We start from the raw sequence: 144,179 nt of genomic DNA, 5'->3' as shown, positions 1-144,179 counted from the left end.
GGACCGGAGGGGGGATTAATTTAAACAGCCCTGATTTCTCCTCTTGCTACCTGTCCACTCAAACACTCATGATATGTCTGTGAAACATACAAATGCAGCACAAAGGAAACATCCTCAGCCATGGTCAGAAATGTGGACTTTATTGCCACCAAAAAAAAACTACAAACGTCGCTCTGACGCTGATAATGAAACATTCCCTAATCTAGGGCCAACACAAAATCACCAGTGACAAACCCACGGAGTGCCTAATGTGCCTTATGCTTACGTTTGCGGGTGCTACGTCTTGGTGCCGCCCCATCGCTCGGAGTGGCTTGTGAGACAGCCCGCTGACCCTGCTGTCCTGTTGGCCTCAATGACCTTGGCGGCCGTCCTCTGGCCTGTGGAGTCTGGGAGGGAGTGGCCAGTTCCAGAACTGGCACCTCCCCAGTTGTCGCAGCCTCAACGGATGCAACGGTCACTGGCGGAGGGGCAGAGGAGCTGCTACCCTCGTCTGGAGTGCCCTGAGAGGAGCTCGCAGCGACAACAGGCAGCTGCTGCGCCGACGTGAGGTCACATTGGACCTCTCTGCTCACCGCAGATGGATGGGCACCGAACTGGGACACTTGCTGCCCAGAACATCTCCCACATTGCCAATGACCACCTGTGGCCATTAGCGCTGTGAGGGCTTGCAGGTCAGAGCGTAACCCAATCAGATGATTCTCAATCTGTTGGAAGCCCCTCTCCATGAGAGCCACCAATCTCTCAATGGAGGAAGCCTGAAGCTCTGTCCTGAGGTTCATGCCATCACTGACACTCTGCCTGGATTCCACCACCACAGAGACCAAGCAAAGCACACCTTCATGCAACCCTGCCTGATGCTCCCACGCACCCTGCCGCTTGTCCTGCAGCTGCTGCATGGCTGACATCTCCTGACATCTGCCGGACTCAGCATGTGCCTGGTCCCCTGCAGTCCTCCAGCTGCTGGCGCCATCGGCACTCTCTGTCCGTGCCATCTCCTCCAGCGATTGTGAAGTGCCCTCTCCACTAGCCGATGTTATAATCCCCACCGATGTGGTAGTCGCTGCTCCGGTGCCTGGCTCACTGAAATGATGTGACACAAGCTGCAAGTGACGCCCCTCAGGTGTGGAGGGGGGGCTCTAGACTTGTTGCTGGCGGCCATTCGGTGGTGATGCTGAAATTAACAACAAGGACAGTGCATCAGTTAGCGTTCAGTCAGTAACACCATTCATCCCTTTCCCCCCCAGGCTCATAATGCACTCAACCTTCAAGAACCTAAGGAGACAAACATTGGTGGGGTGGTAAATAGTCAAGAAGAGGCCCAAACATTACACGTGCATACAGACAGGCTGGTCAGATGGCCTAATGAATGCCACATGGAATGTTATGTGGATAAGTGCGCGGTTAAGCACTTGGGTAAGATAAACAAGGTACGGGAATACATGAGTAACAGTAGGCCCGTGGAAAGTCACGACAATTACAGGGACCTTGCTGGGCAGACACATTAAGGTAGCAGAACAGGAACGTAAGGCGTTTAACAAGGTCAAAGCCAAACTTGCCTTTATTAGCCGAGGAATAGAATGTAGGAAAAGGGAGGTCATGTTGCAAGTGCAGAAAACACTGTCGAGGCCACATCAGCACTTCTGCGTTTAGTTTTGACCTGTGCTTCATGGGAGGGATGGCATTGGAGTGGGGAGAGTGCAGAGGTACTTGACCTGGATGCATGCTGGCCTAGAGAGTTGGAGTTATGAGGAAACATTGCATACACTTGCGACATTTGCCATGGAGCACAGGAGATTGACAGGTCACATTATTGACCTTCATACCGTTATGAGGGGCATAGAACGGGTGGACAGAAGGCAACATTTCCCCTTGGCGCAGGGATGACTAACGTGGTGGCATTTATTTATGTTGCGTGCCATGAGGTTGACAGGTGAGGTGCTGAGGACCTTTTGGACAGAGTGATGTGGGATGCAGTAGTTGAAAGGGTGGTGGAGGTACAAACCCTCCTAAGATGCAATAAGTCTTTGGATGTGCAGCAGTGATGCCATGGCATGTTAGGCCATGGGGACAGTGATCACAAATGGGATAAGACAATTTTGGAAGGTGCTAGAGACGTGCATCCTCAAGGGGCCGAGGGACCTTTGTGTATGACCCACACGTCTGACTGTATCGGTCTGTGAATGAGCAGTGTTGCTGCATTAACGATTGCAGCAATCATCAGTGCTTTGGATGGTGGGGAGACAGAGTGGATGGGACTGTGGGCCTCAAATACCTGGCCGCTGCACCCCAGCCTCGCCGACACCTGCCGACCTGGCCACTTGCCTCCTCCCCAGCTCCATGGTCTGCTCCTCAAATATGGTTACGTGCTGCAGCACAGCGTGCCCACCACCAGTCCACAAACGCTCCCAGCTATTGTGCTCTGTTTTTGCCTGCAGAACAGAGAAGAGCATTTATTGGGGCTGATCGCTTAAGTACTCTGCATGCGCACGCCGCACCCCAACCACAGTGGCCCATCTGAGGCCTCCAGCGGCTCCTGTCCACACTACTGGTGATCAGTCACCGGAAGATAGTACGGCTGTTCCCAACCCCCTCCCCCAACGGCCACCTTGGACACATTCGACGTCCATCACTTTGAATAACACACAGGTCTTAGTGCCCATGGCAAGGAGGCGCAACTGGGTGCGGCACCGAGGCCAGCAGATGGCTCTTGGCCACGACACCTTGAGGCTCCCCTTCCACCATCTTACCACCATCAATAAGACATATGTTGGAGTTCTGAGTATGTATCTAGCTGCCTCCCCTACAGGTTGCCCCCAGACTACTCAAATGCGACAAACACCAACATATGCTGCGGGGAGAACCCATCTTCTCCTCAACCACTAAGGCTGATGTAAGCATGGTCACTATCTGTTTGCCCAACCAGTGTGCGCCAAATACCCATTGCAGTAACGACACTAAGACGTGGGGTCGGGGGGGGCCTCAAAGGCTGAGGCTACCTGCTGGGTTAAATGGCCAAGGCCGACATGGTACTCACCCTTCCAGAGCGCATCAAATCATTGAAGTGTTTGCGGCACTGCGTTCCTGTGCGCCGCGTAGCATCATGAGAGCTCACTACCTACGCCACCTCCTGCCACGCCTGCTTGGTCACATGGGGGGCCTTCTTCCTCCTATCCTCAGGAAACAACACCTCCCGACAATGTGACACCTCTTCGAGGAGAACCGAGGGGCACATAGGCCCCCCCCCTGCTGGCCTACCCTGCAGCCTGCCCCCCTCCTCCTCTGCCCTGCCCTCCTCTGGCCATGGTGAACAGCCTAAAGGAGGCTGCCTGGCCTTTCTTTATACAGACTGCCGGTTCCTCATTGGAACCAGCGGTCTGTACACGCCCGCCTCACATTTGAATTTCCCGCTGTACACAGGAGTCTGAAACGCACTGGACGGGCCTTAATTGGTCCAACCATGCAAAATGGCGGCATGGCCCGTTTCACCGGCGGAGATCGGTTACGTGTCCACCGCCAATTGGGTTGGGCCCGCCCTACCGCCAAAAATAAAATTCTGCCCAATGAGTTCTCTGCTGGTTTCTGAAGGTTAGAAATTCCTCTGGTATCAGTCATAGCTAGTCAGGGTAAAGCCTTGTCCATTTTTAATAAATAATAAAATAATAATTTTATAAAGTAGCCAGGTTGATGTAGGTATATATATATATATATATATATATATTACATACATGTTATTTTTGATTTTATTTATTTTTTGTTGCCTTTCTTTCAAGGCCCTATATTTCACATTTTATTCCCCAGTCAAGAGAACATGCAAAATAACCTAATCCCAGGCCTCTGTTAACAATATCTCTGAGTTGGAAGATCTACAGTGAGGGTTACAAATTTAACAGGGGTATATTTGTATTCCTGATGATTCTACATAGGGATCTTTGGGCAAGAAACTTTGCATTTCCACTTGATTGTGGATCACATTAATACAAGGTGGGGAGCATCAGTGTTTTGGACTTCAGTGATAACCCTTGCACTCCACAGCTGAGTACTTGAATCTTTAAGGGACTAAAATCTGACAAATCCCCAGTAACTGATAGTCTACATTCTCGGGTTCTAAAAGAGGTAGCTGCAGAGGTGGCGGATGTGCTGGTTATGATTTTTCAATATTCCCTAGATTCTAGAATAGTCCCTGCAGATTAGAAACTAGCAAATGTTACACCACTATTTAAGGAAGGACAGAGAGAGAAAACAAGGAACTACAGGCCAGTTAACTTTATATGAGGCATCAGAACAATACCTGCATCAGCCACAGGAAAGAGAGAGACCAACAGCACCAACATGTTGCACATTTAGGCTCCCATCAAGTATCAAGTATAATCTTTTAGATACCTTTCTAATCATTTATTTTGCATTGTTCCCAATTTTAATATAATGCTAAATTAAATAGTGGCCTCCAGTAGCTGTGAACAGCTTAATCAACTATATATGAAGTGTTTTTACTCAGAACATTGAGAGTATCAGCACTTTTTGTACTAAAATTTAAATTTCAAATTAACAAAGCAGCAAGTCAGTCAAAATAAATTTTGCATGGCCTATGAAGGAAACTACCATGCAATCCAAATCCCCAGTGTGCTCCTTACATCCGCACAGAAAGAAAACTAGAAACCAAGCAGAAGTAACATATGTGGATTATGGCCTGGTTTAAAATTAGGTCACTGCAACTGCTACAGAAAAATTCCCCTGGCCTTCCTCCCTCATGTCAACCCAAGTTTTATCTTGCTCAAAAGTAAGAAAGTTGTTGCTGCCTATAGGAAACTGATCACAATGTCACTCTGAGCCAGTCATCATTTCATTTTGCATGTGTTTTGCAGACTAAGCTGAAGAAAGAAACAACCCTCCTCAACTATTCAATATTTTATTGGAAAAAAGTAAGAGAAAAGCATTAAATCAGCAGACATTAAAAAGAGGTCACAAGGACATGAAATTAATTTTTTTAATTAATTTTATTATCAAGTTTGTAAGACACATGGTCCCTTCAACTGGATACATATTGAAGTTATTCTGGATGTGTCATTTCCAACTGAAAATCTGTCTGCCTTCCCCTTTGTTTACTAATGCTACTTTGTGTCGGTATGACATTGTCGTGGTAACATGCTGAGATTGTTCCAGGCTCTTACCATGCTGGTGTAAAGTCCAACTGCCAACATAGAACCATAATCCTTCAAAAGACATTACTTCAATACAAAACATTCTGAAATAGGACCAAACCAGTGACATTAGCTTACAAGTATTGCATGCAATCAAAAGGAGGAAGTATTAAAGGTCAATTTTCCTGGTTAACACTGCATTGGTAATTACCCTCTGCAGACAGCAGTAAAACAGTAGGTACAATAGCAATCTCATTAGCAAGCTACCCATAGATCTGTTCCACACTGCACTTGTACAGCTGGCAGTAACAATTGTCATTGGCATTCGTCACCATGGCAACTGGCTGGGAAAGGAGCCAATCCTGTGCAAGTGCAATAAATGACGAATTTTTGAATTTTAAAGTGTGTTGTACTGTGATGTCTCATATGTTAGAGAAATGCTTATCAGGGCTGGAATTTCATAAATTTGACCCTACCAGTACCTGAAAATAAAAACAGGTAAAACCATTAAGATAAGACATTTTAATTACTATGTTATCCACTCTATAAATACAGAGATAAATTTGGAGTCAGCAAAGAAATGGAAGTAACAGAAATGTTGGTCAATTATATTATTGATAGTTTCATAGTCGCAACCAGTTGAAGTCCTTACTGTGTTCATTTAGAGTTAAGAGTTCAATAAAATCCAGAGCAAACATATTTGAAAATTTGAGCTATTTTCAGAAGATATATTGGAAGAAACTGGACCTGAAATGTCAATGTATTTTTTAGTGCTAAATCGGTGCAGTCCTGGATTAGGGGACCAGAATTTGTTTGGCTGGGGTGGGGGGAGGTGGGGGGGAGGGTGTGGGGGGAGGTGGGCGGCAGGAGGCAGGGACAGGCGGAATAGTAATTCGGATAAATCAGAATTACATCTATTCCAAAATATACACTAAAGTCTGAAATAATCCACTATTGGCAGAACATGCATCCACTTGGCAATGTGGTGCATGTCTGTTAATGACAGAGTAATAAGCGCCAAAACTGTCACCCCAAAAACATCACCAGTTACATCGGAATTGGACTTGTTTGACATAGAAAATTGGTGCTACAGGTTGTCTCCAACAGTAGGAGGGACCATCGTGTCCCACTGGTCATCCACCATCCGTCTCAAGTCAGGCAGCCCCCGGCCAGTAAGGTACTGACCCGCCACAGTCCATCTGCTTCAATGGGTGCTTGGAGCTTAGAGTCTATGTTCTAAAAGGGAACAAAATCTATTGCACCAGGCAAACAAATGATTGGCGAGCTGGAACTATGTGCATTGACAGACGACTTGCAGCTGGTCAATAATGTGTGCAAGACAGCTGTGATCAACATGGAACTTGACTGGCTAAACATTGACATAGCTTCCCTTGACAGGAGACCAGGCTGATTGAGAGTGGATCACTGAAAATAAATTACACTTTCACCTGGTAGGGGAAAGATTCAGAGGAAATAAATACATGAGCAAGGTGTAGGCTTTGCTGAAAGGAACTTGCTACATTCGATGATAGAATCCCCCACAAACAGTTCAGAATGTGCTCTCTCCGTCTGCCCCTCCACTCAAAGAGGACCAGTTAACCTCTGAGTATCTATTCACCAATGCTGTGCTCCACTACAGAGGCAAAAGACCAGTTCTTTGAGGAGCTTGACACTGCTATCAGCAAAATCCCTAAGTTAGACATAGGGACATGAGAAATAGAAGCAGAAGTAGGCTATTTGGCCCCATGAGCTTGCTCCATCATTCAACAAGATTATGACTGATCTATTTGTGTTTTGAGTTCCACATTCCCATTTATCCCCAATAACATTTGATTTCCTTGCCAAACAAGAATTTATCTACCTCTGCCTTAAAAATATTCAATGACCCAGCCTCCACCGCCTTCTGAGGCAGAGTTCCAAAGTCGCACAACCTTCTGAGAGAAAAGATTTCTCCTAATTTCCGTCCTAAAATGGCGATCCCTAATTTTAAAACAGTGCCCCTTAGTTCTGGATTCACCCACTTCACAAGGGGAAACATTCATTCCATGTCCACCTTGTCAAGACCATTCAGGATCTTATATATTTCAATCACGTCATCCCTCACTCTTCTAAACTCCAGTGGAAACAGGCCCAGTTTGTCCAATCTTTCCTCATAAGACAACCCGCTCATTCTAGGTATCAATTTAAACCTCCTATGACCTGCCTCAAATGCATTTACATCCTTCCTTAAATAAGGAGACCAAATCTGTACACAATATTCAAGATGTGGTCTCACCAATGCCCTGTATAACTGAAGCATAACATCCCTACTTTTATGTTCAATTCCGCAACATCTTTACCCACTGGGGGTTTTCAACACAAGAATAGGCACAGACCATTAGACATGGCCCTCCTGCCTTGGACATCATGGCTTGGGAAAAATAAATGAGAATGGACAGAGGCTCCTTGGGCATTACTGCTACCACTTTGTAACTAACAACATCTTTCAGAACAAACCATTCCGCAAGGTTTCCTGGAGACATCCAAGATCGGGGCAGGATTTTTTACGTGGCGTGCGGGTGTGCGCCCGACACGTCCGAGCGTGAATTAACACACAGTGACGTTGGGCAAGTGTTCCAAAGTCATCGCGCACTCGCATAATATTTCAGTCAGAGGGCACGTGAGAGTCGGCAGCGTGCCCGCCAACAATAAAGAGGTCTATCAAGGCCGTTAATGTAATAACTAATGTGGGTTTTTCACTGCCTATCCAATGTTACGGTTGGCGGGTGGGCAAATTGGCCTGGCGGCCTTTGGATTTTTGAAGAAACCTCATCCAAGAGCGGGATGAAGTTTTTTGATATTAATTTAAAATAAAAATGTTTGGACAGAATTTTTATAATCTATATGTTTAGGTGAGTGAGTCCGATTTGTGGACATTATTTTCACAATTTAAAATCTTTATTTCATGGTTTCAAATTCTGGCAGCTTTCTGCTTTCAGGAAGCTTTCATTCCAGGCTCCGCTGCGCCCACACTGACTTCAGCGCTCGCCCTCCTCCTGCCCCCACCCTGGCAGCGCTGAGCCTTTCAGCGTGCATTTCACGCTGGCTGGCCATTAATTAGCCAGACAGTATGAAATTGCGGTCCGGGGCCGATCGCAGGCAGCGGGCTGTTTCCCAGTAGCTCCCGGACACACCCAATGCACCCGCCCGACAACCTCAAAATCCAGCCCAGGGCATTGGCACCATCTGGATCTGATCATCAACAGGCATGACTCTCTGACTAGCATTCTGAACACACTCAGTTCTGAATGTGATACAGATCAGTCCCTGGTAAGGTGAAGATGCAACCCAGATTGAACAGGCGCTCTCCGGAATTCCCACACAAAGTGCAGAAGTGAAAAGGAACATATTTCAAGATACCACCTACAATACCACATTCTCAACATATGGGGAGCAAGAGCGGAAAATGCTCACTGGTCCGAGGCTAACATCACTGTGATGGAACCTGTCATTGAAGTCAAGTGATCTGCGCTTACTAATTTCAAGAGAGAGAGATCCAAGTGAGAAGACTCTGAATGCACTAAAAGCCGCTCGAAGTAAAGTCCAACAGCCTGTTAGGCACTGTGCCAATAATGACTGGTTACAACTTTGCCAGAACACCCATATCTTCGTCGACACAAGGAATGCTAGGGGCATGTATTAAGGGATCAAAACAAGATCATTGAAAACAAGGTCAGCACCAACAGCAATTAACAGTTAGAGAGATGGGTGGAAAACTACTTTGAGTTCTACTCTAGGGAGAAAGAACACTGTCAACAAGGAAGCTCTAGACACTATAGGAAGCCTGCCTGTCATGGCAGTGCTGGATATCAAACCTACAGTGTAGGAGCTTAGCAAAACTATTGACTTGCTTGCCTTGGGCAAAGCTCCAGGTGCTGTTGCTATATTGCCTGAAATCATCAAGCACAGGAAACCAGCACTCCTGCAGCATCTGCATGAACTTTTCTCTCTTCTGATAGAGGGAGGAGGCAGTGCCCCAGGATACGTGTGATGCAAAAATTGTGACCCTGTACAAGAACAAGGGTGACAAGAGCTATAGCAACAACAATCAAGGCAGCTACCCTGCTGGACATAGTGGGAAAAGTATTTGTCTGTGTTTCCTTTGCCAGACTGCAGACTCTGGCTGAGTGCATCTACCCCAAATCCATGTGCCTTCAGAACTGGAAGATCTATAAATGACATAATCTTCCCAGTCTGGCAGCTGCAAGAGAAAAATTGTGAATAAAGGAGACCACTATATATTGCCTTCATCGATCTCACCAAGGCATTTGACCATGTGAGCAGAGGCGGTCTATTTAAGCAGCTGGAGAAAATTGACTGCATGCCAAAGCTGCTCAATGTGATCTCTTTCCATGACAACATGATGCGTAACATCAACTATGACAGGGCAACATTGGAACCCTTTGAGATGCACAGTGGGGTCAAACATGGTTGTGGCTGACACTGACACTCTTTAGCATATTCTTCTCTTTGTTGCTGCCATATGCCTTCAGGTCATCTACAGAAGATGTGTATGAGGATTGAAACTAGATGGAATACCCAGCATCAACCTAGGCACCGGAAATGACAATGCCACATCCAACCCTGTCGACTCTACAAAGTCCTCCTTACTAACATCTGGGGGCTTGTGCCAAAATTGGGAAAGCTGTCCCACAGGCTGGTCAAGCAACAGCCTGACATAGTCACATTCATGGAATCATACCTTTTGGGCAATGTCTCGGACAGTACCATCCCCATCCCTAGATATGTCCTGTCCCACTGAGACCAGAGGTGGCGGCACAGTGCCACACAGTCAGGGGGGAGAGGCCCTTGGAGTCCTCAACATTGACTCTGGACCTCATCAAGTCTCATGGCATCAAGCCAAACATGGCAAGGAAACCTCCTGCTGATTACCACCTACAGCACCCTCTCTCATCTCATGAATCAGTACTGCTCCATGTTGAACACTACTTGGAAGAGGCACTGAGGGCACCAAGGGCACAGAATGTACTCTGGGTGGGGCACTTCAATGTTCATAACCAGAAGTGACTCAGGAGCACCACTACTGACAAGCTGGCTGAGTCCTGAAGGACATAACTGCTAGACTGGGTTTGTGGCAGATAGTGAGGGAACTAACAAGGGGGAAAAACCTACTTGACCTCGCCCTCACCAATCTATCTGTCACAGATGCATCTATCCATGACAGTATTGGTAGAAGTGGCCATCGCACAATCCTTGTGAAGACCAAGTCCCATCTTCACATTGAGGATGCGCTCCATTGTGTTGTTTGGCACAACAAGGTGTCAACCTGGTGAAGTTACAGCACAGGACTATTTGCATGCCAAATAGTGGAAACAGCATGCACTGTGCCAAACTGGATAAATTTTAAACAGATCTAGCAACTCAAAACTGGGCATCCATGAGGCATGGTGGGCCATCAGCAGCAGCAGAATTGTATACAACCACAGTCTGTAACCTTATGTCCCGGCACATCCCCCACTCTACCATTACCATCAAGCTGGGGGATCAACACTGGTTCAATGAAGAGTTCAGGGGGGCATGTCAGGAGCAGAACCAGGCATACCTAAAAATGAGGTGTCAACCTGGTGAAGCTACAACACAGGACTACTTGCATGCCAAATAGTGGAAGCAGCATGCACTAGACAGAGCTAAGAGATCCCAGAACCAAAAGATCAGATCTAAGTTCTGTAGTTCTGCCACATAATGTTGTGAATGGTGATGGACAATTAAACAACTAACTGGAGATGGAGGCTCCAAAAATATCCCCATCCTCAATGATTGGGGGCCCAGCACATCAGTGCAAAAGGGAAGGCTGAAGCATTTACAACCATATTCAGCCAGAAGTGTCAGGTGGATAATCCAGTTCAGCCTCCTCCTGAAGTCCCCAGCATCACAGATGCCAGTTTCAGCCAATTTGCAAAGGCTGTGGGCCCTGACAACATTTCAGCAATAGAACTGAAGGTTTGTGCTCCAGAACTAGCCACACCCCTAACCAAGCTGTTCCAGTACAGCTACAACACTGGCATCTACCCGGCAATGTTGAAAATTGCCCAGGTATGTCCTGTACACAAAAAGCAGGACAAATCCAACCTGGCCAATCAGTCTACTCGCGATCATCAGTCAAGTGATGGAAGGGGCCATCAACAATACTATCAAGCGGCACTTACTCAGCAATGACCTGGACATTGATGCTCAGTTTGGGTCCACCAGAGCCTTGGTCCAAACATGGACAAAAAGCTAAACTCAAGAGATGACTCAAGAGTATTGCCCTTGACATCAAGTCAGCATTCACCATCAAGGAGCCTTAGCAAAAATGGAGTCAATGGGAATAAGGGGGAACACTCTCCATTGGTTGGAGTCATATCTAGCACAAAGGAAAATGGTTGTGGTTGTTGGTGATCTATCACCTCAGTCCCAAGACATCACTGCAAGAGTTCCTCATGGTAGTGTCCTAGGCCAATCAATGCTTCATCAATGACCTCCATCATACGGTCAGAAGAGGGGATGTTCACTGATGATTGCACAATGTTCAGCACCATTCACGACTCCTCAGATACTGAAGCAGTCTGTGCCCATATGCATCAAGATCTGGACAACATTCAGGTTTGGGCTGACAAGTGGCAAGCAACATTCGTGCCACACAAGTGTCAGGCAATGACCATCTCCAACAAGAGAGAATCTAACCATCTCCCCTTGACGTTCAGTGACATTACCATCACTGAATCCCTCACTATCAACATCCTGGAGGTTATTATTGACCAGAAACTGAACTGGATCAGCCATATAAATACTGTGGCTACAAGAGCAGGTCAGAGGCTGGGAATTCTGTGGTGAGTAACTCACCTCCTGACTCCCTAAAGCCTGTCCATCATCTACAAGGCACAATTCAGGAGTGTGATGGAATTCTCTCCACTTGCCTGGATGAGTGTAGCTGCAAAAATGCTAGCCTAACCCAGCCCAACGACGTCCACAGCCTGTGAAAGAATTTTTTTTAAACTTACATACCAGAACTAACAAAAAGTTGTTCAGCTTTGCTCGCCTGAGATCTAAGACAAAGGTACGCCAAGTCCTCATCAGAGAGTTATTCTACGTTGTCAATGCTGCATTAGCATTCCATAGCATTCTTCTAGGGGAAGTGGTGGCATAGTGGTACTGTCACTGGATTGATAATCCAGAGACCTAGGGTAATGCTCTGGGGACCTGGGTTTGATTCCCACCATGGCAGATGGTGGAATTTGAATTTAATCAATAACTGGAATTAAAAGTCTAACAATGACCACAAAACCATTACCGATTGTTGTAAAAACCCATCTGGTTTAGGGGATGAAATCTGCTGTCCTTACCTGGTCTGGCCTACATGTGACTCCAGTCCCACAGCAATGTGGTTGACTCATAAAAACCATAGAAAAGTTACAGCACAGAAGGAGGCCATTCAGCCCATCTTGTCCATGCCAGCCTGAGGACACTCAGGTGCCCTTTCTAATCCCACCTTCCTGCACCCAGCCCATAGCCCTGCAGCTTACAACACTTAAGGTGCAGATCCAGATACTTTTTAAAAGAGTTTATAGTTTCTGCCTCAACCACCAACTTGGGTAGCGAATTCCAAACACCCACGACCCTCTGCGTAAAAAAGTTCTTCCTCATGTCCCCCCTACACCTTCTGCCACTTATCTTGAATCTATGTCCCCTGGTTCTAGAATTCTCCACCAAGGGAAACAATTTTATCCTGTCCACTCTATCTATTCCCCTCATAATTTTGTACACCTCAATCAAGTCACCTCTCAGCCTGTGTCCCCTGAACAAGGGCAATTAGGGATGGGCAATAAATGCTGGCCTAGCCAACGACACCCACATCCCATGAACGAATAAAAAAAACAGAGGAAGACCTGCAACAGCAAATGGACCAACTCTCTCACATCTGTAATGAGTTTGGTTTGACCATCAGCATCAAGGAGATAAATGTCATGGTCCAGGATGTCACCATACCGCCATCTATTAGCATTGACAATGTGACACCGGCAGTTGTTGATAGCTTTACACATCTAGACTCCACAATGACCAGCAATCTGTCACTTCATGCTGAAATGATCACATGCATCACAAAAGCTGCAGCTGTTATGTCCAAGCTGAGTCAGTGTGGAACAGCAGCAACCTGGCTGAGAACACCAAACTGCGAGCCTACGTGTGTCCTCAGTGCACTCATCTACAATGGTGAGACCTGGACAACGTATGCCAGTAAGGAGGAAAGGCTGAACAGTTTCCAATTTCGCTGTCTCAGATGTATCCTTGGCATCTCTTGGCAGGACAAGGTCACCAACTCTGAGGTCCTGGAGCATGCCAATTCCATCAGCATATACTCATTGCTTAACCAACAACTTTGTGTAGGATCAGCCATGTCCACTGGGTGGCTAAAGGCCGTACACCCAAAGACCTTCTGCGTAGTGAATTGACCACTGAGTCACGACTTCCTGGGGATCCACACTTCCACTACAAGGACACTTGAAAGCGAGTTATGAAGATGGTAGACATTGACAACTGGGAGACAGTCACAGACGCTGTGACCTCTGGGGGCCAACTGTTTGGAAGAGCATTGGAAGAGGCAAAGAGAAATGAAAAACTCAGCCAGGTGAGAAGGGGGTCCAGAGAAAAAGAGGCCAGCGAATCGTGCACCATCTAAGCCCACTGTCTTCATCTGCAGTAAATGTGGCAGAGATTGCCATGCCAAAGTGGGGCTCCTGAGTCACACCAGGCAATGCTTAACACAGGGTTGACCACCACAGCGCAAACCATTGCCTTATGAGACAGAAGGCTGCCACCAGAATACTCTTGCCTAACAATAAACTATTAGCTTCAGTTTTGAAATGGTCAATTGGCCTAGGCTTAACAGCTTTTATTTTTGCAGGGAGAGAGGGGCAGAGTTCCAGATTTTCGCTCCTTTGTCTGAATCACTGCAATTTATTCCACTTCCTTCCTTTCATTCCTACTGCTGCACTCTGTGCCTATTACTCTCCTCATTATTACTTCTTCACCTCCTCACACCCCTGCTATCTTTCACACACAAACAATACTATTTGGTGCTCGCCTGCTCGTTCTCAAAACATCTAGTGTAGCATTGACACATTTCATTCTTTCTTGCAGGTCAACTTTGTACACAATTACAGGGATCAGGGAGGCATAAGAGGATGATGATTATTCATTCATGTGCTGCCTTACTTTAAGAGCAGGTGACGGACATCGTGGGTGGGGGCATAGCATCTGGTAAGTCTGGAGGACAAGTCCTTCATGGTTTTGAACATCTTTCCCTCCTTCCTTTCTCACTTAAATTTCATCCTTTCACATGATGCATAATGAACTACTGCTGCTTTCAGAAGCTAACCATCTGTCTCTGCTTACTAAATATTAACTTGTCTCTTTCTTTCATTTCAGCTGTAAGAGCCCCACTCAGCTCTCAGAAAACAGCAGAAGAAGAATAGGACAGCACTGCAAAACAATATCAGTTGAGTTTAAACACTTTCAGAAACCAGCTCAGTGACTGGCAATGCGTATAGTTCAGAGGGTAGGCTAGAGAGAGATCTGCACGTGGAATTGCACCTAGCATTAGTATGCAGGAGTAAAGGTAGTCAGGTAGGATTGTCCAGGAAGAAGCTTACTGAAGGCAGAGCTTGCATCCTAGCTCTGCTGTTCAGAGTAAAGATTAAGACGTTGAGGGCTCGCCATATATAAGCAGACTGATGACAATCTACAGGGACCTTTTAAGTGCACTGTGTTGTCTTCCAGTGAGCTTGAGCACAACGTCAGGGAGCATGGAGGATTGCAGCACAACTTGTGCTATCTTCGCAATTGATAACGAAGACATGCAGTCAAACATGGAACGAGTGGTCAGCCCTCAACCAATATGGCATCACGCTGACTTCAGGCACTTTGCATGTGAAATGTTATGCTGCTGAATTTATTGGCAATTTCATGATGCCAGTTTTGGGACTGGGAAACAATCCCAAGGCACATTGCAATTTAATTCTCATTGAGTTCTTGACGAGAGACCAGGGAGAGATACAAAGCTGATTCCTCAAATAAGAGAAAAGATAATTTATCAACTTCACTTTCTGGAGAAAAGAAGGATGAAGGGGACTGGAAAGAATCTTTAAAATTTTCATAGTTGGATAATTGGATCCAGGAAAGTTTTTTTTTGGACATAAAATTCAAGGACTAGGCAACACAGTTTGAAGTTAAGGGTGTTAAAAAAAGGAAACTAAGTGAAATTCCTTTAAGTACAAGAGTAATGGAATTATGGAGAGTAGCAGAAGCAAAAATCATACAAATATTTAAGAAATAATTGGATGCTATAATTCTAATGGACAAAATAACATGGGCTAGGAGCATACAATTTCCTACCCTAAACTCTCTGCAGGAGCAGTCAACCTCAGAACCAGCCTCCTAATTAAGCTTGTAGATAGGTGCAACATGGCAAGATGGATCAGAGAATCATAGAAATTACAGTACAGAAGGAGACAATTTGGCCCATTGTGCCTGTGATAGCCCTTTGAAGAACAGTTGTGCTTAATCCCACACCTATTTTTGTCCTTAACACTGTATGTTCCCCATCTTCAAGTATTTGTCCAACTCTCTTTTAAAAATATTTATTGAATCAGCTTCCACAACTTTCAGCTCTCAAACCCCAACAACTCTGAGTGAAAAAAAATATTCTCACCTCCTCTTTAGAACTTTTGCCAATTACGTCTGCCCACTCGCCAGATAGAATAGTTTTTCCCTATCTACTCTATCAAAAACTCTCATCATCTTGAAAATCTCTATTAGATTACCCCTTAAACTTCTATGTTCCAAGGAAAACAGTCTTAACCTTTCCAACCTCTCTGCAGAACGGAAGTCCCTCATCCCTGATAATATCCTGGTAGCCTTCCATCATACCCTGCCCTTTCTATCTTCCTTGCATTGTGCCATCCACAATACTCCAGTTGAATCAGCAAGGGAGGCCTTTCCCAATAAATTTCCATGGCCAGAATCTTCCATTCGGCATGCAGGGGCGGGCCCCACGTAAAATGATGCACGGTGACATCAGGCATGCGGCCTGACGTCACCGCGCACCTTTCTGATCTTCAGTTCGGCAGGCGCACACCGGAGTCGGCTGCGGCCCACCAAACTGTCAAAGGCCTGTTAAGGCCATTAATTAACTAATTAAAGTGATTGTCAGTGCTACCCTTCAAACCTTAAGGTTGACAGGCAGGCAAAGAGCCCAGGCGGCCTTCACATTTTTCATGAAACCTCACCCACGGGCAAGTGTTTATAAATAAAATGTCTTATGAAAATTCATAAACATGCCCCAGCTCATGTGACAATGTCACATGAGGGAACATGTCTGAGCAATTTTATTTTTTCCAATATTTTATTATTAAATTAATCTCCCTGAGGCAGCTCCATGCCTCAGGGAGATTTCTGCGCTCTTACGCACGCATGCTCCATCCTCCCCCCGCCCGCACAGGTAGTGCTGAGTGCTTCCGGGTGCGCATCATGCCTTAATTGGCCCACCCACGTAAAATGGCAGCATGCAGCTGATCGCGGGCAGCGATCGGCTCCGCGCCTGCCCGCACCCGCTCCCTACCAGCCCACCTGACGGGGAGAAAATTCTCCTCCATATTTCTGTGAGAAAATAAAAGACTTTGCTGACAACCAAAATAATGTGGATGGAACATATTTAAATTTCAGCAAGACTTTTGGTAATGTACCACAAAAGTAATTGGCTTCCAGGTGGAAAACCATGGAATAGGTGGCAAACTTCCAGGTCAATTGAAATCCGGTTAAATTAGAATCAGCAAAGTGCCGTTGTGATTGGCTTGACAAAGGTTCACTAGTGAGATGTCACAGGGACAAGTGCCGAGATCATTCTGCTTACATTATCTATAAATTATTTGAGTTGGGGTAAACAAGTTTGCAGATGGTACCAAATTAGAGGGGCTGGGCTTCAAATAATATGGAAAACAAATTTGAAGAGATCTGGATAGGTTGGGAAAGTGAGCTGGTAAGTGGAAAAATACGTGCTATGTGAACAAGGACAAGATAATGAGGCTGAGGAGTAGAAATAAATATTGAGAATATAAACCACAGGACATGACACAGGCAAGAGATTTGGGATTTTGAATTAATATTCCACTGAAATCAGCAGCCAACCCATGGCAGCAGTAGGAAAAGCTAACTGGGTCTTGGTCAGAATCTTCTGCTCTTCCCCATGGCGAGTTTGGCGGCATTGGGATATTTAATCAGGTGGGAGTGAGGCAGGAAGGGACACCTCCACCTTCCTGCCTCCACCCCGATTATGTCCTTGAAAGGAAAGGCCTGTGAATGGCCTTCCTACAACGCCACCATTCAAGACCCTTAGGTGGCCAGTTAACGTCCACTTAATGGCTTCATCCTGCCACCATTGGTGATAACCCAGCTCGGGCGGGGGGCGCTCGCCTTGCCCGGAGCTCAACAAGTGAACCTATGCCTCTCAGTGCCTGATTAAGGGACCCGACTTTGGGAGGTGGGGGGCCTGCTGAGAGCCACCCTCTGCCTTTGCTGCTGACTCCTCCCCATGACCCCAACCCTGCGCCCCCCTGCCCGCCATCACTTACCTGTGGCCTGGGAACCAGTGCTGATCCTAGGCATCAGGTGGGAGTCGAATGGCAGCAGCTACTACCTCCCCAGCGGTGCTGTCATTCATAGTGTTACCGGCCTCTGATTGGTTGGCAGCTCTTGATAAGCGGGACTTCTGCCCCTGGGGTCCCAAATCCCAGGGGAAATCCTGCCTCTGGTCTGTCAAGTGCCTGAGTGGCACATGATGTGGCGGGCCTTCCAGCCGGCATCCAAGACTCCCGTGGCCTCTATAATATTCCAGTCCTTGAATTGTATAGCTAAAGGAAATGGACACATATCCTAGGTGGTGATAATGGGTATACACAAGGCACTAGTATGACTATATCAGCAGTGATGTGTACAAGTCTGGTCACTGCACTTAAGTGGGGATATCGAGACATTGAAGCCAATGCAAAAAAGTGCAACCAATCTGATTCCTACCAATGGCATCTGTGGTATGAGGAGAGAATCTGGAGTCATTTACACTACAGAAGAGAAAGTTCAGGGAAATATTATTGATATATTTAAGGTACTTAAAGGATTAGATACATGTAATCCGAATGATCTGTTTGAAATTGCCACCATGTCCAGAATCATAGGGTGTTAATTTAGAAGAGAGGAAGTACAGAGTTAAGGTTTAACTACTTTATGCAGGTGGTGGTGAACATGTGCGGTGGAATGCCCAGAAAAGGAATGGAGAGAGGTAATGAATCATTTGAGGGAATATTGGATAGATATCTGAGGGAGTGGGACGACTGAAGAATATTAATTTTTGGGCCCAATCAGATGAACTGCAAAAAAATATTTCTTGTTCATCCGCTTTCCTATTTGAACAGACCAAAGTAGACTTTGTCATGGTGATGCTTTCCTTTAACAACATTGCTCACTGAATTGTACAGTAGACTGAAATTGTAAGCAGTACTGTACTGTGGCGTAACAATTCCATGTCAGATCCTTATTTGCAAGGCGTGGAATGCTTTGTTCAAAATGAACATACTCTAATATTTTACCTCCAAATGCTACATTAGCTTTATCACAGGAACACACATATTAGCATAAAACAAACATCCAAAACGTAGATTTTATTAATAACATCCAGCATTACAATTGAAAATGACAACTATTTATATCAATTTTTGATTTGCTTATGCATCCAAGGGAAGTGCTGTAAGCTTACATTCAAAAAAAGTGATAATGAAAATGTAGTGTGCATAAAGACATCTTGGGAGTAATTTGGACTGTGTGCGATAATGTAAAATGGATGATAGTGAACTAGCAGGCAATTTTATATCTCTCCCAATTATTGTTTCTATTGAAGGCAGCAGAACAAAAATAGGGAGAAGTTCAAAATGAGCTGCTGATTTGCAATCAGCCATTTTGCAGTATTGTATAAAGATAAAATTCCACAGTCCCCTCTCCCTCCTTCCACCCTTGATAGCAAGCAAGTGCACAGATTGGTAAAAGCATTAATAGACAGAACAAAGAACCAAACGTATTAATCAAAATGAATGTGGACAGATTAAAACAAAATGTTGTACATTGATTATTTAGTTTGCTGCCTTTTCTAGCAGTAGTAAACTGCAGGAAATCTCACATACTGCTGTTAGTTGTATTGTGAAAAATGCCGTTGATTTTTTTTTAAAACAGATTTATTTTTTTTATTAGTGACGCCTTTCTGTCAAAACATTTTCACATTTTTATCCAAAACATAGGCCAGTTATTTTCACAGGGAGTTTGTCCTACATGGTAGAACAGCAGTACATAAAGCTGTGATTATTGCCTATTTTTGTTATCTTTTGGCACTTGATGAGAAGCCAGGTGGTGTAGGTCCAAGTGATGAATAGCAGTTTAAAATACTGGCAGTAATTTGTTTCGGTTACATTTTCTAAAGGTGGGCAAGCTAACAATTTCATAAAATCTTTTCAGCCATGTTGATTTCTGAGAAAATAATTGAACCCATTCACAAAATCTGTGTTAATTCTTCGTTAACCAAGGATTGATAAATTGATTATTATTGATTAATTCATCAACTACACCACATCATCAAATATGGAGAGACGCAACCATCTGAGAGTAGTCACTTGTCTACTTAAGTCACATTTGTTATCTTTTAATAGACTACATCAGTTGTTGTGATCTGTGAGTGCTCTGTGAAATTACTATCAGGAAAAATGTATAAAAGCAATCCTTCACTCAGAAGAATTTTGCACTGACTTGGAAAGTGAGGTTTAACAAGTTAATTGATCCAGTTACTATTTCAATCTATTGTGCTGTGTTTTTAGTATCTGTTTATCTTGCAATAATTAATAAATTAAATGCAATGACAGTTCATTCCACATGATAATATACAACATCTGTTTGTCCTGTGGCCTTATATTCCTACGTTTGTGTGTGTGTAGAGATGGCTTGCTATTTTCAACATCTCATTAACTTATTTTATTGTTTGCTTTTGTCCTCGCTCTCTCTCATACTGGGATATGTTTCCATGAGCACTGTCAACCCATTTATTCACTACCCAAGGAGCCATTCATCATGTATCAGCAAGCTATTTGACATGGACAGTGTTGTAAAGGTTCATTTGGTTTCTCACTAAGAGGTCTTGAGAATTGTATGATTAAATATAAACCATTTATGGTTCACCCATAACTATGTACATATCCCAGATACTGCCATGCATCGGTGCTACCTCCATGCTGGCTTCTTCTAGACTTGACTCCACCAGTCTACTATCATGTGACTCTACATCATACTGTGGGCATACTGTTCCTCAGTCCCACATTAACCCTTGTTCTGCTGAACACCTTTATATTACAATGCCATGCTGCTATTATTTAAAGGCATTTGCAACAGACAACATTATCACCCAATCCTAATCTTGTTCTCACAGGCAACCACATAGGTTGAGTAGCATCAAGTGTTACATTTTTCTTCTGAATCTGGACATGCTGTAGGCAATTGTACCATGCCAACTGTAGCCATGGTTGAGGCCATTTGACTCAACATATATCAAGAATCAAACCTTGGACCATGTCCTACCCTTTTTGTGAGGACATGAAATCCTCTATTTTCCTTCAACAAACAGACATGATAAGCAAGTGGCTTCCTTCTGACCATGATAAAAGGGGCGAATTTGCAATTTGTTCTGAGTCCTTCATTAATACTTCTCAAAGTCAGCTATTCGTAGGAATGTGAAAGGAGTCTTGGAATGACTGCACTCTTTAATTTTCAGCCTATGTAGGAAAATACTCCTACACAATTAGAGACTTCCTACAGCAACACAACTGAGATAGGCAAATGAGTAGAATTGCAGCTGTTCCACCATAGTAACACATTTTCTAATCTGTATTCTCCACCATCATGAATCTCTGATTGTGAGTAAGGAATATTTGAACAGCAGTAGGCCATTCATCCACTCAATCTGTTCCGCCATTCAATCAGATCATGATTATACTTCAATTCTATTTACTCGCCTTTGCTACACTTTCCTTAACACACTTGTCATTTTGTCTAACAAAAATCTATCAATCTCAGTGTTGAAAATTTCAATTGACCCAGTATCCACAGCCTTTTGGGGAGAGTTTTCTAGAATTCTTGGTGTGAAACAGTGCTTACTGATTTCAATCCTAGCTCTAATTTTAAGATTGTGTCCCCTTGATTTGGATTGCTCCACCAGAGGAAATAATTTCCCTGTACTTACCCTATCACATCCCTTTATCATTTTAAACATCTCAATTAAATCACTTACTAAACTCAAAGGAATACAAGACAAGTTTATGCAACCTGTCATCATAATTGAACCTTTTTAGCCCTAGTTTCATTCTGATTAAACCAAAAACAAGATACTGGAAATCTGAAATTAAAAACAGAAAATGTTGGAAAAACTCGGCATGTCTGGCAACATCTCTGGAGAGAGAAAAATCAGCTGAGTATTTCCAGCATTTTCTGTGTTATATCATTCTGGTTAATCTGTGTTGCAATAGCATTGCAAAGCAATACTTCCTCTATGGCCAACTTATCCTGCCTGAGGTTCAGCACGTGAACCTGATTGTAGTACTCCAAATGGGGGTCTGACTGAGTGGTATAGTGATAAGATAAGATAAGGTCATTGTACTAGTAATCCAGAGGCCCAGGGTAATGCCCAGGTTCAAATCCCACTGTAGCAGCTAATGGAATTTGAGTTCAATTAATAAAATCTGGAATTGAAACTAATTGCAGTGATAGTGACCATGAAACCATCATCAATTTTTGTAAAAACCCATCAGGTTCACTAATGTCCTATAGGGAAGGAAATCTGGCCTACATATGACTTCAGACCCACAGCAATATAAACTCTTAACTTCTCCAAAGGGCAATGTGGGATGGGCAACAAATGCTGTCCTTGCTGGCGAGCCCAGATCCCTGAATGAATAAAAATAGCCCAAAGCAATACTTTCCTTGCTTATTTTTTCAATATCCTTGAAATAAAGGCCTTTTTGAAACATTTTGTATCTGTGAATTTGCTTTTAGTATTTGTGAACATGGACATCTAAACCCTTTTCCTCCTCCTCAGCTGCTAGCTTCTTAATATTAAGAAAATATTTAGCTTTTTCTTTCTCAGATTCACTTGCCCACTTTGACTGTCTGCCAGTGATTTGCCAACTCATTTAGTCAGTTAATGTCTCTTTGCAAGTTCCTGCTCCATTCTACACAACTTGTACTTCCTAACTGAGTGTCATCTATAAAGTTAGACATACAACTCCCTGTTCCTTCAGGCAAGTCATAAATATATAAGGTGAAAAGCTAAGGATTCTGCATAGTTTCCTGGGGAACATCAGTTGTCACATTCCTCTAATATGGGGGAAATTGGGGGGAATTTCATTCCTAAATGGCCTGTGGGGCAGGCTTGATGCACTAGCTGGTTTTTCTCTGACCATTATTTTCATATATTCCATCAGACAATGCTGCCTTTATTCCTACTCTCTGTGCCCTATTTTCCAACCTATGTCACAACTTTACCTCCAATTTCATGTGCATTAATTTCTGAACAAGGTGATTTGCTAATGATCTCTTGGGCAGAACCTTATCAAATGCCTTCTAAACGTCCATATAGACAACACCTGCACCCCAATCTATCATTTAATTGGCTTCCTCAAAATATTCAACTAGGCTGGTCAGGCATGACCACCCTTCACAAATTATTGGTGGCTGTCTATGATCAGCTGATATTTACCCAAGTGCTCAGTCACTTTGATAACAGATAACAGTAATGCAACCATAAATGCTGTTGAACTAATAAGTATACAGCAATTTGGTTTCTCAATCCCTCCCTCCCTGCTAAAATAATTGAGTGATATTTGCAATTTTCTTATCCAAAGGTACAACTACTGAACTTAGAGAGCTTGAAAGATAGTAACTAACACATCTACAATCTCTTCACATCATGTCCTGGAGACGTATTTATCTCAAAACATATTACCATTACCGTCTTTTTATTTATTTTAGGGTCCCTTGATATTTTGTTCTCTTTCTCCACTGTGAAAACAAATACAAAGTATTAAAGTTAACAAGTCTAGCATTTCCTTATTATCAATTATTGTCTTGACTGAACCTGTCTTTGATGGGACCATATTCCCCTTTACCACTCTTTCCCTTAATATATTTATTAAACTTTTGTTGTTAGCTTTGAAATTCCTTGGAAGTTTTTTTTTTAATATTCCTTTTTGCACATCTTTTATTTTATTTGTCCTCCTTTGTTGCTTAAATCTTCCAGGACCCTGGAATTCCACTTTACTTTCACTCTGATGTCTTCCCTGGCTATTGGGTAGTTCTGTCACCTGTCAGAAGATTGTAGGTTCAAGGAACTTGAGCACAAAATCTAGGCTGATCCTCCAGTGCAGTACTGAAGGAGAGTGCTGGACAGTTGGAAGTTCTGACTTTAGGATGAGACATTAAACTGAGGCCCCATCTGCCTTGTTAAGTAGAAGTAAAAAAAACTCATTGCACTTCCTCAAAGGAGAGCAGCGGAGTTCTCCCTTGTGTCCTGACAAAGTTTTATCCCTTTCCACAATTTGTAAAAACAGATTATCTAGCTTTGATCACATTGTTGTGGGACCTTGCTGAATGCAAATTGGCTGCCATGCTTCCTGTTACAACAGCAACTACACTTCAAAAGTGCTTAATTGACTGTAAAGTGTTTTTGGACATAATGAAAAGTACTTTATAAATGCAAGTCTATTTTGCTTTCACCTCTTTTATCCATTTTGTCCATTTGTGCTGTAGTCATTCTGTGATTCTATGATTCATCTTAACTTGTTGGCAATATTTGCTTGACCACAAGAGTGGAGCCTTTGCCTTTTAGGAGTATGCAGTAGTTTTGTATCATACAAAACACCTCTGAGTATTTCCTACTGTGTGTCTTTATAGACTTGACCATTAGCAGCTCAGCCAGTTTACTGTGACTAATTCATTCCCTTGAACTTTGCCTTATTTAAATTTGAAACCTTGGTTTGTGACTCATATTTCTCCCTCAAACCTATCGTAAAGCTCAATCCTATTGTGGTCACTATCTGAAAGATGCTCCATTACCATTAAATTGCTGAAAAAAGAGACATCTATGCTTTACAACTTGCACTCATCAGGATAGCTCACAATAAATTAACCCAATCAAAATCCACTTGCCAACCAATCAGCACTCTCTTCTCAGGCAGTATAAACTGTTGTTCCCCCATTACAGTTTGGTAATTTCTTATGAGATATCCTGATGAGTGCAAGACAAAAAGCACATTAGGTGGAAATTTCAACTCTTCTTCCCTCATGAAAGGAAAACAATCACACTCACCTTCATAGAAGCATAGAATTGTAGAATTGTAGAGGTGGTGGCATAGTGGTATTGTTACTGGATAAGTATTCCAGAAATCCAGGGTAATGACCTGGGGACCTGAGTTCAAAACCCACCATAACATAAAAATCTGGAATTAAAAGTCTGACGATGACCACAAAACCACTGCCAACTGTTGTAAAAACCCATCTGGTTCACTAGTACCCTTTAGGGAAGGAAATCTGTCATCCTTTCCTGGTCTGGCCTACATGTGACTCCAAACACACAGCAATGTGATTGACTCTTAAATGCCCTTTCAACAAGTGCAATTGGGGATGGGCAATAAATGCTGTCCTAACCAGCAATGCCTATGTCCCATGAACAAACTAAAAAAAACATAAGAAGGCAATTTGCCCTCATATCCCCTTGCAAGAACAACTCCCCAAATCTCACTTACCCCCGCCTTTTCCCCATAGCCATGCATTTTTTTTTCTTTTCAGATTGTTTCCAATTTCCTTTTAAAGGTGTTGATTGAATCTGTCTTCACTCTCAGGTAGTGCATTCCAAATCCTAATCACTCGCTGCCTGAGAAAATTTCCTCTTGTTGCCGTTGCTTCTTTTGCCAATCACCTTAAATTGGTGTTCCCTGATTCCTCCGTCAACAGCAACAGTTTCCCACTATCTACTCTGGCCTGATCTCTCATTATTTTGAACACTTCTTTCAAATCTCCTCTTAATCTTCTCTTCCCCAAGGAGGAAAGTCCCAGCTTCTCCAATCTATCCATCTAACTGAAGTTCCTCATCCCTGAAATTACTCTTGCAAATCTTTTCTACACCCTCTCTAATGCCTTCATATCCTTTCTAAAGTGTGGTGCCCAGAACTGAACACAATACTCCAGCTGAGGGTTTGTACTGTTGCATCAAAGCGTCTTTGCTTTTGTACTCAATGCCCCTATATATAAAGCCCAGGATCCCTTTTTCTTTATTAGCCTCTTTCTCAATTTGCCCTGCCACCTTCAATGCACATATAACCCCAGGTCTCTCTGCTCCTGCACCTCCTTTAGAATTGTACCCCTGATTTTATATTGTTTCTCCTTATTCTTCCTCCCAAAATGAATTACTTCATACTTCCCTGCATTAAATTTCATTTGCCACTTGTGTGCCCATTCCACCAGCCAGTCTATGTCCTTTTGAAGAGCGATACTATCCTCCTCACAGTTCACAATAGTTCCAAGTTTTGCGTCATCCACAAATTTCGAAATTGTGTCCTGAGGACTGAGTCACTAATATATATCAAAAAAAGCAGAGGTCCAAACACTGACCCCTGGGGAGCCCCACTATATACCTTCATCCAGTCCAAAAAACAACTGTTCACCTTACTCTGTTTCCTGACTCTCAGGCAATTTCTTACTCATGTTGCTACTGTCCATTTTATTCTATGAACTCCAACCTTTTTGACAAGTATCCAGTTGTCCTCTTACGTCCTTGCCTGACAGTCACCCTCCATAAATGTTGTCCAACCCTTTTCTCCAAACAAGTAATTTCTAATACTCTCAAGCCTACTTTCTCCCCTTGCAGGAGAAAAGAGCACACAACCTTGAGGAGAGGCAGAGATCCAGGGTCAAGGGGTGGGAGGTGATGGCAAACTATGATAGGCTCCTTGATGGCCACAGGGGATGCCTGTCCACCTGGCCCACTGGGAAGAGGTTGTTCTAGGCAGCTGCAGATGTCAGCAGTGACCTGCTACAACAGCCTGAATCTCCTAAGGCACTGCTGCTCAAATATGTCAGAGAGTTAATTGTATATTGGGGTTCTTGCCTCCTTTAAACCGGATCTGTGTTCAACTACTCTGTCCTAAGTAGCAACATGTGGCTGAGGAGTAGGAAGCTGGCATTGCTGTTGGTGTTGCTCCTGCCGCACCTGTTAATGTTGATTTTGGTGTTGCTGCTTCTCTTGTTCTTCATCAGAGGTGCAAGGCAGAACTGCATAAGCCGCTCCCATGCTGCAGTGAAGGTTCATAGCATTGGAAGTTTTTTTTTTATTCATTCACAGGATGTGGGCTTCACTGGCTGGGCTAGCATTTATTGCCCATCCCTAGTTGCCCTTGAGAAAGTGGTAGTGAGCTGCCTTCCTGAACCGCTGCAGTCCATGTGGTGTAGGTACACCCACAGTGCTCTTAGGGAGGGAGTTCCAGGATTTTGACCCAGCAACAATGAAGGAACAGCAATATATTTCCAAGTCAGGATGGTGAGTGACTTGGAGGGGGACTTGCAGGTGCCAGTGTTCCCTTGTGTCTGCTGCCCTTGTCCTTCTAGATGGTAGTGGTCATGGGTTTGGAAGGTGCTGTTGAAGGAGCCTTGGTGAATTCCTGCAGTGCATCTTGTAGATGGTACACACTGCTGCTACTGTACACTGGTGGTGGCGGGAGTGAATGTTTGTGATGTGTTGCCAGTCAAGCAGGCTGTTTTATCCTGGATGGTGTCAAGCTTCTTGAGTGCAGCTGAAGATGAGTGAAGTGCAAGACAGTTGAACAGACTTCCAAGTTAGAAATCACCTATTAAGCAGGAAGGGCACACTCAGAAGTGCTGTGAGCAGCAGACTCTCACCTAGGCAGGGATGCAACTCTTCAGTTTCACTGTTCAAAGGTTTCCCAACCTGTCAGTTTCACTGAAGTGGCACTCTTTTGTGCACTCACTTGGCAAGTTCCTGACATCTGCGAAAATTGGTGTTGAAGCCATAATGCTTGGTTAATACAGGAGTTAATTACCTATTTATTTGCTCAAAAAGGAGACATGGTATGGAAACTTCTTGCTTTACACTCATGAGGACAGATTTGCAAGAACACCAAATCTCAAAGAGACAATTTATACTGCATGAGAAAAGGGTGCTGATTAGTTGGCAAGCGGATTCTGATTGGTCGAGGTGTTGCCATAAAGAATGCACCAGAGGATAGTTATCTCCTAAGCTTCTGTTTAAATTCAAAAAAAGGCAAATTGACTCTGATTGGTCAAGGTGTTAAATCTTTTCCCATTGTCCTATCTACCCTTTCCACAAGGACCTGGCTTGAAAATGCTTCCTATACACAGAGCAATATGTTAAATCTAAAGTGACTCGAATTATACATATTCAAAGTTTATTGTTCAAATAAACAAATTTTGCCCAAAAATTACTTTCAGATTCTGTTATCCTGTGCTGTTAACATCAGTGACTAGGCCACTCTGAAGTTCTTTTTATAAATACTAGACGTTTGCTCAAATATTCTGGTTGCTATTGAATGATAGAGAAAACTATTTCTATTGGTGTAGTATGTAAAGTATGCGCCAACTGCGTCAATTTTTTTTTAACTTTGAAAACCTTGTTCTTTTGACAGTAAGGGTTTTCCGGCCCCATGGTGGGCCCATCTGTCTACATGATCCTTCATAGTGAAGTAGGAAGGAGAGACAGCCTGGCTGATCCTATTTTAAGCTTATTAACATCAGCCTATAACATTTAATTTACACGAAGGAGAATAAAAAGAACTGCCTTTTTAAACATCAGAGTTTAAAATTTAGACTTCAGAAGGAAAATAGTTTGTCAAGGGAAAATTATTAAGGGAAGGCATTTCCTTCAAGGAGGGAGAAGAAAGAGAAAATTAATAAACCCGGGTGCACCCATGCATCTCTAAATACTCAGATACAGAGTAACATTAGCAGGATGCAGCAGTTAGGACAACATTTGATTAATGAGGTTCTAAAGAAAGAGAAACATAAATGGAAAAGGCAAAAATTAAGAACAAAATTCATACCAGATTCATTTTAAATTTAGAGAGGTTGAATTTCAAAATCTTTTAAATGCAAATACAAACACTAAATTTGAGGTAATCCAAAAGCTCTGGATTGGGTGATTAAAATTAATATCTGATAGTAGACAGATAGAAGAAAATGGATGGTGATCATCAACAGCTGATACCTAACATAGTTCGGTACATAAATCATAGGCAGGCTGAGGTGTCAAACTATACTAGAAACCTGAAGATAGGTGCCTCGTATGTTGGATGCATCATATACAAGAAAATTGTTTCATTCCTACAACACAAAGCAGTTAGGCTGTTCAAGAGCCAAGACAAGTTCATGAATAATTGTTTCTTGATATAAGAGCACAATAGGGATGAGAATCAGTTGGTAGCGCTTTAGTCTCAAGATCAAAAGGTCATGGATTAGAATCTCACTCTAGGACTTGAGCTCACAGTCTGATACTCCAATGTGGTGCAGAAGCAGCACTGCGCTGTTGGAAATGCAATTATTTACATGAGATGCTAAACCAAGGCTTGTCTGTCTCTATAGGTAGACATTAACGATCCTGCGCCATTATTCAAAGAAAAGCAAGGTGTTATTTCAATGTCCTCCTAAACATCCCTCCCACAACCAAAATCACCAAAAATATATTAACTAACTATCCATCCAAATGCTATTCGTGAGATCTTGCTGCATGCAAACTGGTTGTTGCAGTTGCCTACGTAAGAACAGTTGCTGCCATTCAATGTAATTCATTGTAAGCAAATACTTTGAGATGTTTCTAAGAGATGTAATAAGGCATTATATAAATGCTGGTTATTTTTATTTTCCTTTGAAACAGTAAAGCCAAGCCGGCCAGTGTCCACTAAATCACAATCTGATCCAACCAATGACAACACAATAACAAAGCTATTAACATAAGTTTTTTTAAAAATCAGCTACAGCTATCTAATCCATTTATGTGAAGAGATTTTGTAGAATAATTAAGTTTGTCATTTTAGAAGCATACAAAGTCTGGTTACAGAGTAACCTGGCTGAATTCAACAAGATCATCTAGCCTCAATTTTAGTCCTCCCAGTTACAACCACTTGCCTAATACTCAATAATGGATCAGTCTGCCAAATACCTCAGCAGGCAATATTATAGAGCATTACATTTCATAGGAACAAAGTCATACAGTGGATGACTCGAGAAATATTTTTTCAAGTTATTTGATCCTTTGAAGATCACCACACAAACCATTCCCAAATTGTGATGATAGGCAAGTGACCTGCTCCCCATGTTGCTCTGTAATCACCCACTATCAGATGCATCTCTTAGCAGGCATTCTTACCCTCCTTTTTCCCAGTAAGGAAGCCAGGACAATTTCACAACTCAAAGAAGTTGAACATTTCTATACATTTCCAATGCAAAACCACATACTGTGGTCACCAGGCTAAACAGAGGCTTGATTATAAATAGTCTGAGGATTTATTTAGTAGTCCTACACATTTTAAAAAGGTAAATACTCAGGTGTGTTATAATCCGGTTTGAGAAATCAACAGACCATGGGCTAGATTTTATGCTCCCAAACCAGGAATGCTGCCACCACCCTGCCCTCCCGCCACCAGTGAAAATTTTAGTGTGATGACGTTGGGTCAGCAACCCGATGTCATCACGCCAGACTCAGGCGTGCAGTCACTGAAATCGGCAGCCCATCTGCCATTTTGAAATAATTAATTAACAAGCTATTAAGCTTGTTAACCCAATTGTCTGCAATTTTTCATTGCCACAGCATTTTGGGAGTCTTTTGCATTAGCTAAAACAAGGTCGCACAAGGGCAGTAGAAAAGGCCTGGCATGGACAACAGTTGAATGTACCAGCAGATTCTGCTGAGGAAGGTGGCAGCATCTGAACGTTTCAAATGGCATTTTTAATTTTTTTTGCACCTTCAATGAATAATAATGATTGATTCCGAGAGCAGGGGGCCTTTAAAATTCTAGCTGTGATCGTGGCATTACCCCTCTGCCGCATGATGTCCCAGCCTACAGCGATAATTGGGTGCGGAGCCTAACTTTGCACTGTAGTTTTTCAGAACACACAAGTTATGTATTCACACCAAGGTGTGATTCATGTTCCTCTGTGAATATAGTGGCAACAAAAATTCATCAGTTTTTTTATATAGTAACTCAAAGTCACAAGAGCAGACTATATTGAGGTATCTAATAATATTTGCAAGGTTGGAAGGGAACAAGGGGAAGGGTTTGTGGTAGGGAAGCAAGCTATTGCATCTATAATTGGCCTCCTTCCCACTGGGCAGCAGGGGAGGGAGCAAGCGGATCCCCCCATTTCCTTTCCGCCTCCCTTATCCCACTGGGAAATATAAAATCCAGCCCCATATTGTTTACTTGTTTTCTGACATCATTTAGTTATTAACATTTATTTCATTGTGATAAACACTAATGTTGTTGTTCCCCTGTATTAACCATGAAAGGACAGCATTATCTTGCTCATACCTTTGCCCTTGAAGATTTTTATTCCAAGATGCCTCGCAATGCATTCTCCTGCTATTTTAGGGCAGTCCTATTCTTTTCTTGTTGCTATGTACATGTGTATGTTTTTTTTTAAAGTTAATGGCCCAAAATATAGATGATGCAGTCCTCATTTTTGATGCACAAAATGGGCTTTTAAGTATCCAATATGATGGGTGAGCTGCTTGCACTCATTATTTACTTGAATATATATAAGAACTGTAGCTCCGACGATGCTGGCGGCTCTCAGTGCCTTCCCCCCCCATCCTGGTCATCCCCTCATCTCAATCACCACACCCACCCATCCCCCGCACCCATCAATTTCTTCCCCTTCCAGGGCTAGTGAGGGCTATTGCAAACATTGGAATGGCCCAAAATTGAAATCCTCTATGCCAGCGAGCTGCCTGGGGACCCCAGCAAGTGTCTGCAGCTCGTCCGGATCATGTGACTTGAGGCCTGAAGTCAAATATTGGGTGGGCCTTGGCCCTATCTGTTCAGACACAGGGATCAGAGAAAAGTATCAAAACAGGAAAAGAGACAAATCTGACAAACCAGGTGATCAGCAGGTATATTTCCTGCAAATAAATAAGAACCATTTTAAGTAGTTGTGCTGGAGACTACAGTACAAATATATTATTAATATTATCCATTTTTTGTTTTCCTCTGCATAAGCTGGTCTCTGTCACAATCACTCTTTACAAATAATGAATACATCTCAGAGAGATTTAATATAAAAATTGGAGATCATTTGACTATCACTTTGTCTATACAGAGTTAAAGCAATGACTGTACAGAAGATTCTGGAAAGAACAATCAAATATAACCAAGTTATATACACTCTTACACTTTAATCTGCCCCCATTTGAGAGAACATTTCTGGTGGTCATTTACTCCATTGTATTTTATCTCCACATTCTGAGTTTTGTACTCACTCACATGTGGAAAATAAGAGCACTGGGATTTAGTGATTCAAAAAAACATTGGCAGATTGAAAATTCAAAAGGATACATCATGAAGGCATTAAAATGATGGAGAATGGCAGTCTTCTCTCCCTTTCAAAAAATAGCTTCAAAGGAATAAATGCTGTACTTATTTATCAGCTTTCGATACATTAATTTTGAATGGTTCCTCCGTGATGAGAATGCAAGCTGGTCTGGTTATGTAATCATTCCCTGATCACAGTTATATAACCAACTTACATATCAGTCCCCTTTCTTCTTCTGTAGATCACAATCATCCAATAGTTCAACAGAATCTGATCCCAGAATGGATTGGCTTTAGGCACAATCACAGTGTAGCTTTTCACTGCTGTAGTTTATGTTGATGACAATTAATGATCATGTCCTAACAAAAGGTTGCAACATACCATATATTGTTTGTCATAAAAAATTGTATATGATTCAGATAAAGCTCTTAAGGTCACTGTTTCACAAATATATTTTATATTCCCCCACGATCACCATTTTTGTTCACGTCAGCTGTTCCATTTAAAGCCTAATGTGTCACATAATCACTTTCCTAAGTAGCATTTGTGAGCTATAAATTTTATGTGTTGCATCTGTGCTTCTTAAAGTTTTGCATTACTTTACATTTCTAGGCACGATTGTTACATCATAGGAGACTCTTCTTGCCAAGTGATAAAAGTTCTGCTGCACAGTGTAAATAGTATGAGTGCAAGCAGAATCTCAACCCATTGTGCTTAACCGTACAAATATCTGTGGTTCTGGACTGATGTAACATGCACATTTTAATTTTGCCAGAGTAACTTTTCTGAGGCTATTTTTTTTGCAGTTCCCTTGGTTGCTGAGGCTTTTGCACTTGTCCCAGTGATGACTTTGTTACTGGGTCGAGGAATTGAAGTCTTGGCAACAGGGATTTTGGTTCTTGCTGGCTCGCATCCTACCAACTGTTGATTCATCTGAGGCCAATGAGTATGGTTTGCTTCGCCCTGACGTACAGTTAACGTGGCCTTGTGCCTAGGGATGGCAGATACATTCTTGTCCTTGGAGATTGTAGCAATGTTGGATGCAGACATGAGAGATTTTGGAGACCGCATTTTAGATTCAGATACAGAGGACATTTCTTCATCTGAAACAATACTTGTCAGACTTTCATCTGGATCTGCAAACAGATCATACAGAGCATCCCCACTGTAACTGTCTCTAGGAATACTTGCCCTGGTAGCAAGGGTTTTCCCACTTTCATCATCAGGTCCAGGGGTTGTGGAGTCCCAGTATCCCTCATCACTATTTGGGACACATTCTTGTTGATCACACTTAGTGATCGTTGGGTCTTCATCATCATTTTTACTTATGGAAATATCATTCAGAGTAAGCTGTTTGACTAATGTACCATCTGCTGCTTCATCAAGGCAAGTTGTAATACCTGAAGCCATCCATGATGTTTGGTCAGCTTTAACCTGTTTCTGTTTGTCTTTAAGAGGCTCAGCAGTTGACAGTGGTGTGTCCCAAAATTCTTTCAGATATTCATCGTCAACTTCATCTGGGCTTGCCATCTCCTCTCCTCCACCTTGATAACTTAGAATATTTGAGCCTTTTTTTGCACCACCCTTTCCCTTTTCTGCAGGAGTTCCTCTTTCACAGACATTTCCTTCATCATCCTGGTCAGCAATAATGTCCCCACATCCCGTAAACGAATCAAAACTCTTTAAAGATGTAACATCAGAAAACATTAAGCAAATTCGATCAATTGATTGTTCTGAGGGTGGATCATTATTGGGTGCACTGGGTGTTGCAGTTTCAGGAGTGTGGCGAGATTCGGATCCAGTTACAGGAACACTTTCTTCTTGGACATCCTGCCCCACATTAGTTAATCCTTCACCCTGTTTGTCCTCAAGCTGTTCTAATGCCTTGACATTAGAATCTTGGTCCAATAACTGGTGGTCAATGGCAGCTTTCTCCAAATCCTTACATAATTCTGAAAGGCACTTCCCACTATTGGCTTGTTTTGGTTCCTCAATGCAGGTGCCCTCATTAACATTCTGCATTTCAGAGGATAACTTGCTTTGCATTTCCACTGCAACACTTTCAGGTTCAGAACAAGATTTCTGTGTCTCTTCTTTCACACATTCCAAGCTGGCAGTCAAAGAGCTAGGCAATGTAATAGTGCCATGAATTTCCAGGTACTCAGCTTTTTCTTCTTTACTGATTTTATCCTTTTTATGCCATCTCATGCTGCTGAACAACCCTTTCAGTCCTTTCTTTTGTCTGTTGCAACTCTTATCTTTCACCTGGTCAGAGTTTGAATGCACTGATTCTCCCTTGCCATTTTCTAATCTACTATTCCTTTTTAGTAAAGAAAAAAAACTGTGAGACTTAGCAATAGGTCCACAACCACCAGCAGCAAAGCTCATACTGCTGACTATTTTTGAACTGGAATCATTGTCCAGTTGATAATTACTCAAAGATTCTTCCTTGTTGCTCACTTCCAGTCCCATATCAGCAATTCCATCATGCGTTTTGCTTCTAACAAGCCCCATTTTCAAGGAGCTTTTCCTATCCCCTTTGTTTTTCACACTAAAAATACTAGGCATGGTGCCCCCCGACTTTTTCCTCCCAAATAATTTAAATGCTGTCTTACTTATCTTGCCAGATTGTTGTTCAGAAGCCGAAATATCATTACAATCACAATGCAAGTCCATGTCTGCCACGATCTTGTTCCTGTCTTCTTTCTGCAGACCACTGCAGCTGCCTGATGCTGACTTTCCCTCTAGCAGCCTCAGTGCTGCTCAGATTCAACTCCATGGCAACCAAGAGGATAAGCAGCTTTCGTCATCTATGGACTAGAGCCAGTCCACTGTCAGCGACAGTAAATTAACCTGAATTTCAGTAAAGCACTGGAAATAATTAGCATTCTGAAAAATTTATGCATTAAAATAAAGTTTCTATTTTTGTTAATGTAGAAAATTGTATTTACTTTTAATTAATAGAAACGATGACTTCCACAAATAGACATATTTTAATATATGCACAGTAATACTTCGGTATAGATTCTGAATGCTAAATAAATGCATAAAGTGATTTACATAGGGTGAATTGCAGTTTATTGGGTTGTTTTCCCTATGTAGTGTGTTTCAACTTTAGGGGAATGGTCAGTGTAAAGAGTTGTAAATCCTCACAGGGAGAAAGAGGGGGAAAATGGAGGTTTACTTCCTGAATCCCTTTCACTCCTAATGATTTGTTAGTTGGTAGAACTGCCAGAGTTTTGGGAACAGATTGCCTGCTCTCCCTGTTAGTCAGAAACTAGTGTAGGAAAAGACAGAACTGAAGAGGAAGAAAATATAATGACAATTAGAAACAATCTATCCTGCATGGATTGATTATTAAAATCTTAGAAAATATGGAGCTGCAATAATTCCAATGTGTCTCTTAGTGTCAGCTATGGCTCAGTTGGTAGCACTCTCAATTCTTAGTTAGAAGGTTCCTGTTTCAAGTCCCACTCCAGGGCTTGAGCATATAAATCAAGGCTAACACTCCAGTGCCCTACTGAGGAAGTACTGCACCGTTTGAGATGCTGTGATTTGGATGAAATGTTAAAGCAAGGGTCTATCTACCTGCTTTGGTGACTGTAAAAGATCCCATGGCACTATTTAATTAGGTTGATTTTTTGATCCACAAGTGGGTGGGGATGAGGTTGTGTTCAAGGGTCATGGGAGGCAGGCAAGGAAATGCAGTTGTGACCATGATCAGATCAGCCATGATCTTACTGAATGGCGGAGCAAGCTCAAGGGGCCAATTGGCTTATTCTTGCTTCTATTTCTTATGTTCTTATTTTCTATTCCAAAGAAGAGCAGGGGAGTTATCCCTGGTGTCCTGGCAAATATTTATCCCTCAATCAACATCACAAAAATGGATTATCTTGTTATTGTCACTTTGTTGTTTGTGGGAGTTTGTTGTGTGCAAATTAGCTGCTGTGTTTTCTACATTACAATAGTGACTACACTTCAAAAGTACTTGATTTGCTGTAAAGTGCTTTGAGATGTCCGGTGGTCATGAAAGGTGCCGTATAAATGCAGGTGTTTTTAAAATTAATTTTATATTAATATAATTTTAGAAGAACAATACACTTCTAACTTTGGATATTATGATGGAGCAATTAAAAACATAGAATGTAGCCTGAAGAATTAAATATAAATCTCCACAGATTATTGTCTGCTGGTCAAACCATATTTTAACTGTTATGAGCAATTGTGGTTAACACAACACAAAACAAATTATAGATGCATTGGTGAGGGTTCAGGGAAGAGCAATAAGACTGATTTCCAAACATAAAAAATGATGAGTTTGGAAGAAAGATTTGAGAAGCTAAAGCTATACTAGTAAAAAAGTTGTTAAGCTGAAATTCATCACAATATATAAAATAGTTAGAAGTGAAAAAAAGGTAAATCCAGGATGTTATTTTCAGTTAAGTCGGGAAGGTAGGACTAGAAGACATAATTAGGAATTAGTGACAGTAAATTTAAAACTGATATTGTGGAAATTTTTAATTAAAGGGTAATAAATGTTTAGAATTATTTGCCAGGAGACAAAAATATTAAAGACACTCACAAAATAGTCAGTTGCTACAACAGGAGAACTGTAGTATTTAGGGATGCACTTCAAAGGGATGAGTGGTCTTATTCTGTCCTTGCCATTTCATAAGTTATTATGCTTTTAATTAACACTAATGTATTAATCTTCCATGTCATTGTTTATTGGTAGTCTTGGACTTAGAACATAGCCAAATTGGTCCTGGTATTTTAGGCCACTGCTCTAAACAGGCACATTTTTTTAAAAAATTGCTATATGAAGTGATTCATTTTAGTAGGAAGAATAAGGAGAGGCAATATAAACTAAATAGTGCAACTTGAAAGTGGATACAGGAACAGTGAGACCTGGGGTGAGATACACAGGTCCTTTATTGTGGTAGGGCAAGTTGAGAAGATTGTTAAAAGGATGTTTGAGATCTCGGCTTTATAAATGGAGGCATAGAGCATAAAAGCAAAGTAGTTTTGCTAAACATTTATAAAACATTAGTTAGGCCCAAGCTGGAGCATTTTGGTCAATTCTGGGCACCACAATTTAAGGAGGATATGAAGGCCTTGCAGAGAGTGCAGAGGAGAATTACTAGAATGGTGCCAGGAATCACAACCTTCAGTTACATGAAGAATCTAGAGAAATTGTTCTCCTTAGAGCAGAGGAGGTTAAGGGGAGATTTGAAATTGTTCAAAATCATGAAGGGTTTTGATAGCGTAAATAAGGAGAAACTGTTTGCACTGACAGATGGTACCAGAAGAGACAGATTTAATGTGATTGGTGAAAAAAAGGCAACATGATGATAAAGAATTTACATGGTGAATTGTTGTGGTCTGGAATGCACTGCCCTGAAAGGATGCTGGATGCAGACTCAATAATAACTTTCACAAGGATAAACACTGAAGGGGAAAACTGTGCGTGGCCAAGGGAAAAGACCAGCAAAGTGGAATTAATTGATGCCTCTTTCAAAGAACCAACACAGGCACAATGGGCCAAGTAGCTTCCTTTTGTTGTGTATCATTCTATGATTTATAAATTGCTCAGGTCAATCAGAAGCGAGTTGCAACTGCTTGTAAATTCCCATCAGAATAAGAGTCGGATGGGTTCCATATAAGGTGAGTTCCACTCCACTAGTTTACCACCCAAGTAGTGAAAAATGATCCTTTCTTTTTGAGATTGTTTTGCTTTGGCAAATACATTTAGGGCAGAATTTTCCCGTTGCCATGCGGGGGCAGGACCCGCACACTGATGCATAAGATGACGCGCGGTGATGTCAGGCGAGCGTCCTGACGTCACTGTGCACCATCACAACATTTTGGTGAGCGGGCGCGCATTAATTAACGGGTCACTTAAGGCCCTTGAGGCGCCAATTGACGGCGATTTTTCGGCGCCCATGCAATCTTCAGGTTGTCGCACGGGCGCAACAGGCAGGAGGGTGGGAGACATTTGTATAAACCTTATCCATGGGAGGGATAAGGGGGCTCAGTGGGGTCGCGAGTGTGCTCTGTCAAATATTTAATTTGCAAAGTAACTGATACTTGCCTGTGTCAGCTGCAATACTTCAAAACGCATACCAGCTGCTTGGACTGGACTCACAACCTTCAGGTCAGCACTCTGCAGTGAAGAAACCTTTTTGGGCCTGCAGGTTTCAGGAAGCTTTCCCTTAGCTTGGGAATGGGAGCTGAACTCTCCACTGGAGGCACCTCCTCTGAGGAGGAGGAAGGGAGGGCTAGAAGGGGGAGAAGGCTAGGAGTGCACATTCAGCCTCCAGGGGAGCCACCTTTGGGAGGACAGGCACAGACACAAGGGGTGCAGGGCTAAGAGGTACTCCAAGGCAGAAGGGGCCGCAGAAGACGCTACTATCCTGCTGCCAGAGCATACAGGCGGCGAAACAACTACCTCAATATGTTTGAGGTGCACTGCCGAAGGAGGCTCCATCTCTCGAGGGAAACAGTCAACTATATCCGTCAGATTATTGGGCCTGAGATCTCCGCTAACTGTGTGGGTGGACATCCCATGCCAGTGGCTCTAAAGGTCACAGCTGCCTTCAATGTCTATGCCTCTGGCTCCTTCCAGGGATTGGTGGGTGATCTTTGCGGTGTCTCCCAATCAGCTGTCCACACTTGTGTCAAGCGGGTTACAGACGCTCTGTACAGGTGTGCATTGACCTTCATCCGCTACCGTTGGGACCAGGCAAGCCAGACACAGCGGCCCAGAGGCTTAGTGGTGATTGCTGGCTTCCCCCGCGTCCAGGGTGCAATAGATTGTACACATGTGGCCATCAAGGCGCCAGCAGGTGAGCCCGGTGCCTTCGTTAACAGGAAGGGCTTCCACTCCATGAACGTGCAGATAGTGTGTGATCACAGGATGCTGATTCTACAAGTCTGTGCAAGGTACCCAGGCAGCTCCCACAACGCCTACGTCCTAGGACACTCCCAGGTGCTGGGGCTCTTCAGTGCGCCAGCCCGGCTAGATGGATGGCTGCTGGGTGACAAGGGCTAGCGCCTCAGAAAGTGGCTCCTGACGCCTCTCCGCCATCCAAGAACAGAAGCTGAGCAGCGGTATAATAGGAGTCACTCCTCCACAAGGGCTGTGGTAGAGAGAGCCATCGGCCTTCTCAAAATGCACTTCCGATGCCTGGACCATTCAGGGGGCGCACTCCAATACCCCCCAGATCGTGTGTCGCTGATAGTGGTTGCATGTTGCACTCTCCATAATCTTGCGTTGGAAGGAGGGACGCTGTAAACGAAGAAGATGTAGACACAGTGGCTGTACTGCACACAATGAGTCCAGCAGTGAGTCTGAGGATGAGCACGCACAGGGAAATCTTGAGAAGGTAGGCGCTGACCCGGGCATACTCCAAGGAGGCAGGGGCACCCGAGAGGCTTTAATCCAATGAGCCTTCAGCTAGCACACCACATATGGACCTCCAGGACAAGCCTGGGCTGCAGGCTCCATACTCGACACCTAAGTGCAAATTCTGCCTGGATAGGAACATTAACTAAGGGCCTTGTCAATAAAGCTCAATGTCCCATAAATCACTCATAACATTATTGATAACCATCCACCTGCAGAAGAAGAGGTATCCTCAGCCATGGTAACATGTCTGAATTTAATGGTATAACAAAAGGAACTTGAGAACAAAATGACAAAAGTGTTCAACATCACACCAACTCAAAAAGACCTCACTGCGGGCCAACACAAAAGCACCAGTGATAAACCCGTGGTGTGTCTAAGGTGCCTTATGTTTACAATTTTGAGTGCTACATCTTGGTGCTGCCCCCTCGCTGGGACTGGCATCTGAGACAGCCTGCTCACTCTGTTGTCCTGTTGGCCCTGATGACCTTGGCGGCCATCCTCTGGCCCGTGGAGCCTGTGCTGGCCCCGCCTGGGAGGGAACTGCCAGTTTCACAGCTGGCATCTCCCCAGTCGCTGCAGCCTCATCAGATGCAATGGTCACTGGCAGAGGGGCAGAGGAGCTGCCACCCTCATCTGGAGCACCCTGAGAGGAGCCCGCAGAGATGACAGGCAGTTGCTGCGCCAATGTGAGGTTGGTTCAGAGCTCCCTGCTCACTGTGGATGGATGGGCACCGAGCTGGGAAACTTGATGCCAAGACCATCTCCCACACTGGCACTGACCAGCTGAGGTCAATGCCCAATGTGAGGGCTTGCTGGTCCGAGCACATCTCCAGGAAGCCTTGATTGGTCTCCTGGAGGAGCCTCTCCACGAGAGTCACCGCTCTCTCCATGGACGATGCATGGCACTCGGCCATAAGGCTTATTTGCGATGGTCCGCATAGACTTCTCCACCACGAACACCAAGCCAAGCGTAGCCTCATGTATCTCCACCAGATGCTCCCACACACCAGCATTTCTTGTGTTTGCTGCGTCGCAGACGACTCCAGAGACACATCATCAGTCACCAACTGAGCACGTGCCTGGTCCCCTGCAGTCCTCCGACTGCTGGCGCCATGGGCACTCACTGTCTCCACTAGCTCCTCCAGCGACTGTGAAGTACCCTCACCGCTGTGCTCCGAGACACTAGCCAATGATCTAATTCCTACCGAGGTGCTAGTATCCGCGCTAGTGCCTGCCTGGCAGAGATGGTGTGACGTTGGTGAGCTTGAGACTTCAGGACCCTCAGGTGTGTGAGGAGGCCCCTGCTGCTGCTCCTCCCGGCCCTGCTCAGCTGATGCTGAAAGGAAGAATAAAGACATTGGATCAGTTAACGTGGAGACAATGTCAATGTGCATCCCTGAACCCCGGATCATTATGTGCTCATCCTTCCATAAGCAATGGTCAAGCCATGTTTCAAACTTCAATCACCGAACATTCAGCACTGCCTTGGCTGTTGGGAGAACAATGGTGACCTCAGTGCTGGGCAAACATACCTGCCTGTGGCACCCCAGCCTCACAGACACTGGTGGACCTGGGCGCATGGTGCCTCTCCGAATCAAGGGCCTCCTGCTCGAACCGGCTACGCATCGCCACCTGCGCTGGCCCTCCGCCAGTCCTCACCCGCTCGGCGGAGTTATGTGCATTCTCCTCCTGAAAAGGAGTGCAGAACATTGATTAGTGCTACTTGTACCTGGATTCCCTTCGCAGCCGGCCCATCCCAACCAGAGTGGGACATTGCAGGGCTCCAGTGCCTCTTCACCCCGTTGCTGCCGAACACTCAAAGATGCCAGGCCCGTCCCCCCGCCCTCCTCCCTTAGCCAAATGCTGCCTACATCACATTAGGCACCACACGGTCTAACCTTCCATAGCAAGGAGGCGCAAGCACATGGAGCGCAGAGGGCAGCAGATCAATTGTTGCCACACCACCTTGAAGCTCCCCTCCCAGCATGTCATCACCCTGACTTTGACGTGTCCTGGAGTTCCAGCACTGCGCCTAGGTGCAGCTCCTCCAGGTTGCCCCCAAAACAATAATGTGGGTCTCAGTGTACCACATGCTGCGGGGGCAGAACCCATCTCATCACCAACCCTCTCAGGGTGCCCTAGGCACGTGCAATACCTGCTGGCCCACCAGTCACTACACTCAGACCTGGTGGTGGGGGGGTCCGCCAGGGGGGGAAAGACTACCTGCTGGGTTAAGTGACCAATGCCAACATGGTACTCACCCTTCCCGAGCGCAAGAGGTCATTGAAGCGCCTGCGGCACTGGATCCACGTGCGTCGCATCATGTCGCGGGAGCTCACTATCCCCGCCACCTCCTCCCAGGCACACTCGGTCACGTGGGGGGGCCTCCTCCTCCCGTCCTGGGGTACGAGGATCTCCCGTCGTGCTGCCACCTCCTCGAAGAAGGCAGCGAGGCAATTGTCTGAAAAACGAGGGACACAGTGCCCCCCCTGTCTGGCCTGCTCACTAGCAGCGCTCTGGGGAGCCCTTCCAGTAGCCATGTTTGACAGTCTTTGAAAGGCTGCAGCAGCTTTTTTAAACAGGCTGCCGGGTCGCCATTGGACCCGGCCGTCGCTGCAGTCCCGCCACTGCCTGCCCACTCCTGCTGTCCTCCAGAGCCACGACTCACGCTGGGTGGGCCTTAATTGGCCCGCCTGTGTAAAATGGCAGTGCAGACCCAATTGCAGGCAGCGATCGGGTCCGCGCCCACCCACACCCACTCCGCCCACCAGCCAGAAAATTCCGCCCTTAATGTCTGGAACATAAGAGTCACACAGTAGGTGCAAAACTTTTGCAGGTTTACCAGTGAATTTTCCCAGGCAATCAGAAGAAATGGTCTGTTTTAACTGGATTGGTTATATTAGGCTGAGAGAAGTTTTGTGCTATCTATGGAGCACAAAGACAACAGGAAAGCTTGAAGTAAAAACTTTTAAGTGGCATTAAAAAGTACAAAATTCTATATAGTGTTATTGAGACATATATGTATTTTTTAAATTTTGTTTGAAACCTTATTTGGAAATTCAAAATTTCAGTTACTGAGAAAAAATGGTGAACTCTTTTTTAATCAGAAAGCATTCCAAGTGATTTTTGGGGACAGGTTAATGCAGCAACATCTAGTGATATGACAGATAATCATTACGGATTAGTATTGTCATTTAACGTTGGCGTGCCACCAAGTGCTTTGATAGGTAACAATCACTGGTAAGTGGAACAGGTATAAAAACAGAAAAATGCTAGAAATACACAGGAGGTCTGGCAGCATCTGTGAAGAGAGAAACAGAGTTAATGAGCAGAATTTAATGACGCCTGATGAGTGAGGAGCAAGGTCTGGGGTGGGTGGCGTGGAATCATGCGGGAGGTGCCATTTTGGACACTTAACACTGGAACCCTAGGCCACATTGTGCCGGCGCTGGGGAGGCAGTGAGGTGGCAATACCAGATGGAAGTAGCAAAGAGGCAATTGAGCTTGTTAAAGGCGTACTTACGTTGCATTTGCATGCCTCTGAATGGAATGAAATGTGACCTCGTGAATGAAGCGTACAGTGCACAGGGATCAAGAACCGTCAGATCCTCAACCATTCAAAGGTGGTGGTATCCGGAGGGGGGGGGGCTCAGAGTTTGAGGGGAAGGTCAGCTATGGTGGAGCTGGCTTCCACTGGAGTGGAAACTTACGCCAAAAAGGGAGAGGAGGCCAGCAACCAGTTGAGGGGCAGCTCAGAGGAGCAGAAGGGCAGTGCTTCAGGTGTCAGGTATATTGGCAAGGCCTGGTACTCACTGTAGGACATTCTGTACAAGGATACCTGGCCACTGCTGCATAGAGCTCATGGCCAAAGCAAAGGTACGCCAGCCTTTGTGCATAGCAAGCAACCATTGAGTGGTCTGCTCGATCTGGCTCTCCACGTAGGGTGACCAGATTTTCAAAAGTCAAAACTGGGATACATTGAAAAAACTTGGCAAGTCAGGGCTCCCTAATGATTAACAGGTTGGGTGACCAATGGAATGAGTTGGGGGTGGGTCAGTTGAAGGTGGGCAGTCTTGTGATGACATCGCCTGGAATATGTCCAGCCAGAATTGGCAACCTTATTAAGATATCCAGTCATTGAAGACAGCAGTTACCAACTACAGTCTTTCTCCACTATTAATCCCATTGCTGCCAGCTGAGATTACGTTGTTGACTGGAGACTGATTGAATCAACCGCTGTTGACCTCCAAATTACTCTACTGTAGAGGGTATAGTGTTCCAGCACTTATTTGAAAACTGCATACACATATCTTCCAGACTGAGCCTTTCACGGTCAATCGTCATTATAATGCCTGGTGACAGTTGACTGTTTGGAAGATATCCTCAGCTTGATTGAAAATAACTGCTGGAACTCTATGATAATTGACATTTTCCCAGTCCAGGTCCCCTTAAAATCTCTGCCCCCTTCCCAAGTCACATTTCAACCAAGACAAAGAACTGGACTCCTCTCAAGAGTTAAACCCAAAACCACAGTCCTGAATTAATTCAAATCCTCTCTTTACTCATCAGTAGTATATCCTCTTCTTAAAATTGGCACTTGCTACCAAACATCCCTTCACTCTAAGTCAACAGCTGGCTTCAACTTTTAACCACAGTCTCAACACAAAAGTGTAAAATTTGAAGGAGACAAGTGCGATTGGGGGGATGGGTTTCAGGTAGAGCCGAGAACAGATGAGTGACCAAACAGTACAGAATTATACTCCCGATTGTTTGCAATTTTTCATTTATTAAATCAGGTTATTTCAAAACTTCAGATTCTAAGTGGTGTTGCTGAGTAGCATTGGTGTTTTATACAAATTAGAATTATAGACCACAATTAGGAGAACTATGATTCAATTATGACCAAGGCCACATTTAGCATGAAAATGGGCTGTAGACCCCATCTCTATTTTTTCTATTAGATATTTGAGTGTAGTTCTTTCTGGATTATTTGGAATTAAGGACTGAATTTTACCCTCTCAAGTTGTCCTGACCTCGTCTCCTGACCTTCGGTTGTAATTTTCCATCCCCAGCTCCTGTGAATCTTGCTGCTCCAAACTGACTTTCTTGTTGGGTCAGTGCTTCTTCAATGGAAAGATGGGGGATGGGCAGGTGGTTGCTACCTCTATAAGTGCAGCTTCTGGTTTGTGGACAACACTGTCATCGCCCAGTCAATTCCCTAGATGGAATTTGAAGCGCAGGTTAAAGAGACTGAAAACCTGAACATTTGGAGAAATTTGGAGAAAACTATTGGGACAATGGGACACTTAAGGGAAAAACCCAGACTGTGCCAGCTATCAGTTCTAATAAGTACTGATCATGGAAAAATGAATCAAAAGCTAGTCTTTTACCTCAATCAGGTTTATTCTTAAGATAACTCTTCAGTATAGCAGACACTTCCAGTCCCTTCCACCCCAGAGTGTTACAGCTGGACCCATTTATAGGTGAGCCAATTCCCATCACCTATTTCAACAATGCAATTGTCTTAACAATGTAATGCTATACATGTAATTGCCAGTCAACAAGAAGATTGTTATTGGACCTTGATAATGTAACAACTGATACATTGACTCCAGCCAACCCCTATCTCCATGAAGGTCACCATCGTTTCCATGGAGGAAGCCACACACCTGAGTCATGGAAGGGTTCATGGTCTGGATGGCATCCTCCAGTTCCTCTGGTAGCTCCAGCAAATGGACCCCTGTCTGTCGCTGCAACTCTATCATGTTCCATGTGGGCGACGCCATGAGATCCACACCAGCCTGGGGCTCAGTATGGGCCTGGCCTCCAACAGCCCTCCGACTGTCAGGGTCCATTTGAGATGCTCACCAGGTTGTGACCCTGAATTGAGCAGCATACACATACCCAGCGAGGTGTATGTATCTGCTGGTGGGGGGTGCAGGAGAATGATGTGAAGGTGCATCCTCTGAGGGTTCAGCGCCCTCCTTCTCAGGGGTAGACTGCATTGGAGAACACAAACAATTAGAGCAAATGCCTTTCCATTCCCACTTCCCATCCAGGCTTGACATGCATTTCTTTTCTGCCCAGTGGTGGACACCAAGCTCAAGGCCCCCCCACTCTCTTTGTACCACACTCCAAGCGGCATCTCCCCTGCTCTCCAGTCAGATTGATGCTTCCTCCTCTGCGGGTGTCAGGGCATTGGATGCCTGCCACACCTCCAGCAGTCTTCACCCATTTCTCCTGCAGGCAAAAGGGGGAAAGTGAGCTGCTATACAATGACCCCCTATCAGCTGGCATCCCTCTGACATTTGATGGGTTCTCCCTGATGTCTTGGACACACGTCCACTCTCATAGGACTTGAAAGACATTGGCACATATGCAGTCATTCCTTGAGGCAGCTGCACCCCACCCTGCCGATCCCTCCCCATATTGAGATCCATCACTTGTTGCCCACATGAAAGCCACAGTGCACGCAGCACGCAACATTCAGTGGCATTCACGCTGCCGGAGCACAGGAGGTCATTGACCCGCTTTCGACACTGCATTCCACACCTGCTGCTATCTCCATCCAGGTTTCCTTGGTCAGGCGGGATGGTCTCTTCTTGCCACCCATAGGGAACAGCATCTCCCAATGCACCTTTGCAGCCTGGAGGAGAGCTGCAGGGGAGCATTGTGCACTGTGGGACTACCCTTTATCTGCCCTGTGACATTCCCCTGCTTACAGCCTCCTGCTCTGACCCATTGGCTGTGCATGCACTGGCGACACGGGAGCTGATGGCTCCGGGTCTTTGCAAGAACGGCGGTGCGGAAAGCTTTGAGGCACGACAGGCGGGTCTGGCTGCTGTTTAAAAATGGCGCGAGCACCTGTGCTCCCAATTGCTGTCTCGACATCGCCACCCTGTTGCCGACTCCCAGCAGCTGATCGGGCGGGCCCCGCTCCCGCAGTTTGTTGACTGATCTCCCGCCCTGCGATTGCGTTCGATTGGCTGCTTCCAGCACAAACCGCAATGCCGCCCAACTCCAGTTCCGCGGCTGGCACTCGTAGCGGTGACATTAAATTCTACCCAGGTTTCAGGTCGATGACCTTTGTCAGAAGGAAAAGGTGAAAAGATAAAAAGTGTGACAGGAATTGTTAACACTTAAACATTGAAATTCTCGTAGAAAATTTTGTCATAGAGGTGCCAATGGTGTGCATGCTAAATAAGACTTTTAATATATTATCATTAGAAGTATGCATTGCTTGCGAGGAGTAGCATTTCCAAGTTAAGTAAACATATCATTGTTGGGACAATGCATCTGTGTAGTTACTGGTTGAAAAAAGCATTATTCATAAGATGCTTTTAAAATGCAAAATGGATACTAACTACTAATGGTGGAAGGATTTTGCAGCTGCTTAGCAGAAAATAGGCCTCTGAGATATTGCTATTGATGGTGCCATTCTTTAAGAATGGCTTTCAGAGCCCGAGCGGCGGCCAGAGTCACGGTGGCACATGCGCGAGGCTGAAAGCTACGTGGATAGCACATTCAGAGAGGTGGTCATACCTCAGCTTAAGAGCCTGGAGTCACACAGGGAATGGGTGACCGCCAGGTAGTCCAAGGGAACTAGGCAGGTCGTGCAGAAGTCCCCTGGGGTGCTGTTCACAAATTGATTTTCCATTTTGGAAGCTGGTGAGGGCACTGTTTCCTCAGTGGAATGCAGTTAGAGCCAAGTTTGTGGCACAACAAATGGCTCGGCTGTACAGGAGGGAAGGAAGAAGAAAGGAAGAGCAATAGTGACAGGAGATTCATTTGTTAGGGGAACAGACAGGCGTTTCTGCGGCCATAGACATGACTCCAGGATGGTATGCTGCTTCCCTGGTGCCAGGATCAAGGATGTCACCGAGCGGCTGCAGGACATTCTTCTGAGGCAGGCTGTTCAGCCAGAGATTGTGGTCCACATTGGTGCCAATGACTTAGGTAGAAAGGGGGATGTGGTCCTGCGATCAGAATTTAGGGAGCTCGGTCAAAAATTAGCAAGCAGGACCTCAAATGCAGTAATCTCCAGATTACTCCCAGTGCCGCGTGCAAGTGAGTACAGAAATAGGAGGAAAAGACAGGTGAGTGTGTGGCTGGAAAGATGGTGCAGGAGGGAGGGCTTCAGATTGCTGGGACACGGACTGGCTCTGGGGAAGATGGCATCTGTACAAGCCAGACGGGTTGCACCTGAACAGAACCGGGACTGAGTTCCTTGCGGGGCATTTTGCTAGTGCTGTTGGGAGGGCTTTAAACGAACTCAGCAGGGATGTGGGAAACAGGAGAGAATATCCGAGAGGAATACCAAGGTGCACGAAATATTGGGAGAGACAGATAGCACTAGTATAGAGAATAATAATAGGTGGAGTCAGAGTAAGGGAGAAAATCATGAAGTCTAAATCAGGGTTACTGTGCATGTATGTGAATGCATGGAGTATAGTAAATAAGATTGGGGAATTACAGATGCAGATTGCCATGTGGAAATATGATGTTGTGGCAATAACAGAGACCTGGTTCAAGGAAGGGCAGGACTGGGTATTAAACATTCCCAGGTACAAAGTGTTCAGAAAAGATAGAAAAGGAAGAAAAGGAGGAGGAGTGGCAGTATTGGTTAAGGAGAGCATTGCAATGCTGGAGAAAGAGGATGTCCCAGAGGGTTCAAGGACAAAATCAATTTGGCTGGAGCTAAGGAACAAAAAGGGTGTAATTACATTGCTCAGTGTAGTCTATAGACCACCAACTAGTGGGAAGGATGTAGAGGAACAAATCTGCAGGGAAATTACAGAGAGATGCAGACATTATAGCGGAGTTATAATGGCGGACTTCAATTACCCGAATGTAGACTAGGACAGTGGTAGTGTAAATGGCAGAGATGGGGGGAGAGTTCCTAGATTGCATTCAGGAGAATTTTCTACAGCAGTATGTGTCCAGTCCAACAAGAAAGGATGCACTGTTGGACCTGGTTCTTGGAAATTAGATGGGCCAAGTAGATCAAGTATCAGTGGGGGAAAATTTAGGAGACAGTGATCATTGTATCGTAAGGTTTAGGATGATGGTAGAAAAGGATAATGTGCAATGCAGAGTAAGAATAATTAATTGGGGGAGAACCGACTTCAATGGGGCAAGAATGGAGCTGGGCCAGATAGACTGGAACCAGAGGTTGGCAGGAAAAACTGTATCTGAACAATGGGCTACCTTCAAAGAAGAAATAGTTCTGGCACAGTCAAGGTATATTCCCTCAAAAGCTAAAGGTAGGGCAAACAAATCCAGAGCTCCCTGGATGAAAAGGGAGATAGAAATTAAGATAAAGAAGAAAAAGATGTTTATGACAGGTAGAAAATACAATTCAGAACTAAGTGGAATACAAAAGGGTCAGAGGGGAGGTGAAAAAGCAAATAAAAGCAAAGGGGGGTTTTGAGAAAAGACTGGCAGCCAACATAAAGGAGAAGCCCAAAGTCTTCTATTGGCACACAAATAGTAAGAGGGTGGTAAAAGGAGGAATAGGGCCAATTAGGGACCAAAAAGGGGATTGACACATGGAGGCAGAGGCATGGCTGAGGTGTTAAATGAATACTTTGCATTTGTCTTTACCAAAGAAGCAGAAGAGTTCAAAATTGATAAGGAGGAAGTGTTGGGTAAATTGTCGGTACTTAAAGTTGACAAGGCACCAGGACCAGAAGAGATGCAGCCAAGGATATTGAAGGAAGTAAGAGAGAAAATTGCAGGGGCACTGGCCATAATCTTTCAGCCTTCCCTAGACTCAGGGGAGGTCCAGAAGACTGGGGAATTGCAAACATTATGCCCTTGTTCAAAAAAGGCTGTAAGGATAAGCCCAGCAATTACAGACCTGTCAATTTAACTTCAGTGGTGGGGAAGCTTCTTGAAACAATTATTCGGGATAGAATTAATAGTCACATGAAAAAATATGGGTTGATTAGGAAGTGTGAACATATATTCCTAAAGGCGAAATTGTGTTTAACTAACTTGCTGGAGTTTTTTGAAGTGGTAACAGAGAGGGTGGATGAGGGTAATGCTGTTGATGGTGTATACATGGACTTTCAAAAGGCATTTGATACAGTGCCACACAACAGACATGTGAGAAAAGTTATAGCTCATGGAATAAAAGGGACAGTAGTAATGTGGATACAAAATTCGCTGGGTAATAGGAAACAGAGGGTAGTGGTCAATGGATATTTTTTGGGCTGGAGGAAGGTTTGTAGTGGAGCTCCCCAGGGATGTATATTAATGATCTAGATCTTGGTGTGATGGGGACAATTTCAAAGTTTGCGGAAGATACGAAACTTGGAAACATTGTAAACTGTGAGGAGGACAGTATGGAACTTCAAAAGGACGTAGACAAGTTGATGGAGTGGGCAGATAGGTGGCAGATGAAATTCAATGCAGTGAAGTTGAGGTGATGCATTTTGGCAGGAAGAACATGGACAGACAATTTAAAATAAGGGGTACTATTCTTAAAGGGGTACAGGAGCAGAGGGACCTGGGTGTATACGTGCATAGATCATTGAAGGTGGCAGGACAGGTGGAGAGAGCAGTTAATAAAACATACAGTATCCTGGGCTTTATTAATAGGGGCATAGAATACAAGAGCAGGGAGATTATGCTGAGTTTATATAAGACACTAGTTAGACCTCAGCTGGAGTATTGTGTACATATCTGTACGCCACAATATAAGAAGGATGTGAACACATTGGAGAGAGTGTAGAAGAGGTTTACAAGAATGGTTCCAGGGATGAGAAACTTCAGTTATGAAGATAGATTGGAGAGGTTGACTGTTCTCCTTGGAGAGGAGAAGGCTAAGAGGAAATTTGATAGAGGTGTTCAAAATCATGAGGGGACTGGGTAGAGTAGATAGGGAGAAACTGTTCACACTCATAAAAGGATCGAGAACAAGAGGGGACAGATTAATTTGATTTGCAAAAGAAGCAAATGTGATGTGAGAGAAAACTTTTTCACCCAGACAGTGATTCGAGTCTAGAATGCACTGCCTGGAAGTGTGGTGGAGGCAGGTTCAATCAAGGCATTCAAGAGGGCATTAGGTGATTATTTGAATAGAAACACTATGCAAGGGTATGGGGAAAAGGCAGGAGAATGCTCCTTTGGAGAGCCGGTGCAGACACGATGGGCTGAATGGCCTCCTTCAGTGCTGTAATATTGTGATTCTATGAACCAGAAGCTCTTAAACCAAAATGTCTTAATCAACTTTGACCATTTCCATTTACCTTCAAATCAGATCTTTGAACTTGCAAACTAGAAATTTCTCTGTGGAAACACTAGCAGGGTTATCAATGATTATTATAGACATTGGATATCTGTCATCATTTTTATCAGTAATGTTTACAGATATCTTTGCTTTTGCATGAAAATTGAACTTCTGAAGCAACAAGACACCAGGGTAGTCCTGAGCCATATAGATTTAAGGTTACAGATATAATCACAAGTCTGTGCTGTATTAGCTAAGCCCAGATAGGATAGCAGTGGGACTCCACACTTGGTTTCAGCAGCCCTGAGTTGAGGTTGGGGGGGTGTGGAAATTGGGCAAGATTCCCAATCCTGAGTGTGATCCAGTGGCACAGATGCATACACATGAGCAAAGGCGAATCAGTTGAACTGTGAAGCTCTCCCTGCTTGAATAACCTGTGAGTATTCATAAGCCAGCCATGCACACCAAGAATGACCATTTGGATGAGGAACTAGATGACTGCTGGAGCCTGAGATTGTGTTATCAAGAGACCATGGAGCAAATTAGAAACATAGTCCAAGTGTATTATAGAATGTAGGCATTCAATCTACCACCACTGTTTTTGGTGATTTTGTCCAGAATTTACTGGATTACAATATCCTTTTACTCTAAGTTTTTTTTTATATAGCAGAACAAGAGAAATTTACACCGCAGGACATTTGTTATTTCTGAACAAGCTAAAATAAAATTGAGAATCATTGAATCACACAGCACACCAGCTACAAGGCACAAGTTAGGTGTGTGATGGAATACTCCCCACTTGCCTGGATGAGTGCAGCTTTACCAACACTCAAGAAACTCGACACCATCCACTTGAGCAGCCCACTTGAACGGCACCCCATCCACCACCTTAAACATTCACTCCCACTCCACAGTGGCATAATTTACAAGAGGTACTGCAGAAACTTGCCAAGGTTCCTTCGACAACACTGACACTGCCAACACTTCATCAAACCCATGAACTTAACCACCTATGGGGCAGCAGGTGCATAGGAACACCGCCACCTGCAAGTTTCCCTCCAAGCCACCGACCATCCTGATTTGGAATTATATCGCTCTTTCTTCACTGTCATTGGCAAGGCCAGCATTTGTTACCCATCCCTAATTACCCTTGAGAAGGTGGTGGTGAGATCCCTTCTTGAACCGTTGCAGTCCATGTAATATAGGTACGCCCATAGAGCTGTTAGAAGGGAGTTCTAAGATTTTGACCTAACGACAGTGAAGGAACAGGGATGTAGAGCAGGAATTTCATGTTAGAGATGGGTAGCGGGAGTTGAGAAATTTCCCAGCTTGGCATGCCACCCTAGTGCAAAAAGTACCTGAAAAGCTGTAATTTTAGTTCTGCTGGGGGGTGGGTGTGGGTGGGGAGGTGCTTGTGCATGCTGGAGTTGGGCCCAGTGCCCCCAGAAACAGTTTGGAGGTGGCCACAGGGGCTTCCTAGTGTCAAAGCAGGCTGGTTAAAAGGCCCATCTGAGTTCTCTGGGTCTTGGTCCCAATGTTTTATTCAATATTAGGTCCTCTAGCCCTCATGCCTCACAACTCTTCACTCCCCACCCAATCCCCATGCTCCATCCATGCCAACTCATGCCCGCCACCCACCTCATACCCTTAATAGCAACCCTCCATGCCGTTTCTACCTACCCCAATGGCCCATCATACCCTCCTTGCCAACTCATAGCAGTGCCATGCCCATTCACCCAGTATATGCTCTGTATAGAACTAATGAACCCTATAATATGAATGGCGTCATCAAAAGGCTTAAAAACAGCCATTCATAAACTGCTGGCACTACACCCATAAAAATAACAATCAACCCAACCTTTAAAGTATCAATAGCTGAAACTACAAGCCCTTGAGACCTCTTGATCTTGTGTAAATAAACATTGAGCCATTGACAAATTAGATCGGAGCAATAAAAACTATCAAGCTTTGAAAATTCTCATTCTTGTTTTAAATCTCTTCAAATCTCTGCACTCCTCCAATTCTGGCCTCTTGGTCATCCCAATTTTCATTGATTCACTATTGGTGAGCTGTGTCTTCAGCTGCCTGGGCCCTTAGCTCTGAAATTTCTTCCCTCACACTCTCTGCCACTTTACCACATCATCCTTTAAGGCGTTCCTTAAACCTACCTGTTTGAGCAAGTTTTTGGCCACTTGTCCTAACATCTAATTTGGCTCAGTGTAAAACTTCGTTTGACAATCATTCGTGTGAAGGAATGTGTTGAGGTCCTATATAAATGCAAGGTTGTTGTTTTGTATTCTTGTAGACAATGGGGATGGAATTGTTAATTTTGTGCCAAAAGATGCATGAGGATCATAAAAGTGAGAAGTTATTCGAATTAACTGATGTCAAATAGAAGCATGATTACGCATCATGTCCTAAGATAGGTATAAAAGAAAAGTTAGCATGATGCACTTTCACTGTCATTTCTTACATGGCAAACTGTTGGACTACAATTTCCATTGTAGTCCAAAGTCATTGTTTCTATTAATTTGGCTTTGATTATATAATGTATTCACAGGACGTGGAGATTTGAATAGAAGTCAGCATCATCGACACACACGAGCAAAACTGATTCACATATTTGTGACTCAAAATACTTAATCTTCTAATCTGATATGTCCTTGATTTACATCCTAATACATTTTTTTGTGTGGGAGATGCTGCATTGGATTAAAGAATGATAGTGCTTTGTGCACATAGAGGAGAAGCTGTCAGATAATGGGCTCAGTCTAGAAAGCCGCACTGGGAAATAAACAAGCTGGTTTCATTGCCTGACCTCAGAAGAATAATCCAAAATTAATTTAGGGTTAAGATGAGTCACATTAAAGATACAAAATTATAAAAAATCTTTATATCAATTTTAATGTGAAAATTAATCACTGTGCATGGATTATAATTAACATCATTTGATTATTTTATTCATTTGTCACGTTCTCATCTTATATCAAAACTAGATTAGCAATGTTTTACTTATCAATATGATTTTATAGATGAGACTTATAAAAGTAGTGTGAAAGTAACAACACTGCATCCTGAGGATAATATTTCATCTAAACTACATAATTCCCTTCCCCTTAAGAAACCAGAGAAAATAGTTGATGAATGATGGCAAACACATAGTATGAAGGCAATGGATTGTTTCTGTTGCTTATTCTGAAGCCAGAATTAATGCTAAAGAGATTGTGTGGCTTTAATTCATCATCAGTAATTTTAAGAGTGATTTATTTAGCGTGTTATTGTTCCACACAAGTATGTGTTATAATTGTAATCACTGGTTGGGAACAGTGGACGACAGAAAATAATAATAATCTTTATGCTTTGGGAAGCACAGAAGTTGGTGACAAGTGAGCCCATTTTAATCTGTGAACTGGTTTACACATCCCATCATCTATTATCAATAATTCCACACATATAATAGATATATACACACACTAAATATAAACAAAAACAGGAGTTAAATATTATGTTAAGCTCAGCAATATTGTTATATATCATTGTTGTACATCCTGAAAACATTTTGAAAATACAAATTTGGCTTATTTGAAAGAAAAGGTCAAATTAAAGTGAAATAAACAAATCTGCCTACAAGAGCATTATCATAGAGATATGATTATAGAGATTCCTACCTTTTCTCAATTGGATTTTTTTTTATTTGTTCATGGGATGTGGGCATTGCTGGCTAGGCCTGCATTTAATGCCCATCCCTAATTGCCCTTGTTCAGAGGGCATTTAAGAGTCAACTGCATTGCTGTGGATCTGGAGTCATATGTAGGCCAGACCAGGTAAGGACGGCAGATTTCCTTCTCTAGCATAATTTCAATATTATTAAAATTTCAGTCCCAGATGTAATAATGTATGTGGTCAAAGTAAAGAACATTTTTTGGAATGCATCTAAGACTGCTCCCTAGATTAATGTTTCTAGCTCAATAAGGAAAAAAAAATCTCTGCTCAATTTAGTTCTAAGAAATAAATTTAGGCAAGTCACTGATGTGAGGTTTGGAGAACAATTGGGAAAGTAGTAATCACAGTATAGATCGGTTCAAAGATGCTGGACTGGAAAAAGGCAAAGTTCAATTAGATAATAAGGGATATGGCTCAAGTTAGCTGGCCCAGAAAATTAGCAATGGGACAATGAATCAATAGTAGGGAATTTTCAATGTGAGATAGAGTGCAAAATGGGTATCTTCTGTCAAGCTAAAACGGGGTGCAGCTAACAATAGAGTTCTGTGGATAAACTGAAGGATTAAGACTAAACTGAAACTTAAATAGAAGCATAGGATTAACAATACTAAAGAGGAATATAGAAAGTTTAGATGGAAGAGTAAAGTAAAATAATGAGGGCTAAAGAGTGAACATGAAAACACTAGCAGATAATATAAAAGGAAAAAGTAAAAGTTTCTATAAGCATATAGAAAGTAAAGGAATAATTTTAAGAGAAGGTGGTGCTGCTCAGAGATTAAAAGAAATCTGTCTGAATAGATTGAAAATATGGCTACAATATTAAATAATTATTTTACATCAGAAATTTAAATGATGGCAGAAATGATAATGTGAGTGCATTGGAGAAGGATGTGAAAAATTTGTTGGAAATAAGTGTCAAAAAGAAAATGGTTTCAAGAACATTAGCACAATTTGAAGTGCAGAAGTCATCACACCCTGATACATCTGTTAATCGATGTCAAACAGGAGATAAGTGTGTCTCTGGCCACAATTTTTCAATTCTCCTCAGTAAATTATGCTGAAGACTAAAGGGTGGGAGATAAAACACCTTTGTTCAAGAAAGGAGGGAAACCAGGTAATTGGATAAGTTAATGTGGATAATCTTATAACTGTGGGAACACCCTTAGAATCGGTAACTTGGAATCAAACTGGTGAGCATTTAGAAATCTATGGAATAATCAAGGAAACCAGCTTGGATCTGTTAAAGGCAAGTCATGTTTGACAAGTGTAGAAGTGTTTGCAAAGATAAAATAAATGCAATGAATGTGTTTATGGGTTTCCAGAATGCTTAATAAAGTGTCTCACAGAGGGCTTATTACAAAATTTCAGAAAATGCTGTAAGAGGAAATGTACCTTGGGATTTTAAAATGGACTTTAACTCTCAATTCCCATGTGGCAGCTATTGTTTCAATGGCTTGGAATATTCAGTTAGGTCACCTGATTTGCAGTTCTAATAAGCTTTCAACCATTACCATGTATCTTTTGAAAGGTCACCGTTTTTTTTCTTTAATGATTTTAATTGTATTTGATGGTGATTTGGAACTAGAAGTTCTCTCACCCATGTTCAGCAAGTTAGTCAGCTGTCTCCAGATCTAATCTCACTTTGCCTCATCAAGGAATTAAATGGGTACTAAAGACCTGAAAAAGGTGTTTCACTGTATGTCGTTAGCTTTGATTATTCTATATCCAAAGGCCTCCTGACAGAGAAATCTTTGGGTAGTTCGGGAGCTCATGTGATTTAACCATTTGGTTCCACATTGGAAATTTATATCGTCTGGGAGCCCATATATGGCATATAGTTTGACATAAAGGGCCCTGGAATAAAATGACTAATTCCTGCAGAAGGCCTTCCAATAAGATGTTATGGATATTTTGCCACAGAGTTTTTATTAGAAAAAAATGGTATGACAATAATATCAAATACACCATACTCTTGGTGCATTTATATCTGTGTTTAAGCACATCTGACTGAACATAAATATTACAAAAGATTTCCAAGTTGTATGCGATAAACAGCCTATAACTCTGGAAAATCCCATCTTTCCAAATTATCTGGCTATATGGTTAGAATGATTAATAGTGCACATTGAACCTTTTTGCTGGCGCAAATTTCATGTAGATTTCAGCCATATACCTCCCGGACAGTATTAGCCTAAATCTATATTGATATTTTTGCTTTACACATGGGATCACTAAAATTTGGCATCCATGTATTGTTGCTTTTCTGCAATGTGTAGGAAATTACCAGAATTCAGAATACATTTAAATCCATTAAATTAGCAGAAAACAGAAGTGCAGCATGACTTCAACTAGAGGTAATACATAATTTTTCTATTGAATTTATCAAAATTGTTCCCTGACTTATGGTACATTAAACATTATGAAGGGCCAGATTTTGCTCTGAGTGGTGAACAAACCATTCCAGCTGTGCATTAAACTTGCACTTGCCCAAAGACTTTTTGCATGGCAAATTCCTGTCAGCCAAATGGCATAGTCTTATAGAGCATTTAGGAAAGTAACAGTGTCTCTCTCTCGCTAGCCAGATTGAAGAAACACTAATGACCAATGCAGAGTCCGAATCAGGAAATTTCAGTTAAAAAAGTGAACTCAAGGTCAAATGGTACAGAAAGCAAAATAAGGAGGTGGAAAAAAAGAAAAAGATAAAAAGTTAGCCTCACTTGTTATTTTTACAGCAAAATTGGGCCCATTGTTGCAGCTTTAAATATTGATGATTAACAAAGCCATGGTTTTCCTCAGTACCAAAAGAATGGTCAAGCTGCAGTGGAAGGGTCAGGTGTAGTTACGGAGCAAAGGTAAGGTTCTGCTGTGTATAGCTGCAGCAATGCAAAGGTTGGATGTGGTCTCTGGAGAGTAAATAACCTCTGAAAAACCCAGTACCTGCATCTAGAAATTTGACATGACCTTCAAGATTCTGTTAAATTCCCTCAAAATTCAAAACAAATTCTGCACATGTACCTTCTAACATGTTTAACCATATTAGTAGTATTGTTTTTAAGCACAATGCATTCAAAAATCTAATACTACTTGGAACATTATCTGATTCATACCCTCCTGAATTTTTCTTCCATCTTTTTAGTATAGCTGGATTCAAGAACTGCTACTTGTTACCATGGAGATACATTCTAAAAGCACCAATTTCAGGGAAGGAGGGGAGGGGAAGAAGAGAGCTGAATTTTCACTTGACTGAGGGGCCCTTCCTATTCTCCTGTCAGGCAGGAATGACCTGCTGTCACATTGTTTAGGAAAAGAGGGCATCAGCTCATTTTTCTTTATCTAATCAGCCTCCAAATGCCAGGCTGACTGCTATGCTGAGGGCACAAGGTCTACCACCTGTTGAGCTTCTGGAAAGGCTTTCATGAGTACAGTTTACAATAGTAAGTGAAAGACGTATCCTGTGCTCAGAAACAAATGAATACTCCAATGTTTGCGAGATCCCAATTACCCTGAAATACTTCTGTGACTCAGTCGAAAAGAATTCCAAGCTACTCCACAGATGCCAGACTCTCAGTACAGAACCAGCACACTAGAATACATTCACAGTGTTATTTAAATGAGTAATAAAAATCTGAGAAACAAAAAATCTCTCTAAAAATATTAACTAGGGAGGTAATGCAGCTCTTCAAATTTCAATGTCAACTTTTGGTTAGTAATAGATGGATTTTTCAGAACATCGTAATATGCTAACATTTTAAAATAACTTTACAATGCCTGCCATACTCTGGCCCTTTCTTCCCAAGCCTCAGAACTAGACAGAACTAATTTTTCTAATCAATATTCCACCATGAATATCTTGCTCAGTTTCATTTAAGTTTTTCCCTCAATAATTGATTATATTGGAAAAAGCATTGCATATGTTATTCAAATACTCAATGAATATTTCAAGAAGATTGTCACAAGCTCAGATTCAACAGATATAAATATGTTCATTCACACAAATTATGACTCTTGTTTCTAATTTAATAGTAAATATCTCAGTATATTTGTGAATATTAATTATACTTTCTCATCATGTTTGCACCTGTAAATAGTCTCAATGTTGTTTGTGGAGAATTATATCTGCCTAAAAATATCATGTGTTTATTGTAAGAACTTAATTATCACATGGCCACTTATCTAGTGCTGCTCTTCCAGCTGCTGGGAAGCTAAATTGAGCATTAGCAATTAGATTTCTATTCCAATTCAGACTCCAGCACGTATACAGAATATATTTCAATAGCTCTTTGCGTTTCATTCCTTGTGTTTCTCTTAGGGAATTCATGCTCAGAGGATTTGCTAATTACAGTTTCACAATGAGTTGAACTTCTTTGAGGGTCAAAACCTCAATATTCCATGAGTCAATAAGGATTAAACTCTAGGCCTGCAGCAACTGCACGTCATGGATGGGAATGTTCTTTTAACTGGTTAAGTATCGCGTTACTTTTTAGCAAGCATTTTGACAATGCATTTATAAACTAAGATTGAAGATTTCAATGTTGTTTGCGAATTTCAGAAACACCTTAAAATTGCTAATGATTTTTCAGCTTTTAATGGTTTCCCTCTTTTGAACCAGCCAAAAGTATAAATAGCAAAAACACAGAATAAGGATATGTAATCTGCCGACAAAGTGGATAGTCAGCACTGTGCATGCTAGAAGAGATTAGTCTATCCAATTCAAAACAACTTTTCATATACACTTCAATCACTAGAAAAGAACAAAATTCATACAAGATAAATATACACACAGAACTACAAACCAGAGCGGGAGGGCTTGATTTAGCTTGTAAATTTATCTTCAATTCCTCTTTAAAAAAACAACAAAAAAAAACCCAAATAGTACTGTTGAAGGTTTCTGTAAAGAATATTGTCAATTAATGTACCAGAAGCAACACAAGACAGCTCTGTCTCATGTCTAGAAGGATCTTCGCATTAAAGGAAAACAACTTATTCAGTTGTGTGTCAGATTTTCTCCACTCTAATCACTGACTTGCACACGGTCCACCAGTCACACATTAAGGTCTCAAAAACAATGCCCTGTTCTGAACTGCATCATACTGTGCTTCAAATTAAATGCATATAAAACATTCTACATGTAATGATGACCCAAATATTGTTATGGCAAACTACTGAATTGCTGTTGGTTATAGAGTTACATGCACCCGCTTAAGGTGATTTTTTTGCCTGACAAGTGGGAAATGGATACAGTGAGATGCCCTCTCCAGGCCATCTGAAATCTGAATGAACAAGAAAAGCAACAGTGGATCTCCTTAACCAGACTGAAAGATTCTGAAATTAACAGCGCAAAGACTGAGAAGGAATTGTGGAATTTAGAATGGTGAGTCCAATGTCAAATCAGGGACAGATAGAGAAATAAAGAGAGGGAAAGATAGATTGAATTGAGAGACAAAAAAAAAACAAGACAAAGATAAAGTGAAAAAAATGTAAATTAAAATATATTTTGCTTCCAATGACTAAAACCTGAAATAATTGGACTCCACACTTGTAATAGCTAATTTTCAGTGCCAGTGAGGTTGACTGGCAGTAATTAATACTTATTACATCATTAAAAGAGTACTTAGACTTGAATTAATTTACTGTAGCAGGTTTACTTTGTATCAACAAGTACAGGAACTTCACGTGCTCAACGCATTTGAATGTTATGCTCCAGTCTTCCCCCTTCTTAGCTGAGATTCATTCTTTTCTCCACACTCGGTGACTGAGCAGAAACATTTCATGTAATTATCCTTTGTCACACCCGCGCAGTTATACCCATAGCTTTATGGAAAAATGGACACAACTTTTAAAAACAGAATGGAAACTGGACAATTTACTTTTAAACAAAATAGAGTTGGGAAGTCAGGTGACCTTAGTATCTGTCAATATACGTGAAACTACCCAAGGCTGGAAGTTGGTCTGCTTGTCTGGTTAGGACATTAAAAATGCAACGAATCTCTCTTGTGGATTTAACAGCTGCTATTGTCCAAATACCTACAGAAACTAATGCGTCAGGACCCCACAGGCTTAGTGGCTACAGAGTGAAGTTGCAAAGAATGGGTGCGCGAAAAATCCACTCTATCACAAGGAGTTGCAAATGGCCGCGATTCAAACCCCATTGTGTATCAATGCTTACGTCATCAGGGACCATTTATGTGGACAATGGGAACACAGATACTATGGTCACCTGACAGAAAATCAGCTTGTGATAAGAAACATTTAGTAACTCATATTTTTGAGAGCAGCCTTAAAAGTCAGTCAATCTGGCAGACAAGGAGACCACAGAGGGAAGAGATCACACCCAGCAAATTAAAGGACCCACCTAGAATCCACTAACAGGCAGAGAAGTGGGCCAAGCTCACCAAATACCAATTTGAAGAACCAACCCAGATCTTCACTACAGAGGCTTGACTGCCCCTTAATCAGTGCAAAGCCAGAAACCTGCTATTGCAAGTAGTAAGCCATTATGAATTAACTGCTAGAAATTTCCAACCTCCATTTCCTCAGTGAAGCAAGTGAGAAACATGAGCAACATTTCTAGCTTCCATTTCAAAAGACTCAGGAGCAATAATGACTTTTTAAAAACTGAAGTGCATGCTACTTGTGTAATCACCTTTTGTGTGTGTGTCTTGTATGCGAGAGTCAGTGCTACTGCAAATATATTCGAGTGTTCAGAAATCAATGCTTTTTTAAAACTTATGAGAAAACCTTTCGTGTTTTCTTGGGAGTCATAGCATTCTAAGAACTAAAACACTACTTCTCTAAAACACATCATGATGCAGTCAGTCGAGAAGTGGAACAGGTAGGAACCATCCTACCATCTCTCCCCTGTCTGTAACACCTTCCAATTTGCAAGTTCTTTGTACCTTAAGCAAGCATCTTGTTAAACATGCACACAGTGTATGGATGGCACGGGATACACTTCTAATTCCCAATGATACAGCAGCAGTAACAATTGCTATTTCCCCACTCTTGTAAATTTATTCATGGAATTACAAAAGCATAATATAATATACAAGGAGACAACAGTACAGTGGCAGTTACTCACTCAAACCAGAGGCCTGAACCAATATTCCAGAGATGTGGGCTGGAATTTCATCAGCCTTTGGATGGTTGGTTGGGAGGCAGAAAGGCTGGGAAGAAATGGTATGGGAAGACATCAGAGGGGGGGGGGGGGCATGCCTGACATCTTCCTACCTCCATGCCATTTCACCAGTGCTGGAAAAGTTGGAGAGGTGCCACCTATTTAAGAGGCCAATTAAGGGCCACTTCCCACCTCCATGGGCATTTTGCCCACAAGGACATCAGGGACAAAAGTCCTGCCTGCTTTTGAATGGCAGCGCCACCAGGCAAGTAGTGGCTGCTGCTGGTACGACACCTACCCGATGCAGAGTATCATCACTGGATTTCCAAGCCACAGCAAGCCTTCCCCAAAAGTGGTAATGTGGTGCTCTCACTGGCTCTCCAGCTGGCAGCCAAGATTCTCGGTGCCTCCATTAAATATCACCCATGATCAATATTTCAGAAGGTCGCTCTAGATGCTGATTCTTCAGAAACTGCCTTTAAAGCTGTAGTCATATGCATTTCATTTCATGTGAGATTCTTGGCTTTGTAAATAGGGACATTGAATACAAAAAACAAGGTAGTCATCCTTTACAAACCTTTACAAATCACTTGTTAGGCCTCAGCTGCACTATTGTGTATAATTCTGGGTACCACGCTTTAGGAAGGGGTACACTGGAGGTATACCAGGGTGAAACTTGACGAAGAACTTCAACATGTGGAGAGATAAAGAATCTGGGATTGTTCTCCTTGGAGTAAAGAAGGTCAAGGTGAGACCTAATAGAGTTAATTCAAAACTGAGGGCTTTTAATGGAGCGAATAGAAAGAAACTGTTTTCTCTGGTAAGTAACCAGAAATCAGACTTATAAACAATTTGCTAAAGGGCTGAAGGGAAAATGAAAAACATTTCACACAAAGGGTTAGGATCTAGAAGGATAGTGGAAAAAGATTCCAAAGGAGCTTTCAAAAAGCAATTGGACATGAAGAAGACTAATTTGTAGGGTTATAAGGAAAAAACTGGGTTATGGAACTAAATTTTTAAAGAGGTGGTACAGGCACGATTGGTCAACTGGCCTCCTGTTCTGTAAGATTTGATGTTTCAACACGTTAATTCTTATATTCACTTTTAGAATATATTTATGAGATACAAGGAAAGTAGCACAAGTGATGAATATTGCAGTCAATGTTCCCGCTAAGTTGTGCTGGTGTGGCCATGCAGGCCTTGTTCCATGATAAATAATGAGCGTTTGTGTTTGCACAAAAATGTTTAAAGGAACCACGTACTGAAAAAACAGGGCACTCACAACAACTATATTTTAAAGGGAACATGGATGAGGGTATATGCTCAAACTTCTAAAAGACTATTTACAAAATAAACATTTACACAAGGAACATTCAAAGTTTATTTTTTATTCTATTTTTAGATTTACAATAAGGCAACATTGCGTCCAAATCATCTGCAAAGTGTAAAGTTCTTCCTATGTATTCTTTAGCCACATTACCACATTAAACAGTTCAATGCACTAATTACAACAGATTCTGCCCTCCCCATGATTCCATGATGAACTCTCAGCAGGACTAGAGATTAGGATTAATCCCAAGCGGGTTGTTAATAAAACATCAAAGCTGAATATTTAAATTTTTAGTGCACGGCTTTAAAAAAAATTGGAAAAGGCTCCTGCTTCAACCATTCCTACAAGAGTTTCTGAATAACTCTTAAAGCAAGAATCACATGACTTCTTCCTTCCTTTCCCAATCACCCACCAATATCCTTTAAGTAGTTCTCAATGTTTTGCAGCACATGTAATCATGCAGCAGGGCAATAAGAAAAGCTCCAGAAATTCAAACTGGGGTATTTTATTTACTGCATAACACAGAGAAATAAACATCTAAATAGAAGAGGTAGAAATATTCTGTAGTGTAACAAAGAAATTTTTAAAAATCTTATTCTATTCCTGGTTAATAGATCTGCGTAACTTTTTTCCCTGAATACCTCCATTATGTTATTCAGCATGAGTGCAATAATCTGCTTCGCAAATTCACCTACGTTTCATTTACACAAAAAGCCTTGTTGTACATCAAAACCAGACACCAAACTTGAAGCAGAGTCTGAGATGATATCACTTAATCATATCTCCAGTGATATTTGTTACTTATATTTTCTGGAGTGCTTTCCACTGCATGGTCCCTTAAAAGTTCTTGGAATTTCCATCATATATCCAAAACACAGGCCAGAAACATTAGAGATATTTCTAATAAATAAGTACTAAACTTTTATCTGATTTATTTATAACTCGAATTAACCACTGCATCACTATTATGGTTATCTATTACCAATTTACTGCAGCCATTAACAGACTTGCGCCAGTAGCTTCAAAATTTAAAATCCCCAAAATTTGTATCTCACAACAATCATTTATTTTTAATTCAAAGGTGGAAAGTCATATCATCATTGTAACCAGGTATCTGACTATTGAACTATCAACCTCCACTAGGCAGTACTAAATGGACCCTTACACCAATCAATCTTTGTTTTAGAAAGATCAAATAGCACACCACATCAAAACTACAGACCATTCACCCATAGGAATTAAGATCCAAATTCTTTCCAGAATAAAACACCTGTTTTCACTGAAGAACCTCAAAGATCAGAATGGAATATGATGTTTGAAACCACCGACAGTACAAGTCTCTGCAGCCACAAAATTAGAAGGAATGTTAATTTGAAAGATCATACTAATGGAGAATTCCATGTGCGTGCAAATGCATGTCGTGTACCTGATTTAACATCGAAAACTGTATATAAAAATCATGTTAATTATATCAAGCAATTATAAGTGTGACTTTTTTTGAAAAGTTAAAAAATAACATTTTCAATAACTCCCTGTTTCATCCAAATATACAAAATTCTGTTAACTGTATGTATAACCACAGTGCTCATGGGGGGAAAGTATAATCAGCATAATTCAGAATTTGTTTCTGTATACAGTAAATAATTTATACTCAAGTCTATAATAATTGGTTCGGTTAATTTTGAAATGGAGTAGTAACACTGCTTATCTAAATGGGTGATGTCAACAACAAAATTCAAAGGCAATCGATACTTTGCTAATTTACTGACCCAAAGTTTACTATGATAAAAAGTCAACTTGGCCAGTATCTCTCAAAATAAATTCTGCAGTGGAGCCTAGAAGGCCTATTCAGTAGTTTCCATCCTAGGCTTGAACTTTTAAAAAGTATAGCAAGTTTATACCATCAACATGTCATACATAATTTACATCGCTAAATACAAATTCATTCAAATAAAGCTCAGTACAAAATAAATTGATAATAACCCACATTTGTCTTACACAAAATTACAAAGGGTAACAATAAATAAATGTGAGTATACAACAATTTTTGAGTAATGTCACTAATAAGTGCACTGGCTTGAGGATGATTGGAGAACGTTATTGTCAATGCATAACTACATGTATCTCGTCTCCTCCTTTATTAATGGTATTAAAAAGATAGCATGGAGCCTACTTTAGACTCTGAATTTTTCATCAAACTTAAAGGAGAAAGCTTACCACTTGGTGGCCAATATATGGATATAAACTGTTTTGGTTTTAAATACAAAAACAGCTTGTATGCAAGTTGTAGTGCATAATGATATGAATCCATCTCATCTACCACAATGGCAAGCCAGAATGCTTCCCAATATCTTATGATGAATACTATGTACAATGTTTCAAAACTATAATTAAAGGAATTCATCTAGCGAAAAACCACATCTTTCTAAAGGTTCTTCTTGTGACACCTGTTGCACTGCAATTTGGTACAACAGATGAGGAGTTTAGAAATTATGCTTACATGGATAGTTGGATCAGTCTGTGAATTGCTCTTTTAAAAGAAAATGTTGAACCTTCATCTAGCTACTTTCCTATTCACAGTGCTAACTTTATACTTGTCCATTGCTACTTTTATATAATTCCCTTTATTACTCCACCAATCAAATATCCACTTACTGATCTCCATCTATGACACTTTGAACCATTTGGTACAACAGTGAAAGAACATGGAATTCTCCTCTTTAGCTAGAAAGTGTGGGGAGGTGATTTAGATGAGCTAAATGTCTTCTCTCATTTCTACTTTTTCACACATTATATCTACAGTGTTATCAGTTAAATATGTATATGCTCCTTCCCATTCACTTTTAAAACATGGTGACTTTCCTCAGGTGATCTCAGATATTGCAGAGATAAAGAGAGCGCTATAGCTTAAATGTATGTGGCTTTGTATTTTGAGCCCCACCATATACTTATATAAAAGTCTACTTGTATTCTGTATTGAAAGAACTCAGATTTATATGGAATGTTAAAATAATTGCTGTGTCGACATGTGTCTCAAATATTTATCAATTCTAAGTATTCCGTGTGGCTTCTAAATAAACACAATAATCACTGCTTTAAAGTCTCGAATCTTGCAAGATTTAGGGTATTTAAATGCAAATCTATAGGATGCTACCTATTGATGGCACTTTATTGGTATTTTGTTAGAGAAACGGTCAGGAGTGTACTTTCATGCTACAGAAGACATTCTCCAAACAATTCGCCAAGTATTTGCTCAAAACAAACCTCCAAATATTTGCTTCTGGCATGAAGTCTTGTCTGCTGGCAGAGTATATTGGAAAATTAAAGGCACAACCCCCATGATTTAAAATTAATGGGTGGAAAATTATATGATGTCAGTAATCTGATCTGTTCCCAGTAGGTGAGATTTATGTCTGCATTGTGCCTTTGTAAACTCTGCCCTACCATGTCCCAGTCGTATTCTAATACATGTCTCCTGTACCATGAATTGCCAATATTCTAAAAACTTAATTTTTAAGTGAAATAAAACCTCTTACTACAATAAACAGCAAATACTTCATTAACAGAAAGCGCATACAACAACAGAACTTTCCTACACCCATCTCCTATCTTATATCGTGTTAAACTACCAGATGTGCCGCCATATCTACTTGGAACACAAAGCCTCTGTAGTCTTGCTTCACTTTGCACAGCTATTTGCACTATTCTGAAATTTTGGCAAAACTATTTCAGGAGCTTTTATCAAAATAATAAAAACAGTGGCTTTTAAACAGCCTTAAGCAAGGTTAGTGGTCAATAGGTTTAGTATCTGCACAGTGATCACATACAATATACCAATTTAAACAGCTTTTTTGATAATTCTGAATCTGTTACTTCTCATAAGAACTATTAAAAAAGGGTGTCTAAGCTTAAACATATCAAGCTCAGTATCAACAGTGCAAGAGGAAGGCACAGACCGGAAAAACAAAGAGTTTTAAATATGAGAGTAATTTCTCGAAACAGTTATGTACATTTTACACTTTGAATCAATGTTCTTTTGTCCCTTTTCTACATGCTTTGCTATAGCTGTAAAAGAAAGCACTGAACCTTTAGAATACAAGAGGCAATAAAACAAGACCATGTGGAGCATTATCGGAATATGTATCATACATTTCAACAAACCCAAGATCAGACCAATTTGAGTTTACTATTTCCGGAGAATATATTTAAGTGACCAGGTAGTGCAGTATGCCTGTATGTTTGCTTGCTTTACTGCACTGTGTACAGTGATAAATTCATTCCACACTTGGTGGAATTTGTCATTTCACTCATCCCAGAGAGGTGCACAATGGAAACACTTTTCTTCCTGCCAGTTTTTCTTAAGTGAGGGAATCAACTCTAAACTTCCACAAAACAGTCACAGAGAAGCATTAGGAATGTGTTGCCTCCTTTCTCTATGAAGATACATGTGAGGGGAAAACAGGGTGAAAGTAACATTTAAAAAATGTGGATTTTTAAAAGTTGCTGTCAAGTTTTGTCACTTCAGTTCTGGCCCAGAAACACAAGATCAGTTCAGCTCCACATTTGCACACAAGGGTGCAACGAGAGAGAGAGACATAAAAATGCATTTTTTATACACTTGTACTAAATTTCCATCTTTAACAATTGACTTGAACCTGCTCAATTTTAGGACTAAAAATGAACACAAGGGTATGGCAATAGCAGCTGTTCTTACACTTGTGACCAACATCTTTCCAACTAATATCCTTGCTACACCAAGGCTGCTATGCAAGGGATGTGTATTAAACAACTTGCTTAAATCACATCAGCAGGGATATGCAGTCCAGTTTCCTCTGAATGCATTATGTCAAACACACGTACATATAAATAGCATTTCTCCAAATATTCAGCAAATCATCAAGCCCAGTGATTGTAGACAACTTCCCTTTTTAAACCCTGCTTTCCAGGACAAGTCAACTGGCATTTGTCAGACCACCAGGGGAAGGTGGCAGGGGTAGGCGGCGGCGGCGGGGGTGCGAGGGCTGTCTGCTTCCATTAAGTGACCAGTGGATAGTTCCAATTGGAAACATAATAAGCATATATTTGCCTCCTACATCTATAACACTGGAACTAACATGATGGTCATCCAGCAGCAGATTTCATACTTTGGTAACAGAACAATAGAATTTAAGTACGAGGTAGCTACTCCATAGCAGGATTTCTGCTGAATTTACTGTGTTAACAGCATAAAACATGGTGACAAAATTCTACTATAAGCCAGCCATAAGTAGGAATTTTCCCAGTCAGAAAGTTACAGCGATATCACTGTTTCATGAATCTCTTAATTTCAAAGCATAACACCATCAAGTGCATCCTCTGCCAACACCTGTTGCAGATGTTTTATCATAACACAGCTAAATGTTCACACTAAATCGGCTTAGTCAAAGGATCCCTATACAACTGTTTTCACAAGTCCTGATTATTGTGCATCATCTAATTAAGATGGAAAAATACTGTAATATAAACAAATTTTGCATAGTGCAAATCTTACTGATTTGGATCCAGGATAGTACGTATTTTTATGTTGTAATTTCTGAAGTACTAAAATCAGCTGTTACAGATCTGATGACTATTTGAATTAAGAAGTTTACTTCAGTAATGGCAGTAAAAATCAAGCGAAGTGCAAAACCATGCCATTAACCATCAATCTGATTGGCTAATTGTAAGCCATGTATGATTTTCCATATTACTGAACACTTGATCAGCAACCTCTGATTCCCACAAACACTTCTCCAGATGTTGAAAGAACTCTTTCTCATTCTGACTTAGCAGGTCATCTTTGCCATTCCAAGCTCCAAATTAACCAATGTAGGCTCAGCTTTAGAGAAAGCAGCTCTGAGTTCTTTGCCTCCATCTCCAGGAATGTTACCATCTTCCGGTGTTCTGATCAAGTTATTTTCCACAGTTGTCTGCTGTCCTTCTTTATGCACATTTTCAGATGCCTTAAGCATCTGTGATAATCGGCTAACTGGGTGAAAAGATTCCTTATTATGGACTGCATGTGGCTTTTGACCCAGTTTTATTATTTGCTGTAACAGAAAGACAAAGTTAACCAACTTTGAATCCTAAATTAATTAATAGGTCTTTGGCTTAGTCAAAACACTAAGTTTAAAGTTTACATTTTTTAAGATATAATTTAATTAACATTTAGCAGGATTGCCTTGGAGTCTCCAGAAATTGAAGATTGAAGACTGCTGCAAGCAATCTAGTAATAATATCACAGGGCTATTAAGGAAAGTGGTTTTCATTTTCATTGAACACTTTCATTTCTTTGTTTTAAAGTATTGGAGATGGGGAGTGAAGGCTATTTGACAGGAGGATGATATGGTGAAACCTCCAGAAAATATTCAACCAAAGTTGGCAACCCCAATGTGTAGCTTAGTAATCAATACATGCTTTTGTTTCTTCACTCTTCATTGGACTAATTTAATGAAAGTATAGAACCATACATACATTTTATATGTTAAAAAAGTCAATACTTCACATGAGGTATGTGCAGACAACCAAAGATAACTTAGCTTTAGGTGATTAGCCTCTGATCCCTGTCATGAAGTTATCAATATATATATTATTGGAAAATATATATTTTTTAAAAATAGAGTGTTAGTCTGTGGGTGTGTCTTAATTGGGTTAAAGCCAGCTAGTCTGGGTGATTTGATGTGTATTAGTTTTGAAAGGTTAGAGTGCATTTGCATTTTTTTTGAATAGAGCATTCAAGAAGTGGGGTGAAATCTGGCACCTAGCTAGCAGAAACCAAGCAATATGTTTATATTACTAATAAAATTGTTACTATGAAAGGGGTTTTATTGTTAGAAGAGGTGGAGTTCAAAGAGACTGGTGATGCAATGAGAATTTACATTCAATGAGCTGTGCTAGGTATAACAGACAGCAGTTTTGTGTGTGCAGGGCAGGGGCAATGTAAGATCAAAGCAGCTGTAAGCCTACAACTGTTTCCACAGGAACCAAAGTAAAACGAACTTCATTTTGAACTTTTAAGGTGAAAATGCTTTGCCTGGTGTCTGATAAAGTCTATGACCTAAGTTTTGCCTGCGTCGGGCAGGCTTGGTGAGAGCAGGCGGGGCGATCGGGGAGCCGACCGCTGCCCATGATCAACTCCGCACTGTAAATTCACGTGTGCAGGCCAATTAAGGCCCGCCCTGTGTGGATCGTGAGCGGTACCACTGAGTGCTGCCTGTGCGGGTGGCGGGGGGGGTGGGGGGTGGAGAGGGTTGCGGAGAGAAGAGTTGGGTCTAGTGCGCAGTGCGTGCGAAAGAGCACTTCAATCTTCCTGAGGCATAAAACTGCCTCAGGGAAATTGTAGCGCTTTTTAAGAAAATTAATAATGACATTAAAAACTTAATGTCACATGAGATGGGACATGTTTTTAGTGGCAATAGAAAGTTTTTATTTAATTTGCATTAGCTTTAGGAAACTTCATTCCACTCGTGAATGAGGTTTCCTAAAAAATGTAAAGGCCGCTTGGCCTTTTCGCCTGCCCGCCAACTGTAAGGTTGGATGGGCAGTGTAAAATTCAACTTAATTGCCTTGTTAACGGCCTTAATAGGTCTTTCAATTATTGGCACGCCCACAGCCGACTCCGGCGCACGCCCGCTGAACGAAATATCGCGCAAGTTTGCAATGACGTCGGGACGCACGCCCGCACGCCAAAAGTAAAATTCTGGCCTATGGGTTGTTGTTGTCTTAATGGAGATTAGTTTGGGAATTTGTTAAAAGTTATGACAGTAATAATTTGTAGCCATTTGTATGTATTTAATGTGTTGCAACTTAATAAAATGTTTCATTTAGTTTAATATAAAACCTCTCGCGAACTGGTGGTCTGATGCCTGAATTTAGAGCTGCATCTCAAACATACCACTTAAAAGTACAGGTTATGACAGTTGTTTAAAGTTTCCCACTGGGATTTTTAAATAACTCAGCTTTACCAACTACTGGGTCATAACACTCCCCCAAGGCTATGGGGAGATTGGAGACCATGTGCAAACTCACAGATGCTGCCAATATCCCACCATTTTGTGGCACAATGCTGTTGTTGCACCAATGTTGTGAGCCATATTTCAGTAACTGGTCAAGTGAAAAAGAAAGATTTGCATTTATATAGCGCTGTTCACAGCCAATGGACATCCCAAAGTGCTTTATAGCCAATGAAGTACCTTTTGAAGTGTAGTTACTGATATAATATAGGAAATATGGCAGCCAATTTGCACACAGCAAGCTCCCACAAAAAGACATGTGATAATAGCCAGATAATCTGCTATTGTGATGTTAAATGAGGGAAAAAATATTAGCTAAAACACTGGGAATAACTTCCTGCTCTTCTCAGGTGCCACAGAATCTTTCACGTTCATTTAAGGGGCCTTGGCTTAATGTTTCATCTGAAAGTCCTCCAACAGTCCAGTGCTCTCTCAATACTGCAAGGCAAAGTCAGGCTACATCACTGTGCTCAAGTCCTGGGAACAGGATCTGAACCCACAATCTTCTGACTCAGAGATGACCATGCAAGCAACCAAGTCACAGCTGACAAACAAACTGGAAGTTTATTCTAAATTACTGAGTGAAATAAGCCTTAGTATACTATGCAAAGCACCAAGTAGAACTATATGGTGGAAGTTCATATCTGTCTTACATAGTTAATATTCAACTCACCTCCTCCAGCTTTTTGGCTTCCACCTCCAGTTGTTTATTCTGCTCACTGAAGGACAAAACTCGGCTGAGTTGTGATTGCCTGGGATGTATTGTAATATCAAACTGGTGATACATACAGCGCCAAAACCTGAAGTCACAATTATGAATTGAAAATTAGAGCAACATGATAAGCTGCAAAGTATAATATAGAATTTGAAGAATAACTTGAACTTACTTGAAATTGAAGGAGACAGTGTTTGGCTCAAGCACCTCATGTGCGCAGGGAAGTTTAGGGTCATAGAGGGGGTTCAGATACTTGTGTTGATTTTCTAAAAGGAATGGCCACAAGGAATGGGTTTTCTGTTGAATTCTGTCAAAAATAGATTTTGTTGAAAATATTGTTTTAAAAGAATGCTTGTGTTTAAAAAGCACAGTTTCACAGTTGAAAGATGTAAAATATGGTCAATTATTTTCTCAAATTTAAAAATTCTAAAACAACCACCATCAATTCTCAACTTGCAATTAATTTAAAAATTGATGGAAAACATTGATTATTGAGGATTGGATCAGACAACTCTGTGGTAAAATTCACATAAACAATTAAGAGAACACGTGACTTGTTTCTCAATCACCTATTACTTGCTACCAAACACAATAGCATTGTCCTTCCACAACTTCCTAAAGCAATGCTCATCATATAAAATGTAATTGTTAATAATAATGAACAAGTTGTCAAAACAAGCAGAATACACAAGAATTGACAACTCATATTCTATTTACATCTCCAGTTGCTTGAAATTATGAAAGTTGGTTGTAATTTTTTAAAAATTCATTCACGGGATAGAGATGTTGCTTGCAAGGTTAGCATTTATTACTAATTTCTAATTGTCCATGAGCAGCTGGTGGTGAATTGACTTCTTGATTAAAACTGAGTGGCTTTCTAAGCCTTTTCAGAAGACACTTAAGAGTTCAATGCATTGATCCAGGTTTGGAGGCACACACAGATCAGACTGGGTAAAATTGGCAGATTTCTATCCCTAAAAGACATCAGTACACCAGCTGGGTTTTACAACAATTCGATAGTTTCACGGTCACCAGTATCGATACTGGCTTTATATTCCAGATTTATTTAATTAAATTTAAATTCCACGGTAGGATTTGAGCATTTCTTTGGATCATTAATTGGGGCATTTGGATTACTTATCCAGTAACACAACATTATGCTACCATAAAAACAAAAATACCTGGAAAAACTCAGCAGGTCTGACAGCATCTGCAGAGAGGAATACAGTTAAGGTTTCGGACTCGAAACGTTAACTGTGTTCCTCTCCGCACATGCTGTCAGACCTGCTGAGTTTTTCCAGGTATTTTTGTTTTTGTTATAGATTTCCAGCATCCGCAGTATTTTGCTTTTATCTATTATGCTACCATAGCCAATTTCCAAAGATTTCAAAAGTTACATTTTAGTTCAACTTTTAAAATAGAAATCTTTAATTCTATCAATAATAAAATGATGTATATTATGTACAATGTTGATTTTTCAACCAGTTGATCAGTGGTTATTCAGAGTCATGCATGATCAGATGTCTACATTCACGGTACTGCTCCATGATGGAAATCATTGATTATACTATTTTTCAATAGAATACAAATAAGAATGAGTTTCGGAAAACACAATATTCTCAAATCCGCTGTGATCTGAAGCAATCATTCTTTTTTAATTCGGGTGACCTGCACCATCCCACATGCTCTCCAAATTACAGACAGAGAACCCGAATGTTCCATTTACTTTACCAACTCTATCATACTTCTGTGTAATAATTCTTACTTCATTTCCTCCCGTTCTTTTTGGCAGTTTCCAATGAAGTTCCCAAACTGGCAGGAATGAACATGTTCATGAATCTCAAGTAAATAAGTTTCACTGTACTCAAAAACACGAGGAAACTGTTCAGTCAGGTGCCAAACACATTCGATAAACTGTGTGAACACTGGAGATATTTCTTTGGGGTCCCCATCAAGCTGGCCACATCTACACAATAGAAAGGTAGAAGGGAAAGCAGCATTAAATGAAATATTTCACTTCCCAATTTCTTTTGGATGCTCTCATTTGATCAAGAAAGTAAACCCAGACGACTGAGGGTGAGAAAGGTAGGAGTCAACCATCTCTTCTGATCTATTACTAATAATTTGGAAATATAGAGGCTCCTTTCATTTTGCCTTCCTTCATCCAGGGAGGTACCATGTTCTTGCTGTGCCTCACAGACTGAAGAGTCCAGGACCTCATCATTTATGGAACATTTAAGGGTGCAAACCCACATTCCATAACTACAGGGAAAGTGCACTGTTAGGCAAAGTACCACTGGGCTACAAGAATACAGTTCATGACAATATGTGCTCTGTTCTGTATATAAAATACAAAAAAAAACAGAAAGCATGTCAAATTCTTCCTTCTCAAGGGCAACCAGGGATGGGCAATAAATGCTAGTCCACCCAGCGAAGCCCACATCCTGTGAATGAATAAAAAAAAATTATTCACAGAAAAATGTATCTGCAATGATACATCAGAAAGACAATAAAAAGAATATAGTGAATTTAGTTAGACAGCTAGATACAGTTAGTTTCTGAAGGAGCATGGTTTTGAAATAAAAGCTAACTAGGTTTTAGTACAATTTAATACACCTAGCTTTTTTAAATATCTATTTTTTATAATTCCTTGCATAGAATACTGATACATTGTAAAGAGAGCAAATGATAGCAACAATGATGATTTGTGGAGAGAGAAACAAAGGTAATGTTAAAAAACATAACTGAAATGTTAACTTTGTTTCTCCCTCTCTTCAGATGCTGTTTGACCTGCTGAGTATTTACAGCATTTTCTGTTTTTATTTTAGATTTCCATCACCAACAGTATTTTGTGTTTAGATGACTTGTGGATTATGTTATGAGAATAGACATTAGGAACTAAGGTTATTTCTTTTATAAAATGAAATTTAAGTGGAGCCCTGATTCAGGATTTTGAAATAATAAAGGGAATAGATAAAAAAACTAGAAATCCTAAATTAATCTGAAATAGGTGTCAATGACCAAAAAATAATTAATCCAAAACATAAATAGGACATAATTGTTATAACTAGAAAATCTCAAGCAGAGTAATAATTAGAAGTTGTGATTATGAATACATCACACAAAACTAAACAAGCTCAGCTCCTGGGATAGTCTTCCCTTAAATTTGACTCCGCAGCTAAAATGTTGTGTACAGTAGTATTGCAGGATGCACAACACCTACTGCAGTGCAAGTTTTCAATATGACATGGATGACTTAGTGAGTTAAGGAAAGAAAGACATGCATTTATATAGTGTTTTTCATGACCACTGAACACCTCCAAGTGCTATACAGCCAATGATCTACTTTTGAAATGTAGTCACTGTTGTAATGTAGGAAACACGACAGCCAAGATCCACACAGCAAACTCCCACAAACAGCAAATTGATAATGATCAGATAATCCGTTTTTGTGATCCTGATTGAGAGATAAATACTGGTCAGGACATCAAATTTGAAATAGTGTCATGGGATCTTCTACACCCACCCAAGTTGGGAGATGGGGCCTGAGTTTAACGTCTCCAAAAGATGGCATCTCCAACATTACTGCACTCTTTCAGTACTGCAATGGAGTATCAGCCCTGATTTTTTGCTGGAGTAGGACTTGAGCCCAGAACCTTGTGACTCAGAGGCAAGAGTGCTCCCAACTGAGTCACAGCTGACACCACATGACATGCAGACAAAGAAAGTCCTATTTCCATTTCATGTTTCTGCAGAGTTAGCTTTTAGTCAGAACAGTTATTGAGCTACCACAATTAGCTTCAGTGTCCTTGTAGTAGGCCAGGAAAGATGAATGAAAGCCAAAATTTGTTTTTGCTCATTATTCAGTAACCGTGCTGTACTACAAGCCTGGAAATCCATCCTTGGATGCAACCTGGAAGTTAGATCAAAAAAATGTAGCCATATTGCCAAATGTCAAGTTTTGCTCAACTTTCCTGGGAATCTTATTAGAACAGTCCAACTGTAAAATGGCCAGAGATCCATGTAAATAATTGAGGCTCAAAGAAAAGCAGTGAACTCATGATACATTACTTCTTTAAGTATGAAAATTAAATCTGCAACTCATTCAACCATCATTCATGCACAGTCCAACATTCAATGCCCATTGTCACTTAACAAATAGTAGCTAGAACAAGGCTGGTGCCATCCATGGAATCAATCTGAACCACCACCTGAAGGAGAGGAAGATAAAAGGAGAAATTTGGGGAAATATGATTCGAATGGGAAAGGGGGAGGGGGGGGAGATGGAGTAGAAACATATACTTAGCAAAAACTGGAATAAAGGCTGCACAATGTTTATTTATATACAGAGCAATTCTCAAGTGGCTATGTGCTCCCAAATTGGGTTCCACTTTGGAAACTTATAAATACGCATTACATTTTGACACTTTAATGCTGCTTTACAAATAGCTGTGCTGTCAAAGTGCCATACTTATACAAAATGTTACACTGTTTGCACATTCTCATGGATGTAAAAGAACCCAAGGCAATAATCAAGTGGCGCATTAAATTATCCCAGTGTCCTAACTAATTTCTTCACTTTATCAGCACCACCAAAAGAGGTTGCCTGGTGATTCTTTTCATTTGCTGTTCATGAAACCTTTATGTGTGCTAAATGACTGTTGGTGTTTGCCATATATAACAATGATTGCGCTTTAAAAGTAATTCATTAGTTACAAAATTGGCATCTACCTGGCTATATCAAAAATTGCCCAGGTGTGACGGGAAGGGACAGAGTGTACAAACATTTTTAAAAAGCAGCAAATAGGGTTAAAGAGGGAAAAAATTGTAAAAAGGCAAAATTAATGGCTCTTTACTTACCTGCACATAGTATTTGGAACAAAATAAATGAATTAACGGCACAAATAGACATTAATGGGTATGATCTTATAGACATTACAGAGACATGGTTACAAGGAGATCAAAGCTGGGAACTAAATATTCAGGGGAAAGTGACTTTTCGAAAGGACAGGCGGGAAGGAAAAGGTGGTGGGGTAGCTTTGTTAGTACGAGAATGAAATAAGTACGATAGCAAGAAATGATCTTGGATCGGAACATGTGGAATCCATATGGATGGGGGTAAGAAATAACAAGGGGAAGACAACACTGATGGGAGTAGTCTATAGGCCCCTGAACAGTGGCTATGTTGTCAGGACAGAGAATAAATCAGGAAAAAATGAAGGCATGTAAAAAAGGCAGTATATTAATCATAGGTGACTTTAATCCTCATGTAGATTGGGAAAAATCAAATTGGCAGAGGTAGCCACAAACAAGAATTCATAGAGTGTATTCGGGACAGTTTCCTAGAACAATATGTTGTGGAACCAACCAGGGATCAGGCTATTCTGGATATGGTAATGTGTATTGAGGCAGGTTTAATAAATGGTCTCAGAGTAAAAGATCCCCTAGGAAACAATGACCATAACATAGTAGAATTTAGCATTCAGTTTGAGAGTGAGAAACTTAGTTCGGAAATAACTCTGCTAAACTTAAATAAGGGTAATTACAAAGGAATGAGGGCAGAGTTGGCTAGAATGGACTGGGAAAGGAGTTTAGCAGAAAAGACAGTTGATGAACAATGGCACACATTTAAGAAAATAGTTCATGACTCACAACAAAGATATATCCCAGTGAGGGAGAAGGATTGTAGGAAGGGGATAAACCAACCATGGTTAACCAAGGGAGTTAAGAATAGTATCAAAGTGAAAGAAAAAACATACAATGTGGCAAAGATTAGTGGTAAGCCAAAGTATCGGGAAAGTTTTAAAAACCAACAGAAGATGACCAAAAATAAATTAAGAGGGAGAAAATAAACTTTGAGGGTAAACTAGCAAGTAATATAAAAACGGACAGTAAGGGCTTCTTTAAAAATATAAAAAGGAAGAGAGAGGCCAAAATGAACACAGGCCCCTTAGAGAATGAGGCTGGGGAAATAATAATGGGGAACCAGGAAACGGCAGAGGAGTTGAATAAATACTTGGCATCAGTCTTCACAGTAGAAACACTAATAGCATACCAAAATTACTAAATAATCATGGGGCAAAAGGGAAGGAGGAAATAAATACAATAACTATCACTAGAGAAAAAGTACTAGTGTAACTAATGGGGCTAATGGCCGATAAGTCACCTGGACCTGATGGGTTGTATCCTAGGATATTAAAGGAAATAGCTGCAGAGATAGTGGATGCACTGCTGGTAATCTTCCAAGAATCCTTATATTCTGAAAAAGTCCCAGAGGATTGGAAAACTGCCAATGTAACACCCTTATTCAAAAAGGGAGGGAGACAAAAAACAGGTAACTATAGGCCAGTTAGCTTAACATCTGTCATTGGGAAAATGTTGGAGTCTATTATAAAGGATGCAATAGCAGAGCATTTAGAAATGCATAACATAATCAAGCAGAGTCAGCATGGCTTCATAAAGGGGAAATCATGTCTGACAAATTTATTAGAATTCTTTGAGGAGGTAACAAGCAGGATAGATAAAGGGGAACCAGATGATGTAATATATTTGGATTTCCAAAAGGCAAATGGATGAGGTGTCACACATAAGGCTACTTAATAAGATAAGAGCCTATGGTGTTGGGGGTAGTATATTAGCCATGAATAGAGGACTGGCTAACTAATAGAAGACAGAGAGTTGGGATATGGGGGCATTTTCAAGATGGCAACCTGTAACTAGTGGAGTGCCACAGGGATCAGTGCTGGGGCCACAATTATTTACAATATATATTAATGACTTGGATGAGGGAAATGAATGTACTGTCCCTAAATTTGCAGATGACACAAAAATAGGTGGGAAGGCAAGTGGTGAGGATGACACAAAGAGTCTACAGAGGGATATATATAGGTTAATTGAGCAGGCAAAAGCATGGCAGACGGAATATAATGTGGGAAAGTGTGAGGTTACGCACTTTGGCAGGAAGAATAGAGGAGCTTAATATTATTTAAATGGAGAAAGACTGAAGAAAGCTGCAGCACAGAGGGATTTGGGGGCCCCAGTGCATGAAGCCCAAAAAGCTATCGTACAAGTTCAGCAGGTAAAAGGAAGGCAAATGCAACTTGGCCTTTATTTCAAAGGGAATGGAGGATAAAAATAGGGAAGTCTTGTTAAAACTATACGAGGCACTAATTAGACCACACCTAGAATACTGTGAACAGTTTTGGTCCCCTTATCTAAGGAAAGATATGCTGGCATTGGAGGCAGTCCAGAGAAAGTTCACTCGATTGATCCTGGGGATGGAGGGATTTTCTTATGAGGAGAGGTTGAGTAGGTTGGCTTGTACTCTCTGGAGTTTAGAAGAATGAGAGGTAACCTTATTAAAACATTTAAGATTCTTAGGGGGCTTGACATGGTAGATGCTGAGAGATGGTTTCCCCCTTGTGGGAGAGTCTAGGACCAGAGGGCATAATCTCAGAGTAAGGGGGCGCCCATTTAAAACAAAGATGAGGAGGAATTTCTTCTCTCAGAGGGTAGTCAATCTGTGGAATTCTTCACCGCAAAGGGCTGTAGAGGCTGGGTTGTTAAGTATATTCAAGGCTGAGATAAACAGATTTTTAATCAGTAAGGGAATCAAGGATTATGGAGAAAAGGCAAGAAAGTGGATTCGAGGGCAATCAGATCAGCCATGGTCTCATTGAATGGGGAGCAGACTTGATGGGCCAAATGGCCTACATCTGCTCCTACATCTTATGGTATGTCCTGCACATAAAAAACAGGACAAATCCAATCTGGCCAGTTACTGCCCCATCAGTCTACTCTCAATCATCAGTAAAATGATGGAAGGAGTCATCAACAGTGCTATCAAGCAGCACTTGCTTAGCAATAGCCTGCTCACTGATGCCCAGTTTGGGTTCCACCAGGGCCACTAAGCTCCCGACTTCATTATGGTCTTGGTTCAAACATGGACAAAAGAGCTGAAGGTGAGGCGAGAGTGTCTGCCCTTGACATCAAGGTTGCATTTGACTGAGTGTGGGATCAAGGAAACCTAGCAAAACTGGAGTCAATGGGAATCAGGGGAAAACTCTCCACTGGTTGGAGGCATACCTAGCACAAAGGAAGATGCTTGTGGTTGTTGGAGGTCAGTCATCTCAGCTCCAGGACATCATTACAGGAGTTCCTCAGGGTAGTGTCCTTGGCCCGACCATCTCCAGCTGCTTCATCAATGACCTTCCTTCTGTCATAAGGTCAGAAGAGGTGATGTTGGCTGATGATTTCACAATGTTCAGCACCATTCACGGTTCCTCAGATGCTGAAGCAGTCCATGTCCAAATGCAGCAAGACCTGAACAATATCCAGGCTTGGGCTGACTAGTGGCAAATAACATTCGCGCCACCCAAGGACCATCTCCAACAAGAGAGAATCTAACTATTACTATCACTGAATCACCCACTATCAACATCCGGTGGGGGTGAGGGGTTACCATTGACCAGAAACTCAACTGGACTAGCCATATAAATACTGTGGCTACAAAAGCAGGTCAGAGGCTGGGAATCCTGTGATGTGTAACTCACCTCCTGACTCTCCAAAGCCTGTCCACCATCTACAAGGCACAAGTCAGGAGTGTGATGGAACACTCCCTCACTTGCCTGGATAAGTGCAACTCCCACAACACTCAAGAAGCTTGACATCATCCAGGACAAAGCAGCCCGCTTGATTGGCACCACATCCACAAACATTCACTCCCTCCACCACCGATGCACAGTAGCAGCAGTGTGTACCATCTACAAGGTGCACTGCAGGAATTCACCAAGGCTCCTTAGACAGCACTTTCCAAACCCACAGCCACTACCAGCTAGAAGGACAAGGGCAGCAGACAGATGGGAAAACCACCACCTGGAAGTTCCCCTCCAAGTCACTCACCATCCTGACTTGGAAATATATCGCCGTTCCTTCACGGTAGCTGGGTCAAAATCCTGGAACTCTCTTCCTAACAGCACTGTGGGTGTACCTACATCATGTGGACTGCAGCGGTTCAAGAAGGCAGCTCACCACCACCTTCTCAAGGGCAACTAGGAATAGGCAATAAATGCTGGCCCAGCCAGCAAAGCCCGCATGCCGTAAATGAATAAGAAGAGAAAAATAAAGGCGTGTGGGAGGTGCTGAGGACATAAGGTGCAATAAGCAACTTCTTTACTTTGATTTATGCAAAATGTAGGGTCATTAAATTTTCATTACAAATTTGACAATTGCTGGAGTGAGATCCTAGAGGGTGGATCTATCATGAAATTGGTTTGGAAAAATCTTAAAATCACCATGTTTTTCCCCTCAAAGTGTAGAATCATTACTGGACCTTTTTTTTACAAAAATAGTTCAAATCAAATCAAAAAGCAATCCTGAAAATATATTAGACCAGAGTTCAAATTTATATTAATCTTACTGAAAGAATGACAATTAACTCAAAGGGGGCAAAGATAAAACATTTGAGTATAAGGTGAAATTCAAGACTCCAACTAACTCAGTCTGAACCATAAATCTAAAATATTGCTTTGGCAAAGAGCTTAACTATAATGCCCTTATGTTTGTGTCATCTGTGGCTTAGCTGGTAGCACTCTCGCCTCTCAGTTACAGAGTACCGGGTGCAAGACCCATTCCAGGGCTTGCACACAAAAATCCTTGCTGGTTTGTCAGAGTTTGCTGTGCGCAAGTTTTTCCTACATTACAATAGTGACCACACTTCAAAAAGTACTTCATTGGCTGTAAAACACTTTGAGACATCTGGTGGGCATGAAAACATCATATAAACGTACGTCTTTCTCTTTTCTTTCTTCCAAATATCCAAGTTAGTTTCTTCCAAATTAGTTTATAATAATTATAATTTTCTCACTCAAGTTGTATTCACATTACCTGTCAGCAAACTTGTGCCCAAATGAAATCCAGTCTTTTTGTATCAAAACCTTAGAATAGAAAAGATATTAGTTGCAAGGAAACATTAAAAAAATGATTATATCATTAGTATATGCAACAGATTTGTGTTCCACTACTCAATTAGGATGGGATTTGAGTGCTTTTTATGCTAGTGTACTACAATATACTACTGACTGAAATTAGTTTACTGTACTGTGTAAATTCAATGATTTAGCAGCTCACAACGAAAAGATTAGTCAATGGAAAGAGTCAGATTTAATTAATCCAGTCCGCTCACACAAACTAGTTTTTATCAGTACACTTCTGAAACATGAAGCTTCATGAAGATAGGAATTATAAATTGAATCGATCATGATGATGCTGTTAACACTTTCCTTCATCCATATATGACCTTAATGGTCTGTCTGGTGTCACACTTAGCCACAAATCAATTATGCCTCATTAGGATTCAAATCCTACTCCTGAAGTTTAAATTAGAGTCAGAGTCATTAAGGCACAGAAGGAGGCCTTTTGGCCTATTGGGTCCATGCTGTTAAATGATTAAAATCTCATTAAAGTATGGATAATATTATGATTAGTAAGAATGAGTCACCTAGCTACTGAGGCACTTTTATATAACAGGAACACAGGGCGAGACAAAAGCCTTGTTTATCCCTCTATTAGCTGCATTCCATTCAGTAAAGGAGACAAGCTACTGGGGGCCGACAGAATTAGGGACTCACAAAGATGAGGGTCTACAAAAGCTGTGCCTGATTAAAGGGACTAGTTTCTAAAGAGTGAACACAGCTCTAATGTTTTCACTCTGGGTCTTTGCATCTCACAGCAGAGGCCAACACTGCTGCACATACAGTTCCTAACTTTCAGTCTATGAGGAGGTGAAGAATGGCTCATGGAGATGGCACTCCCAAAACAAGCCTCCAGAGCAAACAAAATTAAAATCATCTAAAAACAAGTTCAACAGCCTGCGTCACTGGAATTGTGGCTAACATTACAACATGCTATAACCACAAATCAACCAACAGGATTCATTCTCTAAAGTAATTAAACCTGCTCCGCTACAGTTTTCCCCCAAAGGACTGAACTTGCATTAGACCATAAGACATAGGAGCAGAAATTAGGCCATTCGGCCCATCGAGTCTGCTCCGCCATTCAATCATGGCTGATAAGTTTCTCAACCCCATTCTCCCGCCTTCTCCCCGTAACCTTTGATCCCCATACCAATCAAGAACCTATCTATCTCGGTCTTAAATACACACAATGACCTGACCACAGCCTTCTGTGGCAATGAATTCCATAGATTCACCACTCTCTAGCTAAAGAAGTTTCTCCTCGTCTCTGTTCTAAAAGGTCTTCCCTTTACTCTGAGGCTGTGGCTTCAGGTCCTAGTCTCTCCTACTAATGGAAACATCTTCCCCACGTCCACTCCATCCAGGCCTTTCAGTATTCTGTAAGTTTCAATCAGATCCCCCCTCATCCTTCTAAACTCCATCGAGTATAGACCCAGAGTCCTCAAACGTTCCTCACATGTTAAGCCTTTCATTCCTGGGATCATTCTCGTGAACCTCCTCTGGACCCTCTCCAGGGCCAGCACATCCTTCCTGAGATAAGGGTCCCAAAATTGCTCACAATATTTTAAATATGGTCTGACCAGAGCCTTATAAAGCCTCAGCAGCACATCCCTGCTTTTATATTCTAGTCCTCTCGAAATAAATGCCAACATTGCATTTGCCTTCCTAACTACCAACTCAACCTGCAAGTTAACCTTAAGAGAATCCTGGACTAGGACTCCCAAGTCCCTTTGCACTCCAGATTTCTGAATTCTCTCCCCATTTAGAAAATAGTCCATGCCTCTATTCTTCCTACCAAAGTGCATGACCTCACACTTCCCCACATTGTATTCCATCTGCCACTTCTTTGCCCATTCTCCTAACCTGTCCAAATCCTTCTGCAGCCTCCCCGCCACCGCAATACTACCTGTCCCTCCACCTATCTTTGTATCATCTGCAAACTTAGCCAGGATGCCCTCAGTTCCTTCATCTAGATCATTAATGTATAAAGTGAAAAGTTGTGGTCCCAACACTGACCCCTGCGGAACTCCACTAGTCACCGGCCGCCATCCTGAGAAGGACTCCCTTATCCCCACTCTCTACCTCCTGCCAGACAGCCAATCTTCTATCCATGCTAATACCTTGCCTCTAACACCATGGGCTCTTATCTTACTGAGCAGCCTCCTGTGTGGCACCTTGTCAAAGGTCTTCTGGAAGTCCAAGTAGATAACATCCATCGGCTCTCCTTTGTCTAACCTACTCGTTACCTGCTCAAAGAATTCTAATAGATTTGTCAGGCATGACCTCCCCTTGATGAAACCATGCTGACTTTGCCCGATTTTACCATGCACTTCCAAGTATTCTGAAATCTCATCCTTAATAATGGACTCTAAAATCTTACCAACGACTGAGGTCAGGCTAATCGGCCTGTAGTTTCCTGTCTTTTGCCTCACTCCCTTCTTAAACAGGGGGGTTACATTAGCGATTTTCCAGTCCTCTGAGACCCTCCCTGACTCCAGTGATTCCTGAAAGATCACCACTAACGTCTCCACTATCTCTTCAGCTATCTTCTTCAGAACTCTGGGGTGTAATCCATCTGGTCCAGGTGATTTATCCACTTTCAGACCTTTCAGTTTTCCTAGCACCTTCTCCTTGGTAATGGCCACCACACTCACCTCTGCCCCCTGACTCTCTTGAACTTTGGGGATGTCACTCGTGTCTTCCACTGTGAAGACTGACACAAAGTACCTATTCAGTTCCTCCGCCATTTCTTTGTTCCCCACTACTACTCCTCCAGTGTTATTTCCCAGTGGCCCAATATCTACTTTTGTCTCTCTCTTACCCTTTATATATCTAAAAAAACTCTTGCAATCTTCTTTTATATTACTGGCTAGTTTACCCTCATATTTAATCTTCTCCCTCCTTATTTCTTTTTTAGTTGTCCTCTGTAGGCTTCCCAATCCCCTGGTTTCCCTCTGCTCTTCGCCGCATTGTATGCTTTCTCTTTAGCTTTTATGCTGTCCCTGACTTCCCTTGTCAGCCATGGTTGTCTCATCCTCCCTTTAGTATGCTTCTTCTTCCTAGGGATGAATTTTTGCTGTGTCTCCCAAATTACACCCAGAAACTCCTGCCATTGCTGTTCCACTGTCTTTCCTGCTAGGCTCATCTCCCAGGCAATTCTGGCCAGCTCCTCCCTCATGCCTCTGTAGTTGCCTTTATTCAACTGTAATACCGTTACATCTGATTCCAGCTTTTTCCTCTCAAATTGCAGGGTAAATTCTATCATATTATGGTGACTTCCTCCTAAGGGTTCCTTCACCTTAAGCTCCCTTATCAAATCTGCCTCATTACACATCACTAAATCTAGAATTGCCTGTTCCCTCGTGGGCTCCACCACAAGCTGCTCCAAAAAGCCATCTTGTAGACATTCCACAAATTCCTTTTCTTGGGATCCACTACCAACCTGATTTTCCCATTTGCTTGTACTATTATAATTTGTGTTTCTTTTAACATCCTGCTTTTCCACCAAGTTTCCCACATGGATTAACATGCGATTTAGAGAACAATTACTAATTTTCCCCTGTGTCATTTTTCTTTGCTTTTTTCTTCTCCTCTCCTGAACGCAGTAATTCATGGTGGGACACAATTCCACATGCATTAGTGGCCCTTCAATGTCACATCCACGTGATTATTTCTCATGCAAGCCTAGACAGTGAGCATTGGCAAGCTATTCATCTGCAGGGGGACATTAAAGCTGAACCTGATACATCTCCAACAACACTTATAAGTCCTATGCTGGACCATGGGTATGGAAGATAATTGTAGTATTCTCATTGCTACCCTCATTCCTCACCAGGACAGCATAAGGGTCCTGCCCTTGAATGGAGATCCAACCAGTAACCATCCACCACCAAGCTTCTCCACCTTGTTGAACTTGTTCTCAACTCCTCCCCTGATTCACTTCCTCCAAATAAAAGGCATAGTTGTGGGAACCCAAATGGGTCCTCTAGCTTATGCAGTCCTTTTCACTGAATACATGGAACATTCATTGTTCCAGTCCTACTCAGGTCCCCCTCCCTAAACACTTTCTTCTGGTATGTTGATGACTATTGGTGCCACTTCCTATTCTAACCCATACTGGAAAATTTCATCAGCCTTTCTTCCAATTTCTACCCTTCCCTCACCTTCACATGGTCCATTTCAGACTCTTCCCTTCCTTGACTTTCTTATTTCCATTTCTGAGGATAAGCTGTCGATCAGCCTACTGACTCTCATAGTTACTTTGACCACGTTTTCTCGCACTCCAAGATACAAGCTATTCTGATAACTATATAGGTGCTAGTGGTGTAAAGTGCAATATAACTTAATCTATACTATTCCTCACTAGAGCTTGAGCAGCAGCAATCATGGCAGCTATGATAAATTTAAATCTCCACAGGGCTGATTAATGGAAACGGGTAAAATTCATTACTAATTCTGGTCGAGTACAATACCATATCCTGAATTGCTATTTACAAAATTGAACTTGGTCTACACATAGCTAAAAGGACTAGTGCAGTTATTTTTAAAAATAAAACTTTTCTTACCATAAACCCTTTTATTGTTCTATAGTATGGATCCAAAAGCAGTGAACCCAAGGAACAGACTTGGGCCGTACGATCCCAACCATCAGAGCAATGGACTAAAACACTGGCACCTTCATATCCCACTGTCTGTTCAAAATATAGACGAGAAAGCGTGTGTCATGGAACCGTTCAGACAAACTTATTTCTTCAGGACAGTAAAGTACAATCGACAGTTCTTAAAGGAGATTGGTGCTTAAAACTTTGATGTCAGCAACTGCAAGGTCAAACTTTATATTATCAGAATATGCAGGCTATTCCATGGAAGCAGGCTTACAGTTTGATCCGAGCACACATGCACTAATTAAAACGAGAGATTAAATATCCATTCAGTGCTATCAGTATTTTTAGCTGCAGTGGATCAAATGCTTAAATGTACACCACCAACCCTATAAAGCCTAGAGATTAAATAATACAACTCTTTTTTCAGGTTCTTATCTTCAATACATGTTCATCCACTTGAAGCTTCAGTTCACCAATCTGTTCATCATCAGTAGCGAATATTATTTTGATTAATTGTTTTTGACAGGAGAGTTATGGATGTAAGTTTCATATCTTATTTTAGATATCAAATTTGTTCCATGTAAACTATTTGAAGAGAAGACAATCTTCTATTTCTTTATCTGCATTGAGAGTTTTGGTGCTTTTATTTCTTTATATTGATAGAAAGGAAGAAATTCACATTCCTGACTACTATATTAATTGCTTGTAAACAGTCTCCCTGTGAGGGCAATAGATTGATCCTTTCCTAATGAGTTGGCTATTGTGAGAGAGTCAGAGCCATTATCTAGCCTGCATAAAAGCAAAATACTGCAGATGCTGGAAATTTGAAACAGAAAACATTATAGGTACTCAGCCTGTCAGGAAACATAATTGAAGAGAACAAACAAGTTAATAATTGAGGTGAAGAATTGACATTGAAACATTAACTTGTCTGTTCTTTCCACAGATGCTGCCTGATCTGAACATGTCCAGCATTTTTGCTTTGTGTTCCATCATGCAAAACGTTTGTTTGTTTCAATAGGGAGTTCTTGTTTACCAGACTTGAATGCGAGGAACTGTTATAAGGGTGCACAGAAGAACACACTTGCAAAAGCCTGGCTTGATGTTTTTTTCCACTGCAAGAAGTGTTGTATAATAGGACATTTTTAATTATAAATGATAACTGGGACTGGTATTATTGCTGGCTTGTTACCTTCCCATTGAACTTTTATTCAAATCAGAGATTAATAGAGAACTCTTATGTGTATTTCTCACAAAAAGATTTCATCAAGAGCAAGTGGTCCAAGTTACTTGTTACTGTAGAAAATCTGCAATAAGTTTTGGGTTTTATGATTTTGGAATTGTTTTAAAGTACAAATGTGAAAGTTTACCATAACTCCACCTGCTAGCGCAGAAATCAGAAGCAAAATGAATCATTAAAAGCTAATTAGTGGTTTCAAGCCTAAATTACACCACCTTTCATCTTTTCGCTTTCTGTCAAAATTTTTTTTTTTTGTAAAAATATACTTTATTCATAAAAAATCTTCAATCACATTCAAAACCATTTCAAAAACAACATTACAAGGGTACAATCCAGGTTAAACTTTTACAAAATGTATCACCAGGTGCATCAGTACAAACAATATTACAATCATTTACAGCCTTTCATTTTGATCTGTACAGCCCGAGGGGCTCTAAACAGTTCCCAGTCTCTCGGTGCGCTGTGGTAGAAAGGTCTTAGACAGCGACCCTTCCCCATTGCGCCTTTGCGGCAGCTGCCCCAAGCTTTAGTGCGTCCCTCAGCACGTAGTCCTGGACTTTGGATTGTGCCAGTCCGCAACAATCGGTCGGGGACAACTCTTTGTGCTGGAAGACCAACAAGTTTCGGGCAGACCAAAGCGCCTCTTTCACCGAGTTGATGATCCTCCAGCTGCAGTCGATGTTTGTCTCGGTGTGTGTCCCTGGGAACAGCCCGTAGAGCACAGAGTCCTGTGTCACAGAACTGCTCGGGATGAACCTCGACAGCAACCACTGCATCTCTCTCCAGACTTTCTTTGCAAAGGCACAATCTACAAGGAGGTGAACAACGGTCTCTTCCCCACCACAGCCACCTCGAGGGCAACGTGCAGAGGGGGTGAGACTCCTGGCGTGTAGGAAGGATCTGACGGGGAGGGCCTTTCTCACCACCAGCCAAGCTACGTCTTGGTTGGAGAGCTCAGTAGTTACAGAACTAAATGTTTCAATGTACAAGCTTAGAGTAAAAACAGTTTGTTTCTTTTCCTATGCACTTCTTAGCTACTGTGTAGGAAAATCACATTTCAATTCATATGAACTGAGCCCAAGAAAGTAGACTTTTGTAGTGCACATGAGTGAGATACTACCTTCATTCATATATTCCACGTTCACCACGTAGAGAAAAAACACTTTTCTACTTCTTGTGGCTGACCATTCCATTTGCATTTCAATCCTTCAGACACAACAGTATGGCACCATGCTAAGACTGTATAATGGGAACTGATCAGTAAGCTTTTGTACCGTCTATCTTTCTTTTGTAGAAATACTGTTAGTCGGAAATAAAATCTTAGCTGTGCTAAAATGTACCTTCAGAGTTTTACCAAAAAGAAAAATTTCAAAACTGACTGCACATCGCTTACACCACAATTGGGGTTAGATTCTAAAACAGCTTTATGCTTACCAAAAAGTCAGCTGATTAGGAAAATAAAGAGCTCAGCCAGGAAGGTTTAAGATTGGAACTCCAGTCTGTGCTGGGTCAGTTGATCTCACTCAAGGAATAAATAAGGAAACAATTGACTCAGTGGTCCTGATATGGGGATTATGGAGGACAATATGATTTCTTGCTCCTGATTTGTATCTTGCAAGTATAGATGCATTAGTGTTGGATCAGAACATATAGCAAGCCATTCAGTTCAAGGGCAATTAGAGATGGGCAACAAATGCTGGCCTTGCCAGCAATGTACACATCCCATAAAATAATAAATCAAGCTCTGCTGTGATGCATCTTGAGGTGGAATTGTGCATTACCATTCATGGCCTCTACCCAAACATGATAAGATACTGAAGGTGACTCGTGCCAGTGGAACCAATCCCAACAAGGAAGGAATTCTTTCAGGACAAAGGGAAGACAGAGGAGAAAATTACTAGCAAAGGTGTAAAAAAGCTTCAAGCCAGTGAAGACTATACCAACTTTGCAATATAGACTATACCTTGGCAGCATGCCTGTCTGCTTATACATAAAGCAATATTTTTCCTTTATATGCTAAATTATTAGGTAAATAATTTCCTCTCTGCATATAAAAAAGTTTAAAAACATATATAGTGAAACAACACGTACTTTAGCAAGAAATATGGCAGCATCCAACACAGCTTTTATGTGGCGAAGCCATCCAGAACTCTCCAAACCACTTAAGAAGTCATTCAGAGCCAACTCTTTGGTTCCACACACTAAAAATAAGAAAATACATATTCAGCATGATTCAAATAATCATTTTAGCTTGCACATTTGGTAAAAGTAACATTTTTCTTGCTTTCATAACTACAAGTAAGTGAACAAGTTTCTTGTCTGTTACATAGAGATAAAAGGCATCTTTCTCAACATCTGTTTTATATTATGTTTGAATTTGGTCATCTGATTCACACAACTGTGTCACTCACTCTGAAATAAATGAATAAGGTTAACACTACAGAAACATTAACCCTTAGAAGATTGTTTAATTTCTGTGTCAAGTTGAAGAACTCCATTACAGTATCTCAGTTTCCTTGCTATAACATAGAAGGAGTAACATATGGCTAGTTTTTACAATCCAGATGCTAGCAATCTGAAACAGAATGTGCTAGAAACACTCAACAAGCAGCATCTGATTCAATTGGCTAAAGATACGCTTCTGTGATGGTGAGTCCTCAGAAGACTGAGATAGATCAACCACTCGACACTTTGGGCTGAAAATGGTTGAAAGTGCTTCACCCTTACCTTTTGCACCACGTGCTGGGCTTCACTGTTATTGAGAGTGGGGATGCCTGTGGAGACACCTCCTCCTGTATTGTTTAATTTTCCATCACCATTTACAACTCGATGCAGCAGGACTGCAGATCTTTGATCTGATTAATTGGTTATGGGATTGCTTGGCTTGTTGCCAAACATGCATGAGGTCCTGTGTTATAACTTCACCAGGTTAGTACCTCATGTTTTGTTAAAGTATGCTTTGTGCTGCTCCTGGCATGTCCTCCTATACTTCTTATTTGAACCAGGATTGATCCTTAGCTTGAAGGAAACGGTTGAGTGGGGAGTATGCCAGACCACAGATAGCCAGCTTTGAGCTGCTAGGTTTGTTCTGAATCTATCCCATTTAGCATAACATTGATGGTCATTGAAGACCCCAATCCAAAGTACATTGTGTCCTTGCTACCCTCAGTGCTTCTTCCAAGTGGTGTTCAACATGAGGAATACAGACTTATTACCCAAAGGAGAGTTGTAGGTAATCATCAGCAGGAGGTTTCCTTGCCCATGTTTAACCTGATTCCATGAGACCTCATGGGGTCCAGAGTCAATGTTGAGAACTTGCAGTCTAGCTCCCTCCCACTGTGCCACCACTTCTGCTGGATCTGTCCTGTCGGTGGGACAATACATACCCAGAGATGGTGATGGACAAATCTGGGACATTGCCATAATCACAGAATGGTACCTTTCAGCCAATGTAAAGCTGTAGGCCAGCTCTCCAAATTTTTGCACAGGTCCCCAGGTTAGTGAGGAGGATTTTGCAGGGTCAACTGAATTGAGTGCATTTTTGTTGCATCCACTGCCTAGGTCTATGCCAGGTAGTCTGCCAGTTTTATTATTAGACATTTTCCATAGCTGTTTGATAGAACTGAGAAACTGGAGACACACATAGGCCAGACTATGAAAAGATAGTAGATTTTCTTCCTTAAAGGACACTCCTGAATGAGATGGGTTTTAAAACAATTCAGTAGTTTCATGGTCACTATTACGGATCCTGACCCAAAGTGATGTGGTTGACTATTAACTTCCCTCTGAAATGGCCTAGCAAACCACTCAGTTACATCAAACCACTGCAAAAAAGTAAATGAATAGATTTATTTAATTAATTGAATTTAAATTCTCCAGTGGTAGGATTTGAACTCATGTCTCTGGATCAATAGTCAGGTTTTCTACATTACAAATCTAGTAACATAACCACTACAGTACTACACCCATATTCCACCTCAAATAACCAAGGCAGGACATCTACCTATCCTTGAAGCAGCAATAACTTTAGACAGATAGAAGAATGCAACATTCCTTACTGATGGAAAAATTCACACAAAATATGAAAATTACCTGAACTACCAGATGGTATGATATTTAACCATGAAGATGAGCAATCCCAACTCCTATTCTTCATGTGTGTTGAGCTCAGCGAGTAAAACCATGGGAAAATTATAATTGGTCTCAGAATCCCTAGGCTGGGTCAGGGAATTTGAATAATGAACGGATTACTAGCCACACCTCCATCTCCTGAACGATGACCAGTGACCCTGCTAGAAAGCTCACACGCAGGCAGGACGAGTTTGGACAAACAACCTGCTGACACTTAAGCATCTCAGCTCACACACAAAGAATCAGCACCTTGGTGAGGTGAAAAAGAACTTACTTGCTTACAGAAATGTAGCTCAGCAAATTTCACCACTTTCAAATGGGAGAAAGCAGGAAAGGAGAAAGCACGAGTCCTGAAAGATTTCCATGTTTTACAATAGGGACAGCATATCAAAACATACCTTCACTGACTTTCTGCAAGCTCGCTCTCATTACATGAATGTTTTCAATCCCAACAAACTGGAACCTAATATTGGAATAGTTATCTTCATTTTCATATCCTTTACCTGCAGCGCGATTTGCCAGTGCATTTAGCTGAAAAATATAAAAATAAAATACTTTTTTCATTCTTGCATGGGATATGGGCATCGCTACGTGGGCCAGCATTTTTATTGCCCATTCCTAATTACCCTTGAGAAGGTGGTGGTGAGCTGTCTTCTTGAACTGCAGCAGTCCATGTGGTGTTGGTACACCTCAGTGCTGTTAAAGATGGAGGTCCAGGATTTTGACCCAGCAACAATGAAGGAACAGCGATATATTTCCTAGTTAGGATGGTGTGTGGCTTGGAGGGGAACTTGCAGGTGGTGATGTTCCCATGTATCTGCTGCCCTTGTCCTTCTAGGTGGCAGAGGTTGTGGATTTGGAAGGTGCTGTCGAAGGAGCCTTGGTGAGTTGCTGCAGTGCATCTTGTAGATGGTACACACTGCTGCTACTGTGCGTTGGTGGTGGAGGGGGTGGATGTTGAAGGTGATGAATGGAGTGTCAATCAAACGGGCTGTTTTGTCCTGGATGGTGTCAAGCTTCTTGAATGTTGTTGGAGCTGCACAAATCCAGGCAAGTGGAGACTATTCCATCACACTCCTGACTTGTGCCTTGTAGATGGTGAACAGGCTTTGGAGAGTCAGGAGGTAAGTTACTTGCTGCAGGATTCATAGCCTCTGACCTGCTTTTGTAGCCAAAGTATTTATATGGCTGGTCCAGTTCAGTTTCTGGTCAATGGTAACCCCAGGATGTTAATAGTGGGGGATTCAGCGATGGTTGCTGGCACTTGTGTGGCGCGAAATGTTACTTGTCACTTATCAGCCCAAGCCTCAATGTTGTCCAGGTCTTGCTGCATATGGGCACAAGCGGCTTCAGTATCTGAGGAGTCGCAAATGATGCTGAACATTGTGCAATTATCAGCGAACATCCCCACTTCTGACCTTATGATGAAAAGGAGGACATAGATTAAGCAGATGTAAATGGTTTGGCCTAGGACACTAGCATGAGGAACTCCTGCAGTGATGTCCTGGAACTGAAATGATTGGCATCCAACAACCACAAACATTTCCCTTGTGCTAGGTATGACTCCAACCAGTGGAGAGTTTTTCCCAATTCCCATTGATTCCATTTTTGCTAGGGCTCCTTGATGCCACACCTCAGTCAAGTGCTGCCTTGATGTCAAGGGCAGTCACTCTCACCTCACCTCGGGAGTTCGGCTCTTTAATGCATGTTGGACTAAGGCTGTAAATGAGACCAAGGGCTGAGTGGCCTTGGTGGAACCCAAACTGAGCAAATTATTGCTGAGTAAGTGCTGCTTAATAGCACTGTTGATGACCCCTTCCCTGACTTTATTGATGATTGAGAGTAGACTGATGGGTGGTAAATGGCTGGGTTGGATTTTCCTTTTTGTGTACAGGACATACCTGGGCAGTTTTCCATATTGTCGCGTAGATCCAAGTGTTGTAGCTATTGTGATATTTCATATAAAACTAGCAGGAATGCAGTACCTTTTTATTAAAGGTCACTTATAAATTATGTCTTGCAATAAATGGGAACTGACAAATATTGAAGGTAAGCCGTACACGTACCTTTGGCCTTGTATCCATTACATACATGAAGTGGCTGTTGGGATTGGCTTTGCTTATAGATTGCAGCATGTGCTCATCTTCTAGACACCTGGCACTAAAGCCAGACAACGGTTGGCTGCATCTACATATGGCAGCCTGGAAAGAGAACAAAAAGCGAACGGCCAGTGAAGGAACTATGTTTTTTTTTAAAAAAAAACACATGCAGCACAGTAGCAGGCAGCTTCAAACATTACTTTGCTGAATACCTGATCTCTTTCACATTTCCACAGGGAGCTGTTGAGCACAAAGGTAACAGAGCACAAGTACAGATGAGAAGGCTATTTAGCCGCCTAGTTCACCCTTCCATTGAAATGCATCATGCTACTATGACATCTACTACATGCATTCTTAAAGGACACCAGAGTATTTCCCTCCATTAAATCATCATTCCAGATAGTAAGCAACCTTTTATGATGGATTTCCCAAGATCAGTCCTGAACCTGCCTTTTGCTGGTTTGTAATAATGACAAAACTGAGCTCCATCTTACTTCAAACTGCAACATCTCAATTACATAATAAAAGTAAATTTTTGACATTACATTATATTGTGAACTTAAAATGGATACCTAGTGGCTAAAGTCTTCAGAGTTCCTATACCTTTGTGAGGAAAACAGTATATAAATACTATCCAAGAAAGTTATTAAATCAAATTAATTCTATCCAAACTTTCCTTTGAAATTGTTTAGCATTTTAAGACAAATATACTTATGACAAACTACCTGATGTGCGCTTAAGAAAACCAAAAACCAAGGGACTGTTATTTACCAGTTGGACTGTAGAATCATAGAACGGTGACAACACAGGAAGCTTTTGGCTCATCTTGTCCATGGCAGCTCTTTGCAAAAGCAACTCATCTAGTCCCACTCCTCCACCTTCTTCCCATAACCCTGCAAGTTTCTTCTCTTCAGATAATTATTCAATTCTCTTTTAAAAGCCTCCACTGAATCTGCCTCCACCACACTCTCAAAGCAGTCCAGATCCTAAGCATTCACTGCGTAAAAAGTACAATTGATTGATAGCATGACTGCTTTCCTCTTTGCAAAGGGTTGCTTTGGTCTGGAGGTTTGATGAAAAGTCATCAATCTGGAACGTTAACTTTGTTTCTCTCTCCATGGATCCTGCCAAAGCTGCTGAGGATTTCCAGCAATTTCTATTTTTATTTTGATCTAGGATGTTCTTCAAGGAAAGTCATGAGTGTTGTCTCGATATTCATCTTAGGTTGTTTAGTTCCCAATCTGCTTGCCTGTTTCAAATTTACAGCCATGGAAGAGATTGTGTGGAGTTGAACCACCACGTTGAAATAAAACAATCACCATCACTAGTGCTGGGATCGTTAATGTTTAAAGACCCAGCCGTTAGCCAACAGAATCATGCCACAAGATTTCATGTTTTTAAATAAAAATGAACTTAATTGTATATATAAAGAGAAATATTAAAAAATCACTACTAAATTAAAACTATAGCTTTTAAAGGTTCATGCTATAATCACAGTTCTACTTTTTACTTCCTCCCCAGAGTTCCCTTATACGTTACATACATTTTGAAGGTTCATTCACGTCTTCTCTGGGACAAAACCAAAGGTATATCACAGCTCTCTGTAATTTATTTTACTTCTCCTTAGTATTCCAGCTATTCTCCAAGGCAGAAGATTTCATGGGAGTCCTTCCATTAGCTTTTGGCTAAGTGACCCCCCAACTTTCCTTTAAAACCTCACAGCTCAAGCACAGGCCTCCCAGCAACTCCTGCGCAGTGACTTAAAACATCAGAAACACCCTTGGTTTCCAATAGATCTCTGCTATGGTTTTACACTGCAACCAAGCTGAACATTTCCAGAGTTCCAAATGAAACAAAGTTAACTGCCTTTCACAGACAGTATTAGCATAGATTCCTTCCTTTAGCTTTCAGCTAAACAAATCTTCCAGTCATTTATTCCCTTTCCAAATTTGTCTTATACCGAATACCAGTTCCCAATCGCAGGCTGCATCATGGATGATAGATCTAGCATTTACTCTACTTCAGGTGTAGGTCTGGCTTTATCTCTCAATTTACAAGGAGCTAGAAGCTATATAAGACCCAAAGCTGAAAGAGTCTCTTAGCTGCTTTTCCAAACATCAACCAGTCTTGCCTGCTGGCTATGCACTGACTAATTGAATTCATAGACATAAACTCAAAACAAAAAATCTCAAGAACCTTCATCCATCTCCATGACAATGTGACACACACTGCCGTTTCCCAGGTAGAAATGCAAATTACACCTACCTTTTAATTCCAAAGCTTTCTTTAATTCTGGGAAATCACATGAATAACTTACATCTCTAACAAAACAGACTTAGTGGCACCATTATGAAGCTAAAAGCAAGCTCCCTGCTTTTATGGATCTTACCTTTCTAGCTCTGACCTCTTAAGTCAACATGGCCCCAGCCTTTTAAGTGTAATAAACTCCAAGCTTGTTTGAATCACATTTACTTTAGGGTTGCTTATCAGGTTCTTAGCCAGATGCCACCGCTTTTCTACAGTTAAAACTTTAATTCCTAAAACTAAAAGTTATATTGTAAAATATGCAAACTAGATAATTGCAACACTCGAGAACACTAGAAAAACTAATGGGACTGAAGACGGACAAGTCCCTGCACCCGATGGCCTGCATCCTAGAGTCTTAGAAGAGGTGGCTAGAGAGGTAGAGCATTGGTTGCAATCATCCAAAATTCCCTAGATTTTGGAAAAAGTCTGAGCAGATTGGAAAATTGCAAATGTAACACCTGAATTCAAGACAGGAGGGAGACAGAAAGCAGAAAACTATAACCAGTTTGCCTAACATCTGTCATTGGGAAAATCTTGGAATCCATTATTAAGGAAGTAGTAGCAGGACATTCAGAAAAACAACACATAATCAGGCAGAGTCAACATAGTTTTATGATAAGGAAATAGTGTTTGACTAATTTATCAGAGTTCTTTGAGGATGCAATAAGCAGGGTGGATAAAGGGGAACCAGTAGGTGTAGCATATTTGGATTTCCAAAAGGCATTCGATAAGGTGCCACATAAAAGGTTACTACACAAGGTAAGAGCTCATGGTGTTGGGGGTAATATATCAACATGGGTAGAGGATTGGCTAACCAACAGGAAAGAGTGTCAGAATAAATGAGTCATTTTCAGACTGACAAACTGAAACTCGTGTAGTGCCACAGGGAGCAGTACTTGGGCAAGCTATGCTTGGGACAGGATGAATTGCAGCCAAATTTGCTGATGATACAAAGATAGGTAGGAAAGCAAGTTGTGGTCAGGAGAAAAACATTCTACAAATTGATATAGATACGTGAAGTGAGTAGGCAAAAATCTGGCAGAATGAAGTATAATGTGGAAAAATGTGAGGTTGTCCACTTTGGCAGGAAGAATTTAAAAAAAACAGAATATTATTTAAATAGAGAGAGGCTGCAGAATGCTGCAGTACGGAGGGATCTGGGTGCCCTTGTACATGAATCACAAAAAGTCAGAGTGCAGGTACAGCAAATAATTAGGAAAGCAACTAAAATGTTGGTCTTTAATGAAAGGGGGATTGTCACAACTGTGTAATTACGATATAGATTTTAAGGAAAACTGTTTTAAAGGTACAATTCTATCTTCAAACCTTTACACTGAGTTCAAAAGCCTTTTTCAAAATGGAAGTATGGGCAGTCAACTTGGCACCTTTCTGTGTTTATTCAAACCTTGTTAGACTCATATTTCTAGAGCAGGCTACAAAGCGTCATTAAAATGCAAAAGACTCCTCCAGTGATGTCCACTGCATCCTCTAAAAATGTGACAGCCCCTTGGCTTCTGAAAGAACAGGAGATAAGAAGGGCTTCAAAGAACCATAATGTAATTAACTTCTTTGCCTGGTGAAACAATGACTCCTTGAAAATTAACATAGCAGCCATCTTTGTGTTTCTTGAGCTGTATTAAGGAGGCTGTAAGAAGCCAGCTTGTGTGGCAGTGAGGCACATTGGAGTTTAGAAGCATGAGGAGTGATCTTATTGAAAGATAAGATTCTGAGGGGGCTTGACAGGGTGGATGCTAAAAAGATGTTTCTCTTGTGGAGAAATCCAGAACTAGGGAGCACAGTTTAAAAATAAGGGGTTTCCCTTTTTATACGGAGATGAGGAAGAATTTCTACTCTCAGAAAGAATTCTCTACCCCAGAGGGTGGCGGAGGCTGGGTCACTGAACATATTCAAGGCTGAGTTAGACAGATTTTTGATTACAAGGGAGTCAGGGGTTATAGGGGACAGGCAGGAAAGTGGAGTTAAGGCCACAAACACAATCGATGATACTGAATGGCAGAACAGGCTTGAGAGGCACAATGGCCTACTCCTGCTCCTATTTCTTATGTTCATAAAGAACTTGAATTTTATATAGTGCCTTACATGTCCTCCAGACAACCCAAAACACTTTTTAAAGTGTTTACTCTTCAAAAAGCAAACAAGGTAGCCAATTTGCACATAGTGAGGTCCCACAAACAGCAAATGAGATGACCGACGCAATCTTTTCTGTTGGTGTTTGCTAATGATATGTAGTACAGACACTGGGAGAATGCCATATCTCTTCTTCAGGTAACATCAAGGGATCTTTTAAGTCCACCCAAGTTTACATTGCAGCAATAACTTGCATTTACGTATCATCTTTAATGCAGTAAAAATCTCATCCAAAAGACAACTCCACCCTTAATGTAGCAGTCGCCTGCCTTACTGCACTTAAGTGTCACCTTAGTGAATGTGCTCAAATGCTGCAAGGGCACAATGGCATTGAACTGACGACTTTTTGACTCTGAGGCAATATTGCTATCACTGAACCAAGGCTGACATTGGTTTTCACCATGGCCTCACATGTCCACAATCATAACCAAGAACATCTCCAACCAATTCCTTGTATGCATCACCTTCCACATCCCCTTCCCCCCTTCCAACCAAGTTCCATCTATGTCCATCCCTGGAAAAAAAATCTTCCCAAATCACTTGCACTTTCTAGCTGCCAACTATCTAGCTTTTGGCCTCCCAGTCACCATGATATTTCTGCAGCTGTCAATCTGCTTCACTCCTTCACCTTTGACACCACGTCCTCAGTAAAGCCTTTATTTTCTCCCATCCTGGTTGTTCCTCTCGGTACAGCCCCCATCTTCATTTCCTCAAGTCAAACAAACACAAGCTTTAATATAATCGGGCAGACAACTGGTTTAACCACCCAACACCAGATTTGGCTGGACAATATCTGTTGACACTAAATTTGGCTTATATAGTTGAGCTTATTTCTAGTTTCCTCTTTGTTCTTCTGCATGTCTTTTTTGATTTTTAAGTCAGCTACTTCTTCAAAAAAAAGATAACTGTGGGATCTTGTCAGTAGTATACAAGCTATTGACATGATGACAATGAACATGAATACACATGAATAATCACACCTGCTTTTGGTGGAAAAAATAGGACAATGTAGGGAATCTTCCTTTGCTCCTGAACTTGGAACTCCCAACTATAATGGGCTTGGTGACACTTCTGGGAACATAAAGGTCCGTTGGATATGTATCACAAACCTGTTGGTGAGAAAAAAACAAGAATATGAATGAAATAAAAAAGCTAAAGGCACCAGTGTGAAGAAATGCCCACTATCAACATTTTCTAAATAAAGATTTAGCAATATGAAATTGAATTTGATTAATAAAGAGGTTAAAAATTTTAAACAAGTAGAATACCATTTTATCTTCACCTTTGAAAACAAAAACATTTTAAAATGACTCCCAGTATCAGGCTTACTTTAAAAAAGAAAACATCACAAAAGAATTACCATTAATTTTCAACATTTTAGGTTCAGCTTCTGAAAACTCTTTCGAGTTATCAACAGTCACAGATTGCAACTCTTTCGAGTACAATCACAGTTCTTGGTTTCCAGGAGTGGGACATGAACCCACAACCCTCTGATTCAAAGGCGAGGGTGCTATGAACTTAGCCGCTTCTGAAGGGGAATTGACTATGCTGGGTTCTTAATTAGCAAAGAAGTGTTTTAATTGAATAAGTATCAAATACTTTAATAACCTCTTAATATAATAATTCCATATTATGCAAAATGAAGGTGGCTCAAAGTCATTTTTAAAAAAAATATTTAGGTGACAAGACAATAAATCCTGGAGTCTGTGTCTGCAAACCCCAAAATACAAATTCCCAATCAGGGCTGCTTTACAGTGATGAGAAGTTGGAAGAGCAGAACAAAGAATAAACAGCTCCTATAGGAAGATGATGATATAAAATAATTACAAGTAAGGAGTAAAAGGAAGAAGAAGATGATCTCATCCAGTTCTTGTTGTGCACTCCTGGGTGGTGAATTCAAGACCAGGACTGCCAGTGAACCGGGTACATTGTCTCACCACCCTTTTGCGAGTGACTATCATAGGCAGGCACTTGAGGCAGAGGTTACTGGAACCAACCAGAATACAATGAAGTATGTGTACACAACCTTTTTTTCACCACACACATTGTTCCTGTTAGCTAAATATGCCCATAAACACAATAATAGGACAGAAAACTAATGAATGAATAAATGTTCCTCTTTATATTAAAAATTCCAATAAATGTTATATATGCCATCTTTTCCAATTCCCTCTTACTTTGTAACCTCGGTTTACATCAGTTAACTGCCAGATATCATTTGGGATTCTCATACGTCGATATTCGTCACTTAAATTAATGACCTTCCACCCCATTGCTCTCTCACATTCAGTCTTCTTAGGGGTGTATGAGAATGCATACAGGTCATCATATGTTACTGAAATAGAAAATATATTTAAATGCTTATGAAGTCTGCAAGCATTTGTTAGAAATAAAAGACAAAAATTAATCTATATTCCCATATACTTAATCCAAGCAATAACACTTTAATTTGGCAGAACATAAAAGTATTAAACCTTTAAGCTATACATTTAAAATAACTGGAAAAATTACATACAATATTCAGTTACATAATTACAACAGTGCAGAACCAAAATTGCAACTAGAGGCCATGAATATGGTAAGATACATTCAAGAATCGCAAGAGCTGTATCCAAAATCTACTATGCCAAACAGTGATAACATTTTAATCACATTATATCCTTTCCAACATGAGGAGTTTACTACTGCAAGAGGCAGAACTGGAATCAAGTGTTTCTCCCACAGGTAAGGATGGAGTAGTAGTAGGAGGTAAAGACAATGACCTAAAAATGGTGGGCTGCCCTTGCACACCATCCAGTGGTGGTTCAAGAACAACACTTGCAGAAGAACAGGAGCTGTTAACCATATGAATGCCTGAAGGGGAAGAAAAAGTGCATAAAGGCATTCATGTGATTGAACAGGGGAAAAAATGTTTTCAGTTCATTACATTTTGGGTGTTTGTTAAGTACGATCAAATCACATTTAGTACAAACTTCAGTACAATAAAACGCACTCAATTCTACTCAATCTCAAAAAAGTACCCCCTACATCAGCATGAAGAAACCCATTTTCTATGGCAGCAACTGGGAGATTCAGAACTATGAACATTTCAGTGATATGGGTTCAAAGCATCTAGGAACTCAGCTGAGACTATCCTAACTGATGTCACACAGGACAATCACCAACTGAATCTGCCTGGTCTAAATTAAATAATAGGTTCCAGATATGAAATGGCAATGAGTTAACTGCCTGCATCACTCAGCTATAAGTGGTAACTTGGGAGGGGTTGGAGGGAGACACCCAACTGCTCCTCACTCCCATAACTACTTCACACTGTTGGGCAGCAGGTTTCTCCTTACCCATATTGGCTATTGTGCAGGTCCATTTGAGTTAAATACTTAAGTTAAAAAACAGTGTGTGCACCCGAAGATGACCAACTTTCTACCCCACTCTCAAAATCAGTTATTAAAAGTAAGGAGACAGGAAGACTTTCTTAGTGCCCTATGCATTACAAAACTTTAAATCTGCTTTCTGCAAACAAGTTTATGAATTTATTACAGTTCATAGAGAAAATATTTTCCCAAGGTTTCTTTAGCTGATCCTTTGTAGTAGTTTACTTACTCAGGACTAGATATGAGTTAGCTATAGGTTAGAAACACAGTCACATGAATGGTGGCCACATTCGAATTGCAAACTGTTTCAAGTTGGAGCTACTATACCCCATAACGGCCCAACTCAACAGAATTAGCAAGTAAATCTTACATGTAGTGTATCATAATAAACAAAGGATAGTAAACAGGTAAAAGTACACATGTATTTTTTTCTAAGATATCTAATAAGTGGCAAGAACTGTGCAAAGTTAAAATTTAATAACAAAATGTTTTCTAAGATACTTATTTATCAACATGCATGCATACCTGGTCGCGAGAGCTTGAGCAGAGAGTTGTAAATATCATGACAGTCTCTTTCTCTTGGAATTATGAAGTGAATGACCCGAAAATTCTTGCACTGAATTACTAGTGGACACCCAACTGCTGTCAGAGAAAGTTTCTCTACTATGGCAATGTGATGATGCATGATCTAAAGAATTGCAATGAAATATAGAATTGTTTAAATGTTCAAATACTGTAATATGCAATTAATTTCTGTTGTCTAACCATTTTGAGGAAGGAGAAGGAACAGGGAAAAAAATAAAAAGACTTAGAATGTCCACGTCTGATATTTAATGCATGTCAATATAGTAGGATATATTTGTAAAGAAAATATGATGGAAATGGGATTACCATTGATGACACCAGTTCAGGAGCTTCCATCTGCAGAAAAATGATGAGCCTTCTTCTGCCCTTAAATCCTGTGATTTAAGCTTGCAACAAGAGAGAATCTCACCATTGCCCCTTGTCATTCAATGGCATTACCATCGCTGAAGCCCCTGCTAACAACATCCTGGGGGTTAGCATTGACCAGAAACTGAACTGGACCAGCCATACAAATACTTTGGCTACAAATGCAGAGGCTATGAATCCTGCAGCAAGTAACTCATCTCCTGACTCCCCAAAGCCTGTTCACCATCCACAAGGCACAAGTCAGGAGTGTAATGGAATAGCCTGCACTTGCCTGGATGAGTGCAGCTTCAACACTCAAGAAGCTTGACACCATCCAGGACAAAACAACCCGCTTGATTGGCACCCACTCACAAACATTCACTCCCTCTATCACCGACGCACAATGATAGTAGTGTGTACCATCCACGAGATGCACTGCAGAAACTAACCAAGGCTCCTAAGGCAGTATCTTCCAAACCCACAATCGCTATGATACAGAAGGACAAGGGCAGCAGACCCATGGGAACACCACCACCTGGAAATTCTCCTCAAAGCCACTCACCATCCTGACAAGGAAAGATATCACAGTTCCTTCACTGTCACTGGTCAAAATCCTGGAACTCTCTCCCTAACAGTGCTGTGGTTGTACCTACACCACATGGACTGCAGTGGTTCAAGGCAGCTCACCACCACCTTCTCAAGGGCAATTAGGGACGGGCAATAAATGCTAGCCCAACCAGCGATGCCCACATCCCATGAATAAATAAAAAGACTGCAGCAATAGGCAGCACCCTTAACAGTTTTGCTGTCATCGAAGTTACTGATTTGTGCAAACTAATGGTATTCAATTTACCAATTCTTCAAGTTACTCATCCTCAAATATTATTTTTGACAAGAAATAATTAAAATGAAATTCCCAAATATTAAAGATAGTGTTATGCATATTTAGAATACCTGCAAGTTATAGTCAATTTTTCCACAAGAAAAATAGCACATCAGAAGCTGCAAAAAACACAGCAGTTAACTGACAAGCCCTCTATGTAACTACATCATCAGTATGGGAGAAAGATGTAAATGAGGTTGTTTTTGATTCTTGTGTCAAGGAAAAATCTTATGATTTGAGATCTTAAGAATGCCTCTGGGAAATGGCAGGCCAAAATATTTCTCAATCAAGTACCATGAGAAGTACTTATAGCATATAAATCACAGACAAATTTAAAATGTAAAAGCATAATTGGTTGGGAGTAAGGAGACATAGGATAGGGTACAAATAAAGGAAATGTACACTGCTTGATAGGACATGACAAGTGGTATTCTCCATCGATCTAGACTGGGGCCTCAGCTTTTCACCAGATATATCAATGGCTTGGATGGAGGGATACAGTGATGTACACACAAGTTTGCAGATGACATTAAGTTAGAACAGACAGAAAAAATGAGGAACAGCACCTCATCTTCCGATTAGGCAACTTACAGCCTTCTGGACACCATCCTGCTCTCATGTCCACATGCCCATCCTTGGCCTGCTGCAATGTTCCAGTGAAGCCCAACGTAAACTTGAGGAACAGCACCTCATCTTCAGATTAGGCACCTTACAGCCTTCCGGGCTTAACATTGAGTTCAACAACATCAGGCCATGAACTCCCTCCTTCATCCTCACCCCCTTTTTTAATCCCATTTTTTCTATTCACTTTTATTTTTTTATCCACTTATTTTATTCATTTTTGTATCTGTGGTTTTATCCCCCTAATCCCATTTTCTATGCTTTTTTTCCCCACTACCACCCCCTCCCCCTGGCCCCATCCCCCATCTGTTACTTGTTCCAAGTTGTTCTCTCACACAATGCTACCCTTGTTCTGCTATAATCACATTCTGCTTTCTTACCTTTATGCCACTATTAGCACCTTCTTTAAGCACTAACCACCACCTTCAACACTCCCTTTGTCCTTCAGTTTATGACACATTTGTCAATCCCTCCTTTGTCCCCACCCATCGCTGGCCTTCTATCCAGCTCCACTTGCCCCACTCCCCTTAAGCAGTATAAATTTCATCACATTTCCACTTCTCTTCAGCTCTGAAGAAGGGTCATACGGACACAAAACGTTAACTCTGTTTCTCTCTCCACAGATGCTGCTAGATCTGCTGAGTTTTTCCAGCATTTTCTGTTTTAGTTTCAGAAGAAGTGAGTATACAATACTGTAGTAGATAGAAGTTAATTCGGGAAGTGCAAGATCATCCACTTTGGCTCCAAGATGGACAAATCACAATATTTTTCTTAGCGGCAAAAAACAAGAAACTGGTGGTTCAAAGGGATTTTGGTGTGCATGCACACAAATCACTTAAATTTATTCCACAGGTGCAAAAAGTAATCAAAAAGGCTACTGGAATGTTGGCTTTTATCTCAAGGGACTAAAATTCAAAAGAGCAGAAAGTAATGCTTCAGTTGTACAGAGCTTTGGTCAGACTCCAATCAGGAGTACTACATTCAGTTTTAGGCACCAAACCACAAGAAGGAAATGTTAACTTTGGAGAGGGTGCAGCACAGATTTATCAGGATGATACTCAGGCTTAGAGTTAAATTGACTACAGGTTGCATCCTAAGTTTGTATTGGATGCTGAAAGGATGTTTCCCCTTGTGGGAGATCCTAGAACTAGGGGTCATAGTTTAAAAATAAGGGATCTCCCATTTACGAAGAGGATAACAAGAATTTTCTTTCTCTCAGAGGGTTGTGAATCTCTGGAACTCTCTTCACCGGTTATTTTTAAGGCAGTGGTAGATAGATTCTTGACTAACAATGGAAACTAAGGTTATCGGGGGTAGGCAGAGTGTGGAGTTAAGGCCACAATTAGATCAGCAATGATCTTATTGAATGGTGGAGCAGGCTTGAGGTGCCAAATGGCCTACTCCTGCTCCTAATTCATATTGTTTGTATTCCCTTGAATTTAAAATGTTGTGGGATAATCTAATCAGGATGTTTAATTGGGATTTGATTTAATAGATGAAGGAATCCAGAACAAAGGGCCACAATCTTAAAATTAGAGCTAGATGATTTAGGAGCATAACTGGGAAGCACTTTTCTGTCATAAATGATGGAAATTTGAATCTCTTGCCTCCCAAAAAGGCTGTGGATCCTGGGTCAATTGAAATTTTTAAGACTGGGGAGGCTAGATTTTTGTTTGTTAACAGTAAAAAGGAATACGAAGCAATGTCAGATTAATGGAATTGAAATGCAGATCAGACATATCGGGCTGTAACTTCCTCAGATGGCAATCAGCATCCTTGCCCAATTACCTGCGTGGATTTTCTTCCGTCCCTGTCTCACCTGACCTTCCGACTCAGGCCGGGCAAGATCCAGGCAGCACAGCAGTCAAGGCCCAGTGTTGCAGCACAGCTCCATCGAAGTGGAGGAAGACATGCCCCTTTTTTTTATGACCTCAGGGGTGGAGGTTGGACCTCGGCGGGGAGTTGGGTTGTCTCGGGGGATTCAGGTCGGGTCAGGGGTGGGGGTGGATGAGTCCTGTGCAGGTGAAGGGAATCCCATGGGGGAGTTGGGGAATACCACTGGGGGTGATTAGTTGGGTGTGAGCGTAATCCCGTGGGGAGATCGGGCTAGATCTTTACCATAGTTACCCAGAAGTTAGAAGAGATTTTAATTCTTCTAATTTTTTCTGAATAATGATTGATGAACCCTGACAGAACCATCCAAAGTTTGCGATTTGAATCACATTTTCAGCTGGTTCCCAGCGCTGGGCAATTGCCCAGAGGAAGTTTGCGCTTCTGGGCGATTGCCATGAAAATCCTTACCCAGCGCATCTTTTGGGTGCCCCCTCCCCGCCAATCTGACACTGGGGAGCTCAGAAGTTACGGCCCAATAAATAGAACAGCTTGAGAAACTGAATTGTCTACTCCTGTTCCTAAATGAACCAAATGAGTCAATAAATAAATTACTTACAAGTCTCAGTGCTTTTAAATGATATAACTGAATTTGAACTGGGTCACTTTTTGGCAAAAAATCTCCAGATGTACACACACCAGGATGGAATGTTTAGCAAGGAGAACCTGATGGGTAAGGTGATGTGTGTTGAAGCAGCCACTCCTTAATAGAGGATTAAGCACGAGACACAATGATTCTCAGTATGGTGCCAATTAAAACAATAGAACAAACACAGGATCTGCTGGAATCTATTTTATTTAACATACAAAGGGTGCCAAATGCTATCCTCAGATTTGTTGCAGCTTCAAAAAGCCTTCGGGGTAGGTTCATGCAGGGCTGAGTTTGGAGGTATCACAGTGTCAACAATACATTGAGTTATGACATCTGTATCCCAACAGCCAATCATTGTTACAACAATAATATTGTTAAAATAAACATTAACAGCTATGATCTCAGATTTGCTGAATTAATTTCAATATTTGTTTATTTGGGTGTTGTCAACTGTGATAGCAGGTAAAGCGCCAAATTAATTTGTTCTGATTAGAATCGAGAACAGAATCTAGCAAAAGACAGCTTTCAAATTGGTGTTGAAACTCTGCAAAATGTCAAGGGAACCTGCTGCGAACAAGCAAATGAGATCACTTATTAAATCAGAATGATGACAGAAATTGTTGTCGCATAACATTTTAGATGTGGGTAATATTTCAAGAACTTACATTGTGGGGAAGGCCATTAGTGCAGCCCAGGATATAGCCCATGACCTTGAGCATGGTCTAACAAATGCCTTCTAAGAGTGAACAAAATGTTCCTTTCAGGAAATAAAAAAATTATGGCACTCCCCAGCTTTGCCATTGCAGCAGTCCTTATGAAACGTGTTTAAGAAACTTACAGGACTACATTCTTTCTGCAGTTACAGTTGTAATTACTAACTGTAAAAAGTTCTCACTTATTACAGGCTGTACCAATGTATTCTGTCATGGAGTGGCGGAATGTGCCACGGTAAGTAGCAGCTACTTTATGGTAAATTGCCAAATAGAAATCAGGCATTTCTCTACAGAGAATAAATTTAATAAATAAATAATTTAATTATCAGCAGATCATGTTTGTCCACTTCCTTATAGATAGCTTCTGAGCAGTACTGCTTAGGCTTGAGAACAGGTTGACTACTTTCTCAGCAACAGGCACTGCATGATGTCATCACAGTATCCATTCATACTGACTGTCAATAGTTAATTTGGTAACTAATGGTATTAAGCACCATCAATATTAAATACAATTAAACACAGAATTTGAAAAGTATTTCTATACAAGCCTTAATAATTTGTATTTTAGAAATTTAAAGGAGGTGAGCACTAAATCTGAACTTGAAACAGATTCTTGAAAACATTTGGTCTAGATCTTCTGTTCAAATGTCAGTGAAAGTGCAGGAGAGTGGGACTTCACCTAATGTAAGAATGTACCCCAAAGTTGGGCAATTTTCTGGCCTCCACCAGATTGGTAGAGTGAGGGTAGAAGATGAATTTGATTGCAACAGACTTCAAGACCAACCACAGGAGTCTGGTAAGCAGTTTACATGTTAACTTGTAAAGCAAAATAGAAATTCTGCATTTTAAATCTGATGCCACCTCCATGTAGTCAGTTACTTGACCAAATGCACAGGCTTCTTGGCCATTGATAATATATTCTTGCATTTTTCCAATGTTAGCCTAGCATCTGTCATTGGGAAAATGCTGGAGTCCATTATTAAGGAGCTGGTATGGTAGTAGGACATTTAGAAAATCATAATACAATCAGGCAGAGTCAACAAGGTTTTATGAAAGAGAAATCGTATTTGACTAATTTATTAGAGTTCTTTGAGCATGTAGCAAACAGGGTGGATAAAGGGGAACCAGTAGATGTAGCGTATTTGGATTTCCATAAAAAGCATTCGATAAGGTTACTGCAAGGGTAGAAAACTAGCTGAAAGGAAACAGAATTGGGATAAATGGATCTTTTTTAGGTTTGCAAACTGTAACCAGTGGAGTGCTACAAGGATCAGTGCTGAGGCTCAAGTATTTAAGATCTATATTAATGACTTAAAGGAACAAATTGTATGTAGCAAAATTTGCTGACCATACAAAGATAGATAAGGAAACAAGTTGTGAGGCGGATGCAAAGAGTCTACAAAGGGATATAGATAGCTTAAGTGAATCGGCAAAAATTTGTCAGATGGCGTATAATGTGGGAAAATGTGAGGTTCTCCACTTTGGCAGGAAAGATAGAAAAGTAGAATATTTAAATGGAGAGACTGCAGAATGCTGTGGTACAGAGGGATTGGGTGTCCTTGTACTTGAACCACAAAAAGTTAGCATGCAGATACAGCAATTAGGAAGGCAAATGGAATGTTGGACTTTATTGCAAGACAGTTGGAGTATAAAAGTAGAGCTGTCTTGCTACAACTGTACAGTGCATTGTTGAGGTCACACCTGGGGTACTGTGTACAGCTTTGGTCTCCTTACTTATGGAGGGATATATTTTCAATGGAAGCAGTTCAGAGAACATTCACTAGGTTGATTCCTGGGATGAAGGAATTGTCCTATGAGGAAAGGTTGAGCCTATACTCATTGGAGTTTAGAAGAATGAGAGGTGATCTTATTGAAACATAAGATTCTGACAGAGCTTGACAGGGTGGGTGCTGAGAGGATGTTTTCCATCACGGGGGAATCTAGAATAGGGGGCACAGTTTAAAAATAATGAGTCTTCCATTTAAGATGGAGATGAGGATTTTCTTCTCTAGGGTTGTTACTTTTTAGAATTCTCTTCCACAGAGAGCATTGAAGACTAGGTTATTGAATTTTTCAAGGCTGAGTTAGACAGATTTTTGATTGACAAGGGAGTCAAGGGTTATGGGGATGCAGACAGGAAAGCGGAGTTATGGCTACAATCAGATCAGCCATGAACTTATTGAATGCTGGAGCAGGCTAGAAAGGCCAAATGGCCGACTACTGCTCCCATTACTTATGATTTTATGAAATATTTAGTGCCCCTCTACTCCCCATAACAATGATGATGCCAGGAACAAACTTATGTCCCCCGCATTCTGTTCAGTTATTACCGAAACTTCTATATCCAAGCCCCTAATTCCATTCTCTTGCTAGTTACTTGTTCATTTTAACTTGACAATATCTCAATGTCCTCTTTGATCATAATTTGTGCTTCAAACACTAAAATGCTGTGCACATCTATAAGCCACTCTGTGACCTTGCACATCCCCAGCTTGCAACATGTTCAGGCCATATGTTCCACTATGTATCCTTCACTCTTCCAAAATTGCTAACTTCAAACAGTCATTTGGCACAGTTGTGAATATACAAATGGAATACATACCCAAATTTCCTTAGGGTTGACTGTAGTTGACTCCCTATAAATTAAATGGGTTGTGGTAAGATGCAAAGTTCCTGTAGTTGACTTGTTACTGCTGAAGCGATCTAAGCACTTCACCTGCTCCACCTGTATGAAAGATTTTAGAAACAGTTATGACAAATGAAGCATGGCAGAATGGAAATACGGGGTTAAGTATTAGACAGTCACCCATAAGGTAGTACAAACGGGACCAAATTACTCAAGTTCTTAACAATAGATAGGATGGGCTAAATGGCTTCAGCGCTGTAAAATTCTATGATGTTTTGATTCTTGGTGGCAAAACTATTGCAAGGAGTAAGAAATATATATTCCTTAGAAAGTAGCAGGTTAAAGAATCACAAGAGACTGGGTGAGACCTAGGCACTCAGGATGGAGCTAGGAAAAGGCAAAAGAGAACAGAATGGTGTGCCAGGCAACTCATTTGAGGTATGGAGGAGGTTGAAAAAAATGTCTTCCTCTCCAACTCCCAGATTTAAAAGTTTCCAGTGCTTTCAATACCATGTTGAAAAGTCCCGTTTTATTTCAATAGCAAACAGTGCCATTCGTGGAGAAAGTCCCTCCAGGCATCCAATATTAAAACCCAATGCAGTTTTATTTCTTAAACATTTATAAAATATCAAAGGATAAGGTGGGCAGCTTGTTCACAGTCTTGATAGGGAATACAAGTGTTGCATGGCTCAGGTATAGGCAGAAAGCAGAAGGGTTATCATATCCTAGCACAAAGGAAGGTGGTTGTTGGAGGTCAATCATCTCAGTTCGAGGACATCATTGCAGGAGTTCCTCAGGGTGGTGTCCTCAGACCAACCATCTTCAGTTGTTTCATCAATGACCTTCCTTCCATCATAAGGTCAGAAGTGGGGATGTTCGCTGATGATTGCAAAATGTTCAGAACCATTCGCGACTCCTCAGATACTGAAGCAGTCCATGTCCAAATGCAGCAAGACCTGGACAATATCCAGGCTTGGGCTAACAAGTGGCAAGTAATATTCGTGTCACACAAGTGCCAGGCAATGACCATCTCCAACAAGAGAGAATCTAACCATTGCCCCTTGATATTCAATGGCATTACCATTGCTGAATCCCCCACTATCAACATCCTGGAGGTTACCATTGGCCAGAAACTCAACTGGACTAGTCACATAAATACTGTGGCTACAAGAGCAGGTCGGACACTAGGAATCCTACAGCGAGTAACTCACCTCCCGACTCCCAAAAGCCTGTCCACCATCTTCAAGGCACAAGTCAGGAGTGTGATGGAATACTTTCCACTTGCCTGGATGAGTGCAGCTCCAACAACACTCAAGAAGCTTGACACCATCCAGGACAAAGCAGCCCACTTGATTGGCACCCTATCCACAAATATTCCCTCCCTCCACCACTAATACACAGTGGCAGCAGTGTGTACCATCTACAAGATGCACTGCAGAAACTCACCAAGGCTCCTTAGGCAGCACCTTCCAAACCCACGACTGCTACCATCTAGAAGGACAAGGGCAGCAGATACATGGGAACACCACCACCTGGAAGCTCCCTTGCAAGCCACTATGTAAACAGGAAACAGGAGGACAGAAGAACACAGCACTACCTACCTCAGAGCTGAAAGAGCATGTGAGCAAGAGAGATAATAGCGTACAAGTATAGATTATTATAATTAAAGAACATGCAGGACAAAAATATCTTGAAGGAAGGAAAAAATTATGTGCTATTTCTTGGAGGTACATATACACATCAAAAAAACGAGTTTCACTGAACAAACAGCACATCTCAGCTTATGGCAATACAAACGTGACGGTATCAGAATTCTAAAATACTCAGTATAGACAATAAAAACATTAGTACCATGTCAATAAGGTAACAATGAAAATATTGCCATGTAAAGCTTAATAATTATTCTGCAAAAAATAATTATCATGTAAATATTTTCTTGTTTTAAGAGTCTAAGGAGACATGGTGGAGTTTGGTAATGTCTAGTAATCCAGAGACCCAGGCTAATGCTCTGGGTACACAGGTTCAAATCCCACCACAGCAGCTGGTGGAATTTAAATTCAATTAATAAAATCTGGAATTGAAAGCTGGTGACCATGAAACTATCAATTGTTGTAAAAGCCCATCTGGTTCACTAATATCCTTTAGGAAAAATTAAACGAATTTTTTTATTCCAGTAACGTGGACCAGCAGGCACAGAACTGCACATGTGCAAGAGGGGGGGACTGAGTCTTCCCGAAAACTACAAACACCCTCGCCCTCAGACACCCACAGTGAGTTGGCTCATCAGCTTTAATTCTTCTTCTTGGGGGTTTTGGTCGGGGGTGGGGGGGGGGAATATCTTGGTCTGGAATCCTTTTCCAAACACCACACTTTCCAAGTTGTTAAGGCTGTTAAGGAAAAGAGGAAGAGAATCGACCCCAGGAATTCTCTGAGGATAGTCAGCCTCTCCAAGGATGCCAGCTGCCAATTGTACATCTGCATCCCAGCGAACAGCAGGAGGGTGAGGAACGAGGAAAGGACAAGCGAGGATCCTGAGCTGATAGCCATTCCCTCTTCTAGCATCTGATGCTGCCATCCTTACCTGGTCTGGCCTACATGTGATTCCAAATCCACAGCAATGTGGTTGACTCTTAATTGCCCTTTGAAATGGCCTTGCAAGTCACTCAAGGGCAATTAAGAATTGGCAACATGGCCAAATCCCATGAAAGAATAAAAAAAAGGTATTCTGCATCATAGAGTTGTGCAAGAACTTAACTGCCCAAATATCAATTGGGATAATGTTAAAGCAAAGGAAAAGGAGGGGGAGGAAACTCTGAAGTCCACACAGGAGAACTTCCTTGCCCAATTTGTTCTCAGTCCAACTAAGAAGGAGGCCTTGCTAGCTCTGGTACTGGGGAATGAGATGGGCAAGTGGACCAAGTGTCTGTGGGAGAACGCTTGGGTTAAGAGTGATCATCTTATCACAAGGTTTTGATTAGTAAAGGAGAGGAGTAAGAAACAATTTAAAGTAAAGCTCTGTGAAGGCTCAGTTATTTAATATGTTCAGATATTAATGGTATCAAGGGATATTGGGATAGCACAGGAAAACGGCTTTGAGATAGAAGATCGGCCATGCTCGAGGGGCCAAATGGTCTAACTCACTGCTCCTATGTTCTAAATTGGGAGAGAGCTCAATTCAATTGGATGAGAAAGGATCAAGCCAGGGTAAAATGGAACCAAAGTATGACAAGTAAAACAGGACGGAACATGGGCGATCTTTAAGGAGATGTTTCAGCTCCAGGCTAGGCACGTTCCAACAAAGAGGAAAAGTAGGGGAACCACAGTTAGGGCACTGCGGATGACAAGGGATAGAAAATATGTTGAAACAAAAAAATGTGTGTATATTGCATATCAGATGAATTCTTCAAGTGAGAATCAGGCCAAATACAATAAGTTGAGGGGAAGTGAATAGGAAAATAAGACTGGCAAAGAGAGAATATGGGAATATAATGGTAGTTAACAAAAGGTAAAGTTTGAGTTAATTAAGGAGAGCCAGCATGGATAAGGCAGGTCATGTTTGATTAATCTGAATTTTTTGGTGAAATAACAGAGAAGAAAATGCAGTGGATGTTATCTATACAGATTTTAAGAAAACATCTGACAAAGTACCACATAATTGCTCTTGCTCAGAAAGCATTTAAGAGTCAACCACATTGGGTCTGGAATCATATGTAGGCCAGACCAGATAAGGTTGGCAGATTTTGTTCCCGAAAGGGACATTAATGAACCAGACGGGTTTTTATGACAATCGGCAATGGTTTCATGGTCATCAGATTTTTAATTCCAGATTTTTATTGAATGTAAATTTCACCATTTGCTGTGGTGGGATTCAAACCTGGGTCCCCAAAGCATTACCTGGGTCTCTGGAATATGAGTCTGGTGACAATACCACTATGCCATGACTTCCCCTATAGGTCACTATTCTTCATGGAGGACTTGAAGGTCCTTGAGAGGGTGCAGAGGAGATTTACCAGAATGCTTTCAGGGCTGAAGGAATTAAGCTATAAGGTTAAATTGAAGAACTTTAGGTTATTTTCCTTGGGATAAAGGAGGTTGTGGGAGACCCAATAGAAGTGTATAAGATTATGACAGGTTAGATAAGACAGGCAAAGAAAAGCTGTTCGCATTAGCTCATGCTCAAGGGCTAGGGTACACAGACTTAAGGTTTTGGGTAAGAGATACAGGGAGGATGCGAGGAACACTCTGCCTACGAGGGTGGGGGAAGAGGAAACGATCAATGGTTTCAAAAGGAAATTGGATAAGCATGTGAGGGAAATAAACTTGCAGGGTTACAGGGATAGAGCAGGGAATGAGACTGACTGTATTGCTCTACAGAGAGCTGGCTCAGGCCGAATGGTCTCTTATTGTGCTGTAACGTTTCCCTGACTCTGACCGTATTTCCAAGGCGAGATACAGATGGTAACAGAAAGGCTTAAAAAAGAGGAAAGTGCAGAGAAATGTTATTTTAAGAATGCCTTGAGTATATCCAAAAGTTGTAATGTAAGAAAAATTACTCAAATTTCACTCACATTGTGATCACAACCCATTCTCCTGCATTATTGGTGATCCAGTGTCACATTCCACATAAAAGGAGAACATGTAAGTGAAGCATTTTGAATAACCCTAAAAAATCTCAGGTATCAAACATGATATTGAAAAGCAAAGGTTCCAAGCAGAGGTAACGGGAATTGAAGAATTCCAAGGCTTTGTAATAGAGTTAGACATTATTTCAGCCCATTATTTACTAACCTCATTTGTTGATAACAGGTTGAATACAATTCGAGAAATATGTTCAGAAAAATTAAAGCAAGTAGCTTTACACTAATACTTATTATGCTATGAAGCACTTTGGAACTTTTATCATGTGAAAGTCTCACATCAGTGGTAGGGAAACTACTGGAGAAAATTCTGAAGGAGAGAATCTATCTCCACTTGGAGAGGCAAAGTTGGATCAGGGATAGTCAGCATGGCTTTGTCCGAGGGAGGTCATGCCTAACAAATGTGATTGAATTTTTGATGAGGTGACCAGGTGTGTAGATGAGGGTAATGCAGTTGATGTAGTTCATATGGATTTCAGCAAAGCCTTTGACAAGGTCCCACATGGGAGATTTATAAGGAAGGCAAATGCACATGGGATACAGGGTAATTTGATAAGGTGGATTCAAAATTGGCTTAGTTGTAGGAGACAGGGTGATGACAGAAGGATGCTTTAGTGACTGGAAGCCAGTGTCCAGTGGTGTACCACAGGGATCTGTGCTCAGTCCCCTATTATTCGTCATTTATATAAACGACATAGATGACTATGTGGGGGGCAGGATTAGTAAGTTTGCGGATGACACAAAGATTGGCCGGGTGGTTAACAGTGAGGTTGAGTGTCTTGGGCTACAGGAAGATATAGAAGGAATGGTCAAATGGGCAGATGGAATTTAACCCTGAAGAGTGTGAGGTGATACAATTCGGAAGGAGTAATTTGACAAGGAAGTATTCAATGAACGGCATGACACTAGGAAGTTCTGAGGAACAAAGGGACCTTGGCATATGTGTCCACAGATCTCTGAAGGCGGAGGGGCATGTTAGTGGGGTGGTGAAAAAGGCATATGGGACACTTGCCTTTATCAATCGAGGCATAGGTCACAAAAGTAGGGAGGTCATGTTGGAGTTGTATAGAACCTTGGTGAGACCACAGCTGGAGTGCTGTGTGCAGTTCTGGTCGCCACATTATAAGAAGGATGTGATTGCACTGGAGGGGGTGCAGAGGAGATTCACCAGGATGTTGCCTGGGATGAAACATTTAAGTTATGAAGAGAGGTTGGATAGACTTGGGTTGTTTTCGTTGAAGCAGAGAAGACTGAGGGGCGACCTGAACGAGGTGTATAAGATTATGAGGGGAATGGACAGGGTGGATAGGGAGCAGCTGTTCCCCTTAGTTGAAGGGTCAGTCACAAGGGGACACAAGTTCAAGGTGAGGGGCAGGAGGTTTACGGGGGATGTGAGGAAAATCTTTTTTACTCAGAGGGTGGTGACGGTCTGGAATGCGCTGCCTGGGAGAGTGGTGGAGGCGGGTTGCCTCACATCCTTTAAAAAGTACCTGGATGAGCACTTGGCATGTCATAACATTCAAGGCTATGGGCCAAGTGCTGGTAAATGGGATTAGGTAGGTAGGTCAGGTGTTTCTCACGTGCAGACTCAGTGCAGACTCGATGGGTTGAAGGGCCTCTTCTGCACTGTGATTCTGTGAAAGGCACTGTATAACATGATGTTGTGACTGAAAGAAAGGTTTCACTATTTAGTGAGGATGCAACTCCTTGCCTATTCCTTCTCAAAGTAGGCTAGTTTGACAGGTCACTAAATGACAATCACAGATTGGTTATATGACAGAGGAGGCCATTCAGCCTATCGTGTTTGTGCTGGCTCTCCAAAAGAGCATTTCACCTAGTGCCACTCCCCTGCTTTCTCCAAGTACATTCTTCCCTTTCAGATAATAATCCAATCCCCTCTTAATTGCCTCAATTGAATCTGCTTCCACCACACTCACAGGCAATGCATTCCAGGTTGCAAGCACTCACTGCGTGAAGTTTTTCCTCATGTCTCCATTGCTTCTTTTGCCAATTACTTTAAGTATGTGCCCTGTTTTCGATCCTTCCAACAATGGGAACAGTATTTCCCTATCTACTCTGTCCAGACCCCTCATGATGTCGTATACCTCTGTCAAATCTCCTCTCAACCTTCTCTTCGTCGAGGAAAATAGACCCAACCTCTCCAATATATTTACATACCTGAAGATTGGCATCCCTGAAAATATTCTGTGAATCTTTGCTCCAGTCCCCCCTAATGCCTTTACATCTTTACTAACATGTGGCATCCAGAACTGGACACAACACTCCAGTTGAGGCCCACCCAGTATTTTATACAAGATTAACATAACCTTCTTGCTTTTGTACTCAATGCCCCTATTAATAAAGCTTTATTAACCGCTCTCTCAACCTATCTTGCCACCTTCAATGACTTATACATATCCAGGTCCCTCTGCTCCTGCACTCCCTTTAGAATTGTGCCCTTTATTTTATATTCTCTCTCTCTGTGTCCCTCCTATCAATATGGTCCAATATTTTCCACATTAAACTTCATCTGACTCTTGTCCGCCCATTCTACCAACTTGTCGATGTCCTTTTGAAGTTCTACACTATCCTCCTCACAGTTCACAATGCTTCCAATTTTCGTATCATCCATTTTGAAATTGTACCCTGTACACCAAGACCTAGCTCGTTAATTTAGATCAAGAGCAGCAAGGGTCCTGACATTGACCCCTGGGGAACTCCACTACAAACGCTCCTCTAGTCTGAGAAACATCAATTAATCACTACTCTGTTTCCTGTCACTCAGCCAATTTTGTATCCATATCCATGAGTTATAACTTTGATCACAAGTCTGTTGTGCAGCACTTTCTCCACCGCTCAGTATCAAATTGTAAAAATCAAGGGGAAAGGTGCTAACAGAAGACTTGGAACAGGGCAAGGGTGAAAAGAACAAATAAAAGCAGACATGGGCAGTTGAAAAGGGGCAACAAGTTACTTCATAAATCTGGTTTGTGTAGTCGGCCCATCTTTAAAACAGTGAAGCCAGCCTAACCAAAGTTGCAAAGCAACTGCAAATTTGGCAATCCCACAGGGGCAGTCTGCCAGTTCCACAATAAATTCGCAATGCAGAACTTGTATCTATCAGCACCACAAACTGCCACAGACCTGGAGCTGAGTGTATGCTACAAAAAATGAGCCCTTATGTTCTGACCTTACCTGAAGTGAAGCCGCACGGGGAGCTGAATGTTTGCTAAGGCAATTCAAGCTGATAAAACATGCATTGTCTACAGTAATTAAAATATAGTTTTACACTGTCTCTATATTCTTTCCTTAAATGCCTCCTAAACAAGTTCCCAGATGTGGCCAATAACTCTCCGTGGGTGTTGCGTATGCTCGCCCGCCCTCTCTCTCTCTGCCTCTCTCCCTGCCTCCCTCTCCCTGCCAGTGTCTGTCAGTCTGTGTCTTGTTTTCTCTCTCTGTTAGTGTGTCAGTCTGTGTCAGTCTGTCTCGCTTGCTCTCTGTCAGTGTCAGTCTGTGTCTCACTGTCTCTCTGTCAGTGTGTCAGTCTGTGTGTGTCTCTCTCTGCCAATGTGTCAGTCTGTGTGTGTGTCTCTCTCTCTCTGCCAATGTGTCAGTCTGTGTGTGTCTCTCTCGGCCATTGTGTCAGTCTGTCTCTCTTTGTCTCGCCATCTCTGTCAGTGTGTCAGCCTGTGTCTCTGTCTCTCTCTCTGTCAGTGTGTCAGTCTGTCTCTCTCTCTGTCAGTGTGTCAGTCTGTCTCTCTCTCTGTCAGTGTGTCAGTCTGTCTGTCTCTCTGTCAGTGTGTCAGTCTCTGTGTGTCTCTCTCTGTCAGTGTGTCAGTCCGTGTCTCACTCTCTCTTTCTGTCAGTGTGTCAGTCCGTGTCTCACTCTCTCTTTCTGTCAGTGTGTCAGTCCGTGTCTCACTCTCTCTTTCTGTCAGTGTGTCAGTCCGTGTCTCACTCTCTCTTTCTGTCAGTGTGTCAGTCCGTGTCTCACTCTCTCTTTCTGTCAGTGTGTCAGTCCGTGTCTCACTCTCTCTTTCTGTCAGTGTGTCAGTCCGTGTCTCACTCTCTCTTTCTGTCAGTGTGTCAGTCCGTGTCTCACTCTCTCTTTCTGTCAGTGTGTCAGTCCGTGTCTCACTCTCTCTTTCTGTCAGTGTGTCAGTCCGTGTCTCACTCTCTCTTTCTGTCAGTGTGTCAGTCCGTGTCTCACTCTCTCTTTCTGTCAGTGTGTCAGTCCGTGTCTCACTCTCTCTGTCTGTCAGTGTGTCAGTCCGTGTCTCACTCTCTCTGTCTGTCAGTGTGTCAGTCCGTGTCTCACTCTCTCTTTCTGTCAGTGTGTCAGTCCGTGTCTCACTCTCTCTTTCTGTCAGTGTGTCAGTCCGTGTCTCACTCTCTCTTTCTGTCAGTGTGTCAGTCCGTGTCTCACTCTCTCTTTCTGTCAGTGTGTCAGTCCGTGTCTCACTCTCTCTTTCTGTCAGTGTGTCAGTCCGTGTCTCACTCTCTCTTTCTGTCAGTGTGTCAGTCCGTGTCTCACTCTCTCTTTCTGTCAGTGTGTCAGTCCGTGTCTCACTCTCTCTTTCTGTCAGTGTGTCAGTCCGTGTCTCACTCTCTCTTTCTGTCAGTGTGTCAGTCCGTGTCTCACTCTCTCTTTCTTGTCAGTGTGTCAGTCCGTGTCTCACTCTCTCTTTCTGTCGGTGTGTCAGTCCGTGTCTCACTCTCTCTTTCTGTCGGTGTGTCAGTCCGTGTCTCACTCTCTCTTTCTGTCGGTGTGTCAGTCCGTGTCTCACTCTCTCTTTCTGTCGGTGTGTCAGTCCGTGTCTCACTCTCTCTTTCTGTCGGTGTGTCAGTCCGTGTCTCACTCTCTCTTTCTGTCGGTGTGTCAGTCCGTGTCTCACTCTCTCTTTCTGTCGGTGTGTCAGTCCGTGTCTCACTCTCTCTTTCTGTCGGTGTGTCGGTCTCTCTCTCTGTCGGTCTGTCGGTCTCTCTCTCTGTCGGTCTGTCGGTCTCTCTCTCTGTCGGTCTGTCGGTCTCTCTCTCTGTCGGTCTGTCGGTCTCTCTCTCTGTCGGTCTCTCTCTCTGTCGGTCTGTCGGTCTCTCTCTCTGTCGGTCTGTCGGTCTCTCTCTCTGTCGGTCTGTCGGTCTCTCTCTCTGTCGGTCTGTCGGTCTCTCTCTCTGTCGGTCTGTCGGTCTCTCTCTCTGTCGGTCTGTCGGTCTCTCTCTCTGTCGGTCTGTCGGTCTCTCTCTCTGTCGGTCTCTCTCTCTGTCGGTCTGTCGGTCTCTCTCTCTGTCGGTCTGTCGGTCTCTCTCTCTGTCGGTCTGTCGGTCTCTCTCTCTGTCGGTCTGTCGGTCTCTCTCTCTGTCGGTCTGTCGGTCTCTCTCTCTGTCGGTCTGTCGGTCTCTCTCTCTGTCGGTCTGTCGGTCTCTCTCTCTGTCGGTCTGTCGGTCTCTCTCTCTGTCGGTCTGTCGGTCTCTCTCTCTGTCGGTCTGTCGGTCTCTCTCTCTGTCGGTCTGTCGGTCTCTCTCTCTGTCGGTCTGTCGGTCTCTCTCTCTGTCGGTCTGTCGGTCTCTCTCTCTGTCGGTCTGTCGGTCTCTCTCTCTGTCGGTCTGTCGGTCTCTCTCTCTGTCGGTCTGTCGGTCTCTCTCTCTGTCGGTCTGTCGGTCTCTCTCTCTGTCGGTCTGTCGGTCTCTCTCTCTGTCGGTCTGTCGGTCTCTCTCTCTGTCGGTCTGTCGGTCTCTCTCTCTGTCGGTCTGTCGGTCTCTCTCTCTGTCGGTCTGTCGGTCTCTCTCTCTGTCGGTCTGTCGGTCTCTCTCTCTGTCGGTCTGTCGGTCTCTCTCTCTGTCGGTCTGTCGGTCTCTCTCTCTGTCGGTCTGTCGGTCTCTCTCTCTGTCGGTCTGTCGGTCTCTCTGTCGGTCTGTCGGTCTCTCTGTCGGTCTGTCGGTCTCTCTCTCTGTCGGTCTGTCGGTCTCTCTCTCTGTCGGTCTGTCGGTCTCTCTCTCTGTCGGTCTGTCGGTCTCTCTCTCTGTCGGTCTGTCGGTCTCTCTCTCTGTCGGTCTGTCGGTCTCTCTCTCTGTCGGTCTGTCGGTCTCTCTCTCTGTCGGTCTGTCGGTCTCTCTCCCTGTCGGTCTGTCGGTCTCTCTCCCTGTCGGTCTGTCAGTCTCTCTCTCTCTCTGTCTGTCTGTCAGTGTGTCAGTCTCTCTCTCTCTCTCTGTCTGTCAGTGTGTCAGTCTCTCTCTCTCTCTGTCAGTCTCTCTCTGTCAGTGTATCAGTCTGTCTCTCTCTCTCTGTCAGTGTATCAGTCTGTCTCTCTCTCTCTCTCTCTGTCAGTGTATCAGTCTGTCTGTCTCTCTCTCTCTCTCTCTCTCTCTGTCAGTGTATCAGTCTGTCTCTCTCTGTCACTGTGTCAGTCTGTCTCTCTCTCTCTGTCACTGTGTCAGTCTGTCTCTCTCTCTGTGTCAGTGTATCAGTCTGTCTCTGTCACTGTGTCAGTCTGTCTCTCTCTCTCTGTCACTGTGTCAGTCTGTCTCTCTCTCTGTGTCAGTGTATCAGTCTGTCTCTCTCTCTGTGTCAGTGTGTCAGTCTGTCTCTCTCTCTCTCTCTCTGTCAGTGTATCTGTCTCTCTCTCTCTGTCAGTGTGTCTGTCTCTCTCTCTCTGTCAGTGTGTCTGTCTCTCTCTCTCTGTCAGTGTGTCTGTCTCTCTCTCTCTGTCAGTGTGTCTGTCTCTCTCTCTCTGTCAGTGTGTCTGTCTCTCTCTCTCTGTCAGTGTGTCTGTCTCTCTCTCTCTGTCAGTGTGGCTGTCTCTCTCTCTGTCAGTGTGGCTGTCTCTCTCTCTCTGTCAGTGTATCAGTCTGTCCCTCTCTCTCTGTCACTGTGTCAGTCTGACTCTCCCTCTCTGTCAGTGTATCAGTCTGACTCTCTCTCTCTGTCAGTGTATCAGTCTGTCTCTCTCTGTCAGTGTATCAGTCTGTCTCTCTCTCTGTCAGTGTATCAGTCTGTCTCCCCCTCCCTCTCTCTGTCAGTGTATCAGTCTGTCTCTCTCTGTCAGTGTATCAGTCTGTCTATCTCTCTCTGTCAGTGTATCAGTCTGTCTATCTCTCTCTGTCAGTGTATCAGTCTGTCTCTCTCTCTGTCAGTGTATCAGTCTGTCTCCCCCTCCCTCTCTCTGTCACTGTATCAGTTTGTCTCTCTCTGTCAGTGTATCAGTCTGTCTCTCTCTCTGTCAGTGTATCAGTCTCTCTCTCTCTCTGTCAGTGTATCAGTCTGTCTCTCTCTCTCTGTCAGTGTATCAGTCTGTCTCTCTCTCTCTGTCAGTGTATCAGTCTGTCTCTCTCTCTCTGTCAGTGTATCAGTCTGTCTCTCTCTCTCTGTCACTGTATCAGTCTGTCTCTCTCTCTCTGTCACTGTATCAGTCTGTCTCTCTCTCTGTCAGTGTATCAGTCTGTCTCTCTCTCTCTGTCAGTGTATCAGTCTGTCTCTCTCTCTCTGTCAGTGTATCAGTCTGTCTCTCTCTCTCTGTCAGTGTATCTCTCTCTCTCTGTCAGTGTATCAGTCTGTCTCTCTCTCTCTGTCAGTGTATCAGTCTGTCTCTCTCTCTCTGTCAGTGTATCAGTCTGTCTCTCTCTCTCTGTCAGTGTATCAGTCTGTCTCTCTCTCTGTCAGTGTGTCAGTCTCTCTCTCTCTCTCTCTGTCAGTGTATCAATCTGTCTCTCTCTCTGTCAGTGTATCAGTCTGTCTCTCTCTCTGTCAGTGTATCAGTCTGTCTCTCTCTCTGTCAGTGTATCAGTCTGTCTCTCTCTCTGTCAGTGTATCAGTCTGTCTCTCTCTCTGTCAGTGTATCAGTCTGTCTCCCCCTCCCTCTCTCTGTCAGTGTATCAGTCTGTCTCTCTCTCTGTCAGTGTATCAGTCTGTCTCTCTCTCTGTCAGTGTATCAGTCTGTCTCTCTCTCTGTCAGCGTATCAGTCTGTCTCTCTCTCTCTGTCAGCGTATCAGTCTGTCTCTCTCTCTCTGTCAGCGTATCAGTCTGTCTCTCTCTCTCTGTCAGCGTATCAGTCTGTCTCTCTCTCTCTGTCAGCGTATCAGTCTGTCTCTCTCTCTCTGTCAGTGTATCAGTCTGTCTCTCTCTGTCAGTGTATCAGTCTGTCTCTCTCTGTCAGTGTATCAGTCTGTCTCTCTCAGTCAGTGTATCAGTCTGTCTCTCTCTGTCAGTGTATCAGTCTGTCTCTCTCTGTCAGTGTATCAGTCTGTCTCTCTCTCTCTGTCAGTGTATCAGTCTCTCTCTCTCTCTGTCAGTGTATCAGTCTCTCTCTCTCTCTGTCAGTGTATCAGTCTCTCTCTCTCTCTGTCAGTGTATCAGTCTCTCTCTCTCTCTGTCAGTGTATCAGTCTCTCTCTCTCTCTGTCAGTGTATCAGTCTGTCTCTCTCTGTCAGTGTATCAGTCTGTCTCTCTCTGTCAGTGTATCAGTCTGTCTCTCTCTGTCAGTGTATCAGTCTGTCTCTCTCTCTGTCAGTGTATCAGTCTGTCTCTCTCTCTGTCAGTGTATCAGTCTGTCTCTCTCTCTGTCAGTGTATCAGTCTGTCTCTCTCTCTGTCAGTGTATCAGTCTGTCTCCCCCTCCCTCTCTCTGTCACTGTATCAGTCTGTCTCTCTCTCTGTCAGTGTATCAGTCTGACTCTCTCTCTCTGTCAGTGTATCAGTCTGTCTCTCTCTCTCTGTCAGTGTATCAGTCTGTCTCTCTCTCTCTGTCAGTGTATCAGTCTGTCTCTCTCTCACTGTCAGTGTATCAGTCTGTCTCTCTCTCTGTCAGTGTATCAGTCTGTCTCCCCCTCCCTCTCTCTGTCACTGTATCAGTCTGTCTCTCTCTGTCAGTGTATCAGTCTGTCTCTCTCTCTCTGTCAGTGTATCAGTCTGTCTCTCTCTCACTGTCAGTGTATCAGTCTGTCTCTCTCTCTGTCAGTGTATCAGTCTGTCTCCCCCTCCCTCTCTCTGTCACTGTATCAGTCTGTCTCTCTCTCTGTCAGTGTATCAGTCTGACTCTCTCTCTCTGTCAGTGTATCAGTCTGTCTCTCTCTCTCTGTCAGTGTATCAGTCTGTCTCTCTCTCTCTGTCAGTGTATCAGTCTGTCTCTCTCTCACTGTCAGTGTATCAGTCTGTCTCTCTCTCTGTCAGTGTATCAGTCTGTCTCCCTCTCCCTCTCTCTGTCAGTGTGTCAGTCTCTCTCTCTCTGTCAGTGTATCAGTCTGTCTCTCTCTCTGTCAGTGTGTCAGTCTCTCTCTCTCTGTCAGTGTATCAGTCTGTCTCTCTCTGTCAGTGTATCAGTCTGTCTCTCTCTCTGTCAGTGTATCAGTCTGTCTCTCTCTCTGTCAGTGTATCAGTCTGTCTCTCTCTCTGTCAGTGTATCAGTCTGTCTCTCTCTCTGTCAGTGTATCAGTCTGTCTCTCTCTCTGTCAGTGTATCAGTCTGTCTCTCTCTCTGTCAGTGTATCAGTCTGTCTCCCCCTCCCTCTCTCTGTCACTGTATCAGTCTGTCTCTCTCTCTCTGTCAGTGTATCAGTCTGTCTCTCTCTCTGTCAGTGTATCAGTCTGTCTCTCTCTCTGTCAGTGTATCAGTCTGTCTCTCTCTCTGTCAGTGTATCAGTCTGTCTCTCTCTCTGTCAGTGTATCAGTCTGTCTCTCTCTCTGTCAGTGTATCAGTCTGTCTCTCTCTCTGTCAGTGTATCAGTCTGTCTCCCTCTCCCTCTCTCTGTCAGTGTGTCAGTCTCTCTCTCTCTGTCAGTGTATCAGTCTGTCTCTCTCTCTGTCAGTGTGTCAGTCTCTCTCTCTCTGTCAGTGTATCAGTCTGTCTCTCTCTGTCAGTGTATCAGTCTGTCTCTCTCTCTGTCAGTGTATCAGTCTGTCTCTCTCTCTGTCAGTGTATCAGTCTGTCTCTCTCTCTGTCAGTGTATCAGTCTGTCTCTCTCTCTGTCAGTGTATCAGTCTGTCTCTCTCTCTGTCAGTGTATCAGTCTGTCTCTCTCTCTGTCAGTGTATCAGTCTGTCTCTCTCTCTGTCAGTGTATCAGTCTGTCTCCCCCTCCCTCTCTCTGTCAGTGTATCAGTCTGTCTCTCTCTCTGTCAGTGTATCAGTCTGTCTCTCTCTCTGTCAGTGTATCAGTCTGTCTCTCTCTCTGTCAGTGTATCAGTCTGTCTCTCTCTCTCTGTCAGTGTATCAGTCTGTCTCTCTCTCTCTGTCAGCGTATCAGTCTGTCTCTCTCTCTCTGTCAGCGTATCAGTCTGTCTCTCTCTCTCTGTCAGCGTATCAGTCTGTCTCTCTCTCTCTGTCAGTGTATCAGTCTGTCTCTCTCTGTCAGTGTATCAGTCTGTCTCTCTCTGTCAGTGTATCAGTCTGTCTCTCTCTGTCAGTGTATCAGTCTGTCTCTCTCTCTCTGTCAGTGTATCAGTGTCTCTCTCTCTCTGTCAGTGTATCAGTCTCTCTCTCTCTCTGTCAGTGTATCAGTCTCTCTCTCTCTCTGTCAGTGTATCAGTCTCTCTCTCTCTCTGTCAGTGTATCAGTCTGTCTCTCTCTCTGTCAGTGTATCAGTCTCTCTCTCTCTGTCAGTGTATCAGTCTGTCTCTCTCTGTCAGTGTATCAGTCTGTCTCTCTCTGTCAGTGTATCAGTCTGTCTCTCTCTCTGTCAGTGTATCAGTCTGTCTCTCTCTCTGTCAGTGTATCAGTCTGTCTCTCTCTCTGTCAGTGTATCAGTCTGTCTCTCTCTCTGTCAGTGTATCAGTCTGTCTCTCTCTCTGTCAGTGTATCAGTCTGTCTCTCTCTCTGTCAGTGTATCAGTCTGTCTCTCTCTCTGTCAGTGTATCAGTCTGTCTCTCTCTCTGTCAGTGTATCAGTCTGTCTCTCTCTCTGTCAGTGTATCAGTCTGTCTCTCTCTCTGTCAGTGTATCAGTCTGTCTCCCCCTCCCTCTCTCTGTCAGTGTATCAGTCTGTCTCTCTCTCTGTCACTGTATCAGTCTGTCTCTCTCTCTGTCAGTGTATCAGTCTGTCTCTCTCTCTGTCAGTGTATCAGTCTGTCTCTCTCTCTCTGTCAGTGTATCAGTCTGTCTCTCTCTCTCTGTCAGCGTATCAGTCTGTCTCTCTCTCTCTGTCAGCGTATCAGTCTGTCTCTCTCTCTCTGTCAGTGTATCAGTCTGTCTCTCTCTCTCTGTCAGTGTATCAGTCTGTCTCTCTCTGTCAGTGTATCAGTCTGTCTCTCTCTGTCAGTGTATCAGTCTGTCTCTCTCTGTCAGTGTATCAGTCTGTCTCTCTCTCTCTGTCAGTGTATCAGTGTCTCTCTCTCTCTGTCAGTGTATCAGTCTCTCTCTCTCTCTGTCAGTGTATCAGTCTCTCTCTCTCTCTGTCAGTGTATCAGTCTCTCTCTCTCTCTGTCAGTGTATCAGTCTGTCTCTCTCTCTGTCAGTGTATCAGTCTCTCTCTCTCTCTGTCAGTGTATCAGTCTGTCTCTCTCTGTCAGTGTATCAGTCTGTCTCTCTCTCTGTCAGTGTATCAGTCTGTCTCTCTCTCTGTCAGTGTATCAGTCTGTCTCTCTCTCTGTCAGTGTATCAGTCTGTCTCTCTCTCTGTCAGTGTATCAGTCTGTCTCTCTCTCTGTCAGTGTATCAGTCTGTCTCTCTCTCTGTCAGTGTATCAGTCTGTCTCTCTCTCTGTCAGTGTATCAGTCTGTCTCTCTCTCTGTCAGTGTATCAGTCTGTCTCTCTCTCTGTCAGTGTATCAGTCTGTCTCTCTCTCTGTCAGTGTATCAGTCTGTCTCTCTCTCTGTCAGTGTATCAGTCTGTCTCCCCCTCCCTCTCTCTGTCACTGTATCAGTCTGTCTCTCTCTCTGTCAGTGTATCAGTCTGACTCTCTCTCTCTGTCAGTGTATCAGTCTGTCTCTCTCTCTCTGTCAGTGTATCAGTCTGTCTCTCTCTCTCTGTCAGTGTATCAGTCTGTCTCTCTCTCACTGTCAGTGTATCAGTCTGTCTCTCTCTCTGTCAGTGTATCAGTCTGTCTCCCTCTCCCTCTCTCTGTCAGTGTGTCAGTCTCTCTCTCTCTGTCAGTGTATCAGTCTGTCTCTCTCTCTGTCAGTGTGTCAGTCTCTCTCTCTCTGTCAGTGTATCAGTCTGTCTCTCTCTGTCAGTGTATCAGTCTGTCTCTCTCTGTCAGTGTATCAGTCTGTCCCTCTCTGTCAGTGTATCAGTCTGTCTCTCTCTGTCAGTGTATCAGTCTCTCTCTCTCTGTCAGTGTATCAGTCTGTCTCTCTCTGTCAGTGTATCAGTCTGTCTCTCTCTGTCAGTGTATCAGTCTGTCCCTCTCTGTCAGTGTATCAGTCTGTCTCTCTCTGTCACTGTATCAGTCTGTCTCTCTCTCTCTGTCACTGTATCAGTCTGTCTCTCTCTCTCTGTCAGTGTATCAGTCTGTCTCTCTCTCTGTCAGTGTATCAGTCTGTCTCTCTCTGTCAGTGTATCAGTCTGTCTCTCTCTGTCAGTGTATCAGTCTGTCTCTCTCTGTCAGTGTATCAGTCTGTCTCTCTCTGTCAGTGTATCAGTCTGTCTCTCTCTGTCAGTGTATCAGTCTGTCTCTCTCTGTCAGTGTATCAGTCTCTCTCTGTCAGTGTATCAGTCTGTCTCTCTCTCTGTCAGTGTATCAGTCTGTCTCTCTCTGTCAGTGTATCAGTCTGTCTCTCTCTGTCAGTGTATCAGTCTGTCTCTCTCTCTGTCAGTGTATCAGTCTGTCTCTCTCTCTGTCAGTGTATCAGTCTGTCTCTCTCTCTGTCAGTGTATCAGTCTGTCTCTCTCTCTGTCAGTGTATCAGTCTGTCTCTCTCTCTGTCAGTGTATCAGTCTGTCTCTCTCTCTGTCAGTGTATCAGTCTGACTCTCTCTCTCTGTCAGTGTATCAGTCTGTCTCCCCCTCCCTCTCTCTGTCAGTGTGTCAGTCTCTCTCTCTCTGTCAGTGTATCAGTCTGTCTCTCTCTCTGTCAGTGTATCAGTCTGTCTCCCCCTCCCTCTCTCTGTCACTGTATCAGTCTGTCTCTCTCTCTGTCAGTGTATCAGTCTGTCTCTCTCTCTGTCAGTGTATCAGTCTGACTCTCTCTCTCTGTCAGTGTATCAGTCTGTCTCCCCCTCCCTCTCTCTGTCAGTGTGTCAGTCTCTCTCTCTCTGTCAGTGTATCAGTCTGTCTCTCTCTCTGTCAGTGTATCAGTCTGACTCTCTCTCTCTGTCAGTGTATCAGTCTGTCTCCCCCTCCCTCTCTCTGTCAGTGTGTCAGTCTCTCTCTCTCTGTCAGTGTATCAGTCTGTCTCTCTCTCTGTCAGTGTGTCAGTCTCTCTCTCTCTGTCAGTGTATCAGTCTGTCTCTCTCTCTGTCAGTGTATCAGTCTGTCTCCCCCTCCCTCTCTCTGTCACTGTATCAGTCTGTCTCTCTCTCTGTCAGTGTATCAGTCTGTCTCTCTCTCTGTCAGTGTATCAGTCTGTCTCTCTCTCTGTCAGTGTATCAGTCTGTCTCTCTCTCTGTCAGTGTATCAGTCTGTCTCTCTCTCTGTCAGTGTATCAGTCTGTCTCTCTCTCTGTCAGTGTATCAGTCTGTCTCTCTCTCTGTCAGTGTATCAGTCTGTCTCTCTCTGTCAGTGTATCAGTCTGTCTCTCTCTGTCAGTGTATCAGTCTGTCTCCCCCTCCCTCTCTCTGTCAGTGTATCAGTCTGTCTCTCTCTGTCAGTGTATCAGTCTGTCTCTCTCTGTCAGTGTATCAGTCTGTCTCTCTCTGTCAGTGTATCAGTCTGTCTCTCTCTGTCAGTGTATCAGTCTGTCTCTCTCTGTCAGTGTATCAGTCTGTCTCTCTCTGTCAGTGTATCAGTCTGACTCTCTCTGTCAGTGTATCAGTCTGACTCTCTCTCTCTGTCACTGTATCAGTCTGTCTCTCTCTCTCTCTGTCAGTGTATCAGTCTCTCTCTCTCTCTCTGTCAGTGTATCAGTCTGTCTCTCTCTGTCAGTGTATCAGTCTGACTCTCTCTCTCTGTCACTGTATCAGTCTGTCTCTCTCTCTCTGTCAGTGTATCAGTCTCTCTCTCTCTCTGTCAGTGTATCAGTCTGTCTCTCTCTGTCAGTGTATCAGTCTGTCTCTCTCTGTCAGTGTATCAGTCTGTCTCTCTCTCTGTCAGTGTATCAGTCTGTCTCTCTCTCTGTCAGTGTATCAGTCTGTCTCTCTCTCTGTCAGTGTATCAGTCTGTCTCTCTCTCTGTCAGTGTATCAGTCTGTCTCCCCCTCCCTCTCTCTGTCAGCGTATCAGTCTGTCTCTCTCTCTGTCAGTGTATCAGTCTGTCTCTCTCTCTGTCAGTGTATCAGTCTGACTCTCTCTCTCTGTCAGTGTATCAGTCTGTCTCCCCCTCCCTCTCTGTGTCAGTCTCTCTCTCTCTGTCAGTGTATCAGCCTGTCTCTCTCTCTGTCAGTGTGTCAGTCTCTCTCTCTCTGTCAGTGTATCAGTCTGTCTCTCTCTCTGTCAGTGTATCAGTCTGTCTCTCTCTCTGTCAGTGTGTCAGTCTCTCTCTCTCTGTCAGTGTATCAGTCTGTCTCTCTCTGTCAGTGTATCAGTCTGTCTCTCTCTGTCAGTGTATCAGTCTGTCTCTCTCTGTCAGTGTATCAGTCTGTCTCTCTCTGTCAGTGTATCAGTCTGTCTCTCTCTGTCAGTGTATCAGTCTGTCTCTCTCTCTGTCAGTGTGTCAGTCTCTCTCTCTCTCTGTCAGTGTATCAGTCTGTCTCTCTGTTAGTGTGTCAGTCTCTCTCTCTCTGTCAGTGTGTCAGTCCCTCTCTCTCTGTCAGTGTGTCAGTCTCTCTCTCTCTGTCAGTGTGTCAGTCCCTCTCTCTCTGTCAGTGTATCAGTCTGTCTCTCTCTCTGTCAGTGTATCAGTCTGTCTCTCTCTCTGTCAGTGTATCAGTCTGTCTCTCTCTCTGTCAGTGTATCGGTCTGTCTCTCTCTCTGTCAGTGTATCGGTCTGTCTCTCTCTCTGTCAGTGTATCGGTCTGTCTCTCTCTGTCAGTGTATCAGTCTGTCTCTCTCTGTCAGTGTATCAGTCTGTCTCTCTCTGTCAGTGTGTCAGTCTCTCTCTCTCTGTCAGTGTATCAGTCTGTCTCTCTCTGTCAGTGTATCAGTCTGTCTCTCTCTGTCAGTGTATCAGTCTGTCTCTCTCTGTCAGTGTATCAGTCTGTCTCTCTCTGTCAGTGTATCAGTCTGTCTCTCTCTCTCTCTCTGTCAGTGTATCAGTCTGTCTCTCTCTCTGTCAGTGTATCGGTCTGTCTCTCTCTGTCAGTGTATCAGTCTGTCTCTCTCTGTCAGTGTATCAGTCTGTCTCTCTCTGTCAGTGTATCAGTCTGTCTCTCTCTGTCAGTGTATCAGTCTGTCTCTCTCTCTGTCAGTGTGTCAGTCTCTCTCTCTCTCTCTGTCAGTGTATCAGTCTGTCTCTCTCTGTCAGTGTATCAGTCTGTCTCTCTCTGTCAGTGTATCAGTCTGTCTCTCTCTCTGTCAGTGTATCAGTCTGTCTCTCTCTCTGTCAGTGTATCAGTCTGTCTCTCTCTCTGTCAGTGTATCAGTCTGTCTCTCTCTCTGTCAGTGTATCAGTCTGTCTCTCTCTGTCAGTGTGTCAGTCTCTCTCTCTCTCTCTCTGTCAGTGTATCAGTCTGTCTCTCTCTCTGTCAGTGTATCAGTCTGTCTCTCTCTGTCAGTGTGTCAGTCTCTCTCTCTCTCTCTCTGTCAGTGTATCAGTCTGTGCCTCTCTCTGTCAGTGTATCAGTCTGTCTCTCTCTGTCAGTGTATCAGTCTGTCTCTCTCTGTCAGTGTATCAGTCTGTCTCTCTCTGTCAGTGTATCAGTCTGTCTCTCTCTGTCAGTGTATCAGTCTGTCTCCCTCCCTCTCTCTCTCTCTCTGTCGGTCGGTCCCGGTCCCTCAGCTGGTCTCGCTCTCACCATTACGCCGCTTAATTCACCCATACCCTGGGATTCAGTATGTCTGACAGGGCCCAGAATAAACAATTGAAAAACATCATTGCAAAACACCTTATGATAAAAAAAAACTATCTTAACCACCCACCTTCGGGGTCCGGATGTGCTCCATTTTAATTGAGGAAAATGATAAACAGAAAGCGATGAAAGTTGATGCTTCTTCAAACACCACCCCACGCCTAGCTAGGACCAACCGCGCATGCGCCAAATCCGACACCTTTTTCCGGTTCCGGTCAGTGCTGTTCAACCGCGCCCCCTACAGGCTGGCCAGTGAGCGGCTTCTCAGCCGGAGCGGGGCCCGCACACTTCCTCCAAATAAACAGTGTGGCTATGGGTACCACGTGGGCCTCAGTTATGCCTGTCATCTTGTAAGGTATGTGGAACATTCCTTGTTCCAGTCCAACTCATGGTCCATCCCACAACTCTTTTCTCCGTACATCAATGACTGTATCGGTGCTGCCTCACACTCTCATCTGAACTTGGAAAAATTTACCAATTTTGCTTCCAATTTCCACCCCTCTCTCACCTTCACATGGTCCATCTCTAACACTTCCCTTCCTTAACTTCTCTGCCTCTATTTCTGGTGATAGACTGTCTACTAATATTCATTACAAGCCCGCCGACTCCCACAGCTACCTTGACTACACCTCCTCACACCCTACTTTCTATAAGGACTCCATCCCATTCTCCCAGTTTCTCTGCCTCTGTCACATCTGTTCCAATGACGCTATTTTCCAAAACGGTGCTTCTGACATGTCTTTCTTTTTCCTGAGCTGAGGGTTCCTCCCCATTCTCCTTGACAGGACCCTCAACCGTGTCTGATCCATCTCCCACACTTCTGCCCTCACCCCTTCCCCTCCCTCCCAGAACCATGATAGGGTTCCTCTTATCCTCACTTTTCACCCTGTCAGCCTCCATATTCAAAGGATCATCCTCCACCATTTCTGCCAAACACATCTTCCCCTCACCTCCCCTGCCAGCATTCTGTAGGGACTGTTCCCTCCGTGACGCCCTGATCCGCTCCTCTATCACCCCCAACAGCTCATCCCCTTCCCAGAGCACCTTCCCATACAATCGCAGGAGGTGTAACACCTGCTCCTTTACTTCCTCCCTCCTCACCGTCCAAGGCCCCAAACACTCCTTTCAGGTGAAGCAGCGATTCACTTGCACTTCTTTCAATTTAGTTTACTACATTCGCGGTTTACAATGCGGTCTTCTCTATATTGGGGAGACTAAACGCAGAATGGGTGACCGCTTTGCGGAACACCTTCATTCAGTTAACTTGCCATTTCAATTCATCATCTTGCTCTCATGCCCACATTTCTGTCCTTGGCCTGCTACAATCTTCCAGTGAAGCCCAGCCTAAACTGGAGGAATAGCACCTTAGCTTCCGATTAGGTACTTTACAGCCTTCTGGACTTAACTTTGAATTCAACAACTTCAGACCACAAACTCTGTCCTCCATTTTGATATGTATTTTCTTTCCTCAACCCCTTGCCCCCACAGGGCCAGTCTGTAACTTGTTTTTATGTTTTGCTTTAAGCAAGCACTGACCCTTGTTCTGCTATTAACACTAAGTTATACCACTATTAGCACCTGCCTTAGTCTTTAATACTATCAGTACCTCTCCCTTTGTCTTGTGTCCAGGACATCTTTGTCAAATCTCTCCGGAGCTCCCACCTATGCTTGATCTTCAATTTTGCTCCACCCCCTCTCTTCAACAGTATAAAACCCATCACATTTCTACCTCTCTTGAACTCTGAAGAAGAGTCATACAGATTTGAAATGTTAATTCTGTTTCTCTCTTCACAGGTGCTACTAGACCTGCTCAGTTTTTCGAGCATTTTCGGTTTTTATTACATTCAAGGTGCCACATTTTGTGCTGTGCTGCAGTCAGGTGCAGAGCAACAATGTATCGGTCTACCAGCTGGGGAGCTGCAAGAAATACACTCAATGAAACTCCAGAACTTTGAGTCTAAATGTGTCATTATTTCGAGCTTCTGAGAACTACAAGACATAACACCAACCATGTGAAACTACATTTTGGGGAAAAATGTATTAAGTGAACATATGAATGAGGAGCAGGTGTAGGTCATTCAGCCTTGTGAGCCTGCTCCGCCATTTAATAAGATCATGGCTGATCTGATAGTAACCTGAAATCTGCATCCCACCTATCCCCGATGACCTATCACCCCCTTGCTTACCAAGAATCTATCCACCTCTGCCTTAAAAATATTCAAAGGCACTGCTTCCACCACCTTTTCAGGAAGAGAGTTCCAAAGACTCATGTCCCTCTGAGTGAAAAATGTTAGATGAACAGCTATGATTTAATGCAGATAGATTTGTGTAAATTACTGCATTAAAGAATAAAATCAAAGTGACATAGATCACAAAGAATGTCAAAATAGCTAAAAGTGAGTTTAAAAATCTGAATTCTTAAAATGCATTCAGGACAACTTTAGTAGCCTGTATGTAGCAAGCCTGATAAGTGGCAATTCTGAACTACTGCTAGGGAATGAAGATGGGCAGGTGGAAAGTGTGTTTTGGTGATAGTGATTATAATTCAGTTAGATTTAGCAAAGTTATGGAAAAGGACAGAGATAGACCAGAATTAAAATTCTCTATTGGGAAAAAGCCAATGTTATTGAGGTGAAATGTGATTTAGCAAAAGTGGACTGGAAACAACTACTCAAAGGTAAATCAGATTCAGAGCAGTGGGGGGCTTTCAAGAAGGTGGTAGTGAGGGTTCAGAAAAAATACATACCCCTAAAGAGAAAGGATGGGACACCCAAATCTAGAGCTCCCTGGATGTCAAGAACGTACATGGTAGGGTAGGGCAAAAAGGGAAACTTCCTAGATAACATGAGCTAGATACTTCAAACAGCCTAGAGGAGTATAGAAAATTTAAAAAGAAATCAGGAAAACAAAGAGAAGATATGTAAAAATATTGATAAGTAAAATCAAGCATAACCCAAAGATGCTTTCTAAAAATGTAAAGAACAAAATGATAACTAAGAAAAGAGTTCTGCCTACTAGAGACAAAAAAGACAATTTGTGGAGGTGTAAGATGTGGCCATGTTTTTTAATGAATACTTTGCATCTGCCTTCACAAATGAGGGTGCCAATGCAGACATTGTGCTTAAGGAGGAGGAGTGTTTAATATTGGATGGTATAAATGCAGTGGGAGAGAAAATATTAAGGTCTTTAGTATCTTTAAAAGTAGATAAATCGCCAGGCCTGGATTAAATATACCCCACGCAGTTAAGAGAAGCAAGGGAAGCTTTGAGTGGAGGCTCTGATCATAATTTTCCAATTCTCTCTGGCTGCAGGCATAATTCCAGAGAACTGGAGAATGCTGAAGTTGAAACATTGTTTAAAAAGGGATAGACCAAGTAACTACAGCCAGTCAGCCTAAACTCTGGATGAATTTGAAAAATTGAGGGACAGTATAAATTGTCATTTAGAATGGCACAAATTAACCAAGGACAGTCAGCATGGATTTGTTAAGGGGAGGCAGTGCCTGCCTAATTTGATCAAATTTTTTGAGGAGGTTACAAGGAGAGTCAATGAGACTAATGTGTTCACTGTTGTCTACATGGATTTTAGCAAGGCTTTTGTTAGGGTCCCACAAGACAGACTGGTCAGAATAGTAAAAGTTCATGGGATCCAAGGGAAAGTGACAAGTTGGATCTAAAATTGGTTCAGTGGGAGGAAGCAAAGGATAATGGTCTATGGGTGTTTTAGTGACTGGAAGGCTGTTTTCAGTGGGGTTCTGCAGGTCTCAGTTTTAGATCCCTTGCACTTCATGGTATATCAATAATTGAGACTTAATTGTAGGGAGCATTATTAACTTTGAAGATGATACAAAATTTGACTGTGTACCGATAGGAAGAAGGATGCTGACAGCAGGAGTATATCAATGAACTGGCCAGCTTGGTATAAAAGTGAAAAATTGGGATTCAAACTAGAGAAGTTTGAGGTCATGGATTTGGGGAGGGTAAACAAGGCAAGGGAATACACAATAGGATACTGAAAAGTGTAGAAGAACAGGGGAACTTTGGTGTACATATTGACAGATCTCTGAAGGTAGGCCAGGTAGATAAAGTGGTTTATTAGTGAAGGTATAGAATATACAGAATACAGAGGAAATTTGCTAGGATATTGCCAAGACTGGAGAATTTTAGCTGTGAGGAAAAATAGGATAAGCAGGAGTTGTTTGCTTTGGAACAGAGGAGGCTGAGGGGAGATTTAACTGATATAAAGGTGTAAGAGGCCTGGATAGAGTGGATAGGAAGAAGTTATTTCCTATAATAGAGAAATCAATAACCATTGGTCATAGAATTAAAGTAATTGGTAAAAGGATCAGAGGGGAGTTGAGGAGACATGTTTTTACCCTTGTGTTGGGAGTCAAGAACCCACTGCCTGAAAAGGTGGGTAGAGGCAGAAACACTCATTGCATTTAAGGGCATTGCCATGAGGAATCGAAGGCATCTTGAGGGGCACTGCTCTCAATCAAGCATGGAGTAAAGCAAGGAGGCAGCCCTCCATGGTCAACCACAGCCAGTATGAGAATTTAACCCATCATTCTGCACCACGCTCCAGCTAACTGACCCTGACTTGCATCTAAAAAGTACTTGGATATGCACTAGAAGTCAATGCTCTAAAACCTGGAAAGTAGGATTAAGCCTCTTAAGCCAGCACAGATACAATGGATAAATGGTCTCCTTCTGTACTGTAACTTTTTATGATTATAAAGCTATTACCAAATGACATGCAAATGCATGGGAGAAGCATCCAACAAAGTAAATATAATTCATCAAAATAGTGAAGTAAAGTCAGAGGAGGTGTGTTAAAACAGCATAGATATAATCAGGCCTCTGCTGCATATTGTGTCCATTTTGCCCAAGAACAAGAAATATATTCAAGTGATGGGGATAGTGTGAAGAAGAGCCACATAGCTTATTCCCTAGCTTCAGAGGACTGAGTTATCAGGCAAGATTGGAGAATGAGCTCTTCAACTTTTAAAAGAAGCAATGAAAAGGAAACCTCAGAGATTCAGCAGGTAGTAAATGATGTAAAAATAATAAATGTACACACAGAGCATGGAATTTTCTGCCCCGTTAGTGGTGGGTATGTTGGGCAGTGTGAGTAGACAATATGGCGAGAAGACCAAAAATTGGTTTTAGGCTGTTATAAAACCAGTTCACGATTGTCCACTCCACCCATCAATGGCGGGTTGTGTTTCCTGCCGCCACAGGTCGGGAACCTAATTCCAATACTTTAGCATCTCATTATAAGCCCTGCTTGCCGGAATCATCCCCTCATGCGGGCATGTTGGCATGATTGCATACCAACATGTTTCACAACTGTACATAAGCGATGTGCACCTGACGAGCTGCACTTCGCTCAGGACTTCGAGATTTGTATGCCAACGTTGTTTCAGGCAGCACTCGTGGTCATCAGCGCCAGGCTTCACGGGCAGCACCACATCACTTTTAGGGGGGCTCACGGTAAGTCCTTACCTACCAGACCAGCCGTAAGGCTGGGGTAGCTTTTTAATGGCTGCAAGCCTAGGGCTTGTTTGGGAAAGGGGGAGAAGTGGCCTCAGGAAAGAGAAGAGGCTGTAGGGTGAGGGCTGTTCTAGAGAAGGGGGGGTATCCCAGAGTGTGTGTGGGGGTCATATGTTGATCTGTGGATGTGGCCCAAGATGGTGAGGGCTGAGGAGGCAGTCTCCAGAGGAGATGAGGGCAGATGAAGATGTGAGGGTACGTATGAGAGGGTGAGTGGCGATGTCGTTTGAGCTGGCAGTGAGTGAGATGCCAGTGAATGTGCGATGGCCTTGTGAGTGTATGAGTTTAGAGTGATGAAATACTTGCTTTACCCTGGTGGCACGAATGAGATCATTCATCTCTTTCTGCACTGGATGGCCAACCTCTTCTGTGCAACATTAGCACTGACCACCACTGCTACCATCTCCCAAGCCAGGATGGTGAGATTGCTGGACTTTCTGAGGCCAGAGCAGAAGTGGAGGACATCACAGCAGACCTCCAAAAGGCATTCCTGGGACAGGTCACTGAATTCTTCTTGGCTTTCACTGGAGCAGTCCTGGGTCCAAGCATTGAGAACTGTGTGCGTGGCTGCAGTTTAGATATGGCATCCGGACTGAGGAAACAGTGAGTTAACGGTGTGGCAGGTGATTCAGAGGCCACCCGCCAGTGAGACGGCGTGTTTCCTGTGGCTGTATAATTAATGAGGCCGGAACCAGGCGATACGGCGCGAAAGCCCGCCATTGCGGCTGACAGGTAAAAGTCTTTTTACACACCCACTGCTGCACTTAGTGGAATTCTGGTATGATTCTACCCATAGAATCCTACTAGGAGTTAAACCATGGATGTTAAATATGAGGCCATAGTTCAAACTGATGAAAAGCCTATTTTGGAATGATGTCATGAAGTTTGTCTTTACACAAAATGTAATTAACTAACAAATGAGTTTCTTGTTAAGGTAAACACCCGTACATCAGGCAGTTTTTAATGCCTTCCCCTGTGGCAAGTTTGGTGGCGGGTGGCACTTAATCAGGTGGGCCTGCCATTCAGTAGAGCTGCTGGCCTCTGATTGGCTGACAGCTCTTGGCAGGCAGGACTTGTGCTCCTGGGGTCCTTGATCCAAGGGAAGGCCCATTGCTATCCAGTTAATTCAGTGGGTGTTCCCTAAAAGAGGCAATGTGGTACTCTTGCCAGTTCTCCAGCCAGCAGATGAGAACCCCATGCCTCCCTTAAATACAGCCCATCATTTAAAAAGCAGGGAATTATGCAGGAAATTGTAGGCTCTTTTGGGATGCTTCAGTGAGGAAGGGGTTAAATGATTTTTTCTAGTCCATAGCTACCTTGTTATCAACATAACGCTGTAGAAGAAAAAAATCATTGTCGAAGATAAGAACTGCATAACAGTAGGTTTGTTTTCTTGTTCATAACAGTTCTTTTTATTCCTTTCATTATTATTACTTTTATTCTTATAATTGTAGCACATAGGAGAATAAAATAAAACATTGGTGTGTAAGCATCTGAGTTCTCATCAAATTAATTGAAAAATCAACAATTCATGTAAAAGACAAAACAAAATTCCATATATTTCCAGATACATCTTTGAGAATAGATGAATTCTTAGTAATAATTCTTTGCAGTTGGTAGCAACTAAGCAGACTAGATGGCGATAAAATTTTGAGTGTTGTTGCAAAAGCGTCCATCAAGGCAAGTGGTGAGTGTTCCATCAAATCCTTGACTTATAGTTGATGGAGACGCTTTGAAGATTAAAGAAGTGGCTGATATGGCTGGTCAAGTCAAGCCTCTGGAAAATGGTGACCATTCCCCCATCCACCCCGAGAATGTTGATGGTGGGGAATCGGTGATGATGGTAGTGCTATTGAAGGTCAACATAAGGTAGATGGAACCTTTTATGATGAAAATGGCCATTGTATGGCACTTGTGGAATGCAAATGTCAATTGTCACAGAATCAGAAATTGTTATGGCACAGAAGGAGGTCATTTGGCCCATCGTGTCTGCACCTGCTCTCTAAATGAGCATCATGACTTAGTGCCATTCACCTGCCTTTTCCCTGTTCCCTTGCACATTATTTGAATAGAAACAATCATCCAATGCCTTCTTGAATGCCTCGATTGAACCTGCCTTCACTGTCCAGGCAGTGTATTCTAGACTTGAACCACTGGCTGAATGAAAATTTTTTTTCTCACATCACATTTGCTTCTTCTGCAAATCACTTTAAATCTGTACCCTCTCGTTCTCGATCGTTTTATGAGTGGGAACAGTTTCTCCCTATCTACTCTATCCAGCCCTCTCGTGATTTTGAACAACTCTATCAAAATTCATCTTAGCCTTCTCCTCTCCAAGGAGAACAGTCCCCACCTCTCCAATCTATCTTCATAACTGAAGTTTCTCATCCCTGGAACCTCTTCTGCACTCTCTCCAATGCGTTCACATCCTTCTTATAGTGGTGCCCGGAAATGTACACAATACTCAGCTGAGGTCCAACTAGTGTCTTATATAAGCTCAGCATAACCTCCTTGCTTTTGTACTCTATGCCACTGCTGATAAAGCCCATGATACTATATGCTTTATTAACTGCTCTCTCCACCTGTCCTGCCACCTTCAATGATCTATGCAATATACACCCAGGTTCCTTTGCTCCTACACCCCTATAAGAATTGCACCCCTCATTTTATATTGTCTGTCCATGTTCGTCCTATCAAAATGCATCACCTCACACTTCTCTGCATTGAACCTCATCTGCCACCTATCTGTGCACTCCACCAACTTGTCAATGTCCTTTTGAAGTTCTACACTGTCCTCACAGTTTACAATGCTTCCAAATTGTGTATCATCCACAAACTTTGAAATTGTCCCCTGCACACCAAGATCTAGATCAATAATATATATCAGGAAAAGCAAGGGTCCCAATACCAACCCCTGGGGAACTCCACTACAAACCTTCCTCCAGCCCAAAAAATACCCATTGACCATTGGCCTATGTTTCCTGTCACTCAGCCAATTTTGCATCCACATTGCTATTGTCCCTTTTATTCCATGGGCTATAACTTTTCTCACAAGTCTGTTGTGTGGCACTGTATCGAATGCCTTGTGAAAGTCCCTATACACCACATTAACAACATTACCCTCCTCAACCCGTTGTTAGCTCTTCAAAAAACTTCAGCAAGTTAAACATGATTTCCCCTTTAGAAATCCATGCTGGCTCTTCCCAGTCAACCCACATTTTTCCATGTGACTACTAATTCTATCCCGAATAATTGTTTCTAGAAGCTTCCCCACCACTGGAGTTAAACTGACAGACCTGTAATTGCTGGGCTTATCCTGACAACCTTTATCGAACAAGGGCATAATGTTTGCAATTCTCCAGTCCTCTGGCACCTCCCCTGAGTCTAGGGAAGACAGAAAGATTATGGCTAGTGCCCCTTCAATTTCCACTCTTCCTTCAATAGCCTTGGATGCATCTCATCTGGTCCCGGTGCCTTGTCAATCTTAAGTACCAACAGTTTATCCAACACATCTTGGCCTAAGCCTGAAAGTTGTCCTGGTCTTGTTGTATGCCAGCGTGGGCTGCTTCATTATCAGAGGAGCTGTGCATGGAGGTGAAGTCTGTGAAATTATCAGCAAGCTGATCTTGTAACGAAGGGAAATTCAATGGTAAAACAGCTGAAGATTATTGGACCAAGAACACTGCATTAAAGGACTCATGCAATGGCAATTAGCTTCCAATAATCACAACTGTCTTCCTTTATGTTGGGTACATTTCCAGCCACTGGAGGGTTTTCCCATTAATCTCAATTTTGCCAGGGCTGTGGTGTCATAATTTGTTAAATGCTGCCTTGATCTTTTGAGCAGCTACTCTCACTTGCTGTCTGGCATGTAACTCTTATGTTCCTATCTTGATCAAGGCTTTGATGAGGGCTGGAATGATGTGGTTCTGATGGAAACTTAACTAAGAATATCTGAGCTGGTTACTGACAACTATGTGCAGCTTGATGGCTATATTGATGACTTCCTCCATCACTGCGAATGATTGGTTGAACACTGTTAGGGAAGTGTTATGGACAGGAAGGGGTAAGTTCAAACAACACTAAATTTTCCTCTTACCACTTGCCCATAAACTGAAGCTGTTTTGAATTTTTCTTTTTTGAATATGGGATGGCGTATTTTCCCAACCTCTCGGTTTTTGTGTGATCCGATTTCTACTAATAACCTCACAGCAAACACGAGTTAGGGTTAACTCAGAAGGTTAGGGTTAACTCAGAAGGTTAGTTTATTGCATCCATTCAAAAAAACCACGAAAAGGAGTGTCTGCAACTTTCCACTCTGTATTCATACAGTAAAGGGAGGGATAGAGAAAAGGAGGTTATGTTGTATAAGGACCACAGAAAAAATGAATATTGGTTTACATGAGTTCCAGAGTCCAGAATCAATGTCCAATGAGAATTCTTCCACAGAGGTCGGCTGGCTGAAGACCGGTGGTGTAAGATTTGCTTTTCCATTGGTGTTGGTGTCACAAGATAAAGTAGGCACGCAGAGATTGAATCAGTTCTGGAGATGATGGTACAAAATCTTCCCAGCAGTCAGGTTAGATGTGGTCAATTGTCCAACCTGGCCAGGCATTGCTTCTGTGTGGCCTGCCCATTAGATGTTAAACAGCAGATTCGGATATGCAGCTCAGAGAATAATATTAACCTGTTCAGCAAGCCAGGGTCTTCGGTCATGTGACCTTACTTTTCCACATCACTTTAACAAAGAGTGTTTCCAGTGTCTGGAAATTGGCCTTGTGTCCCAGACTGATAACGTCTCAGCCATCATGAGTTGAAAGAGGTGCTATTTGTTGAGGGAAGTCATTGTCTCTGTAGACTCACTGACTCCACGAACAAGCTTGGCTTATTAAATGAAAATGGCCCTCATGTAGCTCTCTTTGAAGTTGGTCTGTGCAGTTCCAAGTGTTCTGTTCAAAGCTCCTAGACATAACAAGGTGTGACATTTCCAAAACTGAGAAGTGAATCCTTTTGTTCTGGTGACTAACAGACACAGGGATAGCCATCTTAATTATCTTCATTCAGTGGAAAAGTCCAGATTAAAAATAAGGAATAGCAATAAGAATAAAGTTTTAAAAATATATACAATGTTGGGTTCTATTCTGTAACAGTAGTAATTGCCTGGGTTAGATCCGATCCTTTTTTTTTACATATACCTATCTAATTTATCCATGCAATTTGGCCGCACTCATGTTGGTCAGAGGGATAGCTCGTGCTGGCGTGCATCTCCAGCACCACTTCTGTGATGTGTCACAGTCACAAATGTTGCTGTTTGCAACATTGCAATTGCACTCAACCGATTCTTAATGCCTTGTGAAGTGAACCGAATTGCCTATAATGGTAGTTACCTCAGGAGGACCTTTGGCAGGAGATGTCTCTGTCTGTCTCTTTCTATGAGTCTCTCTCTTACACAGTTTAAAGAAAATTTAAATATTCTTATTAATAGCTAGTAACAACTTACAGGCAATAATTGGATCTTTCAAAATTTATCTCATTTACGTTGTTAACTTGAAATAAAAATCAATTAAGATAAAACTATAGAATCATAGAATTTTACAATGTAGCAGGCCATTTCACACATCCTTTTTGTGCTGGCTCTTTGCCAGAGCATTTCAAAACTAAATCCATTGTTTTGCTCTCTTCCCCTGGGTGGGGCATCTTTTTCTGCTCCCACAAACCTCTCCTAATTTGTCTCCTCTCTCCTAATCATAATTTTAAATGAATGACCTCTCATCACCCTCTCTCCAACCAGAATTTTTTTTCCCATACACTGTATCAAACACAAAGTAATTTAGGCATTTTTTCCAAATCTTCTCTTTCTCTTCTCTGTTCTACTAGAAATTGTCCCAATGCCTCAATTATCTCCTCATGATTGCCAATCGCAGACATCACCCTGGTAATTCTACACTGAACAGTCTCGAGGGATTTAATGTATTTTCTTAATAGGACACTTAAAGCTGCAATTGTATTCTAACTGTGGCCAATGTTTCATGGAAATTTCTCATTACTTCTTTAGTTCTTAATTTCATGCTTCTATTTAAAAACCTGAAATCTTATTGACTTATTCCTGCCTTTATTAACATACACAGATACTTTTAGGGTGCCAATATTTGAAAGATCAGAAAAGTCATGCTATTTTTTTCCTTCCTCTTTAATTCTACAACTCTACTGATGTGGAGGTCTTTAGCGCAACAGCCTGGACATTGTTAGAATGCGAAAACATTATTCTCTGTGTGTCTTACAGGCAAAATGAACCAGAATATTAAAACATTCTATGAGAGCAGAAGGAAGTTGCTGAGGTTACACCCTAGGACACATGTAGGGCAGGAAGGCTGGTAAGAGTGGAGAATGAGGCACTTAGGATTACTGCTTGTAAGGAGTCAGCAATGGATTTTTCAATAGGCTCTTCTGAAAGTACTAAAATAAGTTATTCTCATTAAAATCTAGGGGCTTGTGCCAAAATTGGGAGAGCTATCTCACAGCAACAACCAAACAACAACCTAACAACCTCACAGAACCATACATTTATACAACGTCTCAGACTCCTCCATCAACATCCCTGGGTGTTTCCTATCCCACTGGCAGGGCAGACCCACCAGAGATGGCAGCACAGTGATATATAGTCAGGCAGAGTGGCTCTGGGTGTCTCAAAATTGATTCCATGAAGTCTCAAGGCATCAGGTCAACCTGGACAAGGAAACATGCTGATTCCACTCACAACCCTCAGCTGGAAAATCAGTACTCCTCCATGTTGAACACCACTTGGAAGAAGAATTGAGGGCAGCAAGAGTACAGAATGTACTCTGGATAGGAAACTACAATGCATCACTACTGACTGAGCTGGACAAATCCTGAAAGACATATCTGCCAAACTAGGTCTAGGGCAGATGGTGAGAGAACTAACATGAGGGAAAAAGCTACGTGGCCTGCGACTTAACTGTCGCAAATGTATTGGTCCAGGACAGGCTTTGAGAAGTTAGGAGTGAGTTAACCAATGCAGAATTCCCAGCTCCTGACCTGCTCCTGTAACCACCATATTTATATGATTGGTCCAGTTAAATTTCTGGCCAATGGTAACCCTCAGGATTTGATAGTGAGGGATTTTGTGATGGTAGTGCTGTTGAATGTCAATGCGATATTGTTAGATTCTCTCTTGTAGGAGAAGGTCATTGCCTGGCACTTGTGTGCCGTGAATATCACTTGCCATTTATCAGCCCAAGCCTGAACGTTGCTCAGATCTTGCTGCATCCAGGCGGGGACTGCACTGGTATCTGAGGAGTTGTGAATGGTACTGAAACTGTGCAATTATCAGCAAACATCCCGACTTCTAGCCTTATATTAAAGGGAAGGTCATTGATGGAGCAGCTGAAGATGGTTGGGCCCTTGTCATACCCTGAGGAACTCCTCAGATCAAAGCTCTGCTTCTATCTGACAAAGTGGAAAATTGCCCAGATATGTTCTGACCACAAAAAGTAGGGCAAGTCCAATCGGCCTATGTGATGGCCCATTTGCTTTTGGGGGAGAAAAACCTATATTTTATGTTGGGGTGATGGCTCCTTTAAGAACTAGGTTTCTCTCAAAGTTGATTTCTGTTAAAATACCTGGCCTCTAGTAAATGATTGCATGACCAAGTTGCCTGGGAGATAAATAACAGAAAAATGGTCAACAAGAAGTTAATTATAGGGGTGAGTAGATTGTGGCTGTGGTTCTGTTTCAAGCAAGTTTATTTGGAGTTTATAAAAATCTGGCTGTAGAACAAGGAACACCTCTTTCTAACAGAGTTAATTTGAAATTTTCATGAGCTGGCTAAAAGAGTTTAAAACTCTCGTTAACTGAAGGACTCCTAACAGTGAGTTGAACTTCTAGAGATAGCCAAGCTGAGAAGAGAGATAGAGGTAGAGAGAGAGAGAGTGTATGTGTCTCAGATGCAAGACACCAGAGTTAAAGAATAGTAGAACCAGGAAAGTTCTGACCCGAGGTGGCTACACTTAAGATGTTAGTGACACTTCTGTTGAACTGCAAATATACAACTGTGGGATGGCTTGAGGAGATTTGAGGGTAAAACCTTGCCAGATGTAAGTGGAAGACTCAAGGAACCTCAAGTCTAATGTGAATCTTCGAAGGAGTACTCAGACCGAGTGGTTAATCTTTCAAGTTCTGATTTATCTGATATTTCTGAAGTATCTGACGTAAGTTTATCTGGGTGCATGTTAAATGGGTGTAGAAGGAAAGTTGAGTTAGGAAGTTTAGTTTAAATTATTAGTAACTGTGTTCATTGTACTTTTAACATCTTTAACACACCTCACTATTTAAGATAGAGCGTAGTTATTAGTATTCATGCTCTTTGATTTTTGTGCAGTAAAATGCATTTGATTTAA

At 42.3% G+C, this 144,179-nt stretch overlaps 2 protein-coding genes across 2 annotated transcripts; both read right to left on the bottom strand.

The window, feature by feature from the left end:
• Window positions 1-31,585: 31,585 nt before the first annotated feature.
• amer2 (APC membrane recruitment protein 2) lies at window positions 31,586-34,623 on the bottom strand. Its single transcript, XM_078545413.1, has one exon. The coding sequence runs from the start codon at window positions 34,542-34,544 to the stop codon at window positions 32,631-32,633; it is 1,914 nt and encodes a 637-aa protein (XP_078401539.1). The 5' UTR covers window positions 34,545-34,623; the 3' UTR covers window positions 31,586-32,630.
• A 28,095-nt stretch (window positions 34,624-62,718) lies between these two features.
• Window positions 62,719-130,404, bottom strand: mtmr6 (myotubularin related protein 6). Its single transcript, XM_078545412.1, has 14 exons — window positions 130,281-130,404; window positions 109,527-109,649; window positions 101,821-101,983; window positions 100,102-100,259; window positions 98,905-99,033; window positions 93,437-93,571; window positions 91,769-91,901; window positions 89,331-89,440; window positions 85,961-86,086; window positions 81,307-81,356; window positions 73,187-73,387; window positions 71,594-71,728; window positions 71,380-71,506; window positions 62,719-68,744 (listed from the first exon to the last, which is right to left on the bottom strand). Exons 1-14 carry the CDS (start codon window positions 130,302-130,304, stop codon window positions 68,481-68,483), a joined length of 1,878 nt encoding a protein of 625 aa, XP_078401538.1. The 5' UTR covers window positions 130,305-130,404; the 3' UTR covers window positions 62,719-68,480.
• Between the last annotated feature and the right edge of the window lie 13,775 nt (window positions 130,405-144,179).

The sequence above is a fragment of the Cetorhinus maximus genome, chromosome 7 (genome assembly GCF_964194155.1).
Source record: "Cetorhinus maximus chromosome 7, sCetMax3.hap1.1, whole genome shotgun sequence".
Taxonomy (NCBI): Eukaryota; Metazoa; Chordata; class Chondrichthyes; order Lamniformes; family Cetorhinidae; genus Cetorhinus; species Cetorhinus maximus.
Note: the sequence above shows the minus strand (reverse complement) of the source record. Positions and strands in the feature narration are given on the sequence as shown.

Bases quoted from the DNA above. Each gene is read 5' to 3' on its own strand.
- amer2 (XM_078545413.1), bottom strand. From the start codon at position 34,544: ATGGACTTGCATTGTGATTGTAATGATATTTCGGCTTCTGAACAACAA.
- mtmr6 (XM_078545412.1), bottom strand. From the start codon at position 130,304: ATGGAGCACATCCGGACCCCGAAG. The intron at 89,441-91,768 runs GTATGTTTTGAT...TCTTATTTTTAG, and splicing joins CTTGCAGAAAGTCAGTGAAG to TGTGTGGAACCAAAGAGTTG. The intron at 68,745-71,379 runs GTGAGTTGAATA...TTTCTGTTACAG, and splicing joins AAGCCAAAAAGCTGGAGGAG to CAAATAATAAAACTGGGTCA.